The sequence below is a fragment of the Hippoglossus hippoglossus genome, chromosome 21, assembly GCF_009819705.1.
Source record: "Hippoglossus hippoglossus isolate fHipHip1 chromosome 21, fHipHip1.pri, whole genome shotgun sequence".
Classification (NCBI taxonomy): Eukaryota; Metazoa; Chordata; class Actinopteri; order Pleuronectiformes; family Pleuronectidae; genus Hippoglossus; species Hippoglossus hippoglossus.
In genome coordinates, this window is record NC_047171.1 from 10,462,260 (window position 1) to 10,604,986 (window position 142,727).

Here is a 142,727-nt window from a genome sequence, read left to right on the forward strand (position 1 = left end):
GAACATGTTGTGGAACTGAGAAGCTACATATTTTGCATTGTAAATATGAATTGATATTAATTTGAGTATTGTGCATTGAATAGAAACAGTTGCACAACTGCCCTTCTTTGTGTATATTTATTTCTTGTACATTCAGCCTTTAACAGAATTTGCAAAAACTAATAAATATGAGGTGTTTTGGAAGATATCAGGGTGGTAGCTCTCGGCTTACGTTTGGAATTAAAAAGGGATCTTGGGCTCGAAAAGGTTGGTGATCACTGCTTTAAAGGGATGAGTCACCCAAAAATGAAAATGCACTCATTATCTACTCACCACTATGCTGATGGAGGGGTAGGTGAAGTTTTTGATTCCAGAAAACACTTTTCAGTGTGTCATGTCATCCATATATGGCCCATTGATTATTATTATTATTGTTATTATTATACATATATTAACCTCACTCTCTCATTTAAAAAATAAATCTAAATCATTAGTTGCATTATACCCACACATTCTGTTATTTTTTGATATGCAGCAGTATACACATGATGATAATTTGGATTTTAAGTATTCCTGCACTATCAGTAGGTTAATGGTAGAGAAATACATACTCTTTTATTCATAATTTATTTATTAATGTAGTCCATATACACCCTTGCTATTTGTCAGTGCGTTATTCTACACATTTTACTGCCTTGTATTGATTTTAAAGTCAATCCCATCAATGTTACTATGCATGGGAAATCCAATCCAATCCAATCTCTTTCTAGAAACCTCTTCTCTTATTTATGCCCAGACCCAAAGGCCTGCTTCAGCTGAAATTACAAATTGCAAGTCAAGCGTGTGGTCGGGGCAACGCCTATGCAGTCCATTTCCTTGTGGGTGGGTGGTGGGAGGGACAGACATCCTGTAAACCAATCCAGACTCAGACTGCAGTATCAGTGAGTATGTTGCTGTCACTTTAACTTTTTGAAAGCTAGAGGTCGTAGTTGCTTTACCAGAGTTACCAAGTGAGACAGACACTGTGAGAGTCTTGTGAGAAGGAGTCACTGCAGTGGCTTCTGCAAAGTGCTTTAGTATTTATGTCCACCTTCAGCTCTCCTGCTTTCTGTGTGAAGTGAACACTTTTAAATTTCTAGTGGTATTAACCATACATGATAGCTTTTTTAATAAAATTGCAAATATTATATTGTTAATTGTATTGTTAATAATATAACTCTTGTGAGTTTCTTTACCTCAGTTTCTTTCTTTCTTTCTTTCTTTCTTTCTTTCTTTCTCATGAGCCATTTGTGAAAAGGTTTCATTGTGAGGGACTGGGGACCTTCAAATACTCAAACAATGAAAGTGGGTCAGACCTTTATATGAGTCAGGCAACACCTAAAAAGTGTTTACACACAAAAGACAACAACAGCAAGGTGTGTGTTTTCCCATTGATATTTCAGCATATAGACCTGCTCTATATATTGCAGTTTACAGTTTATAAAATGAACGCATGATTGCTTTTATCATAAACCATCACATCTTTTCTATTACATAACAAGACATATTGCAAGTACTGACGTAAAGCACCAATATGAAACGAAAATATAAAACTTAAAATTACAATGCTTTTTGAGCTTAGTGCTAAAAGAATATAAAACTGACATCAGTTACCATGTTTGTTACTGATAAGCGTCACAGCCTCAGGAGAGAAACAAGCCTCATAATGAATAGCTGTGCAGTTGACAATGTGGGATCACTCTTAGCCTCCTATCTTAGTGTTAATATAGACGTTCATTATAACTTCTTGTTGTATTTTGGGGTGAAAATATCTCTGCATGTTGTGATAGGTAAAGATGGTTATAGCAAGGAGGAAGTCGTGCATCATTTTTGTGTGAAGCCTTTTTACTGATCTTACTGAATAAACTATCCTGTGCGGTTGAAACTCTTATATCACAGCGGATGTCTGCTGGAAAGTGGTTTGACTTGTTTGAGTTTAGCGTTCTGCCTTCAAGCCATGTCATTGTATCAACAGGTTATTGCTGCAAACTGAATTTCACCGTACCTCAACTCAACTTTTTTCCAAATCAGTACCCAGTTCTTCGACTGGGACACAGTTAGGCAACTGCAAAACGATAGGTGTTTCTTATCCCATCATAAACTACAACATAAAGTCAGGCATTAGAACCTGCCAAGCGGAACTACATTAAGTTACCTTCCCTTCTTGTGGGAAAAATCCGATGTGCACATACACACCTGAACAAAACACTCACACACTCGCACAATGATCTGGGTGGTGACCTCCTTTTGCATTGTATCTATGTCACTCAAGCGGATGATCTTATCCTGGCCTCATCAGTAGGTTCTCTGATTACAGCTCAGATCAAATCACTTTTCACCTTAAGCTGCAGGTATATAAGCACTGAGTCACAACGCTGCCTTTAGTGAAACATCTTCCTCCCGATACCTGGACATTGGAGAGGAGAAATAAACCATGGTAAGATATAGTTGGACAGGGCAAAACTTATGTTTAACTTTGAATATAGATGAAATATTGGGTCCAAACTAAAGTGTGGGATATTGAGCAATTAGATGAAATGGATCAGATGTTTTAATTTGCATCTGTCCATAACAGACAAAGTAGAATATAGTAAGTAGTTTTAAAAGATTTTGTGAAGCAGAAATGTAGAACGTAAACGGATACTTGTGTTAACCGAACAGTATTGGTCACTCTCTACAGCGCGATGTAATCTCAATTCATGTGGGCCAAGCTGGGGCTCATATCGGCAATGCATGCTGGGAGCTGTATTGCTTGGAACATGGATCCCAGCCAGATGGACAGAAGCCCTCTGACAAAACAATTGGAGGAGGAGATGATTCCTTCAACACCTTTTTCAGTGAGACTGGGGCAGGAAAGCACGTTCCCAGAGCGATCTTTGTCGACCTGGAACCTACTGTCATCGGTCAGTGCCATTTAAATAAATAGCTGATGATGTCTTACATAGATTGAATGTTTCAATGCAATTATTTAGTTAAATTTTCTTTCAAAATTTTGACTGGAAATAAAACACCAATGTTTCATTTAAGAAGTAAACATCTATGAAGAATTGCAAATGCTAATCGTCTCTTCATTATAAAAAACATTACAAAGATTCCTTTGTTCAATGTGGAAAGTTCTCAACATAAAACTGATAAGGGTAATTCAAGTATGGGATTAATCATTCAGTAAATTGATTGGCATGTAATTCCTTTCTTGTCTAGATGAGGTGCGCTCAGGAACCTACCGTCAGCTATTCCACCCTGAGCAGCTGATTACAGGAAAAGAGGACGCTGCCAATAACTATGCTCGAGGGCATTACACCATCGGCAAGGAGATCATTGACCTGGTCCTGGACCGGACTCGTAAACTGGTGAGGTTTAACAATTCACAAGAGGTTGACATCTGTCAAAAGCAATTTTGCCTTGGCCTTAGTTTTCATAGAAAAGAAAGAAAGAAAAGGGGAACCACCAAATTTACACACTGATTTTATACATTCGTATAGATTATGTAGCCCTCATGCAATTTTAATTAACCAAAACCAATTTTCCTTTCAGGCTGATCAGTGCACTGGTCTGCAAGGATTTCTAATCTTCCACAGCTTTGGGGGAGGCACTGGCTCAGGTTTCACCTCCCTGCTGATGGAAAGACTCTCCGTTGATTATGGCAAAAAGTCTAAGCTTGAGTTTGCCGTCTACCCAGCCCCCCAGATTTCCACAGCAGTGGTGGAGCCTTACAACTCCATCTTGACCACTCACACCACCCTGGAGCACTCCGACTGTGCCTTCATGGTGGACAACGAGGCCATCTACGACATCTGCCGCAGGAACCTCGATATTGAGCGTCCGTCCTACACCAACCTCAACCGGCTCATCAGCCAGATTGTGTCTTCAATCACAGCCTCACTCCGTTTTGACGGAGCCCTGAACGTTGACCTGACAGAGTTCCAGACCAACTTGGTGCCATACCCTCGTATCCACTTCCCCCTGGCCACCTACGCCCCCGTCATCTCCGCTGAGAAAGCTTACCATGAGCAGCTGTCAGTCGCCGACATCACCAACACCTGCTTTGAGCCAGCCAATCAGATGGTGAAGTGTGATCCCCGTCATGGTAAATACATGGCCTGCTGTCTGCTGTATCGTGGTGATGTGGTGCCCAAAGACGTCAACTCTGCCATCGCAGCCATCAAGACCAAAAGCAGCATCCAGTTTGTGGACTGGTGCCCCACAGGCTTCAAGGTTGGCATCAACTATCAGCCTCCGACTGCGGTTCCTGGTGGAGACCTGGCCAAGGTGCAGAGGGCCGTGTGCATGCTGAGCAACACCACCGCCATCGCCGAGGCCTGGGCCCGTCTCGACCACAAGTTTGACCTCATGTACGCCAAGAGGGCCTTTGTCCACTGGTATGTTGGGGAGGGAATGGAAGAGGGGGAGTTCTCAGAGGCCAGAGAAGATCTGGCTGCCCTGGAGAAGGATTATGAAGAGGTGGGTGCTGATGACATGGCAGAGGAGGATGATGGAGAAGAATATTGACCTTTGCCAAAGTAGATTGATTTACAGTATATGCCTATTTTCAAAATTGGTCACTTGGTGTTTGTAGTCAAGTCAAACCTGTTGATAAATCCCTAATATTATCCAATCATACGATTCTGTGATACCCATTCTCCTTATCTCTCTTATTCTCCTGACAAACCCTATCCAAAATATTATCTAAACGTCTTAATATCGGTGAAAGGGTGTAAACACAAGTATTACATTTAATAGAATTGTTTCTCATGGTACTGTGCTGACAAAGCGTATTAAAATAAAATCTGACATATCTTGTTTCGGGCCTTTTTATTACTGCAGTTTCACAATGAGAGACTTAGACCAAACCCTCCCATTTGTGCACCTCCCCCCACTATCCCTCTACATGTGGAATGTAAGTTATGAAAGAGCGTCAGTCTCTTTATGCTATTCAGCTGTGACTTTGTGAGAGCAAGAGACAGAGAATAACTGACTAACTCACTGACTGGTGTTGTTTGTGTAGCTCATACCCAGAGAGGGGCCTGCAGGAACAATAGGATCCCAGTTACTGTGTGAATAATATCTCTGTGATCCTGAGAGCGCTGCTGAAAAGTTGTACAAACGAGAAATAGAAAACTGGCCTTGACATTCCTCAGAATTTTTTTTTTCTCTTGTGTATTTTGAATGAGCTGTTTTAACTGTTCCTCCAGATCACCATTTTCTTATCCCACCATTAAAAAATGTATCTTTCGCATTTGACGATCAACAATAAAGATCTTACATGAAGGCTCCATCGTGTTTTATTCCTCATTTAACTATTAAATACAGACAGAGGGTGGGCTCTGCTGATGCGTGTGTGGGTGCAGATGCATGTATAAGATTAGGATAATCACTCTTTTAGCATAGTCTGTGTCATATGGAGATACTGTATGTTGAGAATTATTCGGAGGAGACCTTTTACACGTTCTTGGTCAGTTCCCTTGAATAAAAATGCATTGAAGCTTTGGATGTGAATAAACAAACTGAACTATTCCTCATAATAGATGATCACAGTCTCTTTCACTTACAAACATGCACAAATTGAGAAAACAGGGCAGAGGGCAGGTTTTTACACATAGGCCTCTAATCTCCAACTGAAAGACAAAGAAGATAAAAGTAAGGGTGGATAGCATGACACAGTCAAAGGGACTTCCCACCTATTTTTTTTTTTTAAGTGCTGCTCCCTTCCGCCAATGAGCTGTGCAGCTGCCTGCTGTGGTTTCCTGCCTGCCCCCTCCACATCCTTGCCTATATAAACCCTGACTCTCCCTCTCCTCCACACTTCTTCCCTGAGTCTGAATCCTCAACGTCAGTCGCAGGACAAACAGACACAATGGTGAGTAACTGCTCGGCCGGTGACGTAGCCTTGAGACTGCATTCACCCTCTTAACTTCATCCTCCCCTGGTCTCTGCTTCTCAGCATTAGATGGATTACACAAGTATAGGCCTGTGTTAGACACACAAGGCCTCTTGCTGTGGAGTTGAAGGTTACTGAGAGAAAAGCAGTTTTATCCTTTCAGATGACTGTGGTTGTTTGAGCTGAATTTAGGGAATCAAACTCAACAGTCTGGGTCAGACCACAGACACTTTAAGAGTTTGACTGCTCGGACACATTTATACTTGTTTGATATATTACAGCTAATTGTAAAACAAGAAAAATCTAACCCCAAGAGAAAAAGTAAGTGGTATTGCAATTGTGTGTTTGTGAGGAATTAAGGAGTTTTTGTGGCTGCCAGGGAGTGACCGGGGTAATCGTGGCAGTAGGGGGATGGATAGGAAGGAGAGAAAATAGGAGTGGTCTGGCCAATGCAGTATGAGTTACTTGGCAGCCATTTTGCAGCTGTTAGGAGTTTTTGTTTGAGAGAGAGGAGGAGACGGAGGAGGGGGAGGAGGAGGAGGAGGAGGAGAGAGAGAGAGAGAGAGAGAGAGAGAGAGAGAGAGAGAGAGAGAGAGAGAGAGAGAGAGAGAGAGAGCATTTTGCAGCTGTTAGGAGTTTTGGATTTGAGGGAGAGGAGAAGATGGAGGAGGAGGAGGAGGAGGAGGAGGAGGAGAGACAGAGAGAGAGAGAGAGATCCCTGACAGTTATAGATCTATGCAGCTGGACAGGATCGGGGAGGAGAGAGGCACAAAAGGGAGGAGTGAGGACAGGGAGGACATACAGGATGGAGAAGTGGGGGAAGGTTTTCTTGAGTCATTGACATGCTGTCATATACACATACTGACTTACTTTATATGTTCCATATATACATCTATGTATATAAACCCTAACCCTACAGATACAACCAAAGCTGCATTTTATCTGTGTAGCTATGTGTCTTACTGTAACTCTAATGCAGCCGTGCCTGTGTAGGCTTTAACAAACATACAGACAGTGATGAGCAGTCAAAGTGTCTTTGTCAACTGAGAGGCTTCCTCGGTGGAGAGAGGTCTGGGAGCAGACAAAAGACTGTTATAAGACATGAAGTTCAAACAATGAACAGTGACACCATTGTTTATAGGGGAATATAAACGATGCTCTATGTTTTGGTGCACTATGTATAAGTTTTCATTTGTGGATCTACTTTTCAATCCTGATAAAGTTATAAGTTATCACTGTTGGAGACAGGCAGTACTCCTACTGCACATACGTACAGTAACACTTTTACATCTGGATAGGAAAAGTATGTTTAATAACAACCTTCATCCCCCTTCTTTCCTTCAGCGTGAGTGTATTTCTATGCATGTCGGCCAAGCCGGGGCCCAGATGGGAAATGCATGTTGGGAGTTGTACTGCCTTGAACATGGGATCCAGCCTGATGGACAGATGCCCTCTGACAAGACTATTGGAGGAGGAGATGACTCCTTCAACACCTTCTTCAGTGAAACGGGAGCAGGAAAACACGTTCCTAGAGCGATCTTTGTCGACCTGGAACCAACTGTCATTGGTCAGTATTATCCACATCATTGTTTGTTTGATTTAAACTTGTCCACATGAAATTTACTTGGATAATTGAATTTTAGTCATCTTTATGGTAAAACATGTTACAGATGTTATTTTCCCTTATATTTAACTACACTATCTGAGCAAATGTTATTTAAGTGCATTCTTCACATAGGGACATTATTTCTTACTCTCATCTTTAATTGTCCTTTTTACAGATGAGGTGCGTACAGGAACCTACCGTCAACTGTTCCACCCTGAGCAGCTGATTACAGGAAAGGAGGATGCTGCCAATAACTATGCTCGAGGGCATTACACCATCGGCAAGGAGATCATTGACCTGGTTCTGGACCGGACTCGTAAACTGGTGAATGCTTTGAGACATTAGTTTTTGCATTTAACGAGATTTTAACCTTTCCACGAAGGATTATAATGGATAAGATAGTCAGAGTGATGTATTGTCAATTTCTGATTTTATACAGTAGTATTGATGATGTAGCCCTCATGCAATTTTAATATATCTAAGTCAATTTTCATTTCAGGCTGATCAGTGCACTGGTCTGCAGGGATTTCTAATCTTCCACAGCTTTGGAGGAGGCACTGGCTCAGGTTTCACCTCCCTTCTGATGGAGAGACTCTCTGTTGACTTTGGCAAAAAGTCTAAGCTTGAGTTTGCCGTCTACCCAGCCCCCCAGATTTCCACTGCAGTGGTGGAGCCTTACAACTCCATCTTGACCACTCACACCACCCTGGAGCACTCCGACTGCGCCTTCATGGTGGACAACGAGGCCATCTACGACATCTGCCGCAGGAACCTCGATATTGAGCGCCCGTCCTACACCAACCTCAACCGGCTCATCGGCCAGATTGTGTCTTCAATCACAGCCTCACTTCGTTTTGACGGAGCCCTGAACGTTGACCTGACAGAGTTCCAGACCAACTTGGTGCCATACCCTCGTATCCACTTCCCCCTGGCCACCTACGCCCCCGTCATCTCCGCTGAGAAAGCTTACCATGAGCAGCTGTCAGTCGCCGACATCACCAACGCCTGCTTTGAGCCAGCCAATCAGATGGTGAAGTGTGATCCCCGTCATGGTAAATACATGGCCTGCTGTCTGCTGTATCGTGGTGATGTGGTGCCCAAAGACGTCAACTCTGCCATCGCAGCCATCAAGACCAAACGCACCATCCAGTTTGTGGACTGGTGCCCCACAGGCTTCAAGGTTGGCATCAACTATCAGCCTCCGACTGCGGTTCCTGGTGGAGACCTGGCCAAGGTGCAGAGGGCCGTGTGCATGCTGAGCAACACCACCGCCATCGCCGAGGCCTGGGCCCGTCTCGACCACAAGTTTGACCTCATGTACGCCAAGAGGGCCTTTGTCCACTGGTATGTTGGGGAGGGAATGGAAGAGGGGGAGTTCTCAGAGGCCAGAGAAGACATGGCTGCCCTGGAGAAGGATTATGAAGAGGTGGGCACTGACAGCTTGGGAGACGAGGATGAAGAAGGAGAGGAGTACTAAAGAGCCAAACATTATCACGCATTCCAAAAGTTAGCATGAATGTAACACATTCCCAACAACTTCCTGATAACGTGTGGGGTTGAAATGTCAGTAATATCAATAAAAAGCTTTCCCGAACCTTTTCAATGGTGATCATTCTTGAACTCTTTCAGCATTTACAAAGACTTGTAGACAATACAATTATTAGTACTCCACAAATAAATACTTAAATTAATTGGTTGGATTTCATGATTCGATTCATGTGCACCTCCCATTTATTATAAGGGACATTACAGTTTATCTGCCTGTGCACATTTCCTGCCCTGTTGATAATGACGCCAAAGTGCACAATGGGCTGGGCCGACTTTCTTCCTGCTGTAGCTATACTCCACCACCAGATGGTAATAATGTGACCACATAGTATATTTCCAGGTTTGACACCAGTGAAGGGTCCAAATAACTATGACTGTACATCATGAGCTCATCATGTGACCCTGACCAGTGAATCCCCTGATGACTCATGGTCAACTAGCATGTCTCTGGTAAAAATGTAAGACTTGTTCTCAGTGACAAGTTTAAAGGTAAATGGGTCAACGGGGTCATGTCCAAGTGCATTATTTCCTTTTTAAAATAATTGCGTCAATTCTTGACATGAATTGCTTTATTTTATAAAATCTATTTATTTAGACACAATTGTAGTACATTTAGATAATAATATTTTGGGCTTCCCTAACCCCCCAAATGTCAGGTGGCGAAACTGCGTGAACCTATTTAAGAGGTAACTTCAATGAAAATGAATTGAAATCCTCATTTTCGGTGAGATATTTTTAAAATCCCATGGGAAAGAAAAATTCCAAAGTAATTTAAGCGGAAAACGTGTTTAATTACATTGTTCTGGACTCAAAATATGTGTTGTATCTATATTGAAAAGACAATTTTTTCAAAATATCTTTTTGCGAAGCTTTATTTGTCATCGACCCCAAAACATGTGGCCATTCAATTCAGTTCAGTTCAAATGTATTTATCCGTTAACAACTTTCATTTTGAATGTGAAACCAAGAAGCCACTGAAGCCTGAAGACATATTACTTATCCTTATTATTTATTTATCTCACAGCAACAGCCGGACAGCTGGGGGGGGGGGGGACTTGTGACGTCACCAGACATGTTCCAGAAAGTGGCTCTATTCCCCCCCCCCCCTCCCGGCGGATGGTGAGTAGGACGTGCAGCTGTTGAAGAGCTGGACGCGGAGGGGGGGTTAACAGGGCGGAGCGGTCCGGTCGGCTACACCCGGCGGGGGCACCGTGGGAGGGGGGGGGGGGCTGGGGTGAGGCCGCAGAGACGCACAGCGGCTCCGGACTGGTGTCAGGGCGGAGACGAGAAAGGAGGAGTGTGTGTTGTGTGTGTGCGCGTGTGTGTATACGGCTCGTCACGGAGGACAGACGCGGGGAGTGAATCCCAGAGGAGCCGCTCACTCACCGTCCCTCCAACCCAGCTGGACCCGCGGCTACACTCCCTCGCTGCTAACACACGGTACGTCCACAGCAGCTCCGCCAACAGCACGACACGGCGCGTACAGCCACCACCGCCGCGAACTTCACCTTCATTAGGAACAGTCACAGCAAGAGAACAGCCATGTTGCCTTCAACGTGAGTACAGCCAGCACCTGTCCCTTCCCCGCCCCGTGGATGGAGCCGCTAGGTTCGCGTAGGCCCGCTGACAGGACCGAGGCAGTTGTCAGATTCCGTGAAGCCAGAAATAACGTGGTAATAACGGGTGTATGAGAGCACGTCTGGTCCACGGGGCAGCACGGGGAGGGACGATTAGTTTAGCTGCAGTTTGGAAACACCCTTCAACTCCCCGAACCTGTGGCTGCCCACTGGGGAGACTGGTGGGAGGTTGCCAGCATGGTGATGGGAGATGCTGTCATCAAGGGTGCTTGGTACTTTCACTTTCACAAAGTGTCGTCTGTCCCTCTATTCTTCTGTCTGTCTGTCTGTCTGTCTGTCTATTTAAGTATCTATCTGTCTGTCTGTCTGTCTATCTGTCTGTCCTTGATATATTCATCTATGAGTGCTCATCTGTTGCTGATTTACTGTGTAGGATAAAGATAGTCAATCAATATTTAATTCATCTTGTATCAAATGAACAGGAAACATCTCATCCAATAAGAAATCCATTTGTCTCATAATATATTATCAAAATAGCTATTACCATACTCTACATCATGCCTTCATCCTTCTTACCATCCAAGGACAGTGCAGCATTTAGAAACACAAGATAATCAAAGTGAAACCAAATGTTAAAATCCATCCAAAGGTACATACATCAATTCATGTTATGTAAATAAACAAAATTCCAAAGTAAACTCAGGTTATAATAAGATACAGAGCCAGAGACACCTTACAACACATCATATATAAACACAAGAATAGGTAAAGTATTATCAAACATTAAAATGGCACAGACACCTGACAATACGTCGAAGGTAAATACAAGAATAGTTCAAAATAAAGCTTCTAATCAGATTTAGAGGCAAAGACAGGAACAAATTAAGTCAAAGGTTAAAACCAAATAAGAGAGGGCTGGACAGAATAGGAAGAGGTGTTGTTGTGAATCTTTTGTTTTAAGGGTCTCAGATAAATCACCAGTAAACCTCTGTGTCAATTCATTTGTTAAAAATTAACAGTTGAAAGTTATGATTAATGCGTATATTTGAGACTTGGATTTCAGTATTGATTCTAGCCTAAATCAGTATGTCAGTCAACAGTTCTTTACCTCTAGCTTTCAGGATGCAGGATGACTCATGATGACTCTTACAAAAAAAAACGCTTGAGAATACAATTGAGTCAAGTTTACTCAGCAAGTTTTACATAAAAGAAGTAATTAGCAAACAGCAGTTCTTGTCTAGTCAAGTTAAGGCAGCAGAAGACACTCACCCAGATGCAAATGTCTCCAGGCTCCCAGGTGTTTTCAGGTTATCTGCCAGCTCTTTGCTCGGGGTTGGGTGAGTACGCTGAGAAGTGCAGGATGTCATTTAACGAGATTTAAGAAAAGTTTTCCTAATCTAACAAATGCAGCAAAGCCAACGGTGACGGAGTTGTCAATCTGACGGGTTTTGCCAGTGCACGGCTACAGACAGAAACTGGCATCCTAAACAGAATATGTATGTAACATCAGAGCTGGTTCAATGTGTTACTCAAACGGAAACTGTTATATTTTGATTTCAGAGAGGGCTGAGGAGTGACAGGAGGCAACATGGTGGATTACTATAATGTCCTGGGAGTGTCCAAAACAGCCTCTCCGGACGACATCAAGAAGGCGTGAGTATACTGAGAGTGGCTGAAGGATGCCCATGGAATCATTGTCACATACAAGAAAACAATATTTCATTTGGATAGAAAGCATGACACAACATTTATAATACAACACAAAAATGATTTTGAGAATAAATTTGCAGTGTAACCTTTAAGCCTTTACAATTGTGGCTTCTTCAAAAGCAGCGGTTTCTTAGTTCCATGTCTCTAGATGTTAGGAACTGAAGTTAACATTTAAAAAAAGTCTTGTTTCAAACATGTATTTTCAAAAAAGGACACAAGGTCAAAAATACATCACCTCATTATTTATGTTATCTAAACCAGCTTATAACCATAATTAGAGGTTTGAGAATGTTTCGTGCATATCATTGTATTTGTTTACTTGGATATGAGTGTGTAGCTATGTCTCTGTTTGTGTTGACTGTAGGTACAGGAAACAGGCTCTGAAATGGCATCCTGACAAAAATCCCGACAACAAGGAAGAAGCAGAGAAGAAGTTCAAAGAAGTTGCTGAGGCCTATGAAGTCCTGTCCGACAGTAAGTTGTGTGCGTGTGTTTGTGTGTGTGTGTGTGTGTGTGTGTGTGTGTGTGTGTGTGTGTGTGTGTGTGTGTGTGTGTGTGAGAGAGAGAGTCACAATTCTGGGATGTTGGCTGAGCGGTTGATCTGTATTGATGCAGTGAGTAATAAATCTAAGTCTTAAAGTAAATATATAACATGTTAGTTAATTGAATGCGTGTGTCGGGTGTTTGTATTTGTATTAATTGATAGGGTTTTGATTCTATCATTAAACTGGACTTCTTTCCTTTGTCGCAGAGAGTAAACGAGCTGAGTATGACGGATTTGGAAACAACAGAATGGGACACACAGGTAAACAAAAACCTGTTGTTGTGGTTCTGCGATATTGTTGCATCCATTATCGTAATAGTTTCTTACAACTCAAAGACACATGAAGGCAAAAAACTTATAAAAGCTAAATTTGAGGACTGATAGTTTGTTTGCTCTTTGTTTTTCTCATTCTACTTTTTTCTGCTCTTATCCTTCTCTTTCCTCTCCTCACTATTCCCTCATCTTACTCCTCAATCCAATCTTCTCCCTCTACTCTTTCTCTTCCTTCTTCATCCGCCTGACAACTTCATCTCTCAGGTCCCTCCAGCTCGGACTTTTCGTCAGATTTCCCATTCACCCACACATTCCGTAGCCCAGATGAGGTATTCCGAGAATTCTTTGCTGGCCAGGATCCTTTTGCCTTTTTTGGTAAGTCATGCACAATATACAGGCCTCTATTAGCACTTAGTCTTTCCAGGCTTGATGTCTTAAATTCTATTCATTCTACTCAATTTAATTTCTTACTGTTTACAGTAGGTGGGGTGATATATTGTCTGAAAATGAAAATGAAAATAATTGTTTTCTCATGCAGATTACAATATATTTGACATTTGTATATTTATTACAAAATAATATAATGTAATGGAACAGGCAACTTTGCTATTAACTGATGCTTCGTGTCTGAATGGTCAGAGTGGAAGGGTTACATTAAGTAGTTAGAAGAGATTGTAAGCAAATTACAGTTTGCAGTTGCAAGCTACTTTTTTTCATTTTCACGGGTTAAAAGATCCGAAATTTAAGGTGTAAACTAAATATTTAAACTGAATTTGTGCAACAACAGGACAACTGTTAAATCCTACTTTGAAAAACAAAATCACCTGTCGTTCAATAATTACACTAAGTTTCTCGAAAGAGAATATATCCCACTGCTTGACTAAAGTTTGAACTTAAAAAAAAAAACTTTAAATAAATATTACATTTATATTTAACAGACAAGTTTCTCTCATTCAGATGACTTCTCATCGTTTGGAGGCTCATCCTCTCGTCTCGGCCCCAGTCGATTCTTCTCTTTCCCTTCAACCAAAGGTAAACATACTTTCAGTACTGACCGTCAAATGAATCAGTGTCTTCCCTTGTTTCTCTTTGCTGATCCTCTGTCCTTCTCCAGTGGACTTCACCTCGTTCTCCTCTTCGTTGGGGGGCATGGATGGGATGGACAGCATGGGTGGAGGGATGAGCAACTTCAGATCAGTCTCTACCTCCACTCGCATCATAAATGGAAAGAGCACCACTACCAAGAAGTATGTAATGTCTTTCCTATGAACACCAATATTGTACTTTTAAGACAAACTGTTGAACTTGCCATTTTTATACATATTTTCCAGCACTTTTATAACATTTTTAATAAATTATATTGATTTAACAAAAATGTTATAAATGAATTTTATTCGACCGACTGTTCTATATTTATGAACTACAGACATCAGGAGTTAGGGTTGTCTACAAACCTATACTGGTAATAAACATTGTAGGTGGCTTTTACAGGATGGAATATGTGTTTATGGTTGATAAGAGCAAGTGCTAGACACCATGACACACACACACAAAAGAAAGATGGAGGTATTTCACTACCACCGTGTATCTGTGTATTTGTCTTCCTTACAGGATAAAGGAAAATGGGCAGGAGAGAGTAGAAATTGAGGAGGATGGGGTGTTAAAGAGTGTCCTAATTAATGGTAAGACCGCATATTCTGACATTGATTGGGAAATTAGAGGACAAATAGAAATTACACTTATATTTGTGTGAAGCAAATTCATTTGTGTGTCTGGTTTCATTTGTAGAACACCCATATCAAAGCTTTCAAATACAGGAACTATATTATTAGTAGAAAGTAGTATTACTAGTAAGTAGCAGAGATTTAAGATATTGGTAATGATGTTAAATTTGTGGTATGATGGCAGCACTACATTATGTAACCCCTCTTAGTTGTGTATTTCTGTATGTGTGTGCATATTATGCTACATCAGCACACCTCATACACACCTGTATTGTTGTGTGTGTTGTTCCCAGGCCTGAAAGATGAAATGGCTCTTGCTTTAGAGCTAAGCCGACGACAGGGAAAGTCCCATCCCTCCCCTCAGAAGGCAAAACTCCCGAGCAGATCGCCTGCCAAGTCCGACAGACCCTGTCCCAGCCGTCAGCCGGAGGCCACACATCGGTCATTCAGCTCCGCCCCTTTCTACAATTTAGCAGGGACTGTGGGAGCTACCGAGGCTGACGAAGACCTGCAGATGGCTTTGGCATACAGCCTGTCAGAATTGGAAGCAAAGCAGAGAGCAGCTCCTTCTGACTTCATATCAGGTGCTGGGGGCGGGGGTGGAGTTTTTAAGACAAAAAAGGTACATATGTCCAGTAATATAAAGGTTGTGACAAAGGAGACAGGTGAAGATGGGCAGGTTAAAGTAGGCACAGTGTTTGAAGATAGATGGGAAAGGGAGGGAAAGGAAACCAGGGAACCAGTATCCTCTCCTGAGTCCCCCTCAACTGCCGAAACTACGCCACTCAGCCAGTGCAGTGAAGAAGCCCATGAACCTGCCCCAAAAAATAGTGACGGCAATGTGAAAAAGAAAAAAAAGTGTGGCTGTATTGTTTGCTAAAACAGTGTATATGTGTTTGGGATTCTTTACACTTATCTCAGTGTTCCGCCTGCAGCCAAACTCTACTATAATGTGATTGGCAGAATCTAAATTCAAGGCAGTGGCTGATGACCTCTAGTCACCTCTGAAGGAGACAGTGTGAGTCAGCTCTGACAGGGCCTGTGGTTTACTGCTGTTTCTTTTTCTTTTGTTAATATTCAACCCAGACAATTCCATATAGTGTGCCAAAACAAAGCAACGGTTTAATAGTTTTTTAAGCAACATAGAGGATTGTTCCTGAAATACGTCAATTAGCCAATTATTTACATATTGCCAATAGAAATGAGTGGGAATAAGAGGGTTTGGGTTATGATTTACTCATTCAGACACTTTGGCAAAGGAATGTATCAGAACTGAAGCACTCCCAACTGATTGAAATTGAAAGTAGGCTACGTAACTTTCTCTGGTGATTGTCAGCCTTCAACTGATCTTTATCTGACCATAAAACACTTCTCCCAGTGTTAGATCCAATGTTATGACATCTAAGGACATATATTTGTGTTTTTTATACACCAAAAATCTTCTTTACCAAGCTGTAGTAGCCTACACATGTAGCATGGTAAAATTCACAGGTAGATTCAAATTGCCATGGTCAGTCAGTCAGAGCTTAAAGTCAGAGATAAATTCAGACTTGAGTGCTCTGGCTAGATTTGATGAGGAGTTATCCAAACCCCTGGATCATCTGCTAGTGCCAACGTGGTCCATGTATCCTTTTCTGACTCCAGTTCTGACTCCAGGAGCTGGTTATCACCAGCGACATAAAATGTTGGACAAAAGGGGAAAATTTCACGAGCAAGCTGAAAGTAATGCTCATGAAAAGTTGCATTAAAAAGATTAAAAAGTTAAATAATCTTTAGAGAAACACTAAGAGTTTAATAGAGATGTAATATTATATATAGAAGATGTTAACTCCTGAAGGCTAATTTTGAGGCATAGTTTCCGAATTTTCTCCATGGAATCTGTGTTTTCATACTTTCACAGTATTTGTACAGGACCTATATTCTGCTTTATAATCAAAATAGAGAAATGTCACTTTTTACAATATGGTACATTTTAGGTGACGCACAAACTCACACATTTTGCCAAATTCAAATAAACCTTAACAGGTAGCCCAGCTTTTATATTTTTTGTATAGTTAGAAAAAATTGTGAGGAGCTCTTGAAACATTATATTTGAGTACGATATCGTCACTACATTTGGTCAGATTGTAGTTTGCAGCACTTTATGAAGGCATAGCACAATGTGGAATGTGGAGATGTGTACGGCATTATGACTGAATTCATGAAAAATCATGAAAAAAAACCTAATATTTATATCTCTTTGGTGCCTTTAATCATTTGAACTACTTGTTCTCTATCGTATCAAGACTATCTCTCCACGAGTGGTGCTTCTAAAGCCCACTGTGGCTAATCAGTGCGTGGCCACCACAGATGATGTGTCTTAAAGAGTAATAATCGTCAGCTGCCCCTGTGGGGGTCAGTCCCCATACATATGGAATATGTAGGCTGGAGTGATCGTCTCTCCACTCAGAGAACCTGGGCTACCAATGTAACCATCTGTTAACAATGCTTAGATTATCACTGCAAACGTTGCCAGAAAATGAAAATGTATTTTAAGCCAAGTAAATGCACTTCACTCAACAAAGTGCATGTTGTTTTGTATCTGTAGATTCAAGACAATATTTCCTCCCACAGACGAACATGGCAAAACTCTGCATCAGTGTTTTGGGGTGTTCTGAGGAAGAAATGTGGATGAAGAGTAATGAAATGCAACGGTTAAAGATGTGCACAAGTAAAAAAATAGCTTGATCAACAAAATACTTCTAGTCTAATGTCTAGGATTAAGTGCTCCTTAGAAAAATACTAAAACTCTATCTGCTCCAGTTGAGCTGTGTAAATTATAGACTGCCATCCTCCAGGACAACTCCTAAACCTTCCTTCCACACAAACTGATTTGTGATGATGACATTTGTGGCTTTTACCTGAGATAGGAACGCATTACTGGTAAATCCACCAAAATGACAGACCTGGATTTAGTGGCACCTAGTGGTGAGGTTGCATATGAGGTTACAACCTACTTATACCTGCTCCCCTGTATATTATCAAAGAGAACCTAATGACCTTTAGGAAACATAAAACCATTAAAGGCCCTCTCTGGAGCCGGTGTTTGGTTTGTCTGCTCTGGGCTACTGTAGAAATATAGCAGTGCAACATGGCGGACTCTGTGCAAGAGGATTTGCTGCCTGTGTAGAAATCAAGGGCTCATTCTAAAAAACCTAATCATGAATATACTGTTCCATTTCAATTGATAAACCCGGTACTGTTTTTTCAAATGAATGAACATTGTGAACAGTGTTTTGTTTAGAACTGCTTTAGCTGTAGCTACTGCTCAGTTGGGTTATCGCCTGACTTCTTCTTCTTTGTGCTGGAACTCAACATCCAAGTATTACTGTAAATGAACTCCAGAGCTGTGTGCGTGTGTGTGTGTGTGTGTTTTTGTTGTGTGGTGTGGCAGTCTTATATTTTTCACGAGTGCCTGCATGGGTTTTTGCTTTCACTTTTAAGGATGAATTTATCGTCCATGACAAAACTTAAACACAGCTGTGAGATTATATCATCGGTTTTAACGAATTCAGATTATTCGGACTAATCTGTGAATCATGTGTATCCTTGCCTTATGATGACATGTGGAGAGGGAAATAGGAAGAGGCACAAGGCAAATGGGCTTTCTTATATAGAAATATATTAAACTGTAATCTTTGTGCTACATTGAAGTTTTTATTGTTGTTATTTTTATTTTCCAATTGTTAAAAAGAGAAATTACAAATAAAGATTGAGCCAAAAGTTGGGATATTTGATTTTTTTCAAAATATGAAAGTAACAGTCACACTTTTTTCACTACTTTACACAGAATTCACGCTTTACACCAGCGACTAATGAATAACACAAAATGACAAAACATTTACTGTATAATAACGAGCTGATTACCCTGGTTCTCTGGACCTCCATAACACAGTATACATAAATGAGCCATTTCAAATGAATACATATGACAGAACATATTAATTATGCTTACATTAAATATCACTAATCTAAACCAATGTGTCTATCATTTGCCCACTTAAGCCCTGTCCATGTATGTGGCATAATCACAAACCTGCCCGTTTCTCATCTGAAGCCATTTGTTCTCCTCTCCCTGGATTTCCAAGCTTCAATATCTTGTCAAATCTAAACAGGACTTTAGCAAAAATTAGTGTTTTTGTCTAACACTTCCTACTTCCTGTTTCAGATTCAGACTTTGAGGCTTTCACAAGCTAACCTGATTGGCTCGTGCTGCTCTGTGCCCTAACACAGGTAAAGAACCAGTGTGAAACTGTAGCATCCTGAAAGTTGTTCATATTCCCCCACATCTCTGTTTCACCTGATTCAGTAAGATGATTTTTACATCACTGATGAAGTGTAACATGTCCATGTGCATCTGTTCTTACAGGTCAAAGGTCAGTTCCCCCGTGATGCACTTCTCCCTCTCAGCCCACCATGGCTTCTACCTGCTGAATGACACTTAAAAAAAAGATGAACATTTTTATTTATATGTTAATAATGCTTGTGTGAGTGCGTGTCAGTGTGTGTGGAGCAAACGACTGGAAACTTAGCATTTACAGTTTATTATCTTGGAACTACAACTCGTGTTTTCATGAAAAAATTAACTATTATAATAATAAAGATAATGAACTTATTTCAGAAAAATAAGACAAACTTCTTTTTTCTCAAGTGAATGCATTATGCTTCTTTAGGTATGAAATGACTACTGTAAAAACAATTGTCTCTGCTTGACAAATAAACCATTTCCTGCTTATTGAACCAAATCAGTCTGTGGTAGTTTATCTTCATTAAACTTCACGGTTAATATTAAATTGAGAATAAAATTCCACAGAAGAAATACATTTTTACATTTAAAAAAATCCTCTTGAGAATACTGTAGTAGAATAGTTTTTACCAGTTTTACAAGAGGAAACTGTCCTATAAACTAAATATAAGGACTTAGATGAAATGTGACTATCTGATACAAGTTGAGTTATATCTTGTTCACCACAGCTTTTATTAAACCTAATGTAATGTACGCTTATAAAGAATAGCACTCGAGCCTTTTAGTTCTGCTGCGTCACATCACAAATTTATTAATTTCCAGTCAAAAATACATTTTTATAGATATTTTCCATCTGTCTGCTACATGAAAGAAACACAATCATCAGGATGAATTATTTACATTAATCACAAGGACTCACACTGAGCAAGACAAGAAAATGCCGTAACATATTACTTAGTGTATGTATGTGTGTGTGTGTGTGTGTGTGCGTGTGTGCGTGTGTGTGTGTGTGTGTGTGTGTGTGAGAGATGTGTGTACTTTGTGGTGGACTTAGAGTACAGTGTCAAACAATCATGTCGTCAAAGGCGAAGAGGAGCCTCTCAAAATGAAAACCTGCTGGGAATCAACACACACTTAGACGGTAGCATACAGTGTTCTGGTGGACATGTAACAATATACGCTCAGAGAGTTCAGCGGAGAGAAGAAACCTTTGTGTGTATCAGTAAGAACTGTGTTTTTAAGGGATTTAACATTATTTTAACGTGAGTCTGATGAATTTGAAACATTCAACAGAACGGCTAAAGAAAACCCTCAGTGTTGGAGGCAATGAATCTGTTGATTTGAGGTAATCGTGAGGTAAAGATAGAATCAAACAGGTCAGCGATGTTTAATATTATGTTGCTACAATCATACAGAGATGAATTACATCCCCTCTGACTGTGTTACTACACAACAAATAGGCCCCCGTTCTGTACTGTGGAATCAGGATTCACACCAGCACAGTATCTTCACGTCCTTACTCTTTGGACTTCACATGTAACGGCCTCATTGTTGACATTTTAGAGAGAAAAGACTCAAATTTGTGCCTTAATGGTGAAAAATCTCTCCTCTCTCCATATGTGCATCAGCGTCATTTAATGTACTTCTCGTAAAATCAAGTTCCAAAAGTTTTAAAAACCCCAGACGGTGAGTAGATGGTAAAATACTGCATGCTGAAAACAAGTGTGGTGGAGCAAATTCTTATTTACAGTGATGGGCCACATGACTGGGCTGCACCAGTGGGTCCTTCGGAGCGCGTCTTCTTCTCTCTCTGTCTGCATGTGTCCTCAGTGCGTCCTCGCTGCTCACTGTGGCAGCGCTTTCAAGATGGCGTTCACCTCCTCTGCTACTGCTGTCAGCGCAAACTCAAACTGGTCCTGAGGAGGAGCGAGAAGAGGGAAGAGGGACGGGTTGAGAAAAGACGCTGTGCACAAGGGAACAGGAAAATGCTGGACACGCGCACGCACGCACACGCACACACACACACACACACACACACACACACACACACACACACACACACACACACAGTTGGTACCTTGGTGTGGACCAAGCCAGGTCTCTGGTCTCTGATGTGCTCCAGTGTGGCTGCGATGTCAATCTCCTTCACTCCTGGTGACAACAACAGCAACAGCATCACTACAGTGTTTGACATGTCCGACCGCCATTTGGGCGCTACAGAAAAAAAAGACCCTTCACTCCATTCGTCACCAAGAACATTTCCTAAATGAGGTTTAGGATTGTCTTTACTGTGTATTTGATTTGAAAAGATTTGAATTATAAGTAAACACGGAAACACAACAAATCTACTGCACGATGCAACTCAATTATTGTCCCAACAATGAATGCAAATAGAATGGCACTCAGTATAGTCCCCTTATGAAACCGCATTTAAACTCACTAGATGCAGATTTTTATTTGAATCTGCACCAAATTGCAAAAACTCATAAATATCAGTCCCCTCAACATGCTCATTTTTCCCCCATCAAGATCCATCTATTATTCTTTGTGAAATAAATGAAAATGTTGGAAAATTCCATGGAAATCATTTACTAATAAGCAAATGCACATGCCAGCATAACCTCTTTGGTGGAGGTAATAATATTAAAAAAAACAAGAAAGGGTCCAAAAGTTTTCCAGCTAACCCTTTAATTCCTTTAAGTGTGCATGTAATAGATCACACATGCATTTATGAATACTAATAATTCAAATATCCCACAATTATAATTGTTAATCTACATTGTGACTATAACACTGTCCACAACAGATAACATGACATAATTCCCCCCTAACCCCCAAAATGCTGACCTTCCTAAATACACAATTTTGTTCATGTCGGATAATCTATGGGCTCCGTCTCTAAAGGTTGAGCCACTAAGTTACATGTGGTGGATACAGTGTGTGTGTTTGAATGAGCGTCTCACCTTTGGCCATGCGGTTCAGCACCATGTCAATGAGGATGTACGTGCCAGTCCTGCTGATGCCATCGCTGTGTGACAGAGACACATGAGGACACATGTCAAAGCACACGGGATCGTCCAAAGAGTTTAACCTTGTATTAACATGTCAAATTCCTGCAAGTTCTTCCCCCAGATTCTTTTCTTTTACCTGCAGTGAACGATGATTGGGCAGGAGCGACCTCTGTAGCATTTGTTCACCTTCCTGAAAAGCAAGGGAACAAGGGAAAGTAGAGAAACAGAGCGACACTATATGTGTACAGCAAAGGATAAAACGTCTCTTGTGCCGGCTCCTAGTAACGGTGGGTGAAATGAAATGGAATAAGACAAAGATGGTATTAGACCAGGTGGAAAGGACGACGAATGGAATTGAAAACAACAACATTAGTAGGGAGAGGGAGAGGACAGAAACTGCAAGAGGCCATGAAGGACAGCGCGGTGGGAAAACGGGAACGAGTGAGAGAAGAGAAAGCCACAGATTCACTGTCTCTTGCAGTAGCCAGTCACACCTGCCAATGCTCATTTTTGTGACTATGCAACTGGAGCCAGAGTACTAGCTGCAAACCACAAAAATGACACTGGGAGATGTTAAAGTACAAACCTATCAGACCTGCACACCAGGAGAGAGGGAGAGAGAGAGACAGAGCGAGGGGGGGGGGGGGGGGGGGGGGGGGGGGGGGGGGGGGGGGGGGGGGGGGGGGGGGGGGGGGATGGAAGATGAAGGATAAGGTGTGGAATTAAAAGCAAAGATGGAGGTGATGAAGATGATCAGGAGGATTTAAAGCCACAGATTTCACGACTGAGTCCCTGTGACGTTTCACCCACTAAATCCTGTCCACCTGTTTACCTGGTTGTGGCACCAGCTGAAATCAAGATCATATGCGGGGATAGTCTGCATGCATGTGTGTGTGTGTGTGTGTGTGTGTGTGTGTGTGTGTGTGTGTGTGTGTGTGTGTGTGTGTGTGTGTGTGTGTGTGTGTTTGTAGCTGTCTCCTACCTGCGGAAGTCCAGCAGCGGCCGCGTGGAGGTGGGGATGCCGTTGGCCGGCCAGCTCAGCAGGTGGAACTGGGTCAAGGTCCTGGTCTCCTGAGTCTGGACGTTCTTCAGGTAGAAGCTGCGCACCAGGAAGTCCTTACACCAGATGTGCTCCGACACCAGGTTCACCTGATGAAGAGAGGGAGGGGGGGGGCAGGCCGAAATGAAATAAGAGCGTTAAAAAAATTGGGGGGGGAAATGCCTCGCTTGTCAAGGAAAGGAGTCAACTGACGGAAATCTGCAAGGTCCGAGAAATGCATAATTTAAGGTCAACAAGCAAATTAAAAATTTAAATAACTGTGTATTCTTCTGCCAAGGCCCAACACTCCCCCTTAGGAAAGCACACTTAAATTCACGAGATCCAGATTCTTCTTTGGATCTGCACCAAATATCCATGAATTATTCTCTGAGAAATTGAATGTAAATTTTGTATTTGTACAATTTGTATTGGTTCTTCCCTGACCTTTACCACATCACACCTTTCACCAGGTTTTGTGGCCGTCCGGTATTTTTTGTGTAATCTTACTGATAAACAAACAAACCAACGGACAGGGGTAATAACATAGCAATTATCCCAGTGATTAATAATATATCACACATTGTGTCACCATTGAATATATTTTCTTTTTTTTATAACATGCATCTCTTAGAAAACTAGAAATATACTGTGATTATACGAGGGAATAAATCTTTAAGTAGCCTCACTTTGCCACCAGAGGGAGACAAACCATCAACGATAGGGGGATTGACATTTGTCAAACGCGACTCATATCTCCTCATTTCTCATTCGAACCATACAGTGGCATGTTATTGAGTATATGTATATACAAAATGCGTCATGCTACCTTTTTTCATTGTATGGTGTGATGCTTCCATTAGCAACATGCTGCAAAGTGGTTTCTCTCACCACCAGTTCTCATTCTGATTTCACAGACACAAACCAGTTAACACAAGGAGCCCCTTATAGTGAGAGACAGTGGTGCTGCAGATGAGCACTGGGCCAAATTAGTTCAATGCTCTAGTGTTCCTGAAGAAGAAAATCAAAGCCACATAAAAGGTTCTATACAAGCAGGACTGTACAGATTATTACCTGCTGAATACCTCTGTCTAAACTCATGATTACAGGTGTTGTACATTTTCAAAGTTGGTCTCTTCCTCAAAACCTGACTTCGATTGACGTCAGAACTGTGACTAATGCATTCCACATTTAATGTTAAAATTAAAGCTGATGAGTCACAACATGACATTCACCTCATAGATGTGGTAGAGCGATGAGCCCTCGTCAGGCCAGTATCGCTCGCACTGCTTCTCCCCATCCTCCACCAGCGCTGACATCATCACGATCACTGTGCAGCCGTTCTCCCACACCATCTGGAGAGAGAGCGAGCACACGCAGGGATGTATAGACGCACATACACCCACACATACCTTCAGTTGTCACAGGAAAGCAAATCTGTGACGTGTGGCAGTCGCTGGGCAGAAAGCCAAATGGCCTACATTGTTTTATTCTTTGTATTATATCACTGAGCAGAAAGTAAAATCCGCTGGAAGGATGTGAGACAACAAGAAGGAATGAACTGACCTGCCAGAAATCAGCAACAGTGTGGGGCAGAGGTCCCTGAGTGGCAATATAAGCTGGTTGGCGAGGGTCGTGGTCAGACTGGTGGGTAGAAAAAAAAGGATTTCATAGTGTATTAGATAACAAATTAATGAAGCAATAGCTGTTTCTTTAAATCTTCATATTGAAAGAGGGTAATCTCTATAATCAGATTCTACATGAGAATCTGGAGGCGAGGGATAAGGTTTTGGGGCGTCGCCGTTTCTAGTTTGACCAATCAAATCATATTTGAGCAGGCTGTAGTTGCCCCGCAGGTAAACAGTCTGTATGGAGAGCAAAGAGGTGGAACACAATGACACATGTAATCAGTTATCGGCTTTTTAATTCATCTGCATTCATATGCAGGTAGCTGGTAAAAGAGGTTAGCCTAAATGTTGTCTGGACCTAAGGTTTTGGAAGGAGAACATTTCACCCGTGTGATAAAAGAAACTAGTCAGACTGAAAACAGTGTACGTGTCTTGACTCTTAAATATTGGCCATTGCCCCCAGAAGCTTATAAGATAAAACGTTATATATCCAAACACTGGGGAAATTCAGTAAAGTGTTATTCGCCGTGGGTAATTCACCATGTAAATATCATCAAATACTGCAAATTCTTTATGTGGCTGTTTGAATAATGTCTTACAATGGTGCTCGCGTTGATGTAATCTTGCTTGTTGGTGTTTACTTCAGACTTCAGCTTCACCCGAGAGTGGTCATCTAGAGGGAAAACAGATGGGGAGAAAGGATCAGTCTGAATGAATGATGCTGCTTCAATTATGAAAACATAAGGATGGTTTATAATCATGATTTTTTCCCTTGGTGTGAAAATACAACGATGATGTGCACACACAATCTGAGAATGTGATTTAGAACTGTAGGATAAAGGACACGTGCACAGATGCTAGAAATGATCAGAAACACTAACAGGGGAGGGACTCGGCGTGTCTGTTTTTGTCCATGTTGCTCGGGCCTTGGGCCACAGCTAAGGAGCTGGGTTCGGCCTGGTAGGAGCACAAAGCCTCCCACTCCTTCTGAAGACGGTCCTTGTTACGCAGGTGGTCCTCCATATAAGCCTGCGGGGGACACGGCACACGAGACGTTCAAAAACTGCTCATCAACACCATGGTCTGCAGAGCAGGAGAATCCTCTGACTGTGCTCACTCACTAGTATCATGTGACCGGTGGAGATGTCCATGTTGGACTGGGCCGGCTCTTCGCTCCAGGACGGGGTGGAGCTGTGGGTGGAGGACGGGCTGTGCTGCGGACCATCGCTGAACTGGGAGGAGACGCTGCTGACGCGAGAGGTGTCGGTGCCGCGTCGGCCGCCGGCGCCCGTGCCTATGGCGGCCCCCGCCATGCTGCTGCTCGCCCCGCCCATGCAGTCCTGGCGGGACAAGGAGGACTTGGAGGCCATGTGCTGCCGACATAGCTCCTGATTGGACAGTGGGGAGGGAGAAAACTCTGCATTAAACATCCTCATCAACATTGTTTAGTTGGATAATCAGTTCCCATTTATTACAGTAAATCATGGAAAAATCATGTTTTGTGTTATAAATGACTGACTTCTCATATAATATCATAAATGATTGTATTGATGATCAAAATTAAAATAACTGATAGATTTTTGATCAATTCATAACTTTGTTTGTGGCCTGTAATCAAAATTATAACATTAACACGCAATCTATTAATCTAATCCATTAACACATATTCACAAATATATTGCACTGGTAAATGGTTTTATGTCTTTACTCCTGTGTAACATTGACAACCAGGTAAGAAAACACATCAAGAAGTTTAAAAGAAATTATTTTCATGCATTTTAATACTTTAAAATACAAAAATATATAAAATTGAATTTCCTCCTTAATATCCTGACGTTGTCTTACCTGGTAGTCGAAGTGTGTTTCTGCTCCTGCCTCTGGCCCCAGGCCGATCTTGCCATTGGTCACCTGCTGAGCGTAGTGCCTCAGACAAGCTACGGCCATGGCCAATACCAACACGCCGCCTACGACTGCCATGGAAACAAGGGTGATAACCGTGCCACTGGACCCCTGGGAAACCCTGGTTACCTGAGGGAGACCCCGTGCATCTGTCCTCTGGGGGAAAAAAAGAAAGACGATAATGAAGAGAGCAAGACACATGGGGGGGGGGGGGAGGAACACAAAGACAGCAGATTACAAGCTATAGGCCTCCTTAGGGAAACTGCCCTCGTCCCTGCAAGTCAAAGGTCACTCATTTCAATTTGAACAACAAATTGAAATGAGGTGCACAAGACAGCAAGGTGCTCAGTGAGCAGCTGGAGACGAGTTTTAAAGACAGAGGTCTGGAAGGTCGGGGCGGTTCTGCTTCAGGGAGCCATTAAGAAGACCACTACCAATAACTCTCAACTTTACAGTCATGTCATTTTAAATTAAAGCTCTCCTGTTTTTTCCACATGCACATACTGAATTTTAAATTTCCTACAAATGTTAACAAGCAAATCAAGAGCTGCAACTTACAGAGTTTGATCTGTCCTATAACAGACGTAACAAAAGAAAACTGCGAATGCCACTATTTTTATCTGTTATGTCAAATGGGAGAAAAAATCATCACTGGATTTTGCTTTTTCATACATTTCCCCAAACTGTTTAAATCAAATACTGTATTGATGACAACATGTGATTTTATCCTAATGTCATTTAAATTAATTTAATACATTTTCATAAAAAATATATAAATCGATAATAACTGATAAGCACCGATGAAAAGACTGCGCTATTTCATTACATCAGCACACACACACACACACACACACACACACACACACACACACACACACACACACACACACACACACACACACACACACACACACACACACACACACACACACACACACACGCATTGTTTTTGCAGATGTGAAGGTAATCTGTGTGTGTGTGTGTGTGTTGTCCTAATGTGCATTTCCTTATTAATCCCACATGTGACATGCAGGGGCCTGAATTCAGCCCGTGTGTCTACGAGGAAATAATGAGGTGAATGACACCTGTGGCTGTTGCCATAGCACCTGCATGGGCTCAGGAAGCCACAGTAGTGGGGGTGGGGGGGGGGGGGGGTGGGGGGGGGGTGCAGGAGATGAAACGCCATAGCAACAAGTGAAACGCTGGTTCCCACAACGTATCGCCTTGCAAATTTTTTTTACTGGTCATTTCCCCTCAGGCGGCAGACGCTCACAGGGTTTTGCATGCACAGACAAACACCCACACGCAACATAGACAAGCTGCTTTATGGTTGACGTGCTGCAGTAAAGTGCTTCTAGCATCGCAGCTCTTGTGTTTAGCATTATTCCTCTTACAAAAATCATCAAGTCCATTTCCTGGAACATCACAAACTAATCTGTGGTGACTACAATGTGAAAACAACAGTTGGGAGTCTGCTTTGACTTGAATCTGTCGAGCTAGAGCCTGTGAATGATTAAAGGGAAAATGGTAAAGAATACAGAGGAGTGATTATATCTCTGTTGCCGTGACAACTGCTCCATATGTTACTGATGGGTTACAAAGGAAATTTTCCACAGAGGCTGTGTAAGTGTGCGGCCGGTACCTCTCCCACGCCGGTCTGTATGATCTTCAAGCCCGTCTCAGACTCCAGGAACTTCTTTTCAGACACTGAGGGGGTCGAAGAAAACAACAGACATTTTATTATTGCATGTGAGAATTTTTTTTTTTTAAAAGGCTTTGGTGAAATGAAATCCTACAGAAAACAAACTGTGATAGTGACAAAATAATGAGCCAACAAACTGTTCTGTTCACTTTATGTTTGTGTGTATGTGTCTTTTTGTTGAGCCTCACCAGCTTTAGCAGCCACCTCTCCAGCCGTCATGTTGTGCTCATTCTGGCGGATACGGAACGTCAGCACAGGACCCACCACACTGGGAACGCACACACACACGTTTGATACTTCACATTTGTGCGAATATATTTTTTGTGATTATTGTAGAGCAGCTGTTGGGCGGTGGTGTTACCTGATGTTGATGAAGCTGCTGGTTGTCAGGTGAATCTTATCAGCCAGTAGTTCCAACAGCTTCACGCCATCATACAGACTCAGAGGACTGGGAAGAAAATAAAACGTCATAATCCTACATGTTAATATCATGTCTGACGCATGTAGTGATTTCCACCTATTGCCGTTTACAAACACAAGTTCAACCAGAAGAATCTATAGCTTTGTTTGCTGGAGTGCTGACCTCTGGTTGGTGACGATGTACCCGTACTCCTCCTTGGCTCCCGTACCCTCAACCAGTGGCGGCCCCTGATCCTTCAGGCCTTGTCCAGCCGCTGCAGGAGAGACCTGCGGAGGCTGCGGTGCAGAGGAGGGGCGGCTGGTGATCTTGGCTGGAGGTGTAGCCGGGACTGAGGCAGAGGAGGGTGCAGGAGAGGCAGCGGGCGGCCCGGCAACAGGAGCAGGAGCAGGCTTCTGCGGCTTGTTTGATATTTGACTGTCTGTTTTTACCATCGGCATCTGTGCAGGGAAATGATAAAATACTTATTGGTGACAGAAAATGTGCCTGATTACAATTTGAAATTGTCGCGTAGAACAGATGCGGACGTACCTCCTTGAGGGTGAAGAGGTCCTTCTCAATTGGATCTGAGGGAGATAAATGAACAAATGTACTACAGCAAATCATGACGACAGAATTTAAGTGCTACTTAAAGGGGGAAGAAAATCTGAGATTTTACAGGAATAAATTGTTTTTGCTGACCCCCACATTTTTTTTCTTCACTCACTTAATATTACGACTTTTTTGTGCTATAAAAACTTTTTTGCAATATATTTTCTTCTCAATTACGACTTTATTCTCGTATTATTCTGACTTTATTTATCGACATTATTCTTAAAATCGCTGATTCCCCCCCTCAATATTACCATAATACTCCCTCATAAAACACAATTCAGTTGTACTATAATTACCTTTCCCACTCTTCCCTTCTTGTTCCTTTGTGAACATGTTAGGGAGTGTACCTGCTTTCTCTTGGGCCTGCAGCAGCTGCAGCATCAGCGCGAGCTTGTAGAGCTGCTCTTGACTCAGTTCTCTGGGGTCGACTCCGTACCTCTGCAAGACCCCTGAAATCCTCTGGAGCAAGCCATCTAAAAAATAAAAATAACTGTTGCAACTTTTGTGTTATGCCTAGTTTTTGCATACTGTTCCTTTCTTAGCAACATTATATGAAGTATTAGTAAGTTTAAATTCATTTTTTCTCACTGTTGTTTCCAGGCACGGAGCTGAAGTCCTGAGCAACCTTCTCATTCGGCATTCGCTGTCTGCCTGAAGTACCAAGTCTCTCCTCTAGGGTGTAGTCCTCCACATAGTCCACTGGTATCTCCAGTTCCAAGTCCTCATAGTAAGGCAGACCTGTTCAGAGCATGATAGGTTATGATTGTAAAGATAATTATTTAGCTATAATATGTTGTATAATGTGTATCCTGTGAAGCTTCCTCTACCTGCAGGGGCCATGGCAGCAGCCCCCCGGTGGCGATACGAGGGCTGTGCAGACGCCAGGTAGACAGACAAGGCCTCCTGTAGCAGCTGCCTGTCACGCTCTCGCTCTCGTTCTCGCTCTCGCTCTCGCTCTCTCTGATTGGCCTGGGACCTCGAAGAGGGGCGGCCGTAGTTGCCTCCCGCCCCTATGAGAGATCTCTCTACCTCGTCTTGGTACCTGTGCTGTGATTGGAAGAGGTTGTACACGGTTACTTGTCTTTTCTTAACTGTGATGCACCATTGTGAGCTTTGATTGTTGTAAGATTCAAAGTGTGGTGAACCTGGTGGTATGTGTATGGGTCCATGGATGCAGTCTCCATGCGCATTTGAGATTGAGGAGGCTCAACGATCATGTAGTCCATGTAGTTGCCACCAGGAGATGTGGACCCCGACCTTGAGTTGTGGTGACTGGGGATGTGCTGTTTAGACCTGGCAACACAGGAGATAATCAGACTGCATGACTGGGATGGATGCGGAGGGATAGAGGGATAATGAAGGAGGGACATATGCTGCGGTTGACTTACTGAGGTGAATGAGAGGTGGAGGAAGAGGAGTTTGGCTTCGAGGGGAGGGTGGTGCGAGGAACTCTCTTCAGCTCCTTTGATAAAATATACTGGGTGATGTCATCCTGCCATGAAAGACCTGCATATGCACATGACCACACACACACACACACACGCACAGCAATTACACAAAGACACAGAGGCAGAGTGTTAGGTTTGTGTGTGAGGAAGAGAGAGAAAATCTATTCGGTTCCTAAATGGGGTTGTGTTCAAGTACTTGCATTATTGATGGATTGCTACCTCGGATCATCAAGAATGCACTGATTTCATTACATTTGTCAAACACTTTTATCTAAAGCGACTTACAATTAGTGCATTCCACATCTATGAGGGGCCATTTAGGGGTTCAGTATCTTGCCCAAGGACACTTCTGCATGCAGATGGGGAAGGCTGAGGATTGAACCACCGATCTTTTGGTTGGGGGACGACCACTCTAACCCTCAGCCACAGACGCTCAGATTTCATGTCAGAACAATGGCCCCTTGGTAACATGACCAAATAAACATCACTATGACTGAAAATGCAGACCTCTGCCAAGGTGTTCCTTTTGAGACCACATTAAAATACACTATGTCTGGATGTATCTGCGCCTAAGCACACACTTATAAGCATCAGCCCCATAAAGATGCCTGATTTCTTTTCATCACGGTCCATGAATTATTCTCAGAGAAAGCAACAAAATGTTAAAACGCACAAAAGAAAACTCCTGGGCTTTTTCCTTTGAAAATTCGGTGGAAATCGGTTTAGTTTTTTGGCGAAATCCTGCTAAACCAACAGGCAAAAAACCTAGAAACCAACCAACAGACTAGATTGGTGATGGGTAGAGCATGTACCTCCACCAAGACCCAACAGTCCCCATAAATTAAATCAAGCTGCACCAATAAATTGCACACAATCATAAATAACATTCCTATTTCCAATGTTAATGAAAGTAATTAAACATTCCTGGATCTGCCCCCTGATCTGGATTGGCACTAAAACTCTATGGCTTCTTCCCAAACTACAACCTTGGCGGAGGTAATGACCCATAAAAGAGACTCACGAGTAATTATATACAACTCATTCTTCAGTCTATATCTTTGACTTTGTTAATGATGATATTATATGCTAATTATGTTCTATCTTACCTTGGAGCATGAGCTGTTTGAGGACTTCCTGCATCCTCTTCAGAACAGGAACTGACACCTGGTACTGGACCTGGTCCTGTTTAGAGCTGTGGCACTGACCAAACAGCCCGTCTGAAATAAACACACACACACACACACACACACACACACACACACACACACACACACACACACACACACACACACACACACACACACACACACACACACTGTAAACACTTTCCACCCTTATTTTGGCCTCATTTAAAGTGACCCCTAAATGATGGCTGCATTCCATTTAGCTGCTTCAGTTTCAGGATCTTGGTATTGTTCATTCTAGCTTCCAACATGCAGGAAAAGAAGCACAAAATGCACATGTGTTTTTCCTGAGACAAAAAGATGGAAGATATAATACAGAACAGTAAATACACAACACTATTCAACAGTGTGGACCGACACACTATAAATGGCTCAGTGACGCTGTCAAGCGTTTCTTTATCACCCTGTAACACTTATGGCCGCCCACACAGGAGTGAGTGAGTGAGTCACAGCTTTAAAGTGCAGTCCACACACAGACGCTTTCTGTCAAAGGCCTTTCAACAAGGTCAAGCCAACGTCAATGTGCGTGTGTGTGTGTATGTGTGTGTGTGTGTTACCTTTGAAATAGTTGTTAAATTGCAGGCAACCTAATGGCAAGAAAAAGCCTTTGCTCAGAATTATTTTTCTATTCCCTGTTTTCTTTCATGATCATAAATAAATCTAAATGTCGAACATTGACAGTACCTGTATAAATATTCATCCTGTAGCTGCAGCCCAGACAATTCAATGCCTCCAGTCTGCAGCCAGATACGAGCTAATGCATCATTTGAGTGAGTCTGTTGCATTGCATTGATGTATTTAGAGAAGTGTTCCACTTCTCTAAATCCTAAATCATTGATTATAATTTAATAACTACAGAAGCCAATATGAAAAAAAGCAGGAGCCAGGAGATTACGCCGCTCACACTCCTCAGTGCTCTGCTTATCACATAAGAGGAGGTGCTCTACCTGTAATGAAGGTTCTTCTGCATGCACTAAATACTGGGAATTGGATTATTTCTAATTTAAATACATTGTGAAAAGCTAAATATCACAAAATCTGCAGAGAAATCAAAAACTCTGATCCGTCTGTATTCACATCCTCAGAAACGCTGCAGTGTGAACAAAATATGAGTAAAGCAGAGCAGACCATTATCTGGTGCAGTGATGAGTCACCACAGCCTTCCATTCCGCCAGATAAGTCTCACACGAGCCGGCCGGCCACCGAGAGCTGGTGAGTTGCGTTAGTGAACAGATTAAAGAGGATTAATGGGTTTTTATAACACTAGTTTGATGTGAAACACTAAAGCATTGTTTTCTGCTTCCAGTAAAGAGACATGTTTTTCACTCCAGCCCTGTTTTGCATTAGTCATTCCCACTGGAGGCTGGGTTTGCAATAAGGCAAATGTTATCGTATTATCAAAGTCTGACAAGTGACACAGAGTAGAGAAGCAGACAGAGACAAAATGAACTCACAGAAAAGAGACACATTCCCAGTTTCCCTCCCGGCGATTTATAAGCTATAATCACATTGCAATAGTTGATGTTGATTATGTGATTAACACACAGGGTGTTTTTGTCCTGGCAGTGTATCACTGTACAATATATCCCCTGAGAGAGGAGGAGGAGGAGGAGGAATGAAGATGACTGGAGAGAAAACAGAAAACTGCACGGTTTGATTGGATTGGGACTATTTCTGGAGCTTGGGTTATTTCTGCAGATGTCATTTTTGTGCAGGATACACGTACCAAGAGAACGTGATAAACATTCAGCTCAAAATACATGATTTAAAAATGCTCTAAGTAATTATTGACATGGCACGCATTGGTGCTACAATGTGTGGGTTATTTAAGTCCCACACAGATGGGGAACTATAAGATATGTTCAGTATCCAGGCAGAAACCACCCTGGGGACTTAGATAAATGCTATGGTGGTGTATTGGCGATCTTTTATTTTCACTTATAATTGATTTCCATTAATGCCCTAAACAAGACAAACATTAAATCCCTGTTTGGAAAACTGTTTTCCTGCAAGTCATTTCCGTGACCTTAAAAGTACTTAGCATTGCAATCAATGGGATGATTGCTCGATTCCAAATTGGCAGTTTAAAATTGATGCTGCAAAGCAAGAGACATCTTTTTTTCCTTCCTCCCTGACAAAACCTGGCATAGTGGAATTGATGTGAGTTACACTATAGTCGTGGTTAATGTAGCCTCAGGACGCAGAAGTAGGGAAAAGGAGCAGAGGTCATGAGACTACACTGAACACGGAGTCTGGAGCAACAAGGTAAGGGTGCAACACAAATGCACACAACTCAGGTGACAGTGCCTGACCTTGTTCTGGTTCACACGTTTCACAGACTGAAACAGGCTGCAGGCTCACAGAGGAGATAATCTGCACGACCTTGTTCCCATGCATAAATGTGGACAAATCTGTTCCAGCACTGTGTTCACTCTGCGAGAGTCAACCTCACACGGTACCACGATCAAAACACAAAACAAACCTGCCTGTCTGGCTGTCTTTGGGAGGTGTGATCCTCCTCCGCAGCTGCGTTTCGGTGAAAACACGGCGTAAATGACCTCGTTTCGAGTCGGTTTTGAATCTTACGGACACTTGGATGACACCATTGGAGCAGTGTGGAGGCATTTGATGTTTTTCTTTTGTTGTTGTTTGACGTTTGAAGATGTGGCCTGTTTAAATGAATGACTTTTAAGTAGCTTTTTAAAGGTATCAGGCAGATCTAACATCTATAGAGATGGCGTTCAACAGGGTCAGAACCATGACAAATAAACCATCACAACAAGAATGAGAATTCAAATGAATCCTGAACTTAATGAGATGCTATTGTGAGATGTTGATGTACTGCTGAATTTGCAGTTGAAAAGATCCACTAAATGACACTTATTTGCTGTATAGCAGGTCCACTTTACCAATGAGAAGGATACAAACAGGGAATAATTCTGCCTTTTTGTCTGTGGTGGACATGATCTATGTGACGCCCCCCCGAAAACATCTGTGCTGATGTCTGACGAATACATTGTTCACAGCTTGTTTTGCATCGTACGCCCCGGAAGAGAGACAGGCCGAGAGACAATACGGCCAATCAGACTGTCTAATCAAATGTTTCCCTCTCGTCTTCTGCCCTCAGACACACGGTGCATAAAGCAAGCCACTCTATTTTGTATTCCGTCTGGCTGTGCGCGCGTAAGAGCCGACTCCACAGAGAAGTGCGTAAGTGTGTGTCAGTGACTCATCACTGTATTAGCACAACAACTGTGGGGGTGTCGACCTCACCGTGATGTCAGTGTTGCCATGAAGACGGCAGAGCGGGGGGAGGGGCTTAGATAAAGAGGAGGAAAAGGGAAAGGGGCAGGTGATGGGGAGAGATGGACTGTCTGAGGCTAAGAGAGGAAGATATCCTGTGTTTGTTTTTTTTATACCGTGTGTGTGTGTGTGTGTGTGTGTGTGTGTGTGTGTGTGTGTGTGTGTGTGTGTGTGTGTGTGTGTGTGTGTGTGTGTTAGTTGCATAATTAATAATCTAATAAGCTGTTGAGGTACAGAAAGTGTTAAGGAAGTAGTCCGTCTTAAAAGTTTTATGCTGGTGTTGAAAATATTTGTTTGACTACGTGTGTGTGTGTGTGTGTGTGTGTGTGTGTGTGTGTGTGTGTGTGTGTGTGTGTGTGTGTGTGTGTGTGTGTGTGTGTGTGTGCGTCTTGTACTCACCATCTGAGCAGAACTGATCCCTCGTGCACAGTTTTCTTTCAAACAGGCAACCTGAGGCAGAAAGACAAGAAGAGATTTCTAACAGGTACTCAGGGGTAAAATCCTTCACGGCAATTTCCATGGCAACAACTGCTTTAAATCATATTTAGAGAGGCTGAAATGAGAATGTAACAAAATGAGCTCAACCCTATGCATCATAATTATCACACATCAGCATTTGATAAATGGCACCGTCATCTAAAAAGTCATTTGTAATCCCAAAACCTTAAAGGTGTATTTACTTATATTATCATATTTATTTTTAATAAGTCTATGTTATGACAATGTATTGAATTGACAATAGGTTATTTATTGGCTGCAGATTTGTAACTGAACAGGGAACATTAATGCAGTGTTCTATTTTGCATTTTTAGTCCTTTCCTTGTCTTTCTGTTCCACTGTTTCTTATTTTAGGTTGGTGACTGAGAGCCTGTGGAAGGGAGCAGGTGTTTGGCGATAGATAGGAAACCTAACACAGCACAATATGCATGAGTAGCTCTCTCTGTCTGTGTGTTTTTCTTTCTCGTGTCACATCTCATCCATTTTTTTGGTCCTGAGTTCCATGTAACAGACAGAAATCAAATAAAGATGAAATAAGTGGCATACAATCTGTGTGTATGTGTGTGTAAGTGAGTGGATGTATCCCATACTGAGTCCCTAAGAAAACAGGTGAATTACTGGTTTGCTGAGCTGATGGATCTTTGACTTGAATGTTTACCTAAATACAAACTTGTGTACAGAACAAAGACTGAGCTCTCCTTCCTCTCTTTACCTTCAAATGAAGTGACGCAGTGCTTAACAGCGTTTACTGTGACTCACCTCTTCTTTCTTTAGAGAAAAACACAGTGTGCACAACCTGCGCGATGCCACTTATTTCTCTGATGCATTGACATTTAATGTGCAACAGAGAAAAAGTTTAATTCATGGGAAGTTATTTGGATAAAACTGTACTCTCTGAAAACTGCCACCTCAGGATTTGTTGTTCTGGCTGACATTGAGGATTTCTACATATGCATCATGGACGGCTGTGTGAACCTTCACACAAGCTTCGGCAAAAAAAAAAAGGCAAAAACACCCACGAGGATATTAGTGTACTGGGTTACAGCCAAGAGGTATCTGAGGAACTGTGGCACACAAGGGCTCACAGAGGGACTGACACACACACACAACACAAGACACGGTGAGGAAATGTCAGCTCAAGTCATCAAACATTGACTGATTTTCCAGGAAAGGGCATCTGCTAATGCTGGGCCAACAGTCAACACAGAGCTAAGACAAAGAACCACAATCACAAAGCCACTTCAACACATTTATTTTCTAGCCTTTGAAATTAAGCTTTTATTTTCTGGATCTTATTGTCCAATGTGGTTTGTTAAATTTAACACTGAGGAGGATGTCAGCTTTACAAGCATGTGTATTGACCTACGTGATTGTCTGACTCCTACGCTTCGGATGAGAAAACAAGAGCTCGCACGTTCAAACTCCCAAGTGGCAAATTAAATAAGTCGAGCACAGGTCCAAGTGTATCAGAGAAAATGTACATCCCTCCTCGGCCGACAGCTGACTTAATATTCTCATTAGACGAATAATCATTATTTAAAATAGAAACAAATATATGTGTACACTGACCCTCGAAAACACCAATGTTCAAATGAGAACATACGTTAACAAGCAAATCTAAATTTCCCATAGCAACAGCACACCTGTCCCTCAGGGAGATGGGTGGCTGCAGAGACGTCAACAGACATGAGCCTCATGCTGTGTGTGAGAGGGCCGACCGTCGCACATATGGATGGACGGCTAATCAGATGAGCAGATGGATGGATGCATGTGACAAAGGCCTGGCTGGATGAACGGAGGGAGGGAAGCAACAGCGGTTACTAGTTTCTCTCCATGGTGCTGAAATCGTAGGCGCTTGCTGATTGGCCTTTCATTATGCTGTGCATCATTCATTCTCGTTTTTGTATGCCATCGACATAGGTTTTTTCCCATCAAAGTCTGGTTTTCTAATGAGAAATTGCAAAGAATCACAAGTAGTTTATTTTTAAATTTTAGTTTCTTCTATATCGAGTAGTTTTGAATACATACAAATATATCAGTGGAGAGACTTATTCTCTCTTGCAAATGCAGTCAACCCTCTCCACTCTAAGCAGTTGCTTTTGAGGTGTTTCAGGAATCACATCTAGGTGGTTGCACCCAATAGTTGAAACTTAGGTAATAAAGCTTTTAAACTTTGAAAAGATTAAAGGACCGATTATATCCAGATGTGGAGGACTTACGTTGATTTACTTACATCTGATAAAAACCTGAAGCAGAGAACATTTAGTCCTTCTCAATCTCTGTGTAAATTAATCACTGAATCCTCAAATCTTCAAATCTCCACTTACACACTGAAACACTCTTTTTTCAAATGCTGGAATATTATTTGTATAAAGGGATGCAACAATTCACCTGTTGCACCAGTGTGTTAATTACACATTATGTCGTTTTAATGCATAAATCTACTAAAATTCCCTCTTTCTATAACAATTACCGACATGAGATGATCATTGCTGCTGCTGCCCCTGTCAGTTATACTAACGGCAGAGCTACTGCTGCTAATGTAACAGCCATTTCTACTGCTGAGAGTGAAATGTGACACTTTGAGGGCATCAGTACACACATGCTTAATTCTGTCTCTCTATTTTTAATCCATTAATAAGATTATAAACCTACATTATACAGTATTTCAGTTTTAAAAAGTCAGTTGTTTATTTAATTTAGTCCAACCTAACGTATTGCTTCTTATTTTGTGTTCAAATTCTTATCGTGATTCTGCTCTTTACATTTCATCATGTATGACATTCACATGCTTGTTTTTATTTATCCTCAACATCTGGATTTTAGAAAAGACTCACAATAACAACATTATGTCGATATTTGCATAGAAGTTTTGGGAAGGTCTGACAAGGGGCGTAATTCTCAAAAATTAGCTGTACAAGAAAAATAAACATAATCCTCACTATACTAATATAATGATACTATCATGTATCCTCCTTTACTTTTACCAATATACATGCATGTTTTACTCACAAAAACATTTCACATTATAGTAAATTTTTTGCCAAATAACTATGGCACATTATAAACTTATCCCTACACTGAATCTGAGCTGGAGCACGAGATTATGAAGTCAATAACTACTGAGATACACGATGTACCTGGGAGAGTAACACAGGAGTGTCACAGTGAGTTCTGGTGAAGGATCGTTCCATCATCATCAGCAGCAGCAGCAGCAGCAGCATCTTACCGTATTTGTCTGAGAGCCCTGTTTGGCACAGCACGGTGACAAGCAGCAGAGCTCGCCATGGTTTGAGGTGATGCATGGTCCTCTCCAGCCTCTCAGCAGCAGGAGGATGAGGAGATGCGGAGAAAAAGATGCGGAGGTCCCTTTGCTTTGCTCCTTTTCTCCCTCCCTCCCTCGTCCCTTAAACCCCCATGTTGTTCAAACAAGCTGCAGCCAGAGTCGACAGCTCAAACTGTAAAACCCCAACACAAGCCCATGAAGACAGGGGAACATCGGCTGAAGAAATAAATGGTAGAAAGGAGTGGATCCTCACAGTGGAAGGGAAAGGCGGGGCGTGGGGAGGATGAAGAAGATGAAGAGGAGGAGGAGGAGGGACAGGCAGTGGACATGAGACGAAGTATCGATTCACGACAGCACAGCGGCGTAAATGACGTCTGGGATCAGCATGCAGCTACGTCATCACGGGATCAGAGAGAGGGGGGGGGGGGGGGTTAGGGGTTCATTTTAAGGATTCCACCCATTCATATACGTCATGCATTTATTATTCAGAAACGTGCATGCAGGCGCGCAAAACGTGCAAACAGCTGTGCAGGTGTGCAGAGGTGTATCAGGACAAGTCTTACTCCTGTATGTAAAGTATATGTAAGTGAACCTGCAAATTTGTTTTGTGCTATTTGGGCCTTATTCATCATTTACCACATGGGCCACTTTAGGTTTACACCTCGCCTATAAACAATGCCCACTGTTGTGCTGCATCTTTGCCTGAAGTGGCCCACATCCATATGGCTGCATGTTCTCCTGCTGCTGTGGGCTGTGGGTTAGAAGTGAAGTCTTTAAAGTGAAGTCTTTAAAACACAGGGTTTTATTCTTCTCCAGTCTTCATTTAACAAACACCAACATAACAAAACTCTCGGGATTCACCCTTTAACACTCATACCCGTCCTAAGTGAAACAACTGCAGGTAGGAACCAATTAACTGCAAGGGGACATGCAGCAGTGATTGTAATGTTACACATGAAAATATATGAATGAAAAACCAATTTAAGTGCTCTAATTGATAATAAAACAACAACGTATTTAACAATAAACTTAACTCTGCAAGTGCACAATGATGCTGAATATATAATTAGGGCCCGAGCACCTCCGGTGGGAGATTGTTACCAAAGTTTGCAGGGAATTCAAAACCCCAAAAAGTAATTGTATTCTGGAGTAATTTGAAATGGGCGTGGAAAAATGGCTCAACAGCGCCATCTAAGGAAAAGCCCCTCAGTTAGCTTTCACCGATCTTCACAAAAATCGTAAAATCGAGTTCCAAACTAGACATGTAAGAGTCCCGGCCTGGTGACATCTACACAGGTGTGAATTAAACTTACCAAAAGACAACTGTATGACTTTGTGCTTGACTTTACAGAAATTTCCACGACACCAGACAAACAAAAAAGGTCAGAGGTGCAATTTGAAAAAAGCAACAGGAAGCCCGCCATTTTGACTTTAGTGGCCATATTGGCCATTTGCCACATTTTTACTTTGATGTACTTGTCCCAGGGCTTTCATCAGATCAACTTCATATTGAGATGAGTGTCATCTCAACAAGATGGAGATGTAAACTACCTCGGTATATTTGATTTTATCACACGGTGTGACCGTGACGTGGCGTTAAAGTTTGATGAGTCAAATCAAGATGATTGAGCTGCACCTGCAATATTGGTCACTAGAGGGCAGTGTAAGACCATGGTTTGCCCAAGGCACAAATCTTCTTCCCCAGGGCTGAAGAGCTCGTTCACACATTGTTAATATGTTGCAAACTAAATTAAACTTACGGATGTTTGTCAATTAATGTTGAGAGATGACTTTAGTTCATGATTAAGAGTAAAATGACAATTTTTTAAGTGTACGTTACACGGTCTGACCGTGGCGTGGCGTATAATTTTGATGATTCGCCAAAAAAGAGGGATTTCTTATAACTCCTCTGTGCATTGTTCCATCAGCCTCAAACCTCATTCACACATTCACAGTCCAGCCCTGATCAGATCCATGTGTCAATATTGACTCGTCGTCAAAGCCCCCCCTGCTGGCTACAGGAAGTTACATGTTTTATACTTTGATGCACTGCTCCTGGCTGCTTTACAATATACAGCTCATAAAAGCTCAGTCAAGTCATAGGACCATGGTCAGGATTGTGACATTTCCTCAAACCGTGTAAACATTGAGGTGCGGCGAAGGTTCATCCTTCGCCAAAGGAGACGATGTTGTCATAACTCCACTGTGCATTGTCCTATCACCGCCAAACTGATGTCTCATGATCGGAGACCAAGCCTGAACAGCTCTATGTGTCAATATTTCCTCAGTGTCATAGCGCCACCAACTGATTCACCATGAAACAGGAAGTGCTTTGTAAATCCACTCTGCATTATCCAACATTATCCAACTATGATCACAATCCTGACCTGAACACATCCATATATTAATATTAGTTCAGGGTCATAGCGCCACCTACTGATCAGTGTGATAATTAAGTTGTTGTAACATTGTCCAATTGACATAAAATTGCTCAGGCTACATCAGAGCCCCTACTTGAACAGATCTTTTAGTCTGTATGTAATAATAGTGCTGGCGCCACCTACTGGCAACAGGAAGTACGCTTTGTTTTACAACCATCATTCGATTTACATCAAATTTTCACAGTGTGATGTGCAATTGATAGCGTGGACCGCAATGAGCAATTAGCAGGCAAGGATTGACAACACGTGACAGATGCAGGACGTGAAGCGTTTGTCCTTGCCGCAGTGCGCAAAACGCATGTAACGCGGAGACGTGTGCTTGGTCATTGATCGCGCTCTCCACTAACCACAACAGGTGATATAGATGATATGTTAAATTTGTGCAGGTACAGACATATGTAAAATAACATGGCAGTGCCTGCAGCTTCATTTCATAAAGAGACAATTCAACAAACATGTAGTGTGTACTTTTTTAAACAGTTAACACTTACCAACACTTGATAATTCCCCTGCAACTTATTTCAGAGTTAAAGACAGTTTGTGATGTTTGATATTAAAGAGGGTGGGATGCAGTGAGCATTGGAAGTCATCAGCTGATAAATCCAAGGAAATACTAGAGATGAAGTTCTTCAGACATGCTGCATTAACAGTCTGTGATCAGGATAAAGTATAAAGTGAAACTAGACCAAGTCAGTGAGGCTGGAGTGAGGAGAGACTGAAGCATCTGTCATGGTGAGGAACTCAACCCAGTTCTGACAGAAGCCACAAGAATACTCTCCTGTGTCGATGACGAGTCCCCACAGGCGGCTCTGGCCCGTTTTGTTCCTACTTTTCGTTACTTGGTTACTTTTCGTTACTTTATGTTACTTTTCGTTAGTTAGTTACTTTTCGTTACTTTTCGTTACTTTTCGTTACTTAGTTACTTTTCGTTACTTAGTTACTTTTCATTACTTTTCGTTACTTTTCGTTACTTATCGTTACTTTTCGTTACTTAGTTACTTTTCGTTACTTTTCGTTACTTAGTTACTTAGTTACTTTTCGTTACTTGTTGTTACTTTTCGTTACTTTTCGTTACTTTTCGTTACTTAGTTACTTTTCGTTACTTTTCGTTACTTTTCGTTACTTTTTGTTACTTTTTGTTACTTCGTTACTTTTCGTTACTTAGTTACTTAGTTACTTTTCGTTACTTGTCGTTACTTTTCGTTACTTAGTTACTTTTCGTTACTTAGTTACTTTTCGTTACTTAGTTACTTTTCGTTACTTTTCGTAACGTTACATTACGTTACGATACTTTATGTTATGTTACGTTACGTTACGTTACGTTACGTTATGTTACGTTACGATTCTTGACTTGACAGTATTTTAACAAAGACACAAGTTGAAAATATGTGTTTTGAGTTAATTGTATTTTTTGACAGCCGTTCCAAAGGCTCTGACTTGTTTCAAATTAAATTGCCTCAAAACAGTGACAACATTTAAATAAGTAGTCAAAAAATTCCAAATAGAATCTTCTTTTAACTGTTTCCCACAATCAAATACTGATGACTCTAATACATCAATGTATGAAAGATGAGGCAGTAGAATATATGTCCTTACAAATTCTACTAATATCATCATATCATACCTATTATCTAATAGCAACAAGTAAAGTCAATTTTTGTGTTTATATTAATTTGGTGAACTTTTTCAATGTGGACTTCTGATGTAGTTGTTGGGATGAGACAGAAGATATGATACATAAACATGTATTTATGATATATAGAGTGCTGTACCTGGACTGGCTGTAGACACCGGGGCAGTAGAAGAGAGCCGTCATGACATACTGCCGAGGACAGATGCTGCAAAGCATCAAACTGATCCCATACAGAGAGGTCAGCACGAACACCAAGAGGGTCAGCAGGAAACTGAGGTGGTTTGCCTGTCCGACACAGCTGTTTATCCTGCAACACCTCAACACAAACACACAAACACAACACAGACCCACAAGACAAAGATCTGTGAGACCCAAGCTGACCTGGATATGTTGGCTCCATATACCTGCTGTATTTAAAATAACTCAGTAGATGTAGTTTTTTAAGTTTACATTTGAAAGACTATTGAATATTTCCTGGTCAGACTATCATGTGGGTTATTCTAGTTTGGTGGTAATAGATTCAGTATACTCACACTCTGATTGAAAACCCTGTGAAAATAGAAAGAGGATTTTTCTTTTATTCTCATGAGAAAAATAGTCAGAGCATCGTCCCATTTTATTATCCTATTGCGCCCTCTGCTGACTGTTTTAACCAAAGCATGGGGAAGGCTACTTACAGTCTTTAAATGAAGTGTAACCACTGCGGTATACACTAGATTACTTTGTGTGAGCTCATTACAATTCATGATAGAGTTGATACATTTTAAATTAAAACTATATCTGTACCGCCTGTTAAAAGCACAAAATAATATCGAAAATACACAGGTAAATGCTCTGTAATCCATCTAACCAGAGGGCAAACTGAAGTAAAACTGAACAAGCCCGCTGTGCCTCCATGAATAAAATATACTCAATATAGAATGTTATTTGCATGCGATGTATTTATAAGGTGTTTATGAATTGAATCAGTACATTTTATTTTCAACAGACAAACATTATATATAATTGTAACTACTATATATATAGTAGACTCACTATTCCCACCTTGCTTCTATCCTTGTCAGAGCATGGGCAGTATCCAGGGAATGATAATGATGTGGGAGTATCTTTGCTCACCCTCCCGAAGGTTCATATCTGCTGAATAATATTAAGTTGTGCATCATCCCCCTCATGAAACTCTGAGGTGACTGTGATTGAACAGGAAGTGGCCTTACTGTGTGGCGTGACTCATGAAACACATGATTTGATCTGATGTCCTCGGCTCTATTTCAGGCACATTGTGCTGCTGTTGGCTTTTGATATCGTATCTCGCCCAAGATAGACCCCAAAGTAGATCCTTGTAAACGATGTCCACCAAATATCTCTGGTTGCATGTTACACGCTTGCATGCAATCAAAAAAATATGCACACGCACAAACACACAGGAGAAACCCTGATTGGCATAGTGCATTCACTACTTACACTAATATTAACCAGCACATTTAAATTCCCCTGACCCAAACTGAACTCTAACTTCAACCCTGAAACCAGTTGAGGGGATCGATGGTTGAAAACTTAATTTTGTCCACTGCCTCACTCCTCCACTTTCATCCTTTGGTCCCTGTGTCACGCTCAGCTCAGCTCAGCTCACTGGCATGTGTGTACCAGCGTGTTTGGTTGGTTGCCGAGCAACACGCATTCAGTGTTTATGAAGGCTGAAACCAGCTGAACACCCCTGATCTATAGACACTATTTAAGTTGCGTTAAGACATTCAAGCCTTTTCACCGTGTCTCACTGTGGCTGTTATTCTATGGTAATTATCACGTTCTATTATTATCTGCTGTACCATCTGTAACTATATTACAACACTTATGCCAAAATACTAAATACAAAAATCCATATAGGAGGTGTCTCTGTAGTGTTTAGTGAAAACACACAGATTGTATTTCTCCGTTTCTCGTGTTCAGTGGTTAAAAAAAGTTCGGTCAAACTATTTCCCACCATGTCATCCACACTGCTTGGCTACTACTGCCCTGGCATTCCACAGAGCAGAGCCCCCCCATGCTAGAACCCAACTTTACCCAAAATACCTCACACTTTAAATGTGGTAGTAAGATAGGATTATATAATAGATTGAATTTTTTTTATATTACTTGGTAGAGTGCATACCTCTGCCAAGGCCCAACAGTCCCCTTATGAAACCATATTTTAAATTCACTAGATCTGCACTTCTTATTTGGATCTGCACAAAACGGCACACACTCATAAATATCAGTCCCCTAAACATGCCAGATTTGTTTTCATCAAGATCCATGAATTATTCTCTGAAAAAAATGCAGTATATTGCAATCTTTAAGAAATTTTAAAAAAAAAAATTCCTGGATCCATCATCTGATCCAGATCTGCAACAAAATTGAATGACTTCTTCCTCGGACCATGTCCCATCCTTCCACCAAATTTCATGGTAATAAGTTCAGTTGTTTTGTGTGTTATTGTGTGTTAAAAAAAATCAGAGGCCATAAAAAATGGCAGTGACAATATCTCATTGTAAGGACTTATTATTGGGTGGATGTTCTCTGACTCACTAGAGACAGTGTTTACCCTTAAAGGTTCAGTGTGTAGAATTTAGTGACATCTAGTGGTGATGTTGCATGTTGCAGCTGAATACCCCTCACCTCACCCCTCCCCTTCCAAACATGAAATAAAACTCAAAAGGTGTTTAGTTTGTCCAGTTTGGACGACTGTAAAAAACATGGCAGCCTCCGTAGAGGAGCCCGCTCCAGATGTAAATATAAAGTATTTAAATATAAAGGGACCATTCTAGGGTAAAGAAAAACAACAATTTGTACAATTTAGATCATTACACAAAAGTGAAAACATCACTAGGATTATTTTATATTCAATATCTGCCAATAGATCCCTTTCACCTAGATCTTACAAACTGGAGCTTCAATTTGGCTAATTAGTTTTTAACTAGTGCAAACTTGAGAAAATAAACTGCTGTTATTTTTAAACTGAAACATTGCATCCTATATTTAAAATAGAACCATGACATGGCTGAGTTGGGTTTGGCTGCTATGCACTGTTGATTTTCTCAGACTTGGTGCGTATACGTGTCTATGTCTATCTGATAACTGTTTTGTCAGCCGTGCCGGAATCTGCGTGCTAATTTAAGACTATTTTTTTTCTTGTGCCCCGGGTCGGGTGTTGCTTGTGTGTCTGCGGTTGTCTAGCAACTAGCAGGTCGCCCACTTTCTGTCCTCCGCTCAAGATCTGGTGGCCTTCAGCTGCGGGGAACTCCTGGATGAGCGGTGCCAGACATATCGACAGTTCACCCAGTCCAGTCACACCTTGCCCATGTCGTGTAATTCCACATCGTCTGACACAGTGAAAAGGCCCCTCATCATTCCTGCTGCATGAGTGCGGTGGGATGGGAAATCGTACGGAGCTTCGGTTTGAGGATGTGACTCGAAAACTCGTATTGGAACCCTTTGAGAGTAAGTCATCATCAGCGGAGAGGCCGCGTGCCAGTTTTTTTAAGGCCAAAGTTGAGCAGTGGTAACATGACAAACCGCAGAACTCATGTTTACCAATGTCAACACCAGTATTTCGGTTCAAGGTTATTCAGGGATGTTTCCCTGACCACATGGGCCTGTAGTGGTGGAACAAGAAAAGTCATGGTCTGATGATGTATGATGATAAAGGATGCATCTCCGCTTACATTCAACATTCATTTTGGGGTTCTCATAAATAAATAGAAATAAAATAAATGAAGCACTCCATTGCTAGATACCTGTTAACATAAGATCTGTGGTCTCTGTGGACACCTTTAAATTAATATGTGCCAATGCTTTGTCTGACTCTTATATTGTGTAGTTATGTTATGATATGTAAATATGCTAAACTCACAGTTGCTGTATAATTTGCTTTATCCCTCCTCTCAGTTACTGTGTCTATCGTGATGCAACAAAACACCAAAGAAAAATCCCTGTTTTTAGGATTTAGAGATACAGAAATTATACTTTAAGATAAGGAAAAAATATGAATTAATTTAATTTTAGGTTGGTAAACTTGATGTCATGTTTTTGCAGTGGGCAAAGTCCACAGTCCACAGTGTAAAGAGACCACAACAACTAGACACAGGTGGAACAGGAAGACAAGTGCATGATTAAATGAAAAAGGAACCAGGACAACATACGTGAGGGAAATGAGGAAGACGTGTCAGCTGGAATTGGGTCTAGCTAAACCTCAAAGGATAAGCTTAATAGATAATGGATTCATGTTTTTGTAGTTTTATCTTTCAGGGAAAATGAAGAACTTCTCAGACATTTTTAAAGTTAAACATATTTGAAAATGATAATTTAAAAAATGCGAACAACTCTCGATTGTGTGTCACAGTGTGTTTAACAATAGCTTCTCTTTTAGCTGCTACAAAATAAGATCTGACATACATAGATTGGTTCTGTGCTGCAGCTTTAATTTTAAGTCAAACCTTATTTTCATTTGATATTAGACACTAGAGTTTGATTGTCAGCGGTTATATTTATACAGGGGATGTCAGTAAAAGTCGCATCATTATTTTTATTTTTATTGCGGGTATCAGGCTCTGTGTTCACTCCCATGATCCTTTGGGAAAGTGACTGGACAACAGAGTTCATACGGGAAGAGCTAAAAATAGTACTGACACCAGTAGCAGCTGACACACACCCACGCACACACACACACACACACACACACACACACACACACAGACACACACACAGACACACACACAGACACACACACACTGCTTTTTGAAACGCAAATACACGCATGACCCCACACGACGGCCCCTCCAACTCCCACAAGCACACACACACACATGGACACTCACACACGCACAGTGCACTAACACAATGTTTCCTGTTTGATGCCAGTCAGAAATGTTGAAAGTTTAAAAACTTGGAGTCTCAGCAGAATGTGTTTGTACGATTTATTTGACGGTCATTTTACGTATGCCTGTTGTTAAGATTGGATTGTTAATAAAGCTTTGGCAAACCCATGGTCCACCCATGCAGGTGATTCCACTGTTGCCTGGTTGAACCTTGTCTCAGGACTGTGTGCAGGATGACCTTACCCCGTTTTCATTCTTATTGGTCCACAGATTTTTGTTTTTAACAGGATTTAACCCGACAGGAGGTGGAACTGAAAATCCTCTGTGTGAGTGTGCAGGGCATTCAAATGTCTGACTTGTGTAGGAATTCTGCTAAATGTTATGGGTCTATTCAGCTCTCAGAGGAGCATTTAGCACCACACAAAAGTAGAGGTGCAGGTCTTGTGACACAGGGAAGGGTAGAGATGCCTCACGAGTCATGTCAGTCGGTTATAGACCACAAGCATTCATTAACGCTCACATACACACACAAACACACACACACACACACACACACACACACACACACACACACACACAGATTTTTGAAACAAGAGACTTGCACATACACTTTTTTCATCAGCTTACCCATACATCACTGCCTGCTCAACCTAAACCCTTTGGTTCTTTTTAAGTTTATCCTGTGAACACCTTGAGGGAATTTCTTCAAATCTGTCAAAACACTCACACGGTCTCAAAAATGAACTGATAAGATTTTGGCTGTCAAAGGTCAAATTCATTGTGTTTTTTTACATCCATTCCATTGTTGGTAATGCAATACATCAGGAGCATCTGGAGGGAATTTCATTACTTTAGGCACAATAGTTCCACTTCGGGGGTGCATGAGTAAAGTTTTATGTCACTGTGACCCCACAAAACATGTATATGGAAGAATCTCAAGAATTTATTCACTGATTAGGACACAATTTCTTCGCAAATGTCAATAAAATGAGAAAGTGATGTCCAATTAGGTCAAAGGTCAACTTCACTACGTCATTTTTTGGTAAAATTGGAGCATACGCAAGACGTTTATTCATGGGTAAGATATAATGTGAAAAAATTAATCAAAGAATTATCTACCCATTCAACTACGTGGAGTTTCTTTTTAATCTTAACCAACTTTAAACTGTGAATTGTTGATATGCCCCACACATTTTCTAAAATTAGATTCAGTTTAAGCTGCTCAGCCATGTTTCAATCAGCAGGCGGCCATTTTTTTGACCCCCAGGGAAATCCATTAATTGTGCTAACTGCCCAGCACCAAACAACAGACAGATGGAGTATAAGAAACTTACTTATGAATCACGTCATACAATAAAAGAAGGAAGTGATGATTAGAACAGACAAAATATCAGGAAAACAAAGCTAATTTTGCTGTGCATGTGCTGGATGTGTAATTAAACATTTGCAACATTCTACCTATAATAACTTTATCCATGTGAAAACATTATGTACCTCAAATTGATGAATATACACACAATTCACTGATTCATATGCAGCATTATAAAAAAACCTCAAATGTTGCATGTAACCAGACAGTGCAGGGATGATTTGCACATTTCTACGCTCACTCATGTTGTGAGTAACCACAGGGAAAGAGCCCTTATAGCGAGATGGAGTATGCGACCTTCCTGGCAGCGGCTCTATCAGCCAACCCGCTCTGCTGCTTATGTAACCAAGGGCAGATACATAACTCTATGGAAACTCTACGGCGGAGCAGTAAATCAAACATGGCATAATCAGTTCTGATGTGGCAGCATTGGTACAATGCTAAACATCCATATCGCATGCTTGGATATGTTCATGGTCATTTGAAGGTTTTGAAATGGAGAGGGAATCTGAGAACAGGAAGATAGTCCATGTGCTTTTATGTTCCGTTGCTCCATAAAAATGAAATCAAGCTGAATGACAGTGAATGTCCTGAGGCTATGTGAAGCTACGTCAATGATTAGCCGGCTCATGTTTAGGTAAAATCCAACTTCCCACACAAATACAGAGACTGACTGACTTGCTCACTCACTCAGTCGGGTCTCCATCCAAGCAAACACACACACACACATGCAAGCACAAGGCCGCCGTTGAAACCAGACCCCTTCGACAGCTGAATCCAGGGCCTGGCAACAGGAGTGACAAGGGGGGAGAGGAATGAGAGGCTGAAAAGGGGGAGGAGATTGTAGAGGAAAGGCTCGTAGGATAATGGATGACTTATCAGGAGACTGCAAAGAAACTGATTACAAAAATGCACTTTCACTATTATTAACTCTCCTGAAATTAAAGAGGAGCCAGGTCATTCAAAAAGCAATCATTTACACCCGACATCATACGATACAAATGGATTTGAAATCAATTTGTCAGGTCAACAAAAGAGGATTAGATCACTTTTAGGAAAAGGAGGCAAAATGAAGCCAAGATGATAAAAAATGAGACTCAAGTTGTGCTCCGACTCAAGAAGCCTTGAGATTTGGTCCGAATAGACTCTATAAGCTACAAAACGGGGAAACAGTGGGTCCAATCCGAACTTCTTCACGTTTGGCCTTCTGAAAGGAGAATAGGGTGGAATGGAGGGGTGTGGAGTAGGGGGTGTACAGAATTGGGTGAATGGAGAAGGTGGGAGGACAGAGAGGAGGGCTTGGGGCGTGCATGGGTGTGGTAGCTCTACAAATAGCTCCACTCTGCGCCCGACATTTCTTCACTTACTCTCCCTCCCAGTTGCCCAGTGGGACAGTTGGGTCTCAGCATCTCAAGCAGCTCCATCAACACCACAAGCCAAACCAAACAGTGAACCAGCCATGAGCAAGTCCTTCGCCTCATCAGCCCAGTCGGCCTCCTCGTACCGCCGCACCTTCGGCTCTGGTGTCGGTTCAACCCCGATGTCTTCCCACTTCTCCTCCTCTGGAGGAGGAGGAGGAGGCCGCAGCTCTTCAAGCCACATGTCAAGCAGAGTCTACGAGGCCAAGAGCTCCGCCATCCCCTCATATTCCAGCTACAGGGTGTCCTCTGGTGCTGGAGGGGCTGGGTATGGCTCCTCCACAGCCATGCGCACCTACTCCGGCGAGAAACTCGACTTCAACCTGGCCGACGCCATGAACCAGGACTTCCTCAACACAAGGACCAACGAGAAGGCCGAGCTCCAGCACCTCAACGACCGCTTTGCCAGCTACATCGAGAAGGTGCGTTTCCTGGAGCAGCAGAATGCGACCCTGACGGTGGAGATTGAGAAGCTGAGGGGCCGCGAGGGGCCCGGGCGCGTGTCTGAGATGTACGAGGACGAAATGAGGGAGCTGAGGAGGCAGATAGAGGCCATCTCCAACCAGCGCGCCCGAGTGGAGGTGGAGAGAGACAACCTGGCTGATGACCTGCAGAAAGTGAAGATGAGGTAACCTTTGTTGCATCGATTGTGTGGATGAATGGATTAATGACAGAAAGGTGTAGGAGGAATTTAGATTTTTTTCAACGCTACTGTGAAGGTGATGCTGATATCTTTCATGGTTTAAACAGAGAGAGAGCACAGAAGAGAGACGCACTTAGCCAGAGGCTGACGCTAGCTCAGAAAGATGTTTGACCTTTGAAAGTTGCAGAAAGTTAATAACTGTATTAAATAATAAATTGTTAAATAATTGTGATACTTCTACTCCATACAACTAGCACATCTATATATGGTGACTAGTATAACCAAAGTTCCTGCACCGGTTGATTCATTTGGTTGTTTCCAGAAGTCTGGGAAGAGAAAACTTGTGTCTTGAATATTTATCTTGTACCTGTTTTGAGTAGATTAAATGTTCGTGTCAGTTTTTTGTAATCAATGCAATGGAAGATTTTAAAAAGCAACATCTGGCTTCCATTGTCACTCACCAGTTTCCTGTGGTGTTTTGGAGGAAAAGTAAAAACAAGTTAATGAAGAAGAGGTTTGAGGATGAGCGGAGTGTTTTGTAATTTATTCACAAGAGATGTAACCGGAAAAAAGTGAAGAGAGAGAGAGAGAGAGAGACTCAGAAGTTGAGAAAGATGGACGGGGAAAGTTTCAGGCAGACAGACAGCAACACAAGAGACAGACAGGAAGACTTGTCGCCAGAGCCACACAGCCTGTTACATGTATGTGTGTGTCTGTGTGTGTGTGTGAGTGGGTGTGTGTTAGGGAGAGAGCTGTGATGTGGGTGTAACTCTGAATTGCCTATTTGTAGCTACTAGGTCAGCTCTATGAATTTAGAATTTCTGTCACTGCAACAGCGAGCAACATCACTTGAATTTAAGTGTACATGTAAGCACACACACACACACACACACACACTTTCTCTTTATCAGCCCTTTTTAAATTGTTGCCTGCAGCACCGAGTGAAGCACCTGCTGCTCTGAAGGAGATCAAAAAATAATCCTGCCTGCCAACAGTTTCAATGCATGCCTGCAGACTCACACATCCACCCATAGGATGAACCACAAATTACATATCATAGAAAAGTGTTATCCGACCAATTTCATTTCTCCCTTCTTTGCTGTCCCGACAAAACACACAAAAAAATGAATTTGCCACACACACACACACACATATACACACAAAGACACACACACACACACACACACACACACACACACACACACACACACACACACACACACAGTAAATTAAACAACTGTAAGGACTTCAGGAATATTAAAGGGAACGGCACAGGTGAAAAGTTTTATGAAAATATGTTCTGTGGAGGTTAAATATGTATAATCTGCTAAGTGCTGTCCATCAATTCCAACTAATGTGAATAAATACATACATTTTACCACACAGTATGTTAAAAGTGCTGTTCTAGGAAAATATTCAAATTAGCATTTCACAAACATTTGAATAAGCAAAAAATGACCAAGCAGTGACCCCCCTGAACCAACATCGCACTGTCTACAACTTCCAGGTCCCAGTTGTTCAGGGTGAACAGTGAAATGTTAATTCTGGAAACAGCAGCAGCCAAGGGCAGACTCCTGCTCCTTTGTCACCGTCACCCTTGTGACATTGTGAGAGCAGCTGCGCCACAGCTTTAGGCCTCAAAGAGCAACTGCACAAGGGTGTAAGAGTTTGTGTGTGTACGGGTGCATGTAAAAAAAATAAATGTTGGATTGCAACGTGTCAGAGCAGAGAGCAGAAGGTTGTAGAGAGGTTGCAACTAGTTTATCTGTAATTGGTCTCTGGAGAGGACGCCATGCTCTCACACACAGTTGTTCAGTTTGTAAATAGCTTATGTTTCAACTCCACTGTTTTCTGTTTTTGCTCTTTTTCCACAATCTCTACGACTCCTGTTCTCTGCAGACTGCAGGAGGAGGTTCATCAGAAGGAAGAGGCTGAGAGCAACCTGTCTGCTTTCAGAGCCGTATGTCCTCCATTTCCATAATTTCACTCCTGCATATATTAAGTGGTTATCGCCTCAATGTTCTGAGTAAAAAATTTCCTTCAGTCTCATTCTCCAGTGGTTACCCTCATTCCACTTTTATCCTTCTCGTCAATCACTTGACTCCCCTCAATTTCCTGTTTCTTCTACACCCTCTTACCTTTCCTGTTGGTTAATTGTGTGTCTGTTTTGCGTTTTGTGTTTGCGTCCAGGATGTAGACAATGCCACTCTGGCCAGGCTGGACCTGGAGAGACGCATTGAGAGTCTGCAGGAGGAGATCGCCTTCCTCAAGAAGATCCATGAGGAGGTTCGTTGTTCCGACTATAAATCTTATCTGGCTGTCTCCACCGAGACACGCCTACAGTAATATATCTATGTGCTATGTGTGTAAGGGGTGTGTGCTGTATCATATAGCAGATCCTCAACTTCAGACCTGAGCCTCTGTCGGCACGCCGGGGGATCAAATATTTCACACTTAAACACGGCCGTTAATATTAAAATGTATTTATAATACACACTCACACATTCTCCCACTCATTTTCTCTCAGCTCTATCGCACGCACGTCATCGTTTTCGCTCTTCTACAGAGCAATTCACTAAGTGCAACACAGACATTTGTGCAGATTCGCTTTCAGACATCAAAAGACACACACTCAGACACATGCTGGCCCACCTCAGGGCCCCTCCTGTCATTTTTTGTCTTCCCTGCCTCCACTCTGACCTCTCAGAAATGCTGAGCTGCTGATAGGTTAAAGAGAGCATGTCAGCTGCTGTGTCTGTGTGTGTGTGTGTGCATATGTGTGTGCATGTGAACAGATGCAAAGCTATTTTTATCGTTCAGTCAGACTGGAGGACAGCTGAGTGAGGCCAGTCAGTTTTTTAAACTTCACAGATCAGATACTGGGTTATTTTGGGATTGATACTTATATTTCAATAATGTTACTTATAGGACATAGATCATACATTGTTCTATATTCCAATGTCAAGATAGTCTCAAAGTGTTTTTGATTATGGGACAGAGAAGGTTTAGTCCAGTAGGATTAAGGGGGGTCTATTGGCAAAAAAATATAAAAATATATATCATTAGAATAATGTTTTTATTAGTGCATAATGAAATTTGTATTAGTGTATAATCCACTGAAACATTAACAATATTTTTTTGTTACCTTGGAATGAGCCCCTCAAAGCTACATTAGGAGTAAGGTTCGATAATACTTGTTTCTACAGTAGTGCAGAATGGAAAAAAAACTAACTCTGGTTCTAGAGAGGTTTTTTTTCTTGTTTTTATGTTACATGAGATGTGTGAGGGGAAAGGTATTCATATGGTTGCAATCTGCAATGTCACCACTAGATGTCACTAAATTCTACACACTGGTCCTTTAAATTATATCTTTGCTCTGTTTCTTTTTCTTTAAAACCCAACACAAGTCATTCTTTCCTATTTATCATTAATATCAATATATATCTTTAATGAAAAATTGCTTTATTCTCTCCTCTCAGGAAATCCATGAGCTGCAGGGCCAGATGCAGGAAACCCAGGTCCAGGTCCAGATGGACATGTCCAAGCCCGACCTGACCGCTGCTCTGAGGGACATCCGCATGCAGTACGAGGGCATCGCCGCCAAGAACATCTCAGAGGCTGAGGAATGGTACAAGTCTAAGGTGTGGTGGAAGCACAAATACAGTTCATATATCACACACACACACACACACACACACACACACACACAGACAGAGAGTGATAGTCTATTTCAGCTTTTATTGCAACTGCTATAACTTTGTCCTCTCTCCTCTCAGGTGACTGATTTGAGCCAGGCTGTGAACAAGAACAACGATGCACTGCGTACGGCCAAACAGGAGAGCATGGAGTACAGACACCAGATCCAGTCCTACACCTGCGAGATCGACTCACTGAAAGGCACCGTGAGTATCAGCTTCATTGAATGCACTTAGTTCATTACTTATTCTGGTTATGAAAAGGCTGTCTTTTCTTTCACATACATTCTGCCTGCACACACCTCCATTTTCCCCCTTCTGTCTATCTCTTTCATTCTATTTTCGGGCCACACTTTCCCCACTATTAACTTCATGTCTCACTTCTCTTCTAGAATGAGTCTCTGCTGCGCCAGATGAGAGATATGGAGGATCGCATGGGCCGTGAAGCCACCAGTTACGCTGATACCATCACAAGGCTGGAGGAAGACATCAATAAGATGAAGGTAATCAGCATAGAGGTTTTACACTTACTCCTTAGGCCATGAAAATACTCAATTCAGGTTAATGCTCACTCTGGTGATAATCGTTAACTAGAGCTCATGGATTTATCCACTGCATCACTGACTGGGAACAGTAATATATAGCATTGTTTTGTTTGGTGAGAAGTGTATTTGAATAGGTAATAAATCATTTTCTGATTTAAAGGATGATATGGCCCGCCACCTGAGAGAGTACCAGGACCTCCTCAATGTGAAGATGGCCCTTGATATTGAAATTGCCACCTACAGGAAGCTGCTGGAGGGAGAGGAGAGCAGGTGTGTGTTTGCGTGCTGTGAAGTCAGGCAGTATTAGTCCCAAGCCGACATCATAATCGTACTTTTCTCACTGAGATGTGTAACTTGCATATATGCATATATTAATGTTGCATTGAATGTTCATCCTCTTCACAGGATCACCACCACTGGGCCTGTCCAGACTTCTTATTCCACCATTGGATTCAGAGGTAAAAACCACGCATTCTTTTCTCCAAACATAAAAATCCATTTTACATTCCAGATGAGTCGATGAAGGGATACAAAAGGACTAATTATAGCATGTGACTGTATATGGTGGTTGCCATTTTGAGGGTAGCAAATCTGCAGCATCACATTCTGACCACTGTGTGGTGATATGTGATGTGTCAAACCTCAACAGCTCTGTGATCCACAGAGGCAACCATCACAAAGCCACACATCGATAAACTCACAACCTGGCCTCCTCATCAAATGTATTTACAGATGTAGTGAGCAATTGTGTCGACACCTTCCGTACAGTTCGTATTTATGAATATGAGTTTATTGATGGCTGTCCCCATAAAGTGCAAGGCATGTCATCATCTTCAATGCTTATTACACCTCTGGTAGCAACAACAAGTGTCTGTAAAGTACATGAGCTCAGTGGAACTGCAGCAGAGTTTAAAGTATGAGTATAAGAGCTGAGTGAATGTGTTCTTGCAGAGACCAGTCCTGAGTCCCAGCATCAACGCTCATCAGAGGTTCACTCCAAGAAAACTGTTCTCATCAAGACCATTGAGACCCGCGATGGAGAGGTATGAGCACACTCACAACATATATGTCTCAGCATGTATTTATATGTGAAGAAGTCCATGCACAGACATCCCAGAGTCTCATAGAACATGCACACAACCTTGCAGTACATCATTTGATAAAACTGTTCATCTATGAAGAAATGACACCAAATGGATCCAGTGTGTTGTTGTTGATTTGTTGCTGTGTATATTCTCACCCAGATGAAGTATGCTATGAGCCAGGGCGCTAGTGCCCAGTGTGTAAGTCTGGTTCCCACCTCCCCTTTGACACCAGTTCACTAGATTTCTGCAAACTACCAGATTTAAAAAGAAAATACCTCTGTTAACTTTGGTTTATTCTCCACCTGCATCTCCGTCTGCGATAGGCCAAAGTTTACAGCTGAGTTTGATAGCATGTAAAGAGAGATAACACTTTTCTGAGTTGAGATCAAAACTGCAGCAACATCTAGAGTTTTTAAATGAACGCCGGAAATCTGGTAGTTTGCACCGACCCTGTATGGACACTTTAACATAGACAGCAACACTCCACTGTCAGTGCTCACTGTGCCCCCCCCCACACACAGCACAAACAAAACCTGCACTCAAGAGGTGAACATCAATATTGTCAGTATTGTCACTGTTGATAGAGAATACTCTCACCTATCATCTATAGAACTAACATAATTATTGTTTTTTACTTCTTTAATTGTTGTATTATCTCTTTCTTTGCCTCCTCAGGTGGTCAGCGAGTCCACACAGCACCAGCAAGACATCATGTAAACAACAAGAGGCAACATAAGAAACACCATGTATGATAAATGAATAAAAAGAATAGTGCAACCATTTACATTTACCTATGACGACTACAACGATTTATAAGCTGAGCCCATTTTTAGGTACAGAACTCTGATCGATTTAAATGGAAAACTATTATGAAAGTGAATGCAACCAGTATATGTACTGTATACATAATAAACATCATAGTGGAGCTGTGGAGGTGCAATGCACTGCATTCCAGGAATTTACACTTTGTTCATGCTACTTTCTGTCTCTCAAATAAAGACCTGAGTATCTTGTCTACAAACAATACAAAGGCGAGAGTGCAGTTTCAATTCACAACAAACCTTTGGTGTAGCCGTTTTGGCCCAGTATAAGTTCCAAATGGTCCTGCACATATTTCCAGTCTCTCTGTGCAAACGCATGAGAATATGATTTGATTGAAGAAGGCTTGTGATTTGTGTAACTGATTTAAGGAAAGTGAGATGTTGGTCTGACGTTTGAAATATGTCAGAAACACAAAAACATGTGACGAAAAAAAGGAACTCAGTCATGTATTTTAAGTTTGAGCAAAAGAGCATGTGCTGGGTCTTTGATTGTGCGTATGGGTTAACCATGGGTCTGGTGCTTCACTGTGACAAAAAAAAAAAAACTAAAATAATAAAAGCATTTATTATCACCATTTGTCAGTTTGGATTTTTTTTTTATTTTGAGAAAGAGCAAACATTCCTTCTCCTTCCCTCATGAACTGCTCAAACCCACTGCATTAGGTCCGCACCCCGGCCAAGCGTAGCACTCTTCTGACTTTTAATTCACTTTTATAAAGAAAATGGGAAGTCGCCGTTCTGTTGAAGTTATCAGCAGCAGAGCCGGGTCGTCTTGGTGGCGGAGAAAAGTGAACAATGGCTTTTAATGAGCTGGTCCCGGTCATGATTTGTTTCTGGCAGAAAGGAGATTAGTGCACAGCATTACAGTCTGTGCACTTTGTTTATGAAGTCACTGGACTGAAAATGTCAGCGGAGACCAAAAAAAAAAAGAACAAAAGTGGAGCAGTGGAGGAGGAAAGTAGAAATAAAGCAGCGAAGAAGGGGAGCGAGACCGAGAGGGTGAGAGAGAAAATGAGAAAGACGGAGGGGGCTGATTCACAGACACACAAGATCAGTTAGAGATAATAAGAAGCAACAAAGATTAAGAAGAAGAAGTGGAGCCATGTTGTTCAGAACGTTTTGTCCCGGTCATTGTTTCTTTGCACTTCTGTCAATGACAAGTGTCATAGTGTCTGAATCTGGACCCAGGTACAGAACAGAGAACACAGAGAATGTTTAACAAATCTATTGCAATTAACAGAGAGAATCCTGAGAGTTGAGCAGAGTGACGGTGGAGAGGTGACAATAAAGAGCTGCAGGGCCGAGTGGCAGGTGAGTTTTGAGGCAGGCAGGGAACAGCAGGAGAAGAAAACCTGAAGACTTGTAGGACTAAAGTCAGAAAGACTCAAATACAACAGGGCTCCAAGAACAAAAAGTACAGAAACTAAACAGGCTGTAGCATGAGTGTGGTGAACTGACACACTGCCGGAGAACTGATGGCAGCTCTGTGTATATATACTGAGGAGTAGTTTGCTTAATGCTTTACAGGTGGGTCAGCCACGCCCCTATGGATACCTGCTACTCTCTCTCTCTCTCTCACACACCCATTCACACACACACCCATTCACACACACACACACACACACACACACACACACACACACACAAGTTTTATATGGATATCGGCTATTTCTTTTTTAGAATTGTGACTATTTCGGAATTACCATAATTCGAGCTTTACATTTCTATGCCGCAATTTCTCATTTCCTATTGATCTATGATGATCTACAATACCTGCAGATATAACGTCCAGGCTAAATACTGGAATAAGCCTAATATAGTATCTGATCTGACTGTAGTATTTAGCTTAAGTTTAGGTATCGTTGTATCATGTATTGTAGTGCTGGACACAAATAATGGAGGTTGGAACAGTGGAACAGTGAGAGACAGGAAGACAATTAGGTTGTAGAACCACAATGTTTATCATATTTTAGGTCCATATAAATTCATGCGCAGTAACAATGACAATAATAATCATAATCATAATAATCATAATAATAATCATAATAAACAGGGTGGTCGGAACATCATTATTCATCATCTCGCAATGAATGAATTGCTAATGACTGCTGATAATCAAAAGTCAAGGCTCAGTTTGTTATAGTTGATTTTCAGCATCACATGGATGAGACAGGAGGAGAATGATAGAAGTGCATCCACCGCCCAGCCAAATGAAACCAACTGGACATACAGTGTCATACAACGCAATATAAAACAAGTCTACTCCATTAGAAAATAATCCGCTGGATCATTTCCATGACATAAGCGATCGTGGTGTAAAACATGAAAACAGAACCAAACATTTGTACATTTAAAAACTATTTACAGTTCAGTATCTACAATGAAGGCGTTATCCCAAAATATACTCACAAGTGAGAAGCAGTCACAGGGAATGATAGGAAGAAAAGCAAATCAAAGGAAGAAGAGGAGGAGAACAATTATTCACTTTGTCCCCAGGTTACAAGCAAGACAAAGGTCAAAGTTTAACATTTTGCTTCCAAGGACAGTGATGGTGTCACAACTGCACCACAATGAAACCACAGAAGTGAACAGGACTGGAATGTAAGCAAAACCCAGAATAACACCTGAACAGCCACTTACATACAGACGCATAGAGCAGAACAGAGGGTGACTTAGCATATCACAGTGAAATGATTCAAATGGCTTTTCAAAGCCCTTTACCTGGACAGTGTAAATGAAGAAAAAGAAGAGGAGGAGGAGGAGGATGAGAAGAAGAATGAAGAACAATGAGGAGGAGGGGCGAAGAAGAAGAAGAAGCAGCAAGAGGAGGAGGAAGAGCAGGAGAAGAAGAAGAACTCAGCAGTCGTATCTTTTCATTGAGACTGAATATTTTGGTGCTTTTAGTTTTTTTTTCTAATCTTGTACCACAGATATAAATTTCATTTTTTTTTCTAAACCAGGGCTGAATGAAAATATTCAGATTAGGATGCTCACTCCTGCATCCTGCACATCACTTCAGATCAACATCCTTCTACAAGTTGAACTCCATTCAATCAATGCTGAAAGTGTTTTGTGCACCCTAGGAAAATAAAACTGGAAATCAGAAGTATTTTTACATGACAACAGTGACACACGGAAACACTGACACATAGTTACACAGAGATTCTCATGCAGTAATGGGTTAGAGTGAAAGTCCTCCGGTCCCGAGTTCATCACACGAAGAACTGCAAAGTCTGCTGAAGCCAAGCCCCACCTCAGTATTTAGAAGTACTTCAGTATTTAAGTATTGTAGGATTGTTTTGTTTTTCAAAACCTCAGAAAAAAATTAAAATTAAATAAATAAAAGACAAAACTGTTGCGGAGGATTTCGTTGTGGCATTTCGGGATATTTTAGTGCCTTTATTTTTACAGCAACATTTAATCTCAGTTGGAATGATAACATTGTTTATTGTGGGAAGCAACAGAACAGGTTGAAAAAAACAAAAATAGTTCTGTTGTACTGAAAATGCAAACTGCATCTTCACCACAACAACAGTGTTACCACAACTGAATGTAAAAGCGAATCACACGCGAAAGGTATGTAATGCATGTGCACACAAACATATTCATACATAAAAGGTGCAGGTCCAATAGTGAACAGTAGAGGGCGCCCATTGCAGATGCTTTTCACTTTCACTCAGTCTCTTTTACAGGAGATTATCCCCCTTTCTAAATCCCCTTTTGCTCTTCAGTGTTTTCATCATTTAAGTCTTTTAAACAAAAAGATTCTCATTTTAACTGGACCAGTATATCGAGTAAAAAAAGAGTGAAAACAACGGAGAATAGATTTTTACATACATCACCATGAACCCCCCCCCCGTCCCTGGCTGATATTTGGTACAAGCCATCACTTGCCACAGGGCTCATGTGTCCACACACACAAAACACACGATATTTAACATTTTCACTGTCTTGTTTCGGCCCCTTTCACATCAACGAGTTAGTTTCCTAGACGACCATGTATCAGACAACTCTTAATTGTTTTTTACAGCATTTTAAACAGATCTGTAAATGTAGATTGTTTTGGGGGAATCATGGGGACATGGGAGCACTTGGAGACATGTCAACAAACAGAGTTATACACAATTGCTTCAAAGTCAGTGGAAAGAAAGAAGAAGGGAGGTGTCTCCTGCTCACGTCCAGTTGGCAACTGAGGGCACGAGGAAAGCGGCGAGATGAAGCACATTCTCCTTGGAAAACGGAGCGTTCGTGGGAGAAACGGCATAAAAAACTGTCTTTGTTTCTGCATTTTGAAGCAAGACTGTTGTTGCCAAGTCTGGATTCACAGACTGTCAGTGAAGATAACAGGCTCATGAAAACCTTGTTTGACCTTTCATTGGAGCAAATAATGAAGAGCTGCCTCTCTGTTTTAGTATTAGCTGTTGTTTTATTGTTTTCTTCTGAGAGCTCTGAAATCCTTTCTTACCTTGATTCTTTAAATGCCACACGACAGTTTTATCTTAAATGGCACAACCGCGCATAGAGACGTTAGCGTTTTAAGGTTTTTTTATTTGATCCCAATGGATTTTTACTTCTTATTGCTTGAAGCAACCCCAAAATTAAAAAGAGTCAGATACAGCTGGAAATAACTCATGATGCCAGAGATTTGACCACATTGCCTTCAACAGCAATCAGCTCTTGCTCTGTTTGTCTTTAACAGGTCTGAGAGGAGCAAACCAGTATGGGACTCAATCCAGCCATCTCAGGAACTCATCCTGTTGGGATAGGCAGTTCATTAGGTTGGCACGGTGAGGTCAGGTTTTCTATCCCAAACTGCGACAAAGTGTCTTCAAGCAGCCTTGTTGTGTTTGTGCGACCGTTTGAGTGGATTTATGCATTTCGCCGCCTCAGATGCGGACCGGGGGGCAGCTGGGGGCCGTGAGGGGCACCTGAGAGCCGCAGTCGTAGTCGAGTTCGGCCATCCGGGAGCGGCTCATCATGCGACTGTTGGAGTACACCCGTCTGTCCGTCTGCCTGTCCCTGAAACTCCTGATGTAGCTCTGTGGACAAACAGAAGATGATGAGATTGTGAAAGTTCAAGTACAACATTTTCAAAACTTATTTATTGTGAAAGTGGAGCTAGCAGACAAACAAGACCCAAGTACCTGGAAGTCAAAAGCTCCCTCACATTAACATATTGTTTGATGGATTAAAAACGGTGTAAAAGCAACAGTGACCAGTTGAACCCTGGTGAAAGTTTAAGCTTAGCCAGAGCTAAGCTAAATCTTGCCGCTGGCTCCACCATCATATTGAAGAAACTGGCATGAGAGTGGTATCCATATTTTCATTTACATCTTGCCAATGAAAACAAATACAATTTTTTTCAGAAAATGTCAAACAAAGGAAAATATATGTTTTTCAAATGTTTTTTAATGGGCCTACTTTTGGTAAATTCTTGGAATATTTATCAAACCATGATTTCCACCAATATAGCCACAATCTCAGAAGGCACAAGGGCTCTGGAGACCATGCACCTCTACCAAAGACTAGACACCTCAAACTACCTTGCCATGTTAAAGAAAGTGTATCTGTTTATCTGGATCCACTCTAAATTGGTTCTTCTTTGGGTTATGACCCATGTCTCTACAAAATGTTATGGAAATCGGTTTAGGGATTTTTGAGTAAACCATGCTGACGGAGGACGGCAGCGGTAATTAGGAGGCTACTTCATTTTAGGAGGCTACTTCATTTTACCGGTGACAGCACGTCTCCATCGAAGCGTCTTTTAGGGTTGACCTTGCGGTGGTAGCCAGGCTCAGTTTGCGGAGGAGGGAGTTTAGGCGGCTGGGAGCCCTGGGTTTGGTGATGCGGGTGGGACGCGGCTGGGTGGTGATATTGCTGGTGGTGGTGGTGGTGGTGATGGGTTTGGGCCTTCTGCTTGTGGCCGGTTTTCGGGGTCTGTCGTTTCTTCCCCTTCTTGTTCTCCCGCTCCTTTTTTAGCTTCTCTTCACGCTGTCGGATGCGCATAAGCTGGACCCTTCGCTGCTGTCGACTCAAAACCACTGTGAATGGAGAGAAGAGAGTTGTAATAGGATGTAGAGGAAGAGAATAATAGATAATCAAGCGGGAGGGAGGGAGGGAGGGAGGGAGGGAGAGGATGATGCAGAAAGGTTTAATTTAGAAACAAAATCCACCGATTAAGACAAGAGGAAAGGACTCTAAAGACTAACAAGAAAAACAAGACTGACGTCCAATAAGATGAGATATTTTCAATCAGTTCTTAACTGATGATGGTGAACTATCCCTCATGGGTTTATTTTAAATATAGGATCCATTTGCTTCATTCTATTCAGTGAGTTTTCAGACAGAATAATTTTCCTCCTCATGTATTCGCACTGAGCTGCTCAGTCTCCTGGCATATTGTGAGTGGGCGAGTGCGTTCGTGTTATTTTCACACCCTCTACATCGGAGGATGTCCAAAATCCATCCTGTCTAGCTGTCCGCCGACTACCCACGTGATTATTTTTTGGGTGTTTGCAGGCATATTGAATCCTCGGGTTTATAATACAGTACAGTGTGTGTATCGTCAGGGATCTGTTTCCTGTTCATTACCTCAGGTCAAAATGTTGCCACGAACGAGAGGACCCCGCTGAACTCCACGAAGACATGATGTGCTGCATGCGCCACAGTTACCGCCTGTGTGCCTGCGTATAAGCGTGTGTGCGTGTGTTTCTGTGTGTGTGTGTGTGTGTGTGTGGGGGGGGGGGGGGGGGTAGGGTGTGTGTGTGTGTGTGTGTGTGTGTAAGTGTTATGATGTCTATTGTTGTTTCCTTGTGCGGGCGGACAGCTAATGAGGCACCATCTGCCAAGGAAACTGCTTAATGATACCCCCTCTTTTCTTTTCCTCAGCTCACCCCACTTCAGGCCCCTCTGGCCACATGCTACCGTGTGTGTGTGTGTGTGTGTGTGTGTGTGTGTGTGTGTGTGTGTGTGTGTGTGTGTGTGTGTGTGTGTGTGTGTGTGTGTGTGTGTGTGTGTGTGTGTGTGTGTGTGTGTGTGTGTGTAAGAGAGGGATCTTTGTATTTGGTATTACTCATGTTGCTGGGGCCAACATCAGTCGCACTATGAGGACTTGTCTGGCTTATCGGCACAAAAAACAAGTCCCCATGAAACTAATCATTTGATGTCAAACTGAAGATTTAAGGTTAGGTCTCGGTTAAGGTTATGGAGTTAGGGTTGGTTAGGGTTAAACAAGTAATGGTTATGGTTTAGGTTCGAGAAAGTCAATGTAGTGTCCTCAATGGAATGTCTGAGACTTCAACTGAGGGTCAAGGCTGTTGTTAGGGTTAGAAATACATTATGACAAGATGTACAAATAAGTAACAGAGGCAGGAAGGCAGAAAAAACAAACAAAGACGTGTGCGAGGTTAATTCATTCGAGCCCGTGTCCTGCTTGTTATTCAATCAACTGACGGACAGATCATTTTCCTCTCTGCTCTACTTGGGTGCTCTGCTTGCCCATTGTGCCCCAGTTTATCATCGTCTCCCTGCCCCTCCCCCAGTACACCTGCTCCCTCTTTACCCCGCCACATTATTCCCCATCCTCCTCTTGTATTTATCAATACGCTGTTCAAGCATTAAAAGAGGACACACTGTATAGGTTAATCTAAACACAAAAATACAAATAAGAACTTGCTTCTTATCACTGACCAGGCGGAATTGTAAAACCATACATAATTCTTTTGCAAAAGCTTCACCCTCATTTATTCTTTCTTTCATCTTCCTAAACAGCGATAAGCTTTTCCATTTATCGTTGTTATTCTTTTTTTTTTTACTTCTGAATTATTGTTTAATATTTTCTTTCTTTTTTTTCTGTGTGGGTCCAACAGACTCTATATAAAGGCGGACGACACATCTCCATTTCCTCACACTGTCCAGAAATTAAGCCAATACGAAGGCTGCCATCTTGCACATTGGGAGCCAGAGTCTGTGCGGTAGACATTTCATCTCACCTTTATAGCATCAAATGAAGAACCGACTTTGAATATACATCAGTGTGATAAGAGCTACATAAAATGACTGAAACCATCTTTTACTATTTTACGTATGCTTTTACGTTTTAGTTTGGTCTATGTAGAATGAAGGTTGTGTGCCTTGAATTTGAGCAAATCCATTCTCTTATTGACAGTTTTTAGTCCACACTTCCACCATGTGTCCTTCATATTTCTTTCTAGGGCTCCTTCCCCCACATAGACTTTTTTTAATACAGCACAAAATAGCCTCCTCTATATCTGTACCCACTCCCTCTGACTGGAAGTCATGACAGCCTGCTATTTAATCCCATTATTTCAGGCCATGTGTGACGTCTTCTCAGATGTTGTATAAAACTGAACATCATACACCAGAGCGTGTCTGTACAAATGAATGTGATGTGAGTTTTCAAGCTTTCCTGGAGTCAGTAAGTGAGTGAGTCTATATTACCGCCTCTGTCTGTATTGTGTGTATGTGCGACCATGCCATCTGTGTGGTTGTTTTCCGAGCAGATGCTGTTTCCGTCAATAACACATTCGGCTGACAACACTAATGTTAGACTCTCCCTCACACATGCTCCCTCTCACTCTCTCACACACACACACACATTAAAACCCAACCCCCCCCCCCCCCACACACTGTTCCCTGCCCTCGTCATGCTTATGATTTCCAAAGCAATGAAACTGCCCATTTAACAAATGCAGGACAGCAGCTCGTCGAGGCCTTTGTCCGATCGATACTGAAACAAGTCTCATCGACATTCTGTGGACGAGACAGCGTTCAAGATTAGACCTTAAATCTAATTTAAAAGTAGTGACTATAATTTTGGGTCAAAGTGGCTAAACTGTAATTTGTCCCTGTCATTGGTGTTATCAGTGGTAAAAACTGTAACATGCAATTAAAGTTGCATTGTACAGAATATGTAAAAATGAATCATCCTCCCGAAATACACAATTTTAGGTTGTAACAGAGGCCATGTTAATGATCCCTCCCTGTTAGGAATAGTTAAAAGTTCTGGCTTAGACCTCTTTAAGAGATTTGGAGCAGTGTTCCTCGTGACCATCATTTTGTTTGTTATGCATCGGTTCTGTTTTAATGTATGGATTTAAAACCCAACCCTATTCATTAGATTTGTATCTGAACATTTTCATGAATTAATTTGCTTCGATTATGTGTGGGAGAGATCACAGTCTTGGCTGCAGTTTTGACATTTTTGTGTTTTATGTCCTTTCTTCAGTCTCAGACATTCTTACTTCCACAAGGCCTTTTTTGAAAGGATTTTTAATTGGATGTCTTTCAAACTTGCCCTTCCTGCCACTCAGCAATTGTCCCTGATGTGTTGCTGCCTTTCTTCTTCACATGACCTCCACTCCCACCTGCTTACCCCGTTCCTTCATCTGCTCCCAGTCCTCCTTTACACTGGTATTCTTGACGTATGCCAGTACTTTCCAGTTGATCTTATCTGCATGTGTATATGCACCTGCCTTCATCTGCCTGTATCCTGCCTCTGATTCTGTAAATCTGCTCATGATCCGAAGCGTGCTGCCTTTGCACCCTGTGAGATTTATTCGCCTGTTTGGACTGACTTCAAATTGCCGAATAAGCGGCTTTTTGACAAGAAATTCTAGTAAAGCCTGCTGCGCCTGCAAGTGTCTAGATTTGAGTCCTTGGCCTTGTTGCTGCTTTATGAACTGTGGCAACTACATATTTTTAGATAATTGCTGTTTCCTATTCTGTTACTGTTAAATGTACCAAGGGAAACTAATTTCTTTTCTGGTTATAAACACATTTTCATGTTTTTTTTGTTAAATTCTTATGGTGTGGTTTAATAGAAAAACTGGTGTTAAGGATTAGAAACAGACAACGGTTTGTTTTTAAAGGGTCACAAGTCAAAAAGGTTGAGAAATACTGTTGTACACTGTGGTGCGCCAACCAAAACAATATCTGTGTCTTATATTAGCTTTTGAACCTTTGAATTATAATAATAAAAATTATATTATACAATATATATAAATAATATGTGTGTATGCGTGTGAGTACAAGAGCGTCACTCACCCTCTGTGTGAGAAAATCCCTCTGCAGTGACTTTCCATTGGATCAGCACTCCGAGGAGGGCCAGGACAGGCCACACCCCCAAGATGACCCATGTAAACCAGCACACTGGCTTCTTTGGCGCCACCTGCAAAGATTACCGTTGCAATTTTAATCTTTAAAAATGTTTAGATGTTCAACTAAATCCTAACAGTTCTGTCCGTCCCATGTAGAAATGTCATTACCCTGTGTTGGATAATCTTGGATGTGTCCAAAGACAGATTGAGGTTAGGTTAATTGGAGACTCTAAATTGTAGGTGTGAATGTGAGTGTGATTGACAGCTTGACCCTGTGATACACTGGCAACCTGGTGTACCCCACTTCTCACCCAATATCTGCTGGATTGGCACCAGCTCCCCCAGCTACCCTTAAGAGGATGAGCAGTGTAATGGATGGATGGAAGTTTTCAGTATGTCTTCAAAATTCGTGGTATGAAAGCACAGCACACAATACAATACCAAAAAAAGAATGATAAGAATAAATGTAACTGTTAAACCACAAACTGCTCCAGCAGGTTGCTGTGTGGGTTTAGTCACCAGGCACTTCTGAGTACAAATCATTGTCTCTTCTCCACTAGGCAGATACAAAATGGCCTGATGTGAACAGTATGTTGAATGTTTGAGGGAGGCGGTTCATTTTCAGGGCTCGTAAAGATAAAACACAGAAGGCTGAGAAAGGACAGCATAAATTGATCCACTCTTCCTGTAACTCAGCCTGTCTTTCCCGCATCCTCTCATAATTCAAATGCACATGAGCTCTCAGATACCAGCCCACTCCTTCCTCTTAATTCCAACCTGTAGGCGCACGCCAGCCTCCTGGCAAAGTTTTGTTGTACATCAAGTTGAAGTGTATAAAAATCACTGATGTTGGCTCCTCTGGAAAGTGATCGATATGAGTTATTTTTTCTTGTCAGTCTGTTATTCTCTCTCACACTGACATCTCTGACCAAGGCAAACAGCTCAATAGAAAACTCAGGGATGCAGTAATGATGTTTGATGTCCACACATGCAAGCTTTCACACATGACTGCTCTCACATAAATAGACAACACTCTCAGAACAACATGCCTCCAAGGTGACTTCAGATAAATGAATAGCACCTTTCATCACTAACAGAAAGACAAACGCAGGCGAACATACCCTGAGTCTCTCGTAGACATAGTGGACCAAGGCGAACAGCTCTATGAAGTAATCCACGGTGACAGTGATGATGGCGGAGCCAAACGTGGCGGTGGAGAGGGTGACAAAGCAGCACTGCCACTGAAGTGTGAGGACGGCGAACAACGTCCCGGAGCCCAGGAGGATGCCCAGAGGAACCCACACTGTTTTGGGGTGATAGAACTCCTCCATGACCTTAGAGAAGGAAAGAGTTGGGGTATTTATCTGCAATTCAGACTCATCTACAGACCATACATGCTGTTTTCCATCACAAGAGAACTTTCCTGTGATAACAGCACAATATGGTCACTATGCAGCCATTTTTCTCAAATGCTGATCTGAAGAGAACTATGTTTTAATGCTCTTAACCAGGTAATTTAAACACAGGGGAAAATGTTGTCATTTCACAGGTCACTAATGATCATCAACAGAAAACACAGGTCAAATCTGGAGGGACATGTTTCAAGGTTAAACAACATGTTTGATAACTCATTAGCAACCATTAGACAACAGCTAACGTTAGCATTCAGCCACTTCCTTGCCATATAGGGCTGTTTTTATAATGAAATATCACATTTAAGTCTGTGAGTACAATGTATTGGATGTAGCCTGATCAAGCTAGCAATGTAACGTTAGCTGCTGTATCTTTTCACCTGACCTCAGAGATATTCTGGTGAAGTCACTAACATTCTGTCACATTCTGCTCACTGGAACATATTTCTGTGTTTACATCAACACAAAAGTTTGTTTCAAGCACTTTAGCATTGGATTTAGCATTTAGCATTAGCTTGATTCCAGTGCATTTGAATTCCTAAAACGTCTCTCCCACTATATCACGTAACACGACGCTAAACAGTGACTTTAGCAAGGCAGTGTCTGAATGCTAACGTTAGCTGTTGTGTACTGGTAGCTAATGAGTAACCTTGAAACATGCACTCTCCAAATGTTAACTGTCCATTGTCTTTTCAGTTGCTGATCATTTAGGGACCTTTGTGCTATGTTAGCATGAGCATGACAAAAACTACCACAAGTGAAGTTTTATCATTGCACACATTCTTTTTTGGGGGATCTATATATGAGAATATACGTGACCGAACAAATGCCTCTTACCACCAGCGAGGCCACTCCGAGCAGCAGGCCCAGCAGCAGGCCCACCATGAACAGCCCCACGCTGCGGACCAGCATGGTCACCAGGCCGCACAGGGTCCCGATGCCCAGGCCGATGCCGACTGAGGCCTCCACGCTCAGCTGAGTGTCCATCACCCGCTCCTTGTAGCACAGCATGAAGATGACCACGGAGCCGAACATCAGGCCAGTGAGGAACAACACCGCCTTGAAGCATCGATAGCCTGAGAGGAGAGATGGGAAACGGACGACTGTGAGGACATCCCCAGCGTACAGGTACATGCTTACATTTTATTTGCATTCCATGATTACATTGTACTGGTTTCTCCATTGCTTTTCAAAAAATCTAAATGATGTTATTAAATTTAAAGGATAAAATACTACAAGGAGGGTATGATGGGTAAGGGAGCAGTATACTGTGCGTGGAGAGCTTTTTCTTCATTGGAGGTGGATGAACCTGATTTAAAATATGATAATCATCACATTACAAAAGGTCATCTACATTCACAGCTGCGCTCCTTCTCATTTCTTTTTTTTCCCATCGTATGCTCCCTCCTGCCCTTCTTGGCCTCGCTCGCTTACCAATTTACTCCCATTTTTAATTTGCTTTATTGCAATGAAGAACTGAAAGAAAAAAAAGACTCTGAAGCAGCAAAAGCTCAAATGATCAAGAATTTAAATCTACTTGGCCCTTGCCTCAACGTTTGCATCTCCCTTTATTTTTTTCATTCTTCACCTACTTCACTGACTGGACTGTGTCTCGGGGGGAAACCGGCATCAGATTGTTATCTTTGTGTAATCAGGCATTGCACAGCTGAGCCAAAACAATATTCTCCCTCTCTCATCCGACCCAGCGTCCATGTTCCTCCCTTGCGACCATACCTCTTTCATTTGGTACACTTCTTCCTCCTTTTTATTTATATATATTCCTCCTCGACTCAATCTTGTGTGTTTTCCGAGACAGCTTTCAGCCCCTATGCCTTTAAAATAGTGTGGTGATAGCCCCACTACTGTGTTCTCCCCATATCTGACAAGGAGTAACAAGAGCATTTCTAGAGAACCTACACCCCCCTGAACATGTTTTATTTTTTTTCAACTGTCATCACAAATTCCCGACAATGTTCTTCCAGCTTCTTCTTTCTGCTAAATGCAAACATGTCTGATGTTAGCGCACTAATACTTGAAGTACAGCTGTGTATTTAAAGTGGGCCAGATCATGGTCTTTTGTCTGAGGGCACCCTGAGGGCACACTTGACATTTTCTGCCACACTAATCTTATAGGTCTACAAATAGCAGTGTTCTTTGTCTCTTTTCTTTTCCACCCAGCGGTTTTATTTCAGGGCCAGAACCACCACCAGTCTAGTTGCATGCTGTCAACGTTATGGGGCAACCTGTTTGTAATGCAGGCACTGGCGCAAATACTTTACTGGGACATATACAGTGAATGTTAATACTGTCTGTGTGCTCCAGTGAATCCCACTCGGTCTATTTGTATGCATCAAGCCAGCTCACGGCTTCAACATACCTTAATATTCAGCCAATAACACTGCATACCGGTTGCCCATAACTCTGCGCTTATTTCTTTTCTTGTTTTTTTGTGTATAACACAAGAATAACAAGGTTTTTGTTTAGCATTACATGGAAATTATAGTGTTTGTTGGACAAAATAGTCAATAAATGATTCACGGATTCATCACAATGAAATATACTCTGATCAAATGCTCTGTTTGCTTGACGGGGGGCGACCCAGTGATGCAGTGATTAGCATGATCGCTTCACAGCAAGAAGGTTTGCACCTCTTGGCAATTGGCAAATCTACATTGCCCGTAGGTGTGAGTGGTCGTTTGTCTCTGTGTATTGGCCCTGTCATGGACTGGTGAACAGGGTGTTCCTCTTACCTAATGTCAGCAGGGATTAGCTGCAGCCACCCTCAAAGGAAAAGCTGTTTAGGTTACAGATCAATTAATAGATGTTTGTTTGAGGAACTGCTTGTGTATTGACCGAGGTTTAAAGCTATGGTATGTTATCCTTGCAAAAATGCATACATGCCTCCCATCGGCACTCTCGCCAACTACCTGACAACTGCTACAAGCCAACTAACTTCTGGCTATTGTCTTTGCTTCAGTGATGTGAGTTTCTCTGCCTCTCTGACTTGTGAAGACACTAGTCATGTGCAGTGAGAGGACACACAGGTACGACAGCTAATCATTTCATTCGGCCCTGCGAGGAACATTGGCTTTTTCTACCTTTTGTTTCAGACGACTTTTGTTTATAGATGGCTATCGGGACATGGGAAGGACTTCAACAAATAAATAAATCAGAAAACAACTTACCAACCCTACCTTAATTTTGTTTGTACAAATTTCTACCTTCATCTCTGAGACTCTAATTTATATGTTGGTCAGTTACTGATGTATTGCCAAGTCGCTGTGACATTGACTTGTTCTGTCTCAGTCTTTTTATGTTGTTTACTGCCTGCTGAAGGCAAAAATCTAAATAAAAAACATTAGCATGCATCTGATCTTGTTTGCCTGCATCTTTGCAGCTACTTAGTAAATCATCATTAACTTGCATAAAGACAGCGAGATGAAAATCTCTGCTTCTACGAGAAAACTGCAAGTAAATAATTATACATTCACAAAAGCCAACTCAAGGCAATATACGTAAATAAACATACCCTTGGACAAAATGCATGAGACATTCTGAATGTATGGTTATTATTTGAGCACTTTCCCTGCTCACTTGCAATTTTCAAGCCATCAATGTTTCAGCTACACAAGGAACCCTAATGCCTGTATTTGATCGCTTTTAGCTGTAATGACTTTAGATCCAAATGCGTCCAGATGAGACCATAATACTTAGGATGCAGTGAAATGCAGGCACTAGCTGGGCACAGAACAAAAGCTCAAGTAAGGAGTTTGTGTCTCAGCATATGAATGGACCCATGCATACAGTCCAAGTGTTTAAAGGGCACAGAGGAATAAAAAAAAGAGAAAAAAGACAACAGGGGGTCCACTGCCAGTTTGGCCGGGTGCTTTTGATTAATTGTAAAACTGACCCCCTTTTTCTTTCAGCTGTGCTGCTGCAACATTTAGTTGAAAGACTCAAACAAAATAAGCAGCAGAATATAACGTGTTTTTTTCCTTCTTAAAAGACGGCAGACAACCCAATCTTTTTATGATGTGAGCAATTTCGGTGTCGGCAAATGGAGATTCAAGGTTTGGATTTCAGAAAGCATGAGTGAAAGTAAAGACCCATATATAATCATGGTGTAGTCCATCCTACTTACTCACCGACTGTACTACTGTATGTTAGTCCAGTCTACAGACGTGAGTGTTCAGTATTGACATTATTGACACTGGGTGTGACATTACACACCCGGTAACAAGAGAATCTCCTCTGAGCCGCTCTTAATGACAGAAACATGATCAACAGTAGATCATTTCATGGCACTTGCTCATGAAGAATCCCAGCTACATGTCACTTTTCAGTCATCCCATCATATCTGTCGACAACGCCCAGGATATCCAGTTGTTTAAGGGAGTTGTTTTTTCTTTGCAAATACACTAGAAGCACTTTTCAGATGAGCGAAAATGAAAGCGTTGTAAAAACTTAAGGATCGCTCAGCAGTGTGGATTCAATAAAAAATCCCATTCATTTTCTGAAAAGAGATCTTGATTTTCAGCCATAATGTTGTAACCATCCATTGTAGGAGGTAGAATGCCCATTCATTCTTGTTGAAGAAGTGTTTGGCTGTAAAGCCGTGGGACCGTGCCACTCTCAAGGAGATCCAGCAGAACCCATGGTTGAACTAATCCTGTTCACCACAACTCCCCCGAACCTCACACCCTACACCCCCCACCTTACACCGCCTAATGTGACTCTACACCACTGTGATGATTCAGCTTCACATTTGAAATAAATTATAAAATGTACTCACACCACTCTCATTACATGGATCATCATCATTATCACAGGTTTTATTATTACCTCTATTGAGGAGGGGTTTTTTTTCGTTTTGTTTGCCTGTTAGTTTGCAGGATTATGCAAAAAAAAACTACTGGAAGAATTACAACACAACTTGATGTGGCGAGGGTCAGGAGAGAACCCATTACATTTTGGGATCAAAGTTAAAGCCATAAAATATATGACAACATAATAGTTTACTTTAATGGAAGAAGAAATACACTATCAACATTAGCTACATTCAGCCTCTAGATATCTCTCATTCTCTCACACAAACAGCAATGATGGATGATTTGACATCATTCCGTCAAGCTTTTGTTGACCTTACCTTATTTATGTTGAATAAAACACTTTTGTTGATACTGATAGAATAAGCACGACTCTGTGGTGCCAGCATTCTAATGGTGATCAACTCTTTTCAACATCTTGGATCATGAATCATGGATCGCGGATCATGAATCATGGTGGCATCTGATCCTGGATTACGATTACAATATGCATACTCACATATACTACCATTATTGGCACTACCTCTATCATTACGTTTGTCATTACTGCTACTTTATCTCTGTCAGACTTTTTCGTTTGTATAACTAAATTTGATTCATTGATTGATTGATTGACCAGGCAATGACAGGCATGTAATCATATGCATGAGACACTTTAGAGGACATATTAGTATCGGCTCTGACTGTGTTGCATCACCACTTACCAAAGAAGCAGTAGATGATTCCAAAGAGGCAGCACATGGAGCAGACCACCGAGGGCACAATCTCGTACCTCCTCTCAATCTCCTGGTCGCACTTCAGCCCCACCTCCACCAAACCCAGCAGCTTGCTGGTAGAAGTCATGATGGCTTGAGTCAAGGGGGGAGGCAGCGTTCAGAGGTGACAGAGGAGGGCAGGGGGGAGGGATGAAAGGGGGGGCGTGTTGGGGTGTTTGGATCAGTGGGCCTCACCCATGGGGACGTCTACCTGCAAACAGGAGGTATAGAAAGAAAGCGGAGGAGAGAGAGCGAGAGAAAGAATGAGAGAAAGACAAAAGAGAGGGGGAGAGAGTGATTATTGATTGCTCATTTTTAGTACTCAACAGTGAGTGCTGACAGAGCAGCTAGCATGCTCCATAATTTTGAAAAAAGAAACAAGTCAGCACAGCACAGCCGCCCTCACCACTCACAACCACCAGAGAAGATGAAATGACTGCATTGTAAGAAGAAAACTACAATTCAGGCGCTATCGTTCACTCTGACATACAGCAAACTGCAACACATACTGAATCGCCATGGGAAGATAAACCAAATGCATTAGCATGAATTTGCATGGTGTTGGAAATTTGACACAAGAACTGGTTCTTTTAAGTTGCATTTGCATCTCTACTTAGTCCTGATTTGCTGCATCTCTGATCATTCAAATAATACATCAGCAAGAACACATGTTGTACCACAATGCTATAAATATACTGGATATATAACTTTATATACTCTACTATATGGTGAGTTCGCCATTTTGTATGAACATTTAGTGAATTTTTTTATACCCTATATAGTGGACTCACTGTATCCCACATTGCATTGTGGAAAGTAGTGCAGTAGTAGTAGTATAATATTCACCAACGGAGCAGAATATTCCATAATGCATTGCACTTATGGTGTTGACAGGAAGGAAAATGGCGGAGAGGAGAGATGGCAGCAGCAGCAACAGCAACAGCAACGGCCCAACCTGTCGTACTAATGTAAATAGAGCAGCGCATCACAGCATAAACTACGGCAAACAAGTTTATTTCTACATTTAAACTTGTTCATTCAACGTGTTTTTTTTTACCTTCTAAGTGAAAATTATTAAGTAAGTAAATTCATTTTACACCCACACAAAGTATTGATCCTGACCTTAAGTCAAGTGAAACACTGTATTTACTAATCTAATCAAACACACCACATAATTGTAAAAAAAAAAAAACTATGAGCAATTACAGCTTTCACAATTACATTTTTATCCCCGGTGTGTTATGTATACCACACCTTTCATCTAATGAGAGGCTGTGTGGTGATTCACTGGGACATAATGGACTGCGGCCCAGTATTGATAACTTGATTCCTAATTGATCTCTTTGTGTCCTTTGGCAAGAACACACAGCTCCACACACATTCATCCCAGTGGTTTAACCTAAAGCAAAAATCTAAAACATCCAAAACTACAGACGCACTAAATCATGAATCCATTCAAATGAAAGCTGTATTTAAAGATGCATTATCATTATTCCATGCAACAAGCACTGTACTACAGCTTTTACACGGCCTTCAGGTGGGTTCTGTCTCCACCATGATATTTCTTACACTGGCACTTTCACCCAAACTGTGATCAATCTTTACACAGATCCTCCTAGAGGCCATTTGTGACTCCAAGCTTCCTTTATTACCTCTTATGTATTTGTTTGTAACACAAAAACAACCAAACAGATTTCCACCAATGTGGGGAAAGGATGCAACATGGGCAAAGGAAGAATCCATTAAAATTTGGTGCAAATACAGATGATCAAGAGTCATCATACCAAATGATACAGTCCATTGGACCATAGCTACAACAGCACTACCTACTGCACTCAAAACCCTCTGTGCTTTTGCAGCCTCTGTGGGTTAGATATCACAAATTTAATTTAACGTTTCTGTTACTCTGGATCCATTACCTTAGTCTGGTTCTCTCCTTCAGGTCAATGCACCTGTCATGTCAGAGAACAGAAGACAAACTCCGATTATCCTGGATGTACTCTTCCACATGCATACACACAAATGTGCAAAGTGTGCACGCTTGCATTACACTGGGGAGGTAAGCCCTTCTTATTCCATATTGACCTAGCAGGTGATGATGCACTGTGGCATGCCGGCACGCAGGCACACACACACACACATACACACATATACACACACTCTCTAGAGTTATCATTGTGGTTAGCTGGAGCAAGGAGAAGTCATTGTCTGAGTAAATTTCAGTTTGACCTGTCACTTTATTGAGTGCAACAAGCTGAACAGCAGCACTGCAAGAAAAAAAAAGAATCTCTCATATGGGAGAGAGCGCCACCAGTTGGACACACAACATCACTCAATGCCTTCTTGCAGCATCCTTTTACAATAAGGTGTAGCAGTAATAGATGTGAGGAAAGGGAGACTACAGTGCAATTAAAACAATCTAATGGCAGCATTAACAAGTGGCATTCAGTGAGATATAATATAAGCTTGTATAATAGTCCACTGTGTCTCGATAAGTAATTGTCCAAACATCCAGACTGTCGTTAAATGTCAGCTGCTGAAAACGCTGCACTAATCACAGCCACTTCCATCAGATCCATTCCCGTATCAGCAACTCCCACCTGAGTCTGTGCCGCTGGGCTTCCCTGTCACCACTAATAAGGAATTAAAAGCATTAACAAAGATTCAGATGAACTATAAGCCAGTATTTAACATTATAATTGTACGGCGTGACTGCTGCTCCCTGTGGGGGCGGCAGAAGTACATTAGTCAGAGCTAATGGAAGCTGATTAGCATTAACTCTCTGTTTAAATACAGTCGTCCTCATAGGCCTTATGCAGCCTGTAAAAAAAATAACTGGGAGGAAAATGTTTGATGCTTTATTGATTTGTGGAGTTAAATGTTCAGACTCAGGTACAGAGCAGCACTCCTACAGAGCAGAAAACTTCAGCAGAGTACATCCGTATTGACAGGAGAAACTCAGCTGTCCGGTTTATTGAGCGATCCGGCGAACGCCCTCCTGCTGCCCTGCAGACTTCTGAATCCATGACAAACGATTTTCATTATAACCTGGTGCACATAAAGTTACTGTATATGGTGAACTCAGTGGCAAAGCTGAGAAAAAGTTGAGGGTGAGCTTTTCGGAACAACCTCTGGATGAAAACCTTCAACAACAGCAAAGTGCAAAAAAATGCTGTTAAGTGCAGAGAAATAACAATAACAATAAATATCCTGTGTTGCAAGGTCACATCGCTGGAATATAATCTCGATGTTACTTTCAACAAAAAATTTGCATCCATTTGTATTCTGAGTCAGAAACCTGAAAGCAACTGGAGGATATCCAACTCATAATTGTCTGTCTCGGGAAGACAGACTCCAGTGGTGAAACAGATTGTCAAGGCTGCAGCTTAGTTACACCACAGGCTCCCTGACTCAGGAGGAAGCTCCTACTGAGAACACATGACAAGGGACACTACAGCACTGCCAAGAAGAAAATGGCACAGAGAAAATCTGCACTCAATTATTTGTTCTCTGAAGCTGTCTTTCTGTTCTAATTTGTTTTTCCTATATTAAATATTCAATAAAAATATTGTGATTCAAGAATTTTTCTGAAAATGCTGTGGGTCGCAAATACCTTCAACCGCTTGCATACCGTGCACATTTTCTGCACAATCTGTAACATATTGAGCATATTTTTAAGATTATATTTTTTTACATTACATTTTATTGAATAGTTTTGTACTACAGTACTTACTTTCCAATTTCCCCTCTACTTTTCTACTTAAACTGTTATGCACCAAACACCAAAGCCAATTCCTTGCATGTGGAAAAACATGGTAGGTTGCTCGGTTACACAATGCTAACACCCAAGCTACATGCTACGTTTGCAATCAATGACACGTCCATGCAGTGAAAAGAACAATCTGGAGAGGCAGTGCCGCAGAGTTAATTCTATTTCAGTGTGTTAAAACAATTATAACTGAGACGAGAAGAGGAAAGGAATGTAATCAAACACTGAGCAGAAATTAAGTTTTCACTTACAAAGAAGGAAAAAAAGTCATTAGCTGACACAGGAAGTCAGACCAGCACAGTAAATGATGCTGCTTGAGCACTATGTCAAAAATGGCCCAGTCTTTCTTTCCATTACAGCTTTATAACATTTAATTAAATAACCATCCTCAGTTTACTTTACTCGAGCTGAACGTTGGCTTCAACGTGTGTTTTTGTCAGTTCTGACCTGACACTATCTCGTCTGACTGCGACAACCACAGAGCGATGACATGACTAGAAAAAGCCCAAGAGGTCAGAACAAGAGAGGGTGAAAGAAGCAACACATTATGCAACAATGTCACGTCCTGTCTGTTTCTATAACAACCGGCAGCGGTATTACGACCCTGCGAAGAGGACAGGGGGCTGGTCTCCATGGGAATGTGCATAATAAGAAGCATCCATGATGGTTTCTTTGAGGCTTCTGGCAACAGACGGCCCTGACCCCTTGACCCTATTCAGCTAGTGCCTCTTTATAATTCACCAACAGATTAGGGAAGCCTCTGAGCCAAATGTTAGATCTACAACAAACTGTTTATTATAACATTTAACAGTCCCTTCCTTGATAGTTATATATTTAATTTAGTTTATTATAACTCTGCAATGCTAATGCCCATTGGTCTGTTGGATGAAATACTGTATCATAAAACCTACTGACTGGTTTATTTACCATGAAATGTTGTCCTGACGTGCATGGTGCCCTGAGATGATCCTTTGACTTTTCATGTAGCGCAATCATCACTTCAGAGTCATTATCATTTGTCTCGTGCTTTGGTTTTTAATCAGATATAATACAAAGTTGTATCATTCCCATCAGCCGCTTTCTATTTGCAAATGTTAGCTTCTCTTTAGCTCTGCACTGACAGCTAACACGCCTACGATGTGTGTCCCGAGCATGAAACTGTGTTTGATGTTATTTTTGCAAATTTCTGCAAATGTCATTGATGCTGACTCCTCAATGAAAAGCAGCCAAAACCACCAGGAGAAGAAGAAGAGTCATTAGCCTAAAAAATTCACAACAGAAGACGTTCCACCATGAATTAAGAACAATGCAGGAGAACAGTCTTTTTATTACTGTTGATTTCTACAACATCAACAATGCACCTAAATGTCACTGATCAGTGCAGAAGCTTCATGTTACCATAGGAACTGAAATGTCGATCTTATTATTACAGTGCACGGCATTCGCACTTTCACAAGACGTGCATTCAAGTTGGCAGGCGATGACACATCTCCCTATTCAAATTGTTTTTGTCTGAGATTAGGATAATGCAGGAGCGTCAATGAGATCATATTGCTCCCTCTGCACTCCAACACCTGAAAGATTTCATTTTCAATCTGCTCCACAGTGTGAACTCTCTGCAGTGAAACCAATGTCTAAATGTCCTATCACAGGCTCATTTTTCCTCCCTGCTGACACATGTGGGAGCAGTAAGTCACACAGCAGTGCCTCTGACACAGATCACAGTGCACGTGATGATTTGCTCAGCCATGTCCTTGTTTGCATGTCTCCGTCAGCCGAGCAGCCCAACATTGTTAGGTTACATATCAAAACCGCTGGCAGCGTAATAACCGTTCTCCGCGTTGATGTGCTCTCTGCTGGAGTTTTCACTGCGGCTCCTCTCTCCTCCAAATGGTTAGCGAGTCTGAGGTCACAGATCAAATCTGAGCACTGCTGGAACTGTAACAAGGTTTTTATGATTTGTTCTGCTGTGCGCCAACTGGTGTCTCTGGCCTCAAAACTGTGTTTGCTATTCAAAGTGCAGTGTGACTCTTCCTCCACCGCTGTGAGTGTGTGCTCGCAGATCCGTGAACTTTACATCTCCGAGAAGTAGCTGAAGAAAATGTTGTTATCCGTCAATGATTGTCGTGTTTTGATTGCTTTGGATTTTGAAAAACAACAACAACGGCGCCTAATGAGTATCGGGAATATGAAACTATATGGTATGGTGAAGTCCTCTCTGGGTTTACCGCGACAGCAAGTGGCATGAGTGTGTGTGTACAGCTTTTCTCCCTAAACCTGCTGCGAGATAAATTATATTTTCTAATCTTCTGTTGATATGGGCAAAGTGACAGGGAGAAAAGGATGAGGGCTGCATAAGTGTTTGTGCCTGTGTTTCGTTTTAGGTGTGTTTGTGTGTGTGTGTGTGTGTGTGTGTGTGTGTGTGTGTGTGTGTGTGTGTGTGTGTGTGTGTGTGTGTGATTGTGTGGCAGCATGAATATTTCAGAGGCCCCGCACTGAGTGGCGGTGACAGAGCATCACCAGAACGAGGACACCCTGCTCCCCAGGGTGGGGATTGGAGGGGTTGGAGAGAAAGTGAGATGGGGGAGAGAAAGAAAGTCGGAAAGGCAAAGAGAAAACAGGGAGGGAGGGAGGGAGATATTAGACACATTCAGAAAGAGAAAGCAGGGAGACTCAGTACACACAAGTATGATCTAAATGAAACAGAACTACAGAGATAGTAGGATAGATTTTCCTTCCTGGCAACTTCAGGTCAGCTTCCTGCCTTTTCATTGTTCAACAATCAGTGTCATCCTCAGGACAAAGAATCATAATTGGCCTTTGGACGGCTTTTGTTCCATTGTCATTTCTGCAGGGGCGGATCCAGGGGTGGGGCCAGGAGGCATAGACCCAAGCTGAAGTCTGATTGGTCTTAATAAAATTATAACTTACTAACAATATTAACAATTATCCGACAATTTGTCAAGAATTGTATTTTCTAAATTGTTTTGAAGTACACAAAGTGCTTGAACAAGGAACAATTTTCAAAATATATTGTGATATGGTACATAAAATATATAATGACGTGTGGCTGTGCTCAAAGCTATAGAGCTCACAGGAACCAATGATTAAATATGCTCCTTACTGAATCAGGAATTGTGCATGGATATTATTGGCCCCTCTCTGTAAATTGTGTCCCCTTTATCGCCCCTGATCTAGAAATCCACCGCTGTAAAATGAATTTCAAACAACAGACGTGTTTTTTTCCAGGAACATTGCTGTCTATGATGAACAGGCCTCCCTCTAATATTCACTGGAGCTGCTTTAAACTGACGAAACCTTCACCGGGAAACTCTGCACAGTGTTTTGTGGAATGTGCAAAGCGATGGAATATTTAGTTTTTCGGTGGTGAGAGGAACACAAACACAAGTTCACCTCTGTTGTGTGGTGGCAAAAGAAATCTGGGATATCTACAGTATACTGTATCTGTATCCGTGGGATGCTGTGCAAAAGTCTGAGACCACATTTTAATGTGATATATAGGCTATATATATCTGGTATGAATAATGGTATTGATATTTAAATGCACTTAGATGCACATAGGTCATTAGATTTGACAGGCTATTAAATTAAGCCTATAATGTTATAGTCCCTTCTGTATCAGACTATTTGAGGATACAATGGTAGTGTAGTGTATAGTAAGAATACAACTAAAGGAAGAGAGATCAGTGGTTTCTACAGTTCACTCGGCTAAAGCAGGATTGAGATTCAGTCTAAGGTGAAATGTTTTAGACATTAACCTCGTTAATGCCTCTAAAGCTATTACAGAGAAATCAAGCTTGTTCCCCCTGGTGAGGTTAACAAGATACTGCAGAGCAGATTAACACACAGGGGTGTGAGTACAGAGCCCGAGGTACAGATACAGATTTATTGGTATTGCTTGGCTATATGAGCTCAGAATTTATCGAAGGAATTGATAAAGAAATAAAAGATATGTTTCCATTAAAGACAAATTTACTTTTCAACTTTAAAATGGCACACCCATTACATTCCATCAACAACAACTGTATAGATGCCAAGAAATGTGATTTAGACATTTAAGGTCTCAAGAGAATGAATTGAGATGAATGTTAACAGTAAATGACCAAATCCTGCAAGTATAATTATATTTCTATCATCCTCAGTATAGGTAACATGTTACATTAAATGATAAATATGGTTAATATTCTGTATCCTGATTAACAGCATGCTAGCAATACAATTGTGAGTATGTTAGCATTTAATTCAGAGAATTACTGTGCCTGAAGCATCACAAATGGGATAATAATAATAATACTAATACTAATAATAGCAATAATAATATTAATATCTTTATTTATATAGCACATTTTAGAACAAAGTTACAAAAGCACACATAAAAATAATATATCATATCAGATGTCTTCGCTGTCTGTTTGGTCCCTTATCTTTTTTCTGTCAGACCATTTATTGGCCTGCTCCTCTGTGCCAGACTCACATCCCCAGTCAGATCCGGGATCATGATTCTGAACAGAGGGACAGTTACGGCCATGTCATGGTTACAATCTGCAATCTGTCAGCACCTCCGCTCTCTTTCTGTTCTGTGTCCAGTTTAGTGAAGGAGAGAGAGAGAGAGAGAGAGAGAGAGAGAGAGAGAGAGAGAGAGAGAGAGAGAGAGAGAGCATTCATGTGCATGTCACAGCGAGTATCAGTGTTGCTGATGTCATGGTTACTAACAGGATGACTGTGTTTCCATCTTGCCCATCTGTCACCAGGGCTGTGTTGGTCAGTGTGTGTACATGTACGTGTGTCTGTGTGTCAGTGTGTGTGTGATAGAGAGACGGACTTAGAGAGTTACAATCTACTTAGTATTTGACAGAAATCTATAAGCGATAAAACCAAACAATCCAGTCCAGCATCTGCTCCGAGAAGCTATGTAATTAAAGGTCCATTGTGTGAATCTATCAGGAGACATTCAATACAATATTCATTGTTATGTTTCAATAGTAACTAAGAATCGTTGCATTTTCATGAGCCTTTAGAGCCGGTCCTCCTCCGTGAGGCCCACCATGTTAGACCACAGGAGCCCAGAAGGGACATAAAAAACACTGGCTCTAAAAAGGACATTTCCCATTTGTCCATCATCTGTGAGCTTGATTTAGGGAGGGGAGAGGGAAGGTGTATTCTGCAATCTGCCACGACACCACTAGATGCCACTAAATCCTGTTAACAATGCAGCGTTTTATTTGTAGAACACTACAGGTAACTAGATACCTTTGTTTCACAGGATAGAATAGGATGCTCTTTAATGTGATAATACTATATATAATATAATAATATGTTGCTAAATTAAATCAACCACTGGCAGAGATAGTTAGTAGAAGAATTGGTAATAACACATTTATTCTATAACCTTTGTTATCAAGTGAACATGCGATTCACGGCCATTACAGTAACCTTCTCTCAATCTGTGCTTTAACGCTAAAAGGGGAAGCTTATAAGAAAAACAAGTTTAAACTATTTAAATGCATTTCATTCCTACACATTTTCGTATCTGCACCCAGATAAGCACAGCGCCCTCCATCATGCATACATGAATTTAATTAGCTTTTTTTGTTTTGTTATTTTGGTATCTTTTTAAATAAAACTCCACGAGAGGACACTCGCAATGAACACAGCCTCGGCCAAGTGGTGTGGTTGACTGGGTCTTTGGGTTTCTACACAGGAGGGTGATTTGTATGGGAAGCTGAGAAACCTTCTGTTCACTCTCGCTCTCTCTCCCATTGAGCTACAAGTCTATTGAGATGTTTGAGTGACCTACAGACCCCTCGTGCACTAAGCCACCTACGCACACACAAACACACACACACAGACACACACACACACACACACACACACACACACACACAGACAGACTCCTTCACAGAAAAACAAACCGCCAAGACAAAGAGTTAATGTCCTACTTTTTAGCAATTTCTACTCTTAGCCGTTCTGCTCTCCATGCATCCATTTATCCATCAGTCCATCAACAAATAAATGAATACTGACTGTTTTCCCATGCAGAGATCGCCAACATATCTTCAGGTGATGCACATGTTGTGTGAAGTGATCTGGGGTGTGTGTATGTGTGTGCGAATGTCAGTGGCCTCGGCATTGATCCACCTCTAAGCCTTGGTCATTGCTTGTGGCCTGAAGGTGAGGCGACAGGGGAGTTAAGAGGCTTTCATCAGATTACGGCTCATTCTCTGTCTTTCATCGTCTCTCTTTCCCGCATCATTTACCTCTGCTGCTTTCTGCGGCACCGCTCGTCCTCTCTCCTCTTCTCGCCGGACCTACTCTAATCCACGCTGTTAAATTAGTCTCAGACACCACACAGATCCATTTGTCTCCTTTTCAAACGTCTGTGAGCTGAAAGTGGCTGTTGGAAGCTGAACGACTACATATCCAAGCTGACCCACAGAAAAGTGGGGTGACTTTTCGAAGGCATTCATCTACATTGTTTTTTATTTTCTGGTAACTGGGACAAATCTGTTGACTCTGAAATCTTCAGTAAAACCATTATTCATCGATTTTCATTATAACTATTTTTGCGGCACTTGATTTTGTTCATTTCTTCCAACTTCAGTGCAGTAACAGGAAAAGCAAGACAATAGTTATTTCTAAATTTTCCCTCTGAAGTCCCAACTGGTTTATTTGCCTACACAGTAACATAGCAGATATTATAGCCTTCCAGATATTTTGCTTAGATGTAGGTGTGTGTGTGTGTGTGTGTGTGTGTGTGTGTGTGTGTGTGTGTGTGTGTGTGTGTGTGTGTGTGTGTGTGTGTGTGTTGAGAAGTGGAGTTAGGTGTGCGGGAGTCAGACCACCAGCTGCCAATCATCCCCATCATTCTTCTCAGCTACAAATACCTGGTTCCTCCGACAACACTCCGGTCATAGACTCTGTTTGCTCAGTCAGTCGTGTTTCCAGCCTTTTCATTGAAGATGTATTTCTCTGCTCTTGACAGCCAGTAATCCTGTTTTCTCTGTACCTGCAGTTCCTCGGCCTGACTCCCGCCTCATCTCAAGAATCCAGCCATCGCACTGAAACTCTCCAAATCACCACAGCGCTCTGGATCAGACCTAAGCTCAGCCTCATCCTCAACACACCAAGCCCACCTGATCTCCTCTGCTCTGGATCCCTCCTCAGATCGGCCCCCTCCTGTACCCAGCTCCAGTCTCCCATTCCACCTGACTTTTGCAAGTTTTAATAAATACTGTTACCGACAAGGATTCTGACTTGAAATCCTCTTCATCTCCCGATAGCCATCAATAAAGTTGTCTGAGAAAAATACACTGTGGCTCTTGCAGGACTGTAATAAACACAACTTATAATTCATTTTGGTCTTGTTAGCCTTCCCAGGATTACCCACCCTAGCATTAAATACCACAATATAACAAAATAATCTATAACAAATGAATATATGATAAGTATGAATATTAGCCTCAATAATGCATTCTAGCACAAGTGGAGCGTCCACTGTCATTATTATCAATTGTGCATTAGTGTGTAAACAGCATTTTAATGCTGTATCTGGTGTAAGTGGACCTAATATAAAATCTTGAGACTCTGTTGTGTTGTTTAGCGCACTGTATGAATCCCCATTGTACTTAATATGTTCATGAGCTCATAAATAAATGTATTGAAGTCAAGTACAGGAACCTCTAAACTGTACTTATAAATATACTTAGGTCCTTTCCACACAGTACATGTTTGTCTGTGATGGTGTCAACCCATGATTAGAGACTGTGGCACACACACACACACACACACACACACACACACACACACACACACACACACACACACACACACACACACACACACAGTTCCTCTCTATAAAGCCTTGCTCTCTATCTTTCACTCCAAGCCGCACTGCACACAGCTCTGTCTCTGTAGACCCGTCCTGAATTACTGGATTCAATTGCAGCTCTGTTCTCCATTTGCTCTCTCTCTTTGTTGTGTTTGATGATATTTACCATGTTAGCACACTAACGTGCAAACAGCATTACTATGCGTTATGCACGAGGGATGCCCGTCGACCTCACAGATCCTTTGACCAGATGTAAATTCAGCAGCAATTCTCATGCAGATGAACCGGTACAGCAAATAATCTTATTCTAGATTTTTTTTCTCCCACACGCGGTCGTGCGAAAAAGCTCACAGTCAACATGAGTTCATAAGCACAGTGTACATACATACAAAGGGCATCTGTGCACACTTGCCTACATGCACATTCTTCAGATATTGCTTGCATCTACGAGATAAATGTTGAGAGAAACAGCGGACGTCTCTGCCAAGACAGTATGGAGAGAGCCTTTCAGCTACAGACCATCATGACAGCCAAACACACACACACACACACACATAAAATGCCACATTGCCAGGGGCCTCTTACACGCTGTGAGTCAGATCTAGATAAAACTAGTGGCTCTCAACCTGACACTGTCCTCATTACGCTGATGGAGCACTGACGACTTTACATTTAGTGTATGGAGTTGCTTGCGTCGTTAAGGGGACGTCCAGACAGCGTACTGGTGAGCTGAATAACAAATTGCGTATTTGTACAAGCACTTTGAAACGTACGTGTACCGTGTGTGTGTGTGTGTGTGTGTGTGTGTGTGTGTGTGTGTGTGTGTGTGTGTGTGTGTGTGTGTGTGCACGAGAATACGCCAGTGGGAAGGACAACACTGGTGTGTATTAATGGGATTAGAATCGACTTTACCCTTTCCCTTCCAGCTTCTCTTACACTCATCCTACCTCTTTTCTGCCCCCTCCCTCTTTTAACTCCTCTCCTCTTTCTCCTCCATCTCTCTGTCCACTCTAATAATCCTGCTTAATGTTTATTCCCCGTAGTCTATGGAGGTGGCGTCTTTTGGGTGTTTTCTTTTTCGTTTATTTGTATTCATCCCAGTTCCCGTTTTCTGAATTCAAAATCCTCCACCCCCCCTGTTCTTTTATTCCTCCTACCCTTCCTTTTTTCATTCTGTATTAGTTTCTCTAATAAAATTCTCACTCACAGTCACTATCTCCCTGTCTGCCCTTTTTAACCCATCATCTATCTTGTACACAACAAAACACTGAGGCCTGTTCTGTCAGACACAGAAGCTCCTTGTAGATGTTTTGTGCTTCATCTAGAGTCTGAGTCGCTTTGGCTTATGTTCACTTCACTTACATAACCCGTCGACAAAGCACTGCGCAGTGTTGCAACACAGGCAGTCTGTGTATTGTGCCGTCTGTGTGAATGATAGACTTTCTGATGATACTCATCCTCACCTCAATCCTGACATCTATTATCAAGCGTACTTGTTGTAGAGGCCAACATCGTGGTTTAAATAAAACAACGTATGTCCCATGCAGAACCTCCCTGTTTGCTGGGACTGCAAATTGGATTAATGGTCTTGAAGAGGTTGAAAAACAAAGATATTTTACTTGTGGTTGTATAAATCTAAGGAAGCCCTGATCTTCACCGGGCTTTTCTCACTTTTCTCAGCTTTGCAGAAGGAGACAGAATGTGTGACTTCTATCCAGACAAAGGCGAAGCTCCACATGGGGCTGTCTCATTCAGGTTTTTGATGAACTCTTCAAAGGCTGGGGACTGAATCCCATTGCATCTCCTCACTCTCCTCCTGTCTCTTCAGTATCTCTTCATCTATCTTTTGGAATTAGATTGGATATACATGTTAGGATAGATGCTTAACACTTTGATTTCGCTTGTGAGCGTCTCCTACTGTTTCTACAGGTGCTTTAGAGAAGCACAGTCAGCAGAACAAAGGCTTGGTCCATGATGAGGAGAATGTGACTCTAAAAACTGGAGAGTGTAAATAAAAATTGGATGAAAAACAATCTGCCACCCCTGCCAACAATAAACATATTCATGCTGTAGACCCAGTTTTATCCAAGCTAAAATAGCCCAGTGTGCCCACCTTTGTAAAGCGAAGCTGGCAGAAATGTTTCCATATGCTGACCCCAGAGGTGCCGGGCAGCTCCAGTCACATGTTCTGGGCCCCGTCCCAGCCTTTGCTCTTTTTAGGGAGGCAGTGCTTGGATCTCTAAGTGAAACATATGGTGTCACTGTTAATGTGCACCCCATTGCTGTCATGTTTGGTTTCAATGCAAAATGGTTATCTAACACGCATGATGATGTGATTGTGTTTACGTCATCCCTGGCACTCCGCCTCGTCCTGTTAGGATCGAAAACCTCCGTGCCACGTCAGACGGCTGAAAGATGTACGGCTCCACCTGAAGTTAATTCAAATAAAATACACCCTGTAGGGAAAAGTCAAAATTCTACTTTCCTTCCATTTTTAGGGACTGGGACGACCAATGACCGATGACCACTGGATTAGTCCAGTCTTCTGTCTGTATTAGGATTGTTACTGCAAGTGAAATTATTGTGGTATAAGGTTTACTATACAATTTATTTATTATTTGTAAAAATTTTGTATTTTTATATCGTTATATCATTTCTTTGTAACCATGAGGGGATATCGGGGATAGTTGGTTGTGGTTCGGGTGCGTATCTGTTGTGTTGCGTTAGTTGTTAAATACCAATGATAAGAATAATAAAAAAACACACACACTTAGCCACATTTTTGCTGATAAATAAGAGGGAACATATCTGTAAGTGCTCTCGTGTTCACTGGACAGTTCCACTGCACCTTCACTTATTTCCTACAAGTCAGATTCAAGGTTCAGCCCAGGAAATGATTTGCAAACTGAAGGTGAAAATGTAATAACTCTAGTTTCTATTGAGAAAGCCGGTGGGTTGGCACCAGAGCAGCATCCAATCCGTCAGATAAACAACAGTGTACAGTCAGTAACCAGCAGCACAGAGTTTTCCTCCCACTCGAATACACTCCATCTTCCTCCTTCCGTCAGCATCCTCTATTTAAATACAGTGCAGCCTTCAAATCTATCATTGCATCTCCAGAGATCTGCAGGTCAGGGAAGTAATTTGACTTTTTTCTGTACAAGCCCATGCCTTGTCCTTTTCATGCAAGCAGAGGGCCAAAGTGTTCTTTATAATCTGTTATTTTAAAAAGGGAGTTCGGTGCTCATAACTGCCAGATAACAGCATAATAATACTCTCCATTTTATACTCTTTGCCTCTCACGTGCACTCTTGTATTGCAGTGTTTGATTTCCTAATCTTCCCTGTAGCAGAAGCCAAGCACGGTATATAAATGTCTGCACAAATGTCTTTTCTCTTGACAGTCTGTGTGTGTCTTCCTCTTTTCTTGCACGACATGGACAGCTGCGCACACATGCTCTCACAGGCACACACATACACACACACACACACACACATTCCTACACATTATTAGCACTGAATAAAATTTGAGAGAAGGAAGCAGCTGATAACTCTAGTTTTCATGTTTTCACGCCTTCCATGCTTTTGTTTGAAACCATTTGCGAACAATACTATCTTGAAATTGCAGGAGTGTGAAACAGGGAACACACACAAGTTCAAAGCTTTGCCATTTCCAGTATAGAACTACTGTAGCAGGCTGTGTGCATGGTGCGGAGACAACATTTGCACACTTAACAAAGGGAAATCCAAGAAAAAAATGCCTGCACACTTAGCTCAGCAGGCCTTCTGCCTATATTTACGTCCTATCTACTCTGGTAAACTGCTAATTATGATGATGCTTCATGTGCTATTATTGTACTCGTGAGAAGAAGAGAGGGGATGGAGAGAAAGAGAGAAACCCAGTGAGACTATGAATTTATAGATAGATAGATAGATAGATAGATAGATAGATAGATAGATAGATAGATAGATAGATAGATAGATAGATAGATGTTGGTGCACGTGACTTTCCGCAAGTGCAAATCAATTGGACTCCCAGTGTTTACACACTGTCCAACCCAGTTATGTACACGGGTATCAAATTCACAGTTTAGTCCCTTAAATTATTCATTCCCACACATCATGAAGGATTCATCCGGCTGCCCCTGACACACTGATACACTCCAACTGCCTCGTGTCTCTGTGTTTTTTAAGAGCACCAAATGTTCCGTTGAAAACAATAGAGAGGGAAACAATAGCAGAGCCGAGGCAGCCCTCCATGTGTCTCATTCTCAAAGGCAATTACAGTGATTTGCCATAAGGGCTGTGTGTGCTGTGCGCAGCATAATTGGCTTTTGGGAACCATTTTAACATGATGGGAAATGTGCATGGTTCTTATTGATTTTTTGAGGGGGTCTGTTGGGTGGAGATTACGGTCACATTTTTTTTTTTAACCAGACACGGTTCAATACAAAACAATAATAAGACCCTGTGTTGTAATTTGGAGAGAACAAAGGGAGACCCACTCACCTCAGGGATGCAACATATTGGCGTGTTTGTTCCCGGCTTCATGCTCCAGTCCAAAACCCAGACAACCACGAGATAAATTAATCAGATGGATTGAAGACAAGGGTGGGGGGGGGGGGGGATCTCCACTTGTCGACCCCGCGACTCAGTGAAGAGGTTTGGGTCCAAAAAGCAGAAAAGAGCAACTCGCGAACCTCCTTTCTGAAGCGCGGATGAAACAAAGCTCAACTCCTCTTCTGTCTCCTCCTTTCTCACTTATGCTCCCTGCACACTCCCCCCCCCCCCCCTCAGCCGTCCAGACAGACGCGCTTTTGTTAGTCAGGACCTCATGCAATATTGAACGCCGATAATGGACCAGGAGCGACGGAGAAGTGGAAAATGCACCCTTGCGGTTTTTTATTCCATGTTTACATCATGCGCCCAATTATATATACACCCCCCCCCCCCCCCCTCTCTCTCTCTCTCTCTCTCCCTCTCTCTCCACCCTTCCATCCATCCAAACGACCAGCTTCCTTTGTGCTCCCTGCGTCTCCCTCGCTCTCTGTGAACGGGTTAAACCATTCCCGCAGCACGGGGGGGGGGGGGGGGGGGGGGGGGGGGGGGGAGAGAGGGGCTGTCCATGTGATTATACGGGAACGAATGAGCTTGGTGACTCGTGGCCAAATGTTGTTATTGTCGGGGGTAAAGTAGGAGATCCCAGTAATCAGCCTCCTCCACACTAAACCATCTTTCTTCTCACATGCGAGCAGGATTTCTTCCTTAACGCGCTCTCATGCCAGATTATGCAACAGTGATATAATTACATCCAGTGTAATTGAAGGAAAAATAAAATATAAACTAAAGTGCAGATTTGATATATTTGTAGCGTTTTTGTTCAGCACCAGCCGCCTGTGGGTTCAGGACCTCGGAGAGCTCCCAGCTCAACCTGAGACAAGAGAGAGCTGTGGTTTCTCTATTATATACAATTGACCTGTATTTGTAATACATCCGTTATTATTATATTATTATTATTAATCTTTTTTTACTGTTTTAATTAGATAACGTCCTAATTTATTGTAATGGTTTTTACATATTATGTGTTTTTGTCTTTACTACCAATTGTGGATGCTGTTTTCATGCAGCTCTGTGCAATTTGAGGGTATGTGACTGATCTATGTTCTAATAATAACATGTATTATTATTATTATTTGGTGATATTGGCTCAGTTTCAGTCGATTATTGGACGGCTATGCATTTACCAAAGCTACACTTTCTTTACGACGTTTGTACAGTTACATGCACAAGTCAACAATGAGGCCATGGAATTAAGAAAAACAAAGAGTTGAAAATCCAGGAACATAATGTGGATTGTTGTACATCATTTTGCAACATGTAGTCAACTTTAAGACATGATCATTTCACCATGGATCCACAATAACATGCATGAGAACAGCCTGCTCTGTCTGATCTCTTCTGTACATCCACTCAGCCTTAATCCTTCACCAGGCTGCTGCAGCCCTTGAGCAGTAACAGCCAGATGTTTTTTCTTCAAGAGTAAGAGTCAGAGCTGTGTGCATGGGCCTACTATAGATACTGTATTCATGGGCGTGTGACATGGGCCAACAGCGCCATCTCGTGGAGTAAAGTAGCTTCTTGTGGAACACAGTGGAGCCTTTAAAACCAGATGAATCCTGCTGGTGTCTGGTCCATGTTTGCAAATGAGGTGCAAATGAAGTCTATCCTCAGGTGCGATGGTCGTCATGGGAAAAGACACAGCAGATTATAATGGTTTAATCATGGATAAGTGCCCATTCACAATATATGCTTATAGTTTTAATGCATATTTTTTACACATTCATAATATATCATTTTAGAGTTCTTTTTACAGTCACATAAAATTGGTCTGGTCATAATTTTTACTTCCACTCTCAGCCTGATGTTATTTATTCAAAGAAAAACTGCTCAAAAATTTAAATTAAAATCATTTTTGGATCTATTATACTTTTAATCCATTAACGTTCACTACTGCAAACGCTATCAACGTCAAAATGTTTAATATTTACTACACTGGTGTCTGGCTGTGCAGTAAACTGTTACTTTCCTGAGTCACATGACTTCTAATCTCCATTGACATTATAAGCTTTTCTTTTCCATTCACTTGTTATGTAACAATGTTCTGACTGAGGCAGATAAGTTTGAAGCTTTAATACAGCACATGTTTAAAAGTAAGTAAGGCCCTAGTGTAAGTTGGGTTTCCGTAGTTTATTGTGTTTGGTCAGTTATGAATGATTTTATATGTATTGAATTATATTTATTTCTTGTAAATTCAATATATTGAGGAATTAAAGACTTGATTCCATGATCCTGGGGAATTTGGGGCCAAATTGTAAAAAAAAACAGCAACAACAAATCATTATATTACAAAAAGTAGAATATTCTTCTCATAGAATAGATTTCATTTGCATTTAATCTTTTTTTATCTATACTACAGCCTCCTCCGTGCGCAGCAGCATCTGTGCCTTTAAGAGCATCTCTCTCAGCATCCTCCTCCTCTGTCACGGACGCGCACACATCGGCTCAACGTTACAGAGATACAGCTTTAGCTTTCAGCCCTCACACAATCCCACAGATACATCGCAGCATCACACGATTACACCCATCAACGTTATTTCTCCACTGGACATTGATGAATCTGCATCCACCGTCGCCGTAGCGGTCCGTCCGATCGTTATTCTCCTGTGTTTCCTCTCCTTCTCCCGCATCCAACAGACCGATCCAACGCTCCAAGATGGCTGAGTTGAATTTGGGGAAGGGGCTGACTGCGGGGAAAGTGGCCAGCAACGTGCAGAAAAAGCTAACCAGAGCCCAGGAGAAGGTAGGAGCTGCTGGTTTACATGTTAACGCACAGGGATGGAGGAGGAAGGGGAGGAGGAGGAGGAAGTGCAGGCCCACAGGCTGTGAGGCAGCAGTGGTGCCGCATCCTCCAACGACTGAAGGCGCAGTGTCGCATCACGACGTTTTTAATAATAATAAGAGCATGGATGGTGTGTTCTGGGGATGGGGGAGTGTGCATTAAAACACATCCCCCTCTTCAGCCAATGTCATGCAGCGGACATTGATCTTAATGCAATGAGATAAAACCTGTTCGGCCTGCTCACTACTCAGCCTGGCGACTGATGGGGTTCAGGCTTATACTGTAGCTGAGGGTCGTCACGCAGATGGTGGCTGACTGCAGACTCTCTTTCATTTTTACAAGCATCACAGTGGTATGGAACACGCACGCTGCGGTGTGTGCAAGTGGTAAATAAGGGGCCACGTCTGTGCGTGCACGCACCTGCGGGTTGTGCGCTGAATGTATGTCAGGGGGCGCTGCGTGTCCATCTACACGCATCATGCACTGTTGGACTTGAGAGAAGGTAGACCGAGAGGAAACATTATGAAGCCAGTATGTACGTTACATATGTATGAATGCGTCAGGAAGAGGGGGTTGTGCTGTAGCTGTGGCGTATTTCTGACATTATTTGTCTATTTATATATCTAAGATAATTCTGTATTGGTCCCACTGTTACAGCAGCAAAGAGGACAAGTCCAAAAATAGAGTAATCAGTCAAGTAATAAAAAGTTAACAGGCAATGTAGAGGCAATGAAAATATAAAAGTACTTTTGGAATATAACTAATATACAGTGTAAACAGAGTATATATAGTGGGAGATTATATACAGTGAAATGTGTTGCACATTAGCCAGACAGAAATTAATATTGTACATTTAAGTGAGTTACAGCTGAGTGACTTTAAAGTGCAGTCCAGAGTGTGTGACCTATAACTTTGAACAAATATGTGTATGCTCCCATTTCTCTCATTGTCAAACAATTCACTTTTCTATCTATAATCATATTTTACTTAATCGTTAGATATAGAGAACAGGTGAAGTGAAGAAAGACAAACCGGTCTATCTCCCGTCACGCCTGTTTTTATAAAGCATCAAAAACTTTACCTTTTGTATTTCATCAAGTAAAAACCGAGTGAATTCATTTGCTACTGTTGCCCTCGGTGTTGTCACTAATACAATTATTTGTTTGACGGACAGGTTCTCCAGAAGCTTGGCAAAGCCGATGAGACCAAAGACATTGCCTTTGAGGAGGGAGTTATCAACTTCAGCAAACAATACGTGAGTGACACATGTTGCATGGCCGAGTTAATGTGCTCCCAAATCTACCCCGACTGTTACTTTTACTGCACCATATGTTACCACATCAAACTATATCAAGAGAGGGTAAAAGGTCGCTGCATCTCAGAACCTTTTCCACCAGAGTTTTTTCAACCATTGATGGGATGTAAATTACTTTGTTACTATACTTTCAGTACATATTTCATGTATTTGTACTTTACTTGAGTAGATTTGTTTTGTGGCATTGCCTTTGGCTTTGGACTGAATCCAGCTCAGTAATCAGTAACAATAGGGGAACAGGTCCATTGATCCAATCAGAGCGGGCAGGTAACATTAGACCCAGCCTCCTGCAGCACAGTATCACTGGTGAAGAAAAGTGTTTTCAGTAACAGCATCGGCAGTATTTATTTGTACTTTTACTGAGGTAAAATAGTTGAGTACTTCCCCCACCACTTGTCTCGATAGGTTTGAATTTGCTGAGACTGAAGCATTTTCTTGCACAACAGGCTTGTAACGTCTTTACTTCTCTACTCGCACTCTCTTTGACCCTCGTGTTTTGTGTTTCACCCACAGACCGAAGGCAGCAAACTGCAGAGGGACCTCAGGGTGTACCTGGATGCTGTGAAAGGTGAAACACACACACACACATACACAAACCCATGCAAAGTTACACTGATGAACACGCTCATGCATTCAAGCCACACACAGTCATGGATGTGCAAATACCTACTGAACAGTCGCTGTGTTTGTCCTCAGCCATGCATGAGTCGTCCAATAACCTGCAGTCCTGTCTGGCTGATATGTACGAGCCGGAGTGGCAAGGCAAGAACGAAGTGGATTCCATTGTGGAGGTCAGATACACTTTGATAAATGTGTTTTAAAGAGAGGAATCATCTGCATGAGTGTGTGAGAGAGAGAAAGTGTGTGTGGGCGTGAATGGCTCATTATTAGCTTCTGTTTCCCAGCAGCTCTTCCTTGTTATTGTGGGTGTGCCTTGGTTAGAAGGATGCGTCTCTCCTTCATCATGCTTGCTCTTAAAATTACTTTTGGATTGATGGTGCTTTTAAACAGTAAAGGGGTTCAGTTTATTCTAATTTTAGATACGAGACCATCAAGCCGAGACATATAGCAGCCGAGCAACTGGAATTAACTCTGAGGAAGAGATGGAAAAGTTTTATTGTGCGTGCTGTTGTTCATCCACGCTGCAGGACTGTGATGTGTTGTGGACGGATTACCACCAGAAGTTGGTCGACAATGCCCTCATCTCCATGGATACGTACCTGGGCCAGTTCCCCGACATTAAGGTGAGCTGTGTGGTCAAAGCGACATGTTGTTACCTCCCCTGCAAAGTGTTAGCATCACGTGTTCATGCAGTGAGCCTTTCACACTTTTTTCGGTTTTATTGAGTTATGGATATTAAACATAAGTAGACGTTATAAAGAAAGCATTGAATGAATCTATCTATCTCTTATTTCTCCAACAAGCACATTTGTTCATTGGTTGCCTGGAGGCTAACAAAGACAAGGTTATTTATTATGCGTGGAAACTGCACTGCAGATAGAGACAATAAATAACACAAATTCTCATTCTCCCTTTTCTCTTCTACTCTTTTCTTCTCTTCCGTTCAGGCGCGCATTGCTAAGAGGGACAGGAAACTGGTGGATTACGACAGCGCCAGGCACAACTATTCTGCCACACACAAGGCCAAGAAAAAGGACGGGGGCATTAAAATCACCAAGGTAACGCAAATGCGCCGCGGCTTTTGATGATGGTTATAATCACACTTGGCCAATTCAAAAATTGTATCAGCCATTTGAGAAGGTTAATCATTTGAGTTTGTTCTCTCCCCCAGCCTTCGTCTCTGTTGGAGAGGGCCACTCCAGGTTGGGCTCAGGGTATCCTGTCTGCACACAACGTTGCCCAGACCAGTCTGTCCAGGAGCCAGGTACACACCCATCTTACTGTACCTCTACAACGTCTGCTGACTGTGAATCATAGCGGGTGGCTAGTTTAGAGAAGTTGAAATGAATGTCAGTAAATGTGATGTTCTCTGAAGTCATGGAAACACGACTGTTGTCTGTGTGTGTGTGTGTGTGTGTGTGTGTGTGTGTGTGTGTGTGTGTGTGTGTGTGTGTGTGTGTGTGCGTGTGCGTGTGTGCGTGTGCTTTTGTGTTTCAGGCTGAGGAAGAGTTGGAGAGAGCCCAGAAGGTGTTTGAGGAGATTAATATTGACTTGCAAGAGGAGTTACCTTCACTCTGGAACAGGTGTGTATCTGTGTCCACGTGTGTGTGTGTGCAAACTGATGCTGATTTTCCTGTTGATGGATAGATGCTATAATTACATTTCACTTACATCTGCGCCACATTAACCCTCACAGGATATTGAACCAAGTCAAGCCAGTAATGCAGTCAATACTGAATCTCCCTCTCTCTCTCTCTGTCCCTGTCTCTGTCTCTGTCTCTGTCTCTGTCTCTAGTCGTGTTGGGTTTTACATCAGCACCTTCCAGAGTTTGGCCGGTTTCGAGGACAAGTTTCACAAGGAAATGAGCCGGGTGAGATGCGTCAACATGGACCTCCCCAGTGGTGCTGAACTCAGATGGAGAGCAGAAAAAACAAACTGACGCAGACTATCAGATAACACTTAATGGGAAAATGTTGACTGTGCCAGTGACTACATTAGCAGGGGCTGCCATTCTTGCTGCCCTTGAACATCATATGCTAAGTCTGTTATAGCTCATTTCTTATTTTAAGCCGACTGCACTGAGATTAGTCACTGTAATGCTGCCTTAGCTGGAGAGTTGTAAATACTGTCTCTCTGCAGAATTTGGACATGATGATGCAAACAAACCTGACAGCGCACGGACAATGTGATGAAACTAATGACTTGAAAGATTCTTCATTCAGTGAAAGCCAAAGCGGTGCCCATTCTAAACCTGCCTGTTTGTAATGGGCCGTTTGCTTGAGCCATGGTGTTGCTGGAAGCAGCTTTTCTTCCTGAAACTGTAAAAGTGACAGGCAGTAATTGAGCAGCGGTAATTAAAGACCTGCTGCAGGAGTCAGTCCACAGAACCAAGAGGCTGCTGCACAAAGAGCTGTCCACCTGTTTATTCAACTAGAATAAAACTAGAGAACCAGGCGCTGCACACAGCACTGCCTCAGGCATTTAACAACACACATGCCAAGTGTGAACTTGATAAAATGAATGTTTCTCAAGATATGTGAGCCACATACAGACAGACTGATAAAGATGTTGCCTCACAATTCAAGATTTTGGGAGAATCATATGGTAAAATAACTCCCATGCTTCTCTTTCCCTTCCCTGCAGTTGGATCAGGATATGTATGATGTCTTGGTGGATTTGGAGCAAACAGACACAACCAGGTTAGTGAGCAAAGATCTATCAATCAAAATCTCTCACAGCAATACTTCAATAACAATAATTCAATGAATCACTGTGGCTGCTCCTCTTGAAGAAAATACTTGCAGGATGTCTCCTTCTGCGAAAAATATATCTTCTTGAGAAATGTTTGCAAATATGTGAAACACAGAGAGACACAACTCACTATGTTTGATTATTGTAATAGGCCCAGATCAGACCTGGTATTAGCATCCATCCTGAGACATCTGATCACAAGTCAGCAACGTTAAGTTCACACCTCGCATAAAGCTTTATATTCAAATAATCAAAGCGATGAACTTCAGAATTGATGTTAATACCAGTTCCTAACGGGGTCATAGTCTCCATCACAAGTAAGAGCTGGAAATGAAAAATTAGGTGATTTCACAAAAACAAGAAGTTTATTTTCTTTTTTGAAAACTTTTAAAGAATATAATGTGGTGGCATATAACATAGTAGTGGAGTAGAAGTAGAAGTAGTAGTATTAGTAATTCTAGTACAGTCATAGTGGTACTAGTGGAGGAGAAATGGTAGAAAAATGATGAACAAATGATCCAACTGATTATTTCACTGATTGAAATTCATACTTGATCTGTCCATGTGGAAAATATGGAACCTGTGGTCTCAAAGACTATATGTTCCAAACATTTTAGTTAAGACACAGGAACAGACACACAAAGTGACATGCATTAACCTGGAGCCAACCCCTCCTTGCAGAAAGACAGTTAACCGCGGCCCTTCAACGTCAGGAGCAAATAGGAGGTAACCAGCAGCATCTGTGGTAACCATGGTGACACAACTCTTTGTCTGTCTGTCCAACTGGATCGTCTGTCCAGCTGTATTTATGTCAGTCAGTCTGCAGGCTTGGGAGATTTGTTTCTAGAGAGAACTAGTGCTTGGTTGTGCAAGTGAATTCACAGACACTGTGTGATCAGAGAGCTGTGCCCTCAGAGCTGCAGATAAACAAGAGACGAGCAAAACTGTGCATTTAATGCTGCACCAGGCAAGACTGTTACGTAATGATAGAGCCCAAATCTCAAGGTTCATTTTTGGGTAATGCAGTTGTAGGCACTGTGAAGGTCCCGGTTCCAGAGGTGGGGCCAGGGGGCACTGGTCAGTAGTCTTAAAAAGATTTAAAAAATAACTTGTCACTTACCAACAATACAAACAATAAATATAACAATTTGATAATTTTTATTTTCTAGGCTTTTTTGTAGTACACAATGTGCTTGAACAAGGACCAATTTTCAAAATATATTCAAATTGTATTCCATGTAAACAAGGAATGACTTCAATGTGCACCTTACTGAGGAAGTAATTGTGCACGGATGTTGGACATATAAACGTCCACTCTGTTTCAATTGTGGCCCCTTTATGGCCCCAGACTTAGAAAAATCCTCGATCCGCCGGTGCCCTGCGGAAAATTGGTCAGGTAATTAAAAAGAACCCACCGAGGGGCCCTTATAATGCCAGTTGATTGTTTTAGTGTCATTCATTCCTTAACAAAGTTAGAAATGTAGTGACACAAGCCTGCACAAAAAGCTTGGAGCCTTTGGGCCCCTGGAGTTCTGGGGTCCATCATTTGTACAGTCTTAGTAATGTGGAACCTAATTTAAAATGTTCTCATTTAAAGCCATGAATGTAAACGACTGCCTTATCCAGCATTAGGTTGCTGGTTTGTTCCAATCTCCTTGCACATCTGCAGATCTGGGGCGGCTTCTGTATGACACCGAATGCCTCTCATCACTGCTCGCTTGTGAGGATTAACAGGAGGCACACACTTGCATGGGATGGGAGTGATGGTGGGATGCGAGAGGCTCACTTTTCTTGCATGATAGATGCCAACGTCCACTTGAACTTCTCTACAGCATGCCATGTAACTTCTCTCTTGTCATGTTTTAGCGTTTAGCTGCTCCCTCTAACCTTTGCTGCACCCTCCTCTCTCATATCATCATTCACCATCCACGTCACTGTCTCTGTAATCTGTCCGTATTTTCTTTTTGTCCTCCCTCTCTCGATCTCTCTCATTCACTCAGTGGCAAAGAACCATCTAACCACACTCTCAGGCCAGGAGGACCTCCCCCGATCCCCAAATCTCCTTCCAAGGTAAACACACACACTTTGAAGCTTTCTCTATTCAGATGTGTTAGAGTCTTGCCACTGAATGATGTCTCTCAAACTGGTGATGGCTGCATGTCATGTAGGAGCCATCTCTATGACTATAACTTTTCTACTTGAGTAGAAGTGAGTAAGAACTTGCTTTTTAAATATATTTAAAAGTAAAAGTAATTACTGAGTGGAAAGCCTCTTCTCTAAAACAACACTCCATCATCATGGCAGAGTCTCAGCGTTGGCGTCTTCTACTGCTGCAAGGGCACTTTGCTCATCTTTGAAGGAGGCAGCTCTGATTGGATCAGTGGAGCAATTCCCCTCGCGTTGATTGCTTTATGAAATATAAAAAACTATGTGAACGGGAAATGAATTGTTTATACCTTTTTCTTCTATGACAATTCAAAACATATCCTGAGAAAAATAGATCTAGTTCTGAATTATTTTTGTCAACATTTGTAATTCATTCTGATCGATTTCCAGTAATTTTTTTGAATTTTTGGAAATTGGATTATTAAAGAACCCTTTTTAAACAAGTTTTCAATAACTAACGGCTGATTTAACCATGTTGTTCGGTTTTGCTAAATCTCATATTAATTCTTTATCCTCGTTTCTCTGTCCTAGCTAAAGCCAGCAATGCCTCCCCCACCCAAGGTGACCCCGTCTATTGAGATGAAGACAGAGAACATCATCAACCTGTTTGATGCTGCAGCTGCTCCTGCTCCTGATATCAGTGTCACCTCCCCTTCAGAGGTTAGTGACAAACTGTGGAATAGCCCTTTAATGTTCCCCTCTTCTGTGCAGGTCAGCACCTGCTCCTCCTCCCAGTTTTCCCTTTTCTTTTCTGTCCACCCGTCTTGTCACGTCTGTTGTACCCAATCAGCCAATGAGCGCTCCTATCCCTGTTGTTATCAGTTTGACGGTCCTGCAGTGAGCAGCCTATTGGACATGGACCTGGACTCTCTCAGTGCGACAACCAAAGCCTCCGCGGTCACACAGGTGGATGAGTCATGGCATGAACGTTTATATAGTTGAAGAGACACTTCACTGCAAGAAATGCCAAGCTCTCACAAGAGATTTTATGTTCTATTCAGACAGTCTTTAAGCTCATTTCATGATATTTAAAACAGTTAAAACAAGTTGGACAAATGAAAAAGTATAAGGTTCCAATTTTCTTTTCAGAAACAGTGCCAGTTGCCAGAGCAGTTATTTGACTTTAAATATACTGAAATAATCTTGGATAAGTCTGGACACAAAATTAAAATCCCTTGGTGGGTTTGGCATAGTTTGAGGTGTCAGCTGCTCTGCTTCTTCTTTCTGATTTTCCAAACTAAAGGCGGATGATGGCATGATGATCTGTAGAAACCTGCTTCTAGAGACCACCTCTTCCTGCTTCTTCAGCACAATCCACAGATCACTCATGGCATGAACTGTTGACTGATAGTAGCCTGACTTCTTTCTCTGAAGAGTTAATTGGTTTTGTTTTATAGTTTTATTACATATTTTCTGAATAGTTCAGGCTCAACAACTGCCCACGACCAAACAGTGAGCAAGTAGCTGCGGAAATAAAAAGCTGGAACATCTAAACGAGATATATTTCCCCTGGAGTTAGTAGAAACCAAGCAAGACACTGAACATATTTATAATAATCAAAACACTGTATTATTCATTCACTAACCGTAAGTGTTCCTCTGAGTCAGCAGAGATAACATCCGCCTATAGGGCAGCAGTATGTACATATAGCCTGAGAGACTTAACCAAGGGCAAAATATACCGTGTGTGTGAGTCACCACTGTTCCTTAAGCTTATTGCTGTGAGCACAAGAAAATAATAATGTGAAATTATGTTGTTTTCTTTGCACTGCACCCCTGCTGTTAGGTAATGATCATCTCAAACCACAGACACTATTTTACCTGGCTGTTGGGAACGATACTAATTGTGAATAAATTAGCTTTTGTGCAGTAAACACATGACAGAATCTACTTCTTTCTGTTTCTATCATTTGCACTTCTTCTTCTTCTTCTTTCAAATAGTACTGTTCTGTACTGTAGTGCCTGTTCTCTAGTTCTGCTGAAGATCTCCTGCTATGGGCTTATAGGTTAACAGCATGGGACCTGCACTGTAAATGTCTTATTGAATGCAACGGGCATAAGCAAAAAAATAAACAAAACAAAAGACTTTATTTAAGAGTTTCATTCTGTCTTCTCATCCTGTTGCCTCCTCTGTTTTCCACAGCCTGCAAACTGGGACTCATGGGTAAGTTAATCACCGTCATCCTACAACACGCGTAAACATTACAATACACAATTATCATTATGATCATCATCTTTATCGGCATCTTTTTATTTGTATTCATTGTCATTGTTTGCATTTACTACTTATGTATATAGCAATTATACAAGCCCCACTCTCATTACGCTTGCTGCTTTATAAGTCCTGCACTACACATGCAGGACAATCTGCGCTGGGACTTCTATAATGGTTATTTCTGTATATTCATTATTCTGTACATTCCTTATTTCATTTGTCCGTCCCAAATCTGTTTGTGTGTTGTCCTTGTGTCTGCAGTGCTTCATGTGATGACACCAAACACTGAAGAGATTGTTGTACAGCACAAATAGATGTTGGAAATCGAGTCAATTCATTTTCAAATGGACATTTTACACAGTTGCATGTATTAGTTAAAATATATAAATTATGTCCCATATGTAGTGCTCTCTTCTTTTTTGTACATATGCAGGATATGCAGTAACATATTAAAAACTGTAGATCCAAGGCCTGTAAAGGACCAACTACTAGACTCAAATCAAAGTTTATCAACATACAATTAACCATAAATTTAAATTTAAAATCTGCAATGTGTAAAATGATTTGTAAGTGAATTGACCCCATTTTTCTGCTCCCCCTTGTATCCCTGTGTGTTCACATGCCACAGCACTAGGCCCCATGTGACACACAGGGAACAACTGTTCTGAAAGTCGAGTGAAGTTGCTCATTTTCGCAGCGGATTGCTTTGTAGAAACAGGAGACTGGAGACTTAGTGGGCAACTTCACAAAGCCTTGCTTGCAACTTTGCATTCCGATTGTTAAGTGACTTTTTGTTTTGTTCGCTGTAAGAGGGACGTGTCTCAACAATCATACAGTCCTGCTGTATCAGAGCTTGAGGCAAAGCAGTGATGGCTCCGAAAGGCTCCGACACTTCTACTCTTACAAAGCTTCCTTCCTCTTTCTCCATCTGAACATAGCCGTGGGAATAGAAACCATGCTTGCAAGCCCCACACAGAAGATCCAACATCTATCTTCTGATGGAAAAGGCTGATTATTGTTTTTCTTTCTTGCCTTCTACTGCTACCTACCCTTATCTTCATCTGTCTTTTGATTTAACCTGATCCTGCTCTGTAAGGGTTTATCAATCTTCTTGGCTCTTGCTCGATGATGCTGATGATGATAATGATGATGATGATGGTGACCCACAGTGTCCATGGCATCTTTCATGATCTCCCTTTCCCCATGATCGCAAAACAAATAAGTTCCATCTAAATAATGCTTCAAGCGGACCCCTCAAACCCTCTTTCATGTTCCAACCACTTAAAAGACCATTTGAATGCTTTTTCAGCTTTTAGCTCTTTTTACATCACTGCCAACCATTTTCAAATGGCTGTAAAATGGCACTTAGGCACAGCAGTGCTTTGACTGAAATGCTAACATCTTACTAACATGCTCGCAACGACATTGTGATTAGGTATGATTAGGTAAGATGTTTACAAGGATCACTGTCTTCATGATCAAAGAACACAAACAGTTGAGGCTGATGTTCATGTCATTTCATGAGAATTTCGTCATAGAGCAAAGTGGGATTTGGACCTGATGATGGAAAAGCCAAATGGTCACCTGAGTTAGGATGAATTTCTGCAGCAAATTCGACATTGTGACCAGTGGCAAAATTGTAAACCACCAAAACTCAGGGGATAAGTAAAATAAGCAGAAATAATCTTCTGGTCACCATGAACCAAAATATTTTAGGAAAAACCAACACAATTTTAAGTTAAGAGGGCTAAAGCATTTAAAATCACTTGCATGGTCCTTTAATGTTTGAACTCCTTACCCGACATGTTGGTAGTACCCCCAGGCCCCCCTTTAGAGCCCTCTCAATGTCCATATCAATTTCCCCTGCCCATCAATAATATTTGACTGATTTACAAACATCTTATAATACCCATAAGGTAAAATATCTCTTATAACTTCTGATTCCTTGAATCCTGACCCTTGCCCCTCAGTCTGAGGACAGGGCTGACGAGGAAGAGGAGACCCAGAAGCACTATGACCCTGTGGCTGCTGCTGCAGAGGCCTGGGGGGATGAGGGTGCGCCCCCTGTCTGCTATGACCCCATAGCAGCGGCCACAGAGGGCTGGGGGGATGAAGTAAACCCACCGGTTCCCTGTGACCCTGTGGCTGAGGCTCAGGAGGGATGGGAGGAGGATGGAAGCCAGTCGGTTCATTCCGACCCCGTAGCTGAAGCCCAGGAGGGCTTGGGCGATGAAGAGAGCCAGCCTGTCACAGAGGTGCCTGCTGACAATGATGAAACACCTGCAGCTGAGGCTCCAGCTGACACCACCGAGGAAGAGGCTACCCCAGCTGTCGCAACCCCAGCTGCCGACACCCCAGCTGCCACCACCCCAGCTGCCGACACCCCAGCTGCCGACACCCCAGCTGCCGACACCCCAGCTGCCGCCAACCCAGCGGCCGCCACGTTGGAGAATGAAGAGGGTCAGGTAACCAAGGAGAGAATAAAAAAAAGGAGAGATGCATCTGGACGAAAAATGGTGGATGCATCGACTCTTGAGAAGGAGGTTTGAGTATGGGAAAGAAACAGATGATAGAGAGAGAAATTGTGAATGACAGGTGGAAAGATGGAGAAATCCCGAGATGGAAAGGGTTAGGATGCATCTGGGGCAGCAGCGTGGATGCATCAACTGTGGCCGAGAGGGCGAGTTGGAAATAAATTGATGAGGGAAAGAAATAGAAACATCTGGGTCTCAATGTACTTAAATCACTGCTAATCACAAGTCTACGCACATAGCATCCATGTGCAAAAGCTTTATCTTTATGACTGTGCAATAATATCTAACCTTGCTTTATTAACTATGACTTTGCTGTTTAGGCTCTGCTGCTTGTCTTGTTGTCTGTCTTTGTCCTGTCTCTATGTTCTTCTTTCCACATCCTTTTTCAGAACCTTTATGTGTCAAGTTCTCTAAACTTTCTCTGTTATTCCTCTTTGCCTCTCTGCTCCCAGGATGAGTCTGCAGAAGCTCCTGCAGCAACAGCAGAAGAAGAAGAAGAAGAAGAAGTAGCAGTGGTAGAAGAGGTAAATGCAATAATTTCTGTTAAAGTCTAGATAATCTAACCTCAAAGGCAAATATTTTACATGTACTCTCAACTCTTAACATCTTTCACTACCCATAAATTAAGAGCTTTTTATGCGCCTGTGCCAGCGACAGCCAGTGGCCACAGTTGTCAGTCTGTCCGTCCCTATATTGTGAACATGGTATCTCAAGAATACTGTCAGGGAACTTCCCCAAATTTGATGCAAATGTTCACTTGGACTCAAGAGTGATGATTAGAATCTGGAGATCGAAGGTCTAGGTCACTGTGACCTCAGGAAACCCTTCTTTGCCTTGTGAATGTGTTATCTTAAGAACGCCTCAAGAAAAATAATTTCATTTAGACACATGGATTAAATAATTAGATTTGGGTGGTTGAAGATCAATATTCAAGGTCACTGTGGCCTCACAAAATGTGTTTTTACCTCTTGAACATTTTGACCAGCTCTCTCTAGGAAGAATTAATTGATTAGATTTCAGTGGTCAAATGTATGCAGACTGAAACTTCACTGGTTCGTGGAGGCAAACGACCACAGTGCAGTCTTTCTAGTTTTCTGCTGGCAGAGTTTCTCGGTCATCTTTTAAGATGTCTTTAAAGATGAAGAAGTGTTACAGTGTGAACAATGTGTCAGTATATTTAGCCTCTTTTTATTGAACAGACACCTGCAGTAGAGGCAGAATCAACAGAAGCCGCAACAGAAGCAGTGACTGAAGCAGCTGCAGCAGCAGTACCAGCAGCAGCAGTACCAGCAGCAGCAGCAGCACCAGCAGCAGCCGCCGCAGCACCAGCAGCAGCCGCCGCCGCAGCACCAGCAGCAGCAGCAGCACCAGCAGCAGCCGCCGCAGCACCAGCAGCAGCAGCACCAGCAGCAGCAGCTGCAGCACCAGCAGCAGCAGCCGCAGCTGCACCAGCAGCAGCAGCCGCAGCAGCAGAGCCTGCAGGCATGCCTCCTGGATTTTTGTTCAAGGTAAATCATGATAGAAAACTGAAAATGATACAAATGTGCTGAGCATCTATTCAGCCCCAATAGATCTTGTACGAATGGTGATAATTAATGTTGTCATTTATGTGATCACAGGTCGAGGTGATGCATGATTACGGAGCCAACGACACAGACGAACTGGAGATGAAGGCTGGAGACGTGGTGCTAGTGATCACCTTTGACAGCCCTGATGAACAGGTATTCACACACACACGCATGCTCGCGCACACAGGCAGGCTCTGTTACATTGCAGTGACAATGCGTCGATATTTGCATGTCTGTGCTTTTAGGACGACGGCTGGCTGATGGGAATGAAGCAGGACGACTGGCAGCAGAACAAAGAAAACGCCACTACAGGAGTATTCCCCGAAAACTTCACCCAGAGGCTGTGAAGGAGAGGGACCAAAACGTCATTCCAGCTTCTTTCTTTATGTCTCCCCTCCCCTTCCCTCTATCCTCCATATCTTCTATTGCCCTGATACTGAATCTTTACTAGGACTTTGGCCATAAGAAGCAGAGCTGTCACAGCTCTTGCTGAAATCATGCATTTCTAAGGTCTGCTACACTGTGTTAAAAGCGGATCTTGCAATTTCCGTGGATTTCTGCCAACACTTAGAAATTACTGATGTGCGTAGTCATTTCACAGGTGCCAGTCGGTCCCGCTGGAATTGATGAGAGAATCCTGATCATACAGGTTCGATGCAGAGATCGTGGGACCTCTGCAATGACTACTGTTAAAATTAAATATATTATGATGCTTCATGTTTTAGTCATGTCTCGTCATAAACTCCCCAAGGCATAGTCCACCACCATCACTGAGAAAATGTCTTTTGAGACATGCTTTTTGTTCATCTGATATTGAGAGACATTGAGAAATGAATGAAATTGTTAAGACAATGCCAAGTGTAGCAGAGGATGCCCTACACACACTCAAACACACACATATATTAACAGGATATATCTGTTTCACAAAGATCGGGGTGTGTAATTACTAAGACCAGGCTGAGAGAACACTGACACACTCCTATTCAAGTCTTAAATTCCTCTCTAGCTAAAAGACCTTTGAGCACACAAGGTGCCAAAGTCTAATCAACTAAACTGCACATGTTTAATGAGTCCTGACGTTCTCAGTCTGGTGATCACACTCCCGACACAATGCCATTTGGACGCTTCCAACTAATCCCTTACTCCTACTTTAATTATTGACTTGTGAATCATGGGCCCTTGGTTGTTGTATTAGTTTAGATTTGATGGTGGTATAGGTAGAGTGAAGCTGTTTTTAAAATCCTAAATAAATTCTTATGCAGTTAACGGGTCATCAAACACCAGCCTTGTTAAGGTGACTGCAGGAACTCAGTATGAAAATCAAACAGAAACACTGGTCTCAGAGATCTACAGAGCAGAAAACATGACTGTTGAAAATCATTTATGTAATTAACAGGTTTTCGACAGTCGTGAGTCGAGAGATTCCAAATATGCATAAGTCGAGCTTGCAAAAAAAAAAAAGCCAACAAACAACACCAACGAGGAGCATGAGAAGCTGCTACTGGTTGTTTAATATTCAGGCAGATACAGTTACACCCGAATACTAATCGATATACGATAGGTGAGCTAGCCTCATTCGTTTAGAAAAAGACAATGTGCCGAAAACAATTCCTTCTTTTTGCATAGAGACTACTTAGCTCACATGCAGATGACTCCGAATATGCACCAGAGCAACTTCTTTTATTTTTGTATGCTGCCGAGCAACGATTACATATAGCCTAATGTAACTATGTCGACATAATTGCCAACTGAGGATGTTACGGAGTGTTTTTGTACTTCTGTCAGGTTTTACTGCTCTCAACATTTAGCCACACACCGTAGCTGGTTGAAACTATCTCACATCCTGTCATCCATTCAGTCACTGACTCAAGATTCACATTCCTCATGATGTTATTAACATGTAATAAGTGTGAGAGAAAAAAATTTACGTGTGTGTGACTGTATGTGCGTGTGTTAGTGGGGTTAATGGGAAACATAAATTCTTTATCTATAGGCTACTGTTATTGGACGTGGGGGGGGGGGCCGTCCGTTTTCACAGGAAGCCGAGGGACAGACCACGCAAACGTGTGTTGGGTCTTTCTCCACTGGCTGGTATTATGAATCCAGGTGTTATTGTGCATTTGTTGTGTATAAGTGTAATTTTTTGCCAAGCTGTGATGACAGATACATATTCTATAAAGACATTCATATCTGTATGTGTGTAACTGTGAGCATGCTGACTTCCCATGTGTTGTGTGAACACCCTTAATTTAAGACCATGATACTTGGGTCACTTTTGAGGCAGCAGAAACAGGCATTTTTTTAAATAAATTTATTATTTATTTTATTAATCTGGGGTGACATGCTGTATATTTATTTTCCACCATTACCCCTTTATTTTAGCCCTGATTATATTTGCTTGTTGTTCATCAGCCTTGCCTCAAAATGTCGCTGGGGTATCGTGGTCCAAACAGAGTTAAAACATGATTACATGGAGACCAGACACATAGAGCTAAATGGGAGATAAACCACCAGACTCAGTTTTCTTTACTTTTTCTTTTTTTTGCTGTGTTTTTAACCTCTTGAAATGTGCATGATGTTTTCACACGTGTGCCTGACAAAAAAAAGCCCCACATGTGAGAACATCCACCTGCACACTTGGGGAAACCAGTCACCTGTCGCAGTTTGTTTTTTCAGATTTTATGTATAACTGAGTGTGTTGCCTGGGTCTGGCTCTCTGTCTGTCTTTATGGATCAGTCTCCTGCGACGAGCTATGGGATACAACAAAGAGGTTTTTCCTGTACCCAACTGACCGGAAATAATAAAGATTACTTACAATCTTCTCGCTGATCTTTTGCTCTGCTCATTGTCATCAAGCATCATGAAATTGGATAAAATAAACCCAGTCCTGCTCTATGTGGTGAAAAACATTAAATTTGGGGAATTTGCGTCTTCTCTGCAAATCCTTATATATCCAGAGGGGGGTGCTGTGTTCAAGGACTCACACCCCATCCTGGAAAACAAAAAAACAAAACACTTTGAACCATCAAGAGGAGGAAAGAGGAGCGTTGCGGAGTGCTGCTGTCCGTGGTACTGAAACCAACCAGCAGCCCACCCTGTGACCACAGCTGTTCATGCTGGATTCCCGCTGTGGCAGCTTTTGTCATGATTCCCCATCTATTGTGATCAATGGCTGAAGGCTGCTTACATGTCAACGTGCAACAGGTGATTATCAGAACAGGTTCGAAACCCAATTGTCAGTCCTGTGATTATGAGAAATCAAAGGCAACAGTAAAAGCCCTTTCTATCCAAGCAGGCATGATGGTAATAAGAAAGGGCCTGAAAACAGTATTATTAAAAGTATGGCACATTAACTTGTTTTTAATTACTGCCAAAAAGCAAATAATACAAACAGCAGTTTGGGTTTAAAAACAACAACTTTATGTTTAAAATACAAATTGTATGCACATAGTTGCCAAAAATAATAATAGTTAACATTATTTTCTAAAAATAGATCTTTAAATAGTCTCTCCAACAAAAGCTTAATATACATATTTAACAAGTCGTTGAGCAGGCATATAGAAGAAAGCCCTTGGAGTTCCTATAGATAAATGCAAATGTTCTTGTTTGAGTCACAGAATGTGCTCATCGAGTGTTTCCTGAAGGGACGCTTGGGTAAAATGAAATGGTCTTGCTTGACAGATGAAATACAAAAATGTAAATGTAAACATAAAGGAAGTTTTCTATTCAAGATTAAAGATAACGGTTATTTATCAAGATGCATAGCTGTTGCTTAATACAGTAGTTGAATACAGCCTGAGTATTGTGTGTGTCTTACCTAGGGACTACTGACCTGAAAACTGAAAATCTGAAACCTGATGACAAAAAAAACATGTCACAAAATATCTGATCAAAACATTAAGACGTAAAAATGAACCATATGAATCAGTCTGCCACAATTAAGTTGGATGATTGTGGCGGACAGACCCCTAAAAACACTGCGACACAGTCCATCATCGTTCCCTGACAGTCAGTATTGTTTCCAACTTAGCTCTTTTTGGTTGTGAAACTACAGTGCAACACCAGCATATTGATACACTGCATTCAGTCATTACATAGAACCTCACCATACACATTTGAATGAGATTCAGAGGTTTTCTAGTTAAATATTATTTTGTCAATTTATTCGGATATAGACCTTAGGCTCTACAGACTGAAATTATGATTTTCAACAGTAGAGTTCAATTGTTGTCTTTCTTCATAACATCACTTAACTGTATAAATACTTATGTACACACAGAGCTTTAAATGTTTGGTCCCTAGTTTCCTTCACCTTTTTCCTCATGTGTTCATTTCTTCTAACAGTAACAGTATGTCCCAGCTTGATATCAATTGCAGAAATGTTGAGAGATTACAGTTAATACAGTACAAAAGGAATGAGGAATCCTGATTGTCTTACTTCACTATTGATTAAAGTCATCGATTTAAAGTACCAGTGTGTAGGATTTAGTGGCACCTAGTGGTGAGGTTGCAGATGGCAACCAACTGAATACCCCTTTCCCTCACCCCTACCTTTCTAAGTGTGTAGAAGAATCTACAGTGGCCTTCAGGTAACAAAGTCCTACACACTGGGAACTTTAAGTCACAGTCTTAGTTTTTGATCTCTATGGTGAGCGGATTGAACAGGAGTGAATTTGTGTTGGTGTTAAAGCTATAAATTAGATGTTGATTTATACAATGTTTCTTGTGCGACAAAAAGGAATTTGTTGAAGTACAGCAAATACAGGCAAGTAGATTTAGTACAAAATACATTTACACAATTAAATCAATTGTCTTTGGTGGTCCCTCTATCGCTTTCCTATATGGAGAGAGAGACGGCTGTGCTCCTTGCTTTGGCGCTCCTGAATACAGGTGACTGAATGAAGTGTCTCTGTGGATCCTATCTATGTCCTTGCTCAATCCCCCAGGGGTGGAAGTGTCCATCGTCCAGCAGCATTTGCCCCAGCCTCTGTAGAAGCCAGGGATACCAGAGCAGCCCTTCAGTCTGCGGTTCTAAAGGCCCTATCAGGCTGTAGAAGAATCTCAGCGGGGACAGGGCCCAGTGGGCCAAGTGGTGATTGTCCACAGCAGCGTAGCAGGACGCCAGCACACCGTTCACCACTATAGACCCGTGCTGGGTGAGTGGGGCGTACAGTCCGGTGCTCCTCTGCTCCTCCACAAAGGACACAACAGAAAATGCCGCCTCTGACCCCACCTTCCCTTGTGGCGTGAGTACGCACTGTCCTGGACGGACCTCGCTGGCAAAAACTGACTTCAGATCTGCTTCCCAGCGAGGCCTACGCCCCAGTATGGAGCCCAAAAGTGTCTCTTTAACTTCCTCCTCCCGTCCCAGCTCTCTCTGCCCACCAGCACAGTCTGTGACAAAGATCAGGTGAGCAGCTGTGAGTGTAATATTAAGTCCTGCGTCGGTGCCAATGACGTAGAAGGTCTTTGTGGCGTTGGGCTGCCGGTCCAGGAAGGATAAAACTGGGCTGTAGAGAAGAGGACCGCTGCCATCTGTCGATGAGGAAGCTAAGACACGGTCACCGGGGTGAAGTTCGCGTATCTGTTTTGTAGCCCCTCCCTCAAGATTAACCTGAGCATCGCCTGGGAAACAACCACCAGTTTTGGCTGCCACTGAGTGTTCTGGAGAGATGAAAGAAAGAAGAACAAAACATGAACTTACTTTGATTTAATTTAGTTGAGTTTTACTCTTTATTGAGGAGACAAAACATAATGACAAAGAAACTCTGAGGAGAGGAGCAACAGTCCAGCAGTGACACTTGGAATTGTGCGCCACAGAGTGATCTATAAAACTGGTCAGACTTTGACACTGACCCAAAGACGACTTTATCTCAGTGGATCACTGGTAGATTGTTAACATATTCATAAGATGCTTGCCTCTTACTCTCTCCTTATTCTAAGACCTTGTACACAGGCAGAAAAATGCTTGAAAAATGTTGATAGAAAATTAAAGTTTTTACTCCCATCCACACTATATAAATGATTTATGATTTATGATGTATTTATTATGTTTTCCATATTATTTATTTGGTGTGGATTCAAATAGAAACTTAAGCATTTAAAAACTCTCTGAGGTCTGTGTGTCCCTCTAAGCTTTCAGTAATATAAATTTAAGGCCAAAAAATAGGACCTAAAATCAATTATATATTTTTTCATTTTCTGCCCATAAAGTGTTTAAAACCACATTAACTGTCTGTCGTCAACTTTCACACAGGAGCAAATATATGTCTTAAAATATGAAAGAAATAATAATTTTATATTGTGAGGATTATCTATTGTTATTTTTATCATGACAACATTTTAGGCCATATTGTGCATTTGATCCTGTTTGTATTCTGTATCCGAACAAGGTGTCCCTTTAAGACCCAGTGAGACGAAGTGGCAAAGAAGAGGTAGTCGGCAGGAGCTAATGGATAACCAGCTGATTGTATCACCGCAGTCAAAGCACGGCCTGGGGTCAGAGAGACAGGAAAGTACACAGACTCAGACCTGGGTCGAGATATTGTTTGGATTACAGCAGAGCTTGAGTTTTAAACTGAGTCACATGATTATTCATAGGTCCACACAAGGAAAGAGCAATGACACCAGAATGAGCTTGAATCCCAAAACTCAAATCTGCTCATTTGGAGAAGTGGATTTACATTTAGAAAGAAACTGGGAAGAAAATAATAAGAAAGAATGGAATCAAATAGATTAAACATATATATTTTTCATGAGTCATGAAGCAATTTCAGTTTTAAATGAGAATTCCATCTCTCTTCATCACTCTTCATTGTTGTGTGTGCATGCATGTGTGTCTGTGCGTGTGTGCTTGTGGGATACGGCCGTCTTAAGGCAGTCTTAAGGCAGCCAAATATTTGTTCAAGGTGTGTGTGTCTGTGAGCCTGAGGACTGCAGAGAAGGAGGGCTGTGACCGTGGAGGTGATAAGACTCTGATAAGAGATCTGAGAGAAACCTACTGAAGGAAAAGCAACAGCAAAACAAAGAGAGAGTTAATCATCTCACAGCCCACTAACCTCGACAGGCTGCTGCAGGCCGACTTGAATAAAGCTTGGCATCTAATAACTGGTGGTGCCAGACGTGGAGAAAACGGACTTATCCAAAGTTTGAATAGCTTCGGAGGAATGTGGTCAAGTATTGTTTGTGTGAGGCCTGGATGTGATTTGTGTTTCAGAATATGAAATATGACTTTATATTGCAATAAATTTGGGGAACATAAATTACACAATTAGTTGTAGAAATGCAGAAAGAGTCTTTTTAAATTCATTTATTTTATCCAGTGGATCACTGCACTTGTTTTATTGTCCTGTCCCATCACTTACAAGCTTTTTACACTGGCTCTATCTGCATTACAGATACATTTCACAGGTTGGGCCAAGACAAATTTCCCAATGGGGCCAATAAAGTATATTTGATTTGATTATTTTATTTTATTTTATTTGATTAATACCCCACAGTCACACGGACCGATCGCTTCATCGTGACATCTGATCGAGAAGTGAGACTGAATACGGCAAAGAGCACAGGTGCACGCCCTACTTTGATTGGCTCCCAATAGGCCATACACACACACACACACACACACACACACACACACACACACACACACACACACACACACACACACACACACACTGATTGTACAGGCACAGAGAGGCAAGCTACAGTGAATCCCCAACAAAGGGTCTAGCATCAACCTCATTAGCCGTAATGACAGCTGGCCACAACATACACACACACACACACACTGTAGCTCCCATCCATCTCTTACCTGACTTGACGCTACAGTGAACATGGGCTTTGGACTCGTAGTAGACCCAGTCGAATCCAGCTTCTACTGCCAACCGTGCCAACATGGCATACTTATTTCTGTCCCTGACAAAAGGAAATACAGAGACATTGTAAACTTCCAATATGATTAGAACAGAGCTTGATTAACATAGAGTACTTGCCCACAAATCTACAGAGGAACATTATCTGTAGATTGATATTCATGTTTGTATTATAATTCTCTGAAAAGTTGTGATTTTGATTAGAGCACTGCAGCAAAAAAAGAAAACACAGCTCTTTGTTGACTACCTGGTTGACTCATCACATCACTGATAAGCAGGCTGACTTGTTGACTGACAGACTGAAAGAAGTTGTTGCCCCAGCCTGTTCCTGGCCTATTTACACCACATTATCAGCTGCATTGTATTGCATGCCTACCTGTCTGACGTGGTGATGTCAACGGCGCGTCCCTCGTAGTGCAGCGAGTCCTCGGAGTGGTGGCCGTCCTCATCCCAGCCCTCTGTCACCCTCAGCTTCACGCCCTGCCACATGTTCATCACGGAGATGGCTAGAGAGTTCAACTTGTCTTTACAACGCTAAAGAAAGAGGAGTACAGGCAGAGATTGAGAAATGAGAGGGTGGTTGTCAGAAACAATCAATCAAGAAACTAGGTATAGTTCCACTATTGAAAAAGAGGAGAGGGACTGAAAGGGAGAAGATATCCCCATCAGGTACCAAGACAGAGGTGAAGAGGGCACTGGGTAACTACGTGGTAACTATAACATTTCTGTGATGTGAATGGTGACCCTACACATAACTATTCATGTGTGCTTGCTTATGATGACTCAGCAAGTTTCCAGGTACTCCACACAAGGCTTGAGGTCAAGATGCCCCTCAGCAGTGGAGATGTGTTTGCTCAACACTAATTAATCTTAGTTGAAGCAGCAGTTGAATGATTGAATGAATGAATAAATGAATAAATGAATGAATGAATGCGTATCACCCAACTCACAGCAAACAGACTGGCTGGTGTGTTGTGCATAAAGAAGCCACTGGCCCATATACTGCAAAAGCATGTAGGTGAAAGGTATCTTCTTATGACAGAGCCAATATTAATACTGTGAAATTAAACTTAGATAATTATATTTTTTCTTAGGTTAAATGTCCCCTCTAAGCTTAACCCTGAATGGAGCGGTTTTACGCATCTCCACGTGTCCACCCTCGTGGAAAGTTGCGAAATTTGACAATATCTGAGACGACTCAACAAATGAAGGCTCAGTTTGGGAGAAGAAGCAACACTTCAGTTCAATAAAAGCAGCTCAGAATGTCGGGTAGGAAAATCCAGAGGTGAAAAAGGCTCGAGAGTCGATGAAATCAATTATTTTGGTTTAGATATTTAACTGACTGCAAACACTCAGCAGGCAATTGAATGCAACGGAGAAATCTCGAGTGGAGGGGCTCAGCTCATTCAACCACGTGGAATAGATCTGCTGTAGTTATGTGACAGGTCAGGATTAAGCGAATGAGATCTTGAAAATGACACATTTGTCACTGTGACCCATGGACGGGACAAAGACATATACACCAGTGGCACTCTAACCAAATGGTCCATCTTTACGCATTCGTGCCAAATGCTTTTTCATCCATTTGATTCATGGACCCAAGTGGCAACCGCCTGTACCCACTCATCTCTAATCCTCACCTGTGTCATGAGCCTGTCAGCGCCCGTGTCCTCCTCATCCTTGAAGATAATGTCTGTGTTGTAATTCGGCGTCAGCTCTTTAAAGCGCTCCGAGTTGCGCGTAATTTTGCCCTCGGGTCGCCCGCTGGCTCCCAGGGTCTTCTCGGCGACGTTGGGGCTGAACTGCTTGTAGGCGAGCGGCGTGAGCTTCTTCGGGAGCCGCCTCTTGCCGTACCCCCTCCCCGGCCCGCAGCCCTCCGAGGCAGGTGCGAGGAGGAGGACCAAGGCACACAGAGAGGCGGTGAGAGGGAGGAAGGAGATCCGCATCGCCCCGGGAAAGGGGGGGGAGAACTCTCCCTGGGGAGAGAGACCGTCTTCAGTGCCTCCCCGGCTCAGGTCCCGACTCCATCGTCCGTGACAGTCGCGACATCACGTCCGAAAAGCTCGGATAGAAGAAGATCAACACCTCGGCTGCACCGGACACCATGAGGACACCGAAAAACTTTTTTTTCCCCCAAAATAAAAAAGGACCCAAATAGAGAAACTGCGCTCCCTCCGCCTTGCAGAACCAACAGTAAGTGTGCAGGCAGTAAAGTGCGTGTATTTAAACAAACAGGTTCAAAGTCGATTTGGTGGGTGAGAGACTCAAAGAGAGAGGGAGCGGTGACTGATATCCAAGTTTTCAGTGTTGTGGTTTCTCGCCCTCTCTGCCTCTCTGCTCTGGGAATCAGTCCGCTCTCGCCCGCTCTTTGGTTGGTGCGCGCTCTGGATCTGAAAGCCTTCTCCTCTCCATATGCGGCACCGGCAACGAGCTGCAGCTTTCCAGCTGAATTGAAGGGATTTGAGTGATCCAAAACGATCTGTTGCCACTTCAGACCGCACCCTGCCAGTCCTGCCCTCCTCTCTCCTCTCCTTCTGTCCCTGCACTCTGCCACCCACTCCGCCCCTCCCTGGGCACAGGAGAGTCCTGTCCACACTCTGCTGGCAGGCAGGAACACAGTGCGCTTTGCCCTTCATTGCTGCCACTTCACATTTCCAGTTGCTGTCTTTATTTGACTGTGCCCTTGGCAGCTCCTGGCAACCCTGTTTATTCGTTTTAGACTGTGAACAATAACAAGCAATCACAATCAATTAAACTTATCAATTTCCTGGTGTAGGCTGGCACTAGTGCTTTTTGTCAGCAGGCTGCATTCCACTATCAAATAAGATCAAGGGTCATCGGCTGAGTGGCTGGCTAGTGTTTGGTGATGGGGTAATTTACCAACTGTGAGACAGACTGATGGCCTAGATGTTTCACAGGTGGACTAGGGACTACATGAATATCTTATTGGCTGACTGATTGACTGACTGACTGAGTCAATATAGATTACTTGACTGGCTGACTGACTAAATCCATGAGAGACTGGTTGGCTGGTTGAATGGCTGCTGACTTCCAACTGTGCCTATTAGTCCAGATGATCATCCTCATTAATTGACTAGATTAATTACTTTATGCCACTTCCCTAATATGGACAATCAACATCTTTAATTTATGAACTTTGGCTGTCTGGCTCCCATGGCTGCAGGCTGTGTGTGGCTGACACACATACACACACTGCAAATGCAGCCCCTCCAAATTAGCTCCTCAAATATTTGCCAGAAGAAAATCAGCGGTCTCACCCCTGTTTCTCAGGGCAGGCTGCTTTTTGAATGAGCTGAACTGTACAAGGCTGAGGGTTTCCACAATTTATGTTTTATTATTTGCGAGCGCAAACACCATAAAGTATTTTTGCCGTGCCGCCGCTTCTCATGTCTCTTGACGGAACAGAGAAAGGCAAAGAGCGAGATTCACACACGGTAAACAGCCATGTATAGCCGTGTTTACCTTTTAGCTGAAATAGAACATCAACGGACACTTGTGTAAATTCATTAGAGCTATCCTGGTATGTAACATACAAGCCCATTAAGAGAAATCAGAATCAGTCACAATGGTGCCAGTGTTCTGCTGAATTTGTTTCTCTTTGCTTTTTAGGGTAAAAGGAATATGGGAGATACTTGATACATTTGTGGAGGAGTGTTACAGAAGTCTCTCTCGAGCCCCATGACCGAACATAAATGGACAGAAGGGTCATCAATCAACTTTTGGAAAATCGTTAAGCTAAAACATTCCCTCATTGAGCTTGTACATCAAGTAGGTGTATATGCATGTTAAACCCCTAAAGATACAATATGTAACTATTGTTCATAAAAGTGTCTAAAGATGACAAAAGAACTATGTCACATATTTTGTTGACTCGTGTCTTTACATTATCCAAAATGTTTCCAACAATGTTCAAACCCAGAGAAATCTCTCATTCTATTCAAGGTAACCGAACGTCACCTTCAATTCGGCTCTACCTGCTATAACTTCCATAGCAAACAACGTATGATGAAGGAAAAACACACTTCTAGCCACTTAGCCCGTCGGCTGTTTTCTCCTCCCACTGTTTGTATTGGTCAATCCTAATGGGTCACGCTTTTTCATTGCTGTTTGCTGTGTAATGTGCATAAAACTTCAAGACATTACCTCATCAGTAAACATGATTTGCACATGAGTCGCATTAGGTCGATTTTCATCGGCGATAGTAATGAAGACAACAGCTCCCATGATCCCACACCGCCTCACGACTCAGCCAAAGTTCCATAGCCTACTGTATGTTTAAAGATGATTTTCTGGTTTCTGGTCAAACGCAGATTTTCTTTACACAATTTAGCAGCTGCACAAGTAGCAAGTTCCATTTTAAAGAGACAACGGCAGAGTTACATTAAAGTAAGTGCTGATACTGGTGTCTGCCTCTTTTAGTGTTGCTCTGTCTACATGTTTACGAGCTTTGTATTTATCTGAGTGCGTTTAACAGCAGAGATTTATATGCAAATGTCTGTGTACAGACTTTTGCGAAGACATATGTTTTCCTGTAACTATCAACATTTTGTGTGTGTGTGTGTGTGTGTATCATCCTTCCTTTGAAGATCATAAATACGGGCGTGGCTCCAGGCAGGCCTGCTGCCTATTCAGCGTGGCTGTCGACAATGCCTCAGAAGTGGTCACATCACCCATCCATCCATCCCTCCCTTCATCCATCCGTCTCTCTGTTCCTCTGTGACTCAAGAAAAGGACACCGCGGCCTTTCAAGACGGCAACATATCCGATCAGATCAAACTAAAACGGAGTCTCACGCCACTTCTCCAAAAAATCTTCTTTCTCTGTTACTATTCATCAAACTGTCAATTTCTCTACACTATTCCTGTCAGTGTCTTTTCCACACTACATACAGACAAACACACATATATCCTGGCATGTGTGCAAAGTAAGCTCATATGTTCACAGATACACACACACATACACCAGGCCAGCCGACAACCCAACCAAGAATCAGGCCCTCGTTCATTGATGTTTGTTAAAGTTATTAATTTTCTCTGTGAAATAAGAGGCCACGGTGGCAGGACAGAAGGAGATGGGTGCCAGTCCCAGATTCTCCCTCTGCTTTCATCTACTGACACTGGGACTCTATGAGTCCACAGCACAGGGCCTTTACATGGGCGCCGGGGTTACCCACGCATACCCATGGCCCTAACCAACAAAGGCTCAGAGTGGGGCAAACGAAGATGCAGATGAAAGAACATGCTAAGGAGGAGATGAAGAAAAAAAGATGGGGAGAATGTGAAAAAGAATGATACAGAGAGATAATGAGAGAGGGCAAAAAAACTGATTTGGAGGAGGACATATTGGTAAAGAAGGGAGTAACATGTGAATTGAGTAGTTGATTAAAAAAAAAGAGCAAGAGGGGAGACGTGTTGAATGAGTAGGATAGAGAATGGCATGGCACATTAGCTGGTAAACAAGTGAGTTTGGGTTGTTTTGCAGTCAGTGGAAGCTAGCGTGTCTGTGGCTTGTGGTGGCTTGCTGTAATGGGGGTTAGAGTACGTTATGCTCAAGGTAACAACAGCTAGTGGCTAAAACCACCATCCCTCTTCCTCCTCCTCCTCCTCCTTCTGTCCCTCCACACACTCCAACCCCAGACCACAATAAACACCTAACACTACGTCTCTATACACTCGGCCTCTAAGCATCGGAGTGGTCCTGTTTTAAACCTTGTAAGCCTTAATCTTCCGAGACAAGGAGACAGAACTTCCTGGATGTGCCTGCACTTAGCTGCAGCCTTCACACATATCACCCTACATTTTTGGTAGCGAATGCCTCAGTGTGAGTAGGTCAGATTCTTAAAGTCCAAGCTAACATGGCAGCCAGTGAAAACCACACTGACCAAATCTGTCTATCAATGGTTCCGAGCGGCACCGATACTAGTTTTGCTAAAGGGCAGTTTAGTGCATACTGCCCATTTGGTCGGAGAGCAGACAGAAGGAAAATAAAAGCAGCATGATATAAAAGCAGAGCACGGGCTAAATGTGTCTTGGAGTTAGCGGGCTAGGTTAGCCACCGCACGGCTAAAGCAAACAAAGAGCTGCCCAGGGGACTGAAGTACGCTGCGCTCTGACACTAAACACATGTAGAGACGGAAGCGTGTGCACGCACATACACGTGCACATGTACATACATATACAGGCTTGCAGGTATTCACACGCATATAGAAAATAAAACACAGTTAGGCTACACATGCTAAATTGCATTAGCAATAGTGCATGCACACAAAATTGCGGTATTAGATGCAAACACTTGTTTTCTTACTACAAACACACACACACACACACACACACACACACACACACACACACACACACACACACACACACACACACACACACACACACACACACACACACACACGCACACACTAGCTATCCTTATTCAGACTTTATTGACTTCCATTCAATGTGGACGGCCCAACCAAAACCTTATTCCAAACCTTCACCATGACCATTCATCCCTAACCCTAACTTTAACTTAACCACAATTCACAACTTGCTCCCAACCTTAAACAGGGCATCAGAAGTGACGTGCACAGGCACTCAATCCAATTAAAAATAATACAACATAATTAAAAAGTTTTCCTTGGTTAGCCTCCTCGTCGGCCTTTACCGTCAGAGTGAAAGTACTTGGACCATTGGAAAAGAAGAGACAAGCATTTTGCTAACCATGACTGACACTGATGTAACCTTCTAAATGCAGCTGCAAATCATACTTCTGCCTCAGAAATATGATCATAATAATAAATGTCAAACTGCATATTTATTAATTACACATGGAGAGTTTTTTTGAAGTTTCTTCAAGAGTCTAGTCTTAAATTAAGACTTGAGGGCTGAGTGAGACTCATGTTCCAAAGATTGGAGACTTGCTTTGAGTTTGTTGACAAAGACGAGGCAAATTTGTATGAAGTGTCCTAATAACAAGTCCGGTAGCTCGGTAATGCCAACAATAATGCAGTCAGTGCTTCTGCTGCACCCTCTCCATGTCAAACGAGGGATTTTTTTCCTCCTCCCTCTCGCCATCCCCCTCTCTGTGCCTGAGTGTGTGCCACATCTGCGGGCTCTGTGGTGATGTTTCTCTGCTCAGAATGGATTCACCAGCTCAAAAACGTCCTTATTATATTTATATTTTACTACACCACTAGAAAACCATGCCAGCTGGGCTGCAGAACTTTGAGGGAGAGAGACCGAAAGGGGAGGAGGGCATGTCAGGAAGAGAGAGAGAGAGGGGGAGGAAATGGAAGATGGGGAAAAAAGGAGAGAAGCAAACAACAAGCAAAAACAGAAAAGAGGGCAGAGAAAGACAGACAGGTAAAGGCAGTAAAGGAGGGAGAAAGTGAACTGTGTGCTTGTAAGCAAGAGAGGAATGGAAAAGCACAAGAGAGGCAGAGAGGTGGATAGAGAGAGGTTGAGTGGGCACCCTGAAATAGTCTGTGACAATATGATTACCCAGGGTGCTCAAAGGTAAACACAGAAATGGACTGAAGAAATGGACGGAGGGAAATGAAAACAGTGCACACACATTCACATCCATTTACACACATGTCTAACTGGAATCCGAGAAGAACAACAGTGACCTCTGATGATTGGAGGTGCAGAGAGGACGGCGGGACGTGGCTTTGAGATGAGGAAGGGAGAAAGTCCACTGATGAGGAGAGCGGAGGTCAGGCAAGGGTGAGTGGGATGGCAGGAAGATTCAGTTAGGTGGAGGGAGAGGAGGTAAACACAGTGGGAGGGTGTGAAGAGCATACAAGAGAGTACTGAATTAGGGGTGGTATAGAAAGGTTATTATTATTTTACATGGAGACGTCTCTGAGATTCAGTCTATTCATTCAAGATACCTTTATACAACGTGTAACCTCTACAAAAACAGGAAACTATTGGTTTCATTAAAATCGCAAGTTCCTCCTTTCAAACGATTGGGACTAAAAACTAATTACAATAGGTAGGGTTCCATTGCAGACGATCTAGGGTCTCTGTTAGTATGTCTAGTATGCGACTGGAACAGAGCCGACCTGCTTTCACCTCTGATCACATGGTGCAGAAAGTATGTTTTTCTGAGGTGAGACTGAGGATGTGGGGGGATGAAATGAGATTTACAGAGGTTAATGTTGTACAGAAGGGGTCTACAGCAACGGACTGCTGCTGCGATGTTTGCCTGGTTGTCCAGGGTCAGTTCAGGGCACCTCGCTGTCAAGAGTTGACGTTACCATAGCACTGTCACTCGTCATGGACAGGTCTTGATGTGAGCATCCGTGAAAAACTGAAATGTTCCTGTAAAAAAACGACACCTTAGGTCATCTCGGAAAGTAAATAATTATGACCCATACATTTTATTATCAGGTGAACTCCAGGGGCCATGGTCACTATGAATGGAGCAAAGGAACAAGTTAAGTAAAACAGACAAAGTCATTCAAAGGAGGTTTGAGTGGATGAAGGGGTTGACACAAGTTGTTTTGGCTACTCCTACAGGTCATATCCAAGGGTAGGGACAATCAAAATCAACCTGAAGGCATATTGGAAGAAACACATGGTCAGTCTTGTCCAAACTCAAAAGAAGAACGAAAGGACATAATGTTCATGTGTTGAAGGAGACACAGAACCTTGAGGCTCTTGAAAACGTTTCACCTCAAATCCTTCTTGTGCCTGAGAGTAGAAGAGAACACTATCACAGTGTGGTTCGGATACTGACCCTGTCTTGTCACCTGGTGGAAGTAACTAAGCAAAAGGATCACAGAGCCTTGGATTCCAAACCAATTAGAGGTGTAGGGGGAAATACGGTGGCGTGCCGAACACGGGAGTATAAGGACAAAGGGGAGTGAGTTTGCTGTGGTGACATGCAGTACCTCTGCCACTGCAAGGAACGATTTTATCTGCCACCATTTCTCTTATCTGACCACATAGATGCCTATCACTAATCTACAGCTCATGGACTGCAGTAGTGTCATTAGCACATATAGTATAGTATAGTATAATGCATAGGCCTACAACACCTGCATCCAGAACCATCAGGGGAACCATGTGGCTCCCACTTATATACATTCAACAATCTAAAATTTACCAGTCACACTTTCCAACAACCAGTATCAATGAAGCAAAGTCAGACTGAGATGTCAACCGTCACTTATGGAAACAGACCTTGTGGACTATCTCAAGTGAATTGTTGTTTGCAGAAAAGAAAACCTTCCTCACTCATAGATCAGGTACGTGGATAGAAAGTAAGAAAAGTGCAACTATCGACTGAAACTATCCTTTCAGCATGGGGAAGGTCAAGAACAAAAGTTTGATTTAGGGTTAAACACAAAGATGGAAGGGTAAACGGAGTTTATGAGAGGAATCAAAAGGAAATGAAGAGGGAGGAAAAGAAACATGGAACGAATCAGAGTTGATACCAAAGAAAGGAGAATGGAGATAAAGAAAGCAAGAGGGAGAAAAAAGAACGAGGTTGAGAAAGAGCAAAAGACGGAGATGGATGGCTACGAAGACTGGTACTGATCAGTAGCTCCTTCTGTGATGCGGCTTCCAGCTTCCAGCCCACCGATTGGTCAGCTGCCTAACTCAGAACATGCGTTCCCACAATCCATCGGCACCACTTCAATCCCACCACACTGGTTCACCACTCTGCGGCTCAAAACAGTGCCTGCTGGCACGGGCAACATATCAATAAATTCATTACACATTTATACTTAAATATTTATACTGCAGCAGTGTGTTTTGCACAGGGATGGTATTTATAGTGTGTGTGTGTGTTTGTGTATGTCTGTTTGTGTGTGTCTATGTGCGTTCATATTTATAGCACAGTGTCACATCGTAGCTCTGTTGCTGCGGTGAGACAGCTGTCTGGGGTGGGGGTGGGAGTCGGGGGAGGCGTTGGCTTTTGGGCAGGGTGGTGGTGGGGGGGTGGGGGGGTGGCTTACTCGCAGTGTCATAGGGAACAAGTGGAAAGACTGAGGGACAGGCGTTTAACAGAGATGTAGAGTAGATGAAGAAAAGAGGAAATCCAGAGGAAACAGACATGGCCGAGAACAGAGAGGGGTGGAAAGAAAGAATTAGTGAGAGATTTCAATTGAACAAGATTTACAAATAGCCGATAACAATCCATACTGCTGCTACTTCTGCTACAAAACAGTGCAAAAAAAGTTCTAAATAAAGGCAAAATGATAATTAAATATTCTTTTATTGGTACCACCAGTCCCACCCATTGGGCAAAGACAGAAATATTTATTCTGTGGAAAACAGAAACTGGGGAAATTACACGGTGTCTTATTGTTGGGTTGTTTACTGAATGAAGACATTTCCATTCAGAGGCGCTTTTGGATACTTTGCCATTGTTCGTACGGTTACAATGGTTTTTATGAAGTCCATTGAAAGCAGTGGCAAGAGACTACGTGCCATCTGGAACACGGCGACGAGGGTGAAAAGGACACAGCGACAGAGGCCTTTTTTAACGTGCAGCAGAAAAATAAGTTAATGAAGATGTGGAGCTAGTACTTTGCCTGTTCCACACAACTCAAGTGTGAAATTTGTAGCCCTAACATATGAAGTTTGTGACATAAAGTTTTCCATCATGACTTCAGCTGTTATTATATTAACCGAGGGCACTTCCTTTTAGGATGCCTCTGGTAAGGCTGCCACTTTAACCAAACTCTGCAGCCGACTGAATGAATTAACTGATGGGGGTTTTGTTGACTGTGCACATGCATGTTTACTCAGTGAGCCACCAGTACAGGAGTGGAACATACATGACCTGTGTGTGTGTGTGTGTGTGTGTGTGTGTGTGTGTGTGTGTGTGTGTGTGTGTAAAGAGGTGCTAAAATCATGGAATTCCCTCATGTAGTAGTGTATTCATGTGTACACACACATGTAAGGAAGCGTTATCCTCGGATTTCCTTCCTCCCGTGAGCAGAGGGGATTTCTCTTTCCGAAATTCACCACAGCCCTAAATATTAAAAACCCTAACCGGGTCACTCGTCGGCTTCTGTCTCAGTGCGGACGTGTGTTCATGAATGAATGAATGAATGAATGAATGAATGAGTGAAATATGTGTGTTTCATGTTGGTGTAGTGCTCATACATGTTCCACTCCCCCCCCCCCCCCGCCTCTGTTCAAAAACATGTCTGTGGTGCACGCATACAGGGGCCTCACTGAAAATAACACCCCAGTCAACGTCTTCATTTGACTTTATTCACCATCAACAGCCTCATTTTACCTTACCATAATTATACCTCAGCCAGCCTCCATTCCCCGGCAACAACATCTGCACCCCATTGCCATCAAGCATCTCTGCACTAAGATCACAATGAACAAAATATCACTCTCTGTACTACTACACTTATGTTCTCATATTAGATATTTATCAAACTGACACCTGTGGGTGATGGACTCACTCATGTTTTAGGAAACAAGACTGGGTGTATTGCAGCATAAATATAGTTCTAAGAAACCTTAGGAATCTTGGCCCACTTTTTGGCTGATCACAGGACGTACAAATCCAAATACGGCGGTGGCAGAGAAGGGAGAAAGAAATTAGCATAGCTGCTTCAGTGAACTGGTTCACGATCAATGATAACATCAACTTTTAACATTTCAAAGCCCAAATTATTTGTTTTAATGTCTGAAGAGTGGGACCAAAAGCTCTCAGTGCACGATGAATGCTCTTTCACCACATTGCCTTCGCTGTATAAATTCAATTCTTAGCTGGATAAATAATAATAATAATAATTTAGAGTTTTTCAGTCTCTGTAAGCTGTTACCTGTCACTTTTTGTAATGTCCTTTTATAAATGGAATCATATTGCCTATTGCCTTTTTAGTGTTTATAATTGCTCTGGTGGCACAATTGTATGGTCCTGCAAAACTCAATAAATAAAGTTTTCAAATAAATAAAGTTTGCAAAATGTTGACATCACTACTCCTCCAGAAACCTCAGGTAACACCCATCACCCAAAGGTATAACCCATGACTTTCCAGTCTTGTAAATTGATCATCAATGCATTTTTTTTAATTTTTGTTCATTTTCAAAGAAATTGGGAAACAGAGGCCTTCTTGAAACTGATCACAAACCGTTTCATAACACACGTACATAACGCACATAATTGAGTGCAAAGTTTCACACGATGCACATTTTAGATTTTAGATGTAAATGCACAAACTCTTGGCTCATGGTGACTTGGATGAGAGGACGGCAGTTTTTAGACGTGTGAGAGAGAGAGCGCAGAGCGGAGTGAGAGAGGTTTAAAAGAGTGACGGAAACAGGGAGACAGCGACGGGCAGACCGAGAAATTAGGGGCTCTGCTGACCAGAAACTGCTCTGACTCAGACAAAGTCAACATCTCTGCTGACATCACCGACCATCAGCTCCATCATGTCAACGTGAAACGCTTTGATGGCCCAAACAACCTTCATTTGTCTGAACCCACAAGGCTTTTACTACTGCCACTGACACAGGGGTGGCTCTGTACGTTTATGCTACATCCAAACACCTTAAACGTTTTTAGGTCGTATTATTTCATTGCACTGTAAAAGTCTTATTTCAGGATGTAAACAGTGTCAATGAGGAGTTTGGTATCTCCGAAAGATTTAGAAAACATAATTATTTTGGCAGTGACGAGTTGGAGAGCGGCGTTCTGAATGAGAAGACTGTAGTGTGAGGTGAGAGAGAGGGAGACAACTGACCACAGGCGTCCTGCAGGCACCAGGCGAATATATAGCGTCCTAATTAACACGTGTAAAAAACCAGAGCGCGGCTCACAATGGGATTCATGAAAAGTAGCAAATCTGAGCTAAATTACTGGAAAAAGTAGGGGGATTATTTCAATGATAAAACACGCTGGTAATACATATGAAGATGGAGGAGTGAAGAGGGGTAGAGGGACTTTAGGGGGTTTATGGTTGCGGTTGTCTGCATGGGGCTGGGGTGTGTGAGGGGGGGGGGTGTCGGGGTTTCAAACCAGCAGCCTCTAATCCCGACACACTGCCTCTGGCAATTATAAGGCCTTCAAACACGGCCGGTGGGAGGAAAAAACATGACCAGGGAGACCAGACTAGCGCCGGGGCGTATTTAGCAACATACAGGCAGACTGTAATTACATATATGGCCAACAGAGAGATTTAATGACTTTTTCCTCCGTCTACAGATTGACAAGGCAGAAGGGTTGATGGGGGGGGGGCGATAAAGCACGAGAAGAGAAAGTCACTGGGTTTAATGTTGGTGGGAATAGAATATTGAAATTTTTGTAAAGTAGAAAAATGAATATACAACAATGACCAGATTTTGTAATGGATTTATGAATTGTTATCAGTTAATATTTTGTAACTTGAAGTCACCATAAAGAAGTCGGGACACTTGGGGCACTCCTGGTTATTTTGGGAAGTCTTCATCTGTAGCTTAGTCTTTAGCAAGTGAAACACATTCAGTTGCATTGAGGTTGCTGGACAACCTTCCACAAGTAATTGGTGGCTTAGATTGTATATTTCGGTTCATACGCCCGCTGCAGGCATTACTGTAAATACTGTAGGTTATAATTGCACCACACACGTATGTGAACATGTGTCACACTATGAGTCAACGTTTTAACCTCATACCTATTGTTAAATTTCAAATCCAAATGAGCTGGAATAGAACTAAAGCTACAGAAAATGTGTCACTGTGCAAATACACATGTATCATCTGACTCATAATCAAACACTGCTCTATATTCAGTTGGTTGTAGTCTGGAAACACCACCGCTGAAGCCCACAAAACCCTCCCACACACTGGAGCCTAAATGGTGAGCACCCAGACGACACCTGATGTCCTCTGATGTGATCAAAAATGAGAGAGAAGATTTGTAAGGATCCTCCTATTCACTGCAATTTGATATGTGTCAAATGCTAGATGCTGGAGGGTATCATGTGGCTGCAAACAAATGTGTGCCAGTCAAAATGTTGAAAAAGAGTGGAGTCCCTGAATTGGAGGAAATTGATCAGAGTTTGAGGATGGCAAATCAAAATAATGAATTAACAAATAAATAAATACACCAAAGTTTTATTCGTGGACAACAAAACAATTTAAAACAGAAAAAAGTACAACCATCAGTGGTTCAGTATCAGTACCCCCCATGGCAAGTGGAATACACAAACAAACAGCATGCTCAGTTTGAAGCTGCACTCTGTCCTATAGAATTTCACAGACCAGACCTGCAACATGAACTATGAAACTATTTTCGACTCGGGGTACAAAGTAAATATATAATGTTTTTCTTTTATGCAAGATCTTGACATGAAGATAATGAGCAACACTTTCTCTATGTCCATTATAAGTACAAACTAATTATTACAGCCTTTCTGAGAAATATCAGTTTCTAAGAAGTTCAAAATTCCATCAGATTTGTAAGAAATTAGGATGAAAGTTTTCAGGAAATTAGCTGGAAAAATACGGTGTCAACAAAACAATTCTAAGCGTGCCTTTCCTCTGAAATTCACAATTCGCTTTAGATGAGGGTGTCATTGTTTTTGTACTAAGGTCTGAGCCTGTGATAGGACTCCAGATGTTACTCTACCTCGCTCCAGCCATCTTGACCCACCAACAGGACGATGGCTTTTGTCTTCAGCGACCTGTGCACTATCTATCAACTGCAGATTTATAATTGGAGTGTTTTAATGCAATGATTGATCGTCCTAGATGCATATTACTCAAAAAATTTAAATCTAAATACCGTACGATCTTTTACGTCAACTTTCTGGAAAAGTTCCTAATCATTTGAGACCCACAAAAACAACATGTTTTCATATGTCGTTTGTAGATAGCGTGCTGCTCTTGTTTACTCCCTTGCGAGTGTCTTACATCATTACAACCACAGCAACATAATAATAGCATGCACTGTAGGCACACACACACACACACACACACACACACACACACACACACACACACACACACACACACACACACACACACACACATCTCATCCCATCCTTTCATCACACACCACATTCACACTTCCCGTAAAACCCTGGCTTCTTAAACGATGGGTCGGAACCTATGATGTGTCTCAGCCCTACTTCCGGTGGGTTGCCACATGATTAAGAGTCCTCATATTGTTTAATGAGCCTGCGTCCCAGGCTATATTTCTCCTTTTGGTTTTAAAGGAAGAGGATGTGAGAGAAACGGCTTTTAACATCCCATTTTATTGGTGATAGATCTCTCCAACCCCCATCTTTCCTCCATCCATCAAAAGGTTCTCGTCTCCAACTTTAATTTCTTCCTTCAAACCTCTGTAATCTTTCCCTCCAGAGATATGACCACAACCCGTTACCACGGAGATGACTGCATCATTACTGTACAGGGAACTCCACAATTTCTCAGTTGAAAATGCATTTTTTATCATGATTTAATATCGTCCGGGTCGGGCACAAGGTCAGTTACAGTCAAACAGTACAAGAATTGACTTGAGCAACACAACATAAGCATACATATGACTGTTTTGTATTGTACACTGAAATAAGTTTATTTGTTTCATTGTCTTAAAATCCTAAGTATTCTTACCAATATGAGCCCAGTGCCCTAAACAGATAAAGCTGCATCATGCCTGTAAAAGCAAGCGCTTGAACTGCCCACCACATGTGTATGAGAGACAACTAAATAAACAGGAACAACACACTCACTCATAGTGCTCGAGCTACATCTAGTAACCACTTGACTCACCACTTTTACTGAAAACAAAAATGTATAGACAAATTAAGGCCATTTGCTTTGGTCATTGATGCACAAAACAACACGTGACAACATGCTTCTGTCACATCGACCACAACCTGACCTTGAGAACATAGGTGCAAAATTATAACCTCTGATCAGGATAATTAAGAAACATCAAACAAAGTTAAAGGAAGTCCGAAGCTTTTTCTACAACACGCTCGGTGCTAATTCAAGTCATGGTGATGTACTGTAGCCTGTTTCAGCCACGTAGGTTAGATAGCTCATATTATTTTGACACAAACCAACAAAAGTTAGCTTCAGCCATAAGGCTTTTTAAAAAACCATTTCATAAACATCTGGCAGTCGTCATTTCATAATCACATGTTTCCTCCACTGTTTTCCAGCTATAGGTTGATAGAGCGTTCACTGTTCGGCACGCTAACTAGCCTACCTCAACTGAATCAAAGGCTGCTCTGTGAGGATGTGCACAATAACATTTCAGCTTTAGGGATATTGCCAAAGTCCTGTATCAATGACATTATCCCGCGCTTATGCCCTTTTCTATTTAAAGTGTCCAATAGGCAGTACTTACAGATTTGAGGTATTATTTATTATCTTTCAGAACTAAGAAACGGTGGATATTTGATATTTTTTCTCTGTGACTATTTTCCTATCACTGAAACAAATATGTAACTTGAACAGGATGCCAGGGCAGTGTCCCTACATCACTCATACACACACACACACACACTTACAGACATCTTGCTCCCAGCAGATGTTTCGTCCACCACTGCCTTCCCAGAAACCCACAAGTGAGCGTATTTTCCCGCCGCAGGGTCGGGGAGCAAAACCACTGAAGAAGACCGCTGCACCCCAACATAAAACAAAACACCAGAGGGAAAAAAAATGTACAGAAAACCTTTCAAAAAGGAAAGGAAGGGAAAAAAGCAAAGGATTTTCTAATCCATCCTTTATTGAGGTGGCTGGTTTTCGGCAGCGCAACCTTTTTTATGTGTGAGAAGGCTGGCCTGTAATTTGGATAGCCACGGCGACCAGAGGGACTTGTAATAAAACGAGACTCTATTCTGGGATGCTCTGTAATAATGGACGCCACCATCCACTCCTCTTGTTAGAGATGGAAGGATGGATGGAGGGATGGAGGAACAGATGGACAAACAAATGATCAAGTGGACAGAAGGATGGATGGATGGATGGATGGATGGACAAACAAATAATCAAGTGGACAGAAGGATGGATGGATGGATGGATGGATGGATGGATGGATGGATGGATGGACGGACAGACAAAAAAATGGACAAGTGGACAGAAGGATGGGTGGATGGATGAATGGATGAATGGATGAATGGATGGATAGATGGATGGACGGACAGACAGACAGATGGACAAGCAAATGGACAAGTGGACAGAAGGATGGATGGATGGATGGATGGATGGATGGATGGATGGATGGATGGATTGACAGATGGACAAGAAAATGGATGGATGGATGAACGGATGGACAAACGAATGGACAAGTGGACAGAAGGATGGATGGATGGATGGATGGATGGATGAAAGCATTACATATGGACAGTGGCTGGACATTGGACATTGAAACAACAGAGGAGTAGGTCAAAGGAAGAGAAAAAACTTGAATCAGCCGCTAGATAGATTCTTATTAGACAAATTAAAAAAAAGTAATGAGAGACGGATGAACAGACAAACCTAATATCTAATAACACAACTCACTCAAGCTCTCGCCAGCTCAACTCACTTGCATCCTCGCTCTCAAACACACAAACCGACCAGCGCTGATCAATACCTGGCAGGACTTCTGAGTGGCCATTATGTCCTTCAACACTGCTACAAGTCCCTGTGGTTGAATTTCTGCATTCAGACACCTCTCTATAATCTCCACGCCATGTTAACAGTTACCCATTATGCCAAGCTCATAATTAGGAAATCACATTGGCATATACATCCTGTCATTAGAAGTGTCTATTGCTATTGCATTGTAATTACATTTTAGTAGGTTGTTATTACACCATTTAGAAGCTGTCTGTCTTACCTCAATCTCCTCCTTAATTGGTTATGTTGGTCTGTCCCGCCCCCCCGGGTCCGCCCACCTCTTTGACGGAACATTCCAGTGGTCTGAGCATTTTAAGCTGGAGAGTATTACAACTGAGTCTAATATGCCACAGAATGAAGGAAATGAAGAAGAGGAAGAAAATGGGCAGAGTGAGAGAGAGAGAGAGAAAGAGAAATTGGTGAAAGACAGAACTTGGGAAGAGGGGTAAAGAAAAAGAAGGATCGAGAAGAAATGAAAGAGGGAAATTAGGGTGAAAAACACGGTTTTCTTGTTGCATGACAGATTCCCTCCCAGCCAACCAAGGCTTGTCCTTTAATACCCAGAAGCCTTGATGTGGCTTCTCAACGATTGCACATGGGGCAACGCTGACCACATCTCTGCCATGCTGCTTATTATACTGCATTGCTCACACTCTGCATCTGTGTTTGCATGTGTGTGTGTGTGTGTGTGTGTGTGTGTGTGTGTGTGTGAGATAGAGAGACAAGTGCCCATACATGGCAAATGTGAAGTGTGCATGTGTAAGCTTTTTGCACAGCAGTCATGCAGAGAAGTGTTCAATGAGACTTGTGCGTCTCAAGTTGTCAACACCCTGGTGATGGATGGGACAGAGAAACCAGGAGTGAAATGTTAAAATGTGTTGGAGAAATGAGAAAAGAATAGAACGCAAATCAAGGAAATAATAGTTGTCCAAGCAATGTTGTTTAAACAGAAGCAAAGTTTGTAAAATTTGAAATTAAACGACCTTTCCACATCTCATTATTCCAAACACGTTATTTTGATATGTCTCAATTTTTGTAAGGCTAACTGGAGTTCTGAAAATAATTATGGTAATTTGGATGATAAGAAACATTTTTAAATTAGAGGATCTGAGAAGAAAATTATATTTTCCTTTTAATTGAGAATAATTCCAGTTGCAGAAAGCTGACTTCAAACCTGACTGCACCATATTTACCATCTATGGGAAATTGGCTGATGGATACTTTCATAACAAGGTATAAATAAACCAAACAGGCTTCACATCATTATAGCATCACATACACATACATTACATATTCTATACAGGCTTACCCACACAAATACATACAGGCCCACTGGACACAGTGCATGAGTTTTCCACCACGGTCAAAGGCAAGAATAGATGGATGAAGGAGAGGAAAATGAAGGACCCAGATTATGACATGGAGCAAAACATGTGTTCCTTTCGACTGACCGCAAGGACTTCCTCTTTATGACCTTCGTGACCAGCCTCGTATAGAGCATGCACACAAACACACACACAAACACACACACACACACACACACACACACACACACACACACACAAACACACACACACACACACACACAGTTTTTTAGTTTTTCTTAAAAATACCAACCAGATATTTCATAGAAGTCACGTATTTGAACGTTTCTTTTTTTTTTTTATGCAAATAAATTTGCATGGTTGCGTTATTGATCATAAAGGAGAGGATATGAAAAATGAAGATGCTTATCAACAGTAACAAGGTTCAAACCCCAACCAAACAAAGATAAATATTGAATGCATTTCTATATTTGAGGTAACAACCAGTATACTCACATCTTTATATCCCCTGCTGGGAGGCACAGTGGTGGTTAGCACTGTGCCTCCCAGCAAGAAGGATCTAGGTTTTAACCTAACAGTTGACCAGGGTCTTTTCTCTGGGTACTCCCTGCTTCCTCCTGCAGTCAAACGATATGCAGGTTAAGTTAGTTAGAGAGTCTAAATTGCCCATGGGTCATGTCTGTATAGGAGTGGATAGTGCTTTGTTTCTATATGTCAGCCCCCTGGCGACCTGTCCACGGGGTATCCTGCCTCTCGTCCAGTTCCCCCCGACCCTGAAAGGTTAAGCGGTATGGATAATGGATGGATTATGTATAATGGATGGATTGATGGATGGATGGATGGATGGATATCCACTGCTGTAGATATGGACAGTGGACCTGGCCTTGGGATGCATATGTAGTAGCTTTGCAGATACATTTGCAATTACAATGCAATTTCTAAATACAGAATGACAAGACAAGATATGTTACGGTTCTATTTGACCTGGATCCCATGTTACTGCATCTTTACAAAGAAATTGTATATGTGAATATGCAGATTCGATTATAATGACTTTTACTGTATTCCCATGGCTTTGGGCCCAAAATACAGATGTAAATATCAAATTAGATATAAATATTATGAATGACATATTACTAAAGATGACTGATTGCTTCAGTGTCAGGGTGCTGTGTATACTGGCTCATCATCACACTGTCATAGCTTCTCTCGATACTTCAGTGGAGCAAAGCCATCCCTGATGTCATTAGTAATTTCCATGTTACTATTATAAGTCAAATGTCTGAGATAAAAAGAAAATGCTAATTACACTTATTCTTACTCATACTGCGGTATAACCTCATAATGCCGTGCTATGAATACCAACTGATTCTGATAATAAAACTGTAAAGGCTGTTGTACATGAATATTACTGGGTTTATGCTGCCCTCTGCTGTTCATCACTTAAACTTCAATAGATGTGTAATGACAGGAAATGATCGATCAGAAAAAACACAATAGTGAAAATAAATATGTTGTAGACAACAGGTCTGAAAAACATAATTATACTTAAAATAACTTCTCTTTTACACGAAAATACTTTGTAATACTAATAAATGTGCTATTTTCTAAATTGCCTCTTGGCAGCATGCTAAGCTGTTATTACTGTTGTTTGTCCTCCTGCATCTGAATATCAGTACAATAAAAACCATTCAAATTATAGTAACTCAATATTTTTAAGTCATTATGACCTCCAGATATAGACAAAACAGGAAGAAACACCGCACACACATGTTGTACATAGCTTATTGTGGGTTGCTGTTCAGGACCGTTGGTCAGGGCTCTAAAAAGTTGTCAAAAGGCCGATTACATTTAGGTGCTAGGGGTGTGTGTGCAACTGTGTGCCTGTGCGTGCGGACAGGAAGTGGTGATGGCTGGTTTGAGGTCAGTGGCTGAAAAGAATGGTAACTATGCTGTTGCTGTGACTACGGCTGGTCGCAGTGCAGATTTTGGGTTTTCTGACACGCTGCTGCCTGAGACCGCATTTCACCATCACTCCATCCATCCGTCCATCCATCCCTCCTGCATCCGTGTCATCACTTCATAATCAATCATCATATTAATTAATCTCACCCTTCATATAATTTCTTCCTACACATGCATTTGTTTGTCTCTTTTCATTCATCCCTCTCCAACATCCCTCTCCATGCCCAGTGGTATCTATATAAAATACTTCCTTAGTAAATGCTGCTCCACCCTTCTCTTTAAACATTAAATGCTGCACAAAAGTGTGACCACAGGAACTAAAAGGCCTTGTTTCTGTGCTGTTAACTGGGCTGAGGTAAACCGCATCCCTCTCATTCACATCTGGGCCCTCAACATCATCAACCAATGAGAGAGGGACCAAATGACATCATCATGTTGGGGTAATTCATCAGTTAACGCACATTTTTCTGATTCTTGTTTTCAAACAACATGACAGCAAAATTGTAAACACCTTAAATTTATAGTGTGCTGTCGCATATCCTTAATAAGTCAAGACGTTATATATAGTCATATTTCTAAGTATATCGCACAACATGTTTTACAGATACGATTTGCAAACTGGACACATGGCTATGAGCTTTTCACAAATATCTATGGGTCATCTGTTGTTTTTCCAAAGCTGCCAAAAATAAGAAACCAAACAACCAAACCTCAGGAAACGAGATGAAAATAAAGAAATCTTAAACCAAAATCCCAGTAGCACTGCACGGTACCACTATCATATGGCCTAATCTGCACATCAATTCAAGGGAATTGCAATTTTCTTTTGCTAAATAGTTGTATTTTATTGATAAATAGTATTATTATTAACATAATACAAAACAAGTAAATTGAATAGAAATACATTTATAATAAAAAAAGATAATACACATTCAAGATTTCATCATTTGCCATTTAGATCCCCTCCAACTGCATTACTATGTTTTTGATTATGTCCTCTTATTTTATTTTGTTTTAAATAACTCTTTAAACAATGAAACTATAACTACTATTTAAAATGATGAAACTTACTGCAGCACCTTGAATCTACCTCTGTGTATGAAGGATGCTGTATTAATAAAATTGCCTTACAGATAGTTATATTATATTGTTTGTGGATAAACATTTATTTAAGGTCTTATTTTATGTTGTTTATTTCAGTCATTCATTTGTCATCAAATAAGCATAGCTGATACAAAACTATCCACTTGCTTGTATTAAAAATTGTTTGTGGATAACAAAAAGGTACTACAACACAAAGACAAAAAGATGCCTGGGAAACACAAAAAAAAACCTAAATCATACTAATGAAAGAAAAAGAGCACAAAACTACACGACTCCGCAACATCACAGCAAGCTGCCAACTCCTCTCTCTCCCTTTTACTACTGACTGGCATTTTTGCTTTACAGCCTCACCTGCCTGGAATCTACCACCTGCGCTGGTAAGTATGAGGTGAGCTAAACAGAAAGACAAATAGAAACCACACTGAAGACAAGACCAAGTTTGGACTCTGGGCTACTGCTGACCTCACAATTCAACCTATCTGCAAAAATACAGAAGATAAATGCAACGTCCTGACTAAAGCGCAATGCAATGCAGGACACTTCACCCATTCTCTGTCACCTTGAGTCTGCCCAGCCCCTCCTTTCTCAGAGAACTGATGGTGCAAACCTGTTGTCACTCTCCCTGATCGACCCCACATCCAAACAGAGCAACATCACAAACATAACAAAATAAACTGTTAACACATACTTGCTGTAAAACAATACAACACACAACTCAAAAAGGGATTATCTACACAATCTAATCGATAATCAAAATTCAAATAATATTCAAATGACCAAATGTTTAAAAGTTCAGTGTGTAGAATTGTGTGACATCTAGTGGTGAAGTTGCATGTTGCAGCTGAATATCCCTCACCTCACCTGTGGTATCCTTCAGTTGTCATAAAAAGTTTTTTAGTTTATCCAGTTTGGGCTACAGTAAAAAACTATATTATTTTATTTTATTTTATGTTTTAGTAATCTATTTATTATCTATTAACCATTGCTGATACAAAACCATACATTTAGTTGATAAACTTCTAGTTGATTTTGTTTTACTTCATAATTGTATTGTATGTGTCATTTAATGAGTGCTCCTTAATAATCAAACATAAAACATTTATTTTACTTATTTTATTTTGTAGTTATCTATTTATTATCTATTTACCATTGCTGATACAAAACCATACATTTTGTTGATAAACTTCTATTTTATATATTTTACTTTGTTATTTTATTGTATGTATCATTTAATAAGTACTGTTTGATAATAAAACATGTATTTCACTTTATTTTGTTGTTCTGTCCACAGGTCTCAGTGGTCGTTGTGACAGGACGCGCATGCGCAGAGGCAGCCCCTCGTCTCAGCTGACAGTGGAGCGGACAGGAGGTGATGATGGCTGACTCCGCTGACTCTGGGACCAACGAAGTGGCTGTGATCGGAAACACCGACCTGACTTCATCCGAGTCGGAGAACAACTTCATCAACACGGTCGTGCATGTGTCCTTCTCCCTGTTAAACAATGTCCATTAGTCCGGAACTGCTGGTTTTTCCTTACCGGTGAAAACTTTTCCAAACAGGCCTGAACTTGTGTGTTAGCTTCCGGGGGAGTTGGTGACACTCGGAGCTTCACTTTAAAACAGCTTTTAAAGGACCGTTAGCTCCCAAAGTAGCTTCAGCTGCTAACTCTGCAAAAGCGACGCTAAAGTGCCAAAGTCAGCCCAAGTTGCTAATGCTAACACTGGCTCGAGGCTGCCTTGTAAACTTTGATGCTGCCTTTAGCTCATTAGCTAGCAAGTCAGAAGCCTAAAGTTTAGTGGACATGAATTTTTAGCCTCTTCACTGAGTCGTCTTCGTGGTTTCAGAGGAGAAAAGGAGAGAGATCGATGTTTTCCCCAGTTCACTGACGCTGGTTGTTTTATTATCTTGTCTCATCTTGTGACCTGCACACGTCTGTCACAACCCTCCAGGGTGTTGTCACAACCCTGAAGACACAAACCTGCACCTCTGTGTTGATCTGTTTAACGCTTGTCATGCATCTGTATAGAAGTAGATACGTTATCACTATTACTTACTGCCACTTTTGTGTAGTATTTATTTCACTGTCTCACATAACTTCCTTATTTTTCTCTCAGATCTATGACACTGCTTCTGCATTACTCTAAAATGTTTGTTTCATTTACACACACGTTTATTTGTCACTGATATTTTTACTCTCCATACTCCATATTGTTTTATTCACTGTATTCTATTCTATTATATGTTGTGATCTTGGAGCAAGCTGGCACAAGAATTTCTTTTGGGATTAAAAAAAGTCATATTTTATCTTATCTCAATAACAGAATCTACATGGTTCTGAGTGGAACTTTTAATAATCTCTTACCACCCGAGAACCACACTGTTACCCTGCGCACACATGTCTCTTCACCTGGTGTTATTATTGTCTGATGTCCCCTTGATAAACCTCCCTATACCTTCATATTCTGCTTTTCAATGACTAGTTCGTATTCTTTTTCCTCATGCTTACGCAATCTTTCTCATCTGCGCAGATGGTGGAAAGAGGGACAGCTCTGTTGAGAAAAATGGAGATCAATGTGACGGAGGCAGAGAAGAGAACAGGGAAGAACACGGTCAACATGCAGGAAACCTATACTGTCTACCTCATAGAAACACGGTGGGTCACAAGCTGGAGCATCCTGTTTTTCACTGTTGATTTTTTTCCCCCACTGACACGAGTTTTACGGCAATATGCAAACAGTTTAAAATGTTTGTCCTAAAAAACAGCAGGGTAACAAGAAGAGTGAAGGGATAACACTTACAGAAGAAATACACAAGACATAACTAAGATAAAAACCCTAATATTTTGAAGTTAGTTTAGATGCATTGCTATTTCTGTGTCTCAACGTGCTCTGAACAAATAAAGTAGCTCAGATGTCCTGACACATGTACAACAAATAAACATACTGTTTACTCATGTGTCCGCAGGCCAGCTGAAACTTTCCCGGAGGGAGGAACGCCGTCCGCACCTGATACTTTGTGGAGACGCTACAGCGAGTTTGAGCTGCTCAGAAATTACCTCCTGGTCACATACCCCTATGTCGTCATCCCTCCACTACCAGAGAAAAGGGTGAGTGACACAAATGTGAGCAATGGAATGTGATTAATCAAAACATGAATTACATGAAAAACTTATTTGGGCATGATTAATCCTTGTGGTTAGCTGTAGGTCTTGCATGTTTGTAAAAGAAAACGATTCAGCTGTGACGTTTTTCTCAGTTATTTTTGCTTCAGTTTCTTCCAAGTAAGAGGCGTGACTCACCGGGACTTTTGAGCTGATGTGTTGTATTTTTCTCCTCTCTTCCTTGATTGTGTCTCTTGTAGGCAGAGTTTGTTTGGCACAAGATGTCAGCAGATAACCTTGACCCGGACTTTGTTGAGCGACGGAGGGTCGGCCTGGAAAACTTCCTGTTGCGTGTTGCATCACATCGTGTCCTTTCCGATGATGAAATCTTCCTCTGCTTTCTCACAGAGGTTAGCGTTCAAACACATACCGCCTAAATGTCTCATTGAGGTCTGCTGTCGTACTTATACACAACCTGCGCTTTTAGTAGACCAGGGATTTCCAATTAAGAATAGCAACAAGTCAAAGCAATTCAAGAGGCTTGAATTAAAATGATGTCTAGATGTTGCTACAGGATACCAGGGTTTTCTCTGGTTTTCCGGTGGGCTGAGGCACAAATGCACTATTTTTATTGCAATATTTTAAAAAACACAACACAGACGAAAAGCAAAACAATTATAATTGATGACATGAGCCAAACTCCTTTTTATAAGGCCTCTGAAGCTGTTTTCAGACTTGCATTGAAGACCGGACATTTTCCTGACATAATCTAGAGGGGCTGTATGTGAGAACACAAATGTCAGCGTCAGTGGCTCTGGACATTTTCCAGATATTTTCCAGAACTTTACCTGCCAACCCTCTTGTGAAATATCCGCAAAATATTAGGGTGAGAATACAGGTTGAAAATCTCCAGAAGATTCCCAGCAAGCAAGTGGGTGTGTTGGTGACATTTTGAACATGAAACGAGCGTAAAACTGGAAGAACAGAAATAAATCAGGATGAAGGAAAGAAGAAGCATAAACGTAGAAGACACTTATGAAGATGTCAACATGGAGAGACAATGAGATACAGAGCCGACACAGAGGTCAATGTTTCGTAAACAAAAGCCCTGCTTTCTGCTGCAAAATGTATACGTCACGTCCTGTCTCCTGCGTGCTCTACCCAGACGCCACCCCTGACCTGAAGGTTCAAGACATTTTCCCTTTTTTTGTAAAGGCATCTGACCCAGACTCTCCTGCTGCATTCATCATGTGTAAAAGGAAAACTCTGGGAAATGTCCAGACCCAGTTTTCTGAAGTTCATGTGTGAAAACAGCTTTAGTTATTACTATGTCCTAAACCGTTGTCGGTGATCAAACTGTTCAGCATACAAAATAATACTGGTAAAATAAAGTGCATGGATTTGAATTCCAGTTTTCTTATCCACCCATAACTATCTGACATCATGTTTGGCGGCCAAAAGTGTTTGTTTGTTCAGTCGTTACCTGGAGACAGCTCACTTTCCCAGAGGCCACGAGTCAATTGACAGAGTTACTGTAGCGAGTCGATTCCTCTCTCGCTCTCTTTGCTCTTGCGTTATCAATTTCTCGGACAATCTTGAGACTTGAGTGTATTTGAGCTGATCATCTGTGACAGCGGAATTCTTGGCTGTCACAAGAATTGGCTGTTGCCCGACAGATTTTCTACTTGGTTTATTTCTGCAGCAAAAAAAACGTCTGAAGATACAAAGACATAGTTTTCACCTGTCATGGATTTGTTTCCTTTCCTCAGAACAAGTTACATCAGTCTTCAGAGATCCCTGCAGGATAAAAGTGATGAACAGAACTCTTTTAAGGCTGATTTACTCACTAAGCACTCACCAACCTAAACCATTTCAGACATGAACTCTGGAAAATGTCAGCACAATTGAGTCAGTCCGGGTAGAGCAGGCAGGAACGTGTATGGCACCTCTTTTTCATCCTTTCGCGTGTTAAAGGTCATCATTACCCAATCGCTCGCAGTGATTCTCCAGGACATAATCCTGCTGTACTCTCTGATGGGCACTCTTTGGCATTCTCTGGAGGGTTTGCTAGGAGGCTGGAAGGAAAAGTTCCAGAAAATATTTGGACTAAATAATTTGGACAGTTGAATTCTCATATACATGCCCTCCTGAAAGCAGAATACCCGGGGTTCAGTGCCTGTCTGATAGCATCCCTAGCAACATATGGCTACAAATAACCAATAATACAACACTCTTTAAACATTACGAACACTGGTGCACTGGTGAATACATAATTGTCTACTATTGAAATATAAGACAACCTCCAGTTTTTTTAAACCATAGAAAAAATTACGTAAATGAGGGCCAACCTGGTATCCTGTCTCTCCAGAGTGGTAGAAAACACCATATTTCCATTCGCTCATTTGGCTTAGGTGCTGTGCAGAAATGATTAGGGGGTGCACTAAGTCTTATAATGGTAGGGGAAATCCTTGATACAGACAAATATGAAACCAGCTAAAAATCCATATCACAGGGTCTTGAGAAAAATGAAGGCTGAAGGTTTGTTTTGTGCTGAAGTCCTTTCCAATGAAATCTTCTGCGCCCACACTGTGATCGCATGGAAAACAAACCCTGTAGTATTTGCCACAGAGCTCTCGCATGCATCACTCTTATTTGTTATTCATCTGTGAACTGGTGAAATTTGATAACTCATGAGTCTTGCCATTTGAAACACCCTCAAACTGGATTTGTACTACCTGCCTGTTAGTTGTTGATCATCTGTCAATCATTTGTCCTCAGGAGAAGAGATGGAAGGATGCGGTT

The 142,727-nt window shown here is 41.9% G+C and overlaps 9 protein-coding genes across 17 annotated transcripts in view; 6 read left to right on the forward strand and 3 right to left on the reverse strand.

Annotated features, from left to right (window-relative positions):
• Positions 1 to 2,437: 2,437 nt before the first annotated feature.
• Positions 2,438 to 5,125, forward strand: LOC117754694 (tubulin alpha chain-like). Its single transcript, XM_034573787.1, has 4 exons — positions 2,438 to 2,455; positions 2,699 to 2,921; positions 3,220 to 3,368; positions 3,553 to 5,125. Exons 1-4 carry the CDS (start codon positions 2,453 to 2,455, stop codon positions 4,525 to 4,527), a joined length of 1,350 nt encoding a protein of 449 aa, XP_034429678.1. The 5' UTR covers positions 2,438 to 2,452; the 3' UTR covers positions 4,528 to 5,125.
• Positions 5,126 to 5,723: 598 nt separating this feature from the next.
• LOC117754691 (tubulin alpha chain) lies at positions 5,724 to 9,100 on the forward strand. Its single transcript, XM_034573785.1, has 4 exons — positions 5,724 to 5,875; positions 7,241 to 7,463; positions 7,678 to 7,826; positions 8,002 to 9,100. Exons 1-4 carry the CDS (start codon positions 5,873 to 5,875, stop codon positions 8,977 to 8,979), a joined length of 1,353 nt encoding a protein of 450 aa, XP_034429676.1. The 5' UTR covers positions 5,724 to 5,872; the 3' UTR covers positions 8,980 to 9,100.
• Positions 9,101 to 10,163: 1,063 nt separating this feature from the next.
• dnajb2 (DnaJ heat shock protein family (Hsp40) member B2) lies at positions 10,164 to 19,662 on the forward strand. 3 transcript variants are annotated; one of them, XM_034573791.1, is made up of 11 exons: positions 10,172 to 10,490; positions 12,188 to 12,280; positions 12,702 to 12,811; positions 13,089 to 13,142; positions 13,419 to 13,529; positions 14,112 to 14,186; positions 14,269 to 14,401; positions 14,766 to 14,836; positions 15,172 to 15,462; positions 19,086 to 19,150; positions 19,287 to 19,662. In XM_034573791.1, exons 2-10 carry the CDS (start codon positions 12,216 to 12,218, stop codon positions 19,112 to 19,114), a joined length of 939 nt encoding a protein of 312 aa, XP_034429682.1. In that variant the 5' UTR covers positions 10,172 to 10,490; positions 12,188 to 12,215; the 3' UTR covers positions 19,115 to 19,150; positions 19,287 to 19,662. The 3 variants fall into 3 exon arrangements, 2 of the variants coding, with proteins under 2 accessions (XP_034429680.1, XP_034429682.1); XR_004612483.1 differs by lacking the exons at positions 19,086 to 19,150; positions 19,287 to 19,662 and adding an exon at positions 17,834 to 18,640 and having other exon boundaries at positions 10,164 to 10,490; positions 15,172 to 17,767; XM_034573789.1 differs by lacking the exons at positions 19,086 to 19,150; positions 19,287 to 19,662 and having other exon boundaries at positions 10,164 to 10,490; positions 15,172 to 18,640.
• Positions 19,663 to 20,166: 504 nt separating this feature from the next.
• On the reverse strand, positions 20,167 to 39,522 carry ptprna (protein tyrosine phosphatase receptor type Na). The gene is made up of 24 exons (XM_034573783.1): positions 39,114 to 39,522; positions 35,786 to 35,836; positions 32,006 to 32,116; positions 30,840 to 30,957; positions 30,597 to 30,744; positions 30,279 to 30,498; positions 30,040 to 30,189; positions 29,748 to 29,924; positions 29,389 to 29,423; positions 29,023 to 29,297; positions 28,801 to 28,887; positions 28,628 to 28,707; positions 28,380 to 28,444; positions 26,684 to 26,893; positions 25,960 to 26,226; positions 25,720 to 25,867; positions 25,438 to 25,511; positions 24,777 to 24,854; positions 24,446 to 24,565; positions 23,157 to 23,323; positions 22,311 to 22,364; positions 22,127 to 22,191; positions 21,241 to 21,314; positions 20,167 to 21,079 (listed from the first exon to the last, which is right to left on the reverse strand). The coding sequence occupies exons 1-24, from the start codon at positions 39,187 to 39,189 to the stop codon at positions 21,008 to 21,010; spliced, it is 2,922 nt and encodes a 973-aa protein (XP_034429674.1). The 5' UTR covers positions 39,190 to 39,522; the 3' UTR covers positions 20,167 to 21,007.
• An 11,298-nt stretch (positions 39,523 to 50,820) lies between these two features.
• On the forward strand, positions 50,821 to 58,235 carry LOC117754690 (desmin-like). Its single transcript, XM_034573784.1, has 10 exons — positions 50,821 to 51,512; positions 53,427 to 53,487; positions 53,718 to 53,813; positions 55,007 to 55,168; positions 55,304 to 55,429; positions 55,615 to 55,725; positions 55,928 to 56,037; positions 56,173 to 56,225; positions 56,719 to 56,810; positions 57,528 to 58,235. Exons 1-10 carry the CDS (start codon positions 50,926 to 50,928, stop codon positions 57,567 to 57,569), a joined length of 1,440 nt encoding a protein of 479 aa, XP_034429675.1. The 5' UTR covers positions 50,821 to 50,925; the 3' UTR covers positions 57,570 to 58,235.
• Positions 58,236 to 61,948: 3,713 nt separating this feature from the next.
• Positions 61,949 to 91,463, reverse strand: tmem198a (transmembrane protein 198a). Its single transcript, XM_034573792.1, has 7 exons — positions 90,911 to 91,463; positions 74,734 to 74,995; positions 70,041 to 70,279; positions 68,913 to 69,125; positions 67,739 to 67,862; positions 63,407 to 63,714; positions 61,949 to 62,712 (listed from the first exon to the last, which is right to left on the reverse strand). The coding sequence occupies exons 2-7, from the start codon at positions 74,870 to 74,872 to the stop codon at positions 62,560 to 62,562; spliced, it is 1,176 nt and encodes a 391-aa protein (XP_034429683.1). The 5' UTR covers positions 74,873 to 74,995; positions 90,911 to 91,463; the 3' UTR covers positions 61,949 to 62,559.
• A 1,935-nt stretch (positions 91,464 to 93,398) lies between these two features.
• LOC117754698 (myc box-dependent-interacting protein 1) lies at positions 93,399 to 109,800 on the forward strand. Of its 7 annotated transcripts, none has more exons than XM_034573793.1 (21): positions 93,399 to 93,478; positions 93,656 to 93,761; positions 94,975 to 95,055; positions 95,629 to 95,683; positions 95,812 to 95,906; positions 96,264 to 96,359; positions 96,684 to 96,794; positions 96,908 to 97,000; positions 97,234 to 97,319; positions 97,532 to 97,607; positions 98,381 to 98,436; positions 99,170 to 99,214; positions 100,489 to 100,558; positions 101,186 to 101,314; positions 101,477 to 101,560; positions 102,797 to 102,817; positions 104,839 to 105,333; positions 105,855 to 105,926; positions 106,602 to 106,910; positions 107,022 to 107,123; positions 107,216 to 109,800. In XM_034573793.1, exons 2-21 carry the CDS (start codon positions 93,675 to 93,677, stop codon positions 107,315 to 107,317), a joined length of 2,265 nt encoding a protein of 754 aa, XP_034429684.1. In that variant the 5' UTR covers positions 93,399 to 93,478; positions 93,656 to 93,674; the 3' UTR covers positions 107,318 to 109,800. The 7 variants fall into 7 exon arrangements, with proteins under 7 accessions (XP_034429684.1, XP_034429691.1, XP_034429687.1 ...); XM_034573796.1 differs by lacking the exon at positions 93,399 to 93,478 and having other exon boundaries at positions 93,485 to 93,761; positions 104,839 to 105,233; positions 105,279 to 105,333; XM_034573794.1 differs by lacking the exon at positions 93,399 to 93,478 and having other exon boundaries at positions 93,485 to 93,761; positions 104,839 to 105,186; positions 105,229 to 105,333.
• An 833-nt stretch (positions 109,801 to 110,633) lies between these two features.
• LOC117754699 (indian hedgehog B protein-like) lies at positions 110,634 to 117,474 on the reverse strand. The gene is made up of 4 exons (XM_034573802.1): positions 116,486 to 117,474; positions 115,222 to 115,379; positions 114,785 to 114,888; positions 110,634 to 112,635 (listed from the first exon to the last, which is right to left on the reverse strand). The coding sequence occupies exons 1-4, from the start codon at positions 116,789 to 116,791 to the stop codon at positions 111,890 to 111,892; spliced, it is 1,314 nt and encodes a 437-aa protein (XP_034429693.1). The 5' UTR covers positions 116,792 to 117,474; the 3' UTR covers positions 110,634 to 111,889.
• Positions 117,475 to 138,121: 20,647 nt separating this feature from the next.
• LOC117754569 (sorting nexin-4-like) overlaps positions 138,122 to 142,727 on the forward strand; it is an 8,216-nt gene continuing 3,610 nt past the window's right edge. Inside the window, exons 1-5 of the mRNA XM_034573501.1 lie at positions 138,122 to 138,295; positions 139,354 to 139,478; positions 139,790 to 139,931; positions 140,186 to 140,335; positions 142,704 to 142,727. The exon at positions 142,704 to 142,727 is cut by the window's right edge and continues 24 nt beyond it. Of these exons, the coding sequence (XP_034429392.1) occupies positions 138,197 to 138,295; positions 139,354 to 139,478; positions 139,790 to 139,931; positions 140,186 to 140,335; positions 142,704 to 142,727 (540 nt within the window). The 5' untranslated portion in view covers positions 138,122 to 138,196. The remainder of the gene's footprint in view (positions 138,296 to 139,353; positions 139,479 to 139,789; positions 139,932 to 140,185; positions 140,336 to 142,703) is intronic.

What these genes read in the sequence shown, in the direction of transcription:
- LOC117754694 (XM_034573787.1), top strand. An exon ending in CCTGGAACCTACTGTCATCG is followed by an intron (nt 2,922 to 3,219) that starts GTCAGTGCCATT and finishes TTTCTTGTCTAG; the next exon opens with ATGAGGTGCGCTCAGGAACC. An exon ending in TGGACCGGACTCGTAAACTG is followed by an intron (nt 3,369 to 3,552) that starts GTGAGGTTTAAC and finishes TTTTCCTTTCAG; the next exon opens with GCTGATCAGTGCACTGGTCT.
- LOC117754691 (XM_034573785.1), top strand. An exon ending in CCTGGAACCAACTGTCATTG is followed by an intron (nt 7,464 to 7,677) that starts GTCAGTATTATC and finishes TCCTTTTTACAG; the next exon opens with ATGAGGTGCGTACAGGAACC. An exon ending in TGGACCGGACTCGTAAACTG is followed by an intron (nt 7,827 to 8,001) that starts GTGAATGCTTTG and finishes TTTTCATTTCAG; the next exon opens with GCTGATCAGTGCACTGGTCT.
- dnajb2 (XM_034573789.1), top strand. Translation starts at nt 12,216, where the DNA reads ATGGTGGATTACTATAATGTCCTGGGAGTGTCCAAAACAGCCTCTCCG. An exon ending in CTCTTTCCCTTCAACCAAAG is followed by an intron (nt 14,187 to 14,268) that starts GTAAACATACTT and finishes GTCCTTCTCCAG; the next exon opens with TGGACTTCACCTCGTTCTCC. An exon ending in AAAGAGTGTCCTAATTAATG is followed by an intron (nt 14,837 to 15,171) that starts GTAAGACCGCAT and finishes TGTTGTTCCCAG; the next exon opens with GCCTGAAAGATGAAATGGCT.
- ptprna (XM_034573783.1), bottom strand. Translation starts at nt 39,189, where the DNA reads ATGCATCACCTCAAACCATGGCGAGCTCTGCTGCTTGTCACCGTGCTG. An exon ending in TACAGACCGGCGTGGGAGAG is followed by an intron (nt 26,894 to 28,379) that starts GTACCGGCCGCA and finishes TTTTTCCCCCAG; the next exon opens with AGGACAGATGCACGGGGTCT. An exon ending in ACATCAACGCGAGCACCATT is followed by an intron (nt 24,855 to 25,437) that starts GTAAGACATTAT and finishes TCTACCCACCAG; the next exon opens with TCTGACCACGACCCTCGCCA.
- LOC117754690 (XM_034573784.1), top strand. Translation starts at nt 50,926, where the DNA reads ATGAGCAAGTCCTTCGCCTCATCAGCCCAGTCGGCCTCCTCGTACCGC. An exon ending in ACCTGTCTGCTTTCAGAGCC is followed by an intron (nt 53,488 to 53,717) that starts GTATGTCCTCCA and finishes GTTTGCGTCCAG; the next exon opens with GATGTAGACAATGCCACTCT. An exon ending in TTCCACCATTGGATTCAGAG is followed by an intron (nt 56,226 to 56,718) that starts GTAAAAACCACG and finishes GTGTTCTTGCAG; the next exon opens with AGACCAGTCCTGAGTCCCAG.
- tmem198a (XM_034573792.1), bottom strand. Translation starts at nt 74,872, where the DNA reads ATGACTTCTACCAGCAAGCTGCTGGGTTTGGTGGAGGTGGGGCTGAAG. An exon ending in AATCATCTACTGCTTCTTTG is followed by an intron (nt 70,280 to 74,733) that starts GTAAGTGGTGAT and finishes CTCTCCTCTCAG; the next exon opens with GCTATCGATGCTTCAAGGCG. An exon ending in TCGGAGTGGCCTCGCTGGTG is followed by an intron (nt 69,126 to 70,040) that starts GTAAGAGGCATT and finishes TCCTTCTCTAAG; the next exon opens with GTCATGGAGGAGTTCTATCA.
- LOC117754698 (XM_034573793.1), top strand. Translation starts at nt 93,675, where the DNA reads ATGGCTGAGTTGAATTTGGGGAAGGGGCTGACTGCGGGGAAAGTGGCC. An exon ending in TCAACTTCAGCAAACAATAC is followed by an intron (nt 95,056 to 95,628) that starts GTGAGTGACACA and finishes TTTCACCCACAG; the next exon opens with ACCGAAGGCAGCAAACTGCA. An exon ending in GGGGCATTAAAATCACCAAG is followed by an intron (nt 96,795 to 96,907) that starts GTAACGCAAATG and finishes TCTCTCCCCCAG; the next exon opens with CCTTCGTCTCTGTTGGAGAG.
- LOC117754699 (XM_034573802.1), bottom strand. Translation starts at nt 116,791, where the DNA reads ATGCGGATCTCCTTCCTCCCTCTCACCGCCTCTCTGTGTGCCTTGGTC. An exon ending in CTGACAGGCTCATGACACAG is followed by an intron (nt 115,380 to 116,485) that starts GTGAGGATTAGA and finishes CTCTTTCTTTAG; the next exon opens with CGTTGTAAAGACAAGTTGAA. An exon ending in GACATCACCACGTCAGACAG is followed by an intron (nt 114,889 to 115,221) that starts GTAGGCATGCAA and finishes TCCTTTTGTCAG; the next exon opens with GGACAGAAATAAGTATGCCA.